The sequence below is a fragment of the Erigeron canadensis genome, chromosome 1 (assembly GCF_010389155.1).
Source record: "Erigeron canadensis isolate Cc75 chromosome 1, C_canadensis_v1, whole genome shotgun sequence".
NCBI classification, from domain to species: domain Eukaryota; kingdom Viridiplantae; phylum Streptophyta; class Magnoliopsida; order Asterales; family Asteraceae; genus Erigeron; species Erigeron canadensis.
In genome coordinates, this window is record NC_057761.1 from 47674755 (window position 1) to 47804204 (window position 129450).

General features: G+C 32.8%; 15 protein-coding genes across 23 annotated transcripts in view; 8 read left to right on the plus strand and 7 right to left on the minus strand.

Annotated features, from left to right (window-relative positions):
• LOC122584822 overlaps positions 1–3091 on the minus strand; it is a 3763-nt gene extending 672 nt beyond the window's left edge. The window contains exons 1-5 of the mRNA XM_043756886.1: positions 2462–3091; positions 1228–1869; positions 932–1150; positions 737–828; positions 1–319 (exon numbers count right to left, since the gene is read on the minus strand). The exon at positions 1–319 is cut by the window's left edge and continues 672 nt beyond it. Of these exons, the coding sequence (XP_043612821.1) occupies positions 1–319; positions 737–828; positions 932–1150; positions 1228–1869; positions 2462–2956 (1767 nt within the window). The 5' untranslated portion in view covers positions 2957–3091. The remainder of the gene's footprint in view (positions 320–736; positions 829–931; positions 1151–1227; positions 1870–2461) is intronic.
• A 2828-nt stretch (positions 3092–5919) lies between these two features.
• LOC122583992 (receptor-like cytosolic serine/threonine-protein kinase RBK2) lies at positions 5920–10659 on the plus strand. 2 transcript variants are annotated; one of them, XM_043756369.1, is made up of 9 exons: positions 5920–6026; positions 6424–6523; positions 7551–7958; positions 8803–9054; positions 9442–9596; positions 9673–9752; positions 9859–9994; positions 10093–10242; positions 10359–10659. In XM_043756369.1, exons 2-9 carry the CDS (start codon positions 6430–6432, stop codon positions 10506–10508), a joined length of 1425 nt encoding a protein of 474 aa, XP_043612304.1. In that variant the 5' UTR covers positions 5920–6026; positions 6424–6429; the 3' UTR covers positions 10509–10659. The 2 variants fall into 2 exon arrangements, with proteins under 2 accessions (XP_043612304.1, XP_043612301.1); XM_043756366.1 differs by lacking the exon at positions 6424–6523 and having other exon boundaries at positions 7543–7958.
• Positions 10660–11443: 784 nt separating this feature from the next.
• On the minus strand, positions 11444–15843 carry LOC122605779 (translation initiation factor IF3-1, mitochondrial). The gene is made up of 9 exons (XM_043778738.1): positions 15657–15843; positions 15142–15368; positions 14721–14808; positions 14523–14590; positions 14263–14361; positions 14041–14097; positions 12870–12938; positions 12634–12711; positions 11444–12293 (listed from the first exon to the last, which is right to left on the minus strand). Exons 2-9 carry the CDS (start codon positions 15346–15348, stop codon positions 11616–11618), a joined length of 1344 nt encoding a protein of 447 aa, XP_043634673.1. The 5' UTR covers positions 15349–15368; positions 15657–15843; the 3' UTR covers positions 11444–11615.
• Positions 15844–28021: 12178 nt separating this feature from the next.
• LOC122578104 (squamosa promoter-binding-like protein 7) lies at positions 28022–36033 on the plus strand. 3 transcript variants are annotated; one of them, XM_043749995.1, is made up of 11 exons: positions 28349–28426; positions 28507–28818; positions 31053–31207; positions 31756–31970; positions 32062–32136; positions 32600–32707; positions 32856–32973; positions 33542–33677; positions 33955–34114; positions 34587–35111; positions 35592–36033. In XM_043749995.1, exons 1-11 carry the CDS (start codon positions 28413–28415, stop codon positions 35850–35852), a joined length of 2079 nt encoding a protein of 692 aa, XP_043605930.1. In that variant the 5' UTR covers positions 28349–28412; the 3' UTR covers positions 35853–36033. The 3 variants fall into 3 exon arrangements, with proteins under 3 accessions (XP_043605923.1, XP_043605938.1, XP_043605930.1); XM_043749988.1 differs by having other exon boundaries at positions 28022–28818; XM_043750003.1 differs by lacking the exon at positions 35592–36033 and having other exon boundaries at positions 28022–28818; positions 33955–34119; positions 34587–34761.
• A 2721-nt stretch (positions 36034–38754) lies between these two features.
• On the plus strand, positions 38755–42826 carry LOC122585041 (E3 ubiquitin-protein ligase MBR1-like). Of its 2 annotated transcripts, none has more exons than XM_043757173.1 (6): positions 38755–38852; positions 40231–40930; positions 41006–41056; positions 41588–41677; positions 41799–41963; positions 42568–42826. In XM_043757173.1, the coding sequence occupies exons 2-6, from the start codon at positions 40256–40258 to the stop codon at positions 42694–42696; spliced, it is 1110 nt and encodes a 369-aa protein (XP_043613108.1). In that variant the 5' UTR covers positions 38755–38852; positions 40231–40255; the 3' UTR covers positions 42697–42826. The 2 variants fall into 2 exon arrangements, with proteins under 2 accessions (XP_043613108.1, XP_043613174.1); XM_043757239.1 differs by lacking the exon at positions 38755–38852 and adding an exon at positions 39280–39295.
• Positions 42827–42941: 115 nt separating this feature from the next.
• Positions 42942–48402, minus strand: LOC122584953 (sucrose synthase 7-like). Its single transcript, XM_043757078.1, has 15 exons — positions 48219–48402; positions 47951–48083; positions 47466–47620; positions 47003–47195; positions 46679–46797; positions 46372–46588; positions 46051–46146; positions 45790–45963; positions 45293–45409; positions 45032–45198; positions 44695–44919; positions 44057–44623; positions 43673–43811; positions 43244–43395; positions 42942–43154 (listed from the first exon to the last, which is right to left on the minus strand). Exons 1-15 carry the CDS (start codon positions 48293–48295, stop codon positions 43031–43033), a joined length of 2655 nt encoding a protein of 884 aa, XP_043613013.1. The 5' UTR covers positions 48296–48402; the 3' UTR covers positions 42942–43030.
• A 10312-nt stretch (positions 48403–58714) lies between these two features.
• On the plus strand, positions 58715–60372 carry LOC122585188 (S-adenosylmethionine decarboxylase proenzyme 4). The gene has a single exon (XM_043757299.1). It carries the CDS (start codon positions 58890–58892, stop codon positions 59949–59951), a length of 1062 nt encoding a protein of 353 aa, XP_043613234.1. The 5' UTR covers positions 58715–58889; the 3' UTR covers positions 59952–60372.
• Positions 60373–67509: 7137 nt separating this feature from the next.
• On the plus strand, positions 67510–69976 carry LOC122579560 (probable protein phosphatase 2C 35). 2 transcript variants are annotated; one of them, XM_043751759.1, is made up of 3 exons: positions 67510–68900; positions 69315–69446; positions 69545–69681. In XM_043751759.1, the coding sequence occupies exons 1-3, from the start codon at positions 67992–67994 to the stop codon at positions 69596–69598; spliced, it is 1095 nt and encodes a 364-aa protein (XP_043607694.1). In that variant the 5' UTR covers positions 67510–67991; the 3' UTR covers positions 69599–69681. The 2 variants fall into 2 exon arrangements, with proteins under 2 accessions (XP_043607694.1, XP_043607687.1); XM_043751752.1 differs by having other exon boundaries at positions 67524–68900; positions 69541–69976.
• A 380-nt stretch (positions 69977–70356) lies between these two features.
• On the minus strand, positions 70357–75515 carry LOC122608716 (AP-5 complex subunit mu). The gene is made up of 8 exons (XM_043781813.1): positions 75400–75515; positions 75186–75302; positions 74049–74360; positions 73206–73489; positions 71399–72297; positions 71268–71324; positions 70921–70968; positions 70357–70664 (listed from the first exon to the last, which is right to left on the minus strand). Exons 1-8 carry the CDS (start codon positions 75468–75470, stop codon positions 70593–70595), a joined length of 1860 nt encoding a protein of 619 aa, XP_043637748.1. The 5' UTR covers positions 75471–75515; the 3' UTR covers positions 70357–70592.
• A 1843-nt stretch (positions 75516–77358) lies between these two features.
• On the minus strand, positions 77359–85543 carry LOC122585297 (F-box/LRR-repeat protein 4-like). 3 transcript variants are annotated; one of them, XM_043757423.1, is made up of 8 exons: positions 85189–85543; positions 82715–82933; positions 81483–81889; positions 80389–80574; positions 79737–79929; positions 79468–79544; positions 78860–79013; positions 77359–78003 (listed from the first exon to the last, which is right to left on the minus strand). In XM_043757423.1, exons 1-8 carry the CDS (start codon positions 85456–85458, stop codon positions 77707–77709), a joined length of 1803 nt encoding a protein of 600 aa, XP_043613358.1. In that variant the 5' UTR covers positions 85459–85543; the 3' UTR covers positions 77359–77706. The 3 variants fall into 3 exon arrangements, with proteins under 3 accessions (XP_043613358.1, XP_043613360.1, XP_043613359.1); XM_043757425.1 differs by lacking the exon at positions 85189–85543 and adding an exon at positions 84631–84833; XM_043757424.1 differs by lacking the exon at positions 85189–85543 and adding an exon at positions 83492–83590.
• Positions 85544–91600: 6057 nt separating this feature from the next.
• Positions 91601–98507, plus strand: LOC122598760 (calcium-binding protein 39). The gene is made up of 12 exons (XM_043771283.1): positions 91601–91808; positions 92425–92589; positions 92680–92798; positions 93001–93075; positions 94489–94582; positions 94686–94745; positions 95366–95431; positions 95519–95617; positions 96912–96956; positions 97035–97137; positions 97240–97328; positions 98199–98507. Exons 1-11 carry the CDS (start codon positions 91692–91694, stop codon positions 97326–97328), a joined length of 1032 nt encoding a protein of 343 aa, XP_043627218.1. The 5' UTR covers positions 91601–91691; the 3' UTR covers positions 98199–98507.
• A 789-nt stretch (positions 98508–99296) lies between these two features.
• Positions 99297–104786, plus strand: LOC122598734 (ornithine transcarbamylase, chloroplastic). Of its 2 annotated transcripts, none has more exons than XM_043771281.1 (8): positions 99297–99364; positions 99461–99543; positions 100319–100446; positions 101908–102009; positions 102117–102451; positions 102893–103024; positions 103110–103385; positions 104361–104786. In XM_043771281.1, exons 3-8 carry the CDS (start codon positions 100335–100337, stop codon positions 104541–104543), a joined length of 1140 nt encoding a protein of 379 aa, XP_043627216.1. In that variant the 5' UTR covers positions 99297–99364; positions 99461–99543; positions 100319–100334; the 3' UTR covers positions 104544–104786. The 2 variants fall into 2 exon arrangements, with proteins under 2 accessions (XP_043627216.1, XP_043627217.1); XM_043771282.1 differs by having other exon boundaries at positions 100323–100446.
• Positions 104787–105118: 332 nt separating this feature from the next.
• Positions 105119–106398, minus strand: LOC122593790 (peroxidase 24-like). Its single transcript, XM_043766242.1, has 4 exons — positions 106186–106398; positions 105888–106079; positions 105623–105788; positions 105119–105528 (listed from the first exon to the last, which is right to left on the minus strand). Exons 1-4 carry the CDS (start codon positions 106396–106398, stop codon positions 105119–105121), a joined length of 981 nt encoding a protein of 326 aa, XP_043622177.1.
• Positions 106399–108350: 1952 nt separating this feature from the next.
• LOC122593800 (peroxidase 24-like) lies at positions 108351–109904 on the minus strand. Its single transcript, XM_043766254.1, has 4 exons — positions 109587–109904; positions 109278–109469; positions 108886–109051; positions 108351–108760 (listed from the first exon to the last, which is right to left on the minus strand). The coding sequence occupies exons 1-4, from the start codon at positions 109902–109904 to the stop codon at positions 108351–108353; spliced, it is 1086 nt and encodes a 361-aa protein (XP_043622189.1).
• Positions 109905–113486: 3582 nt separating this feature from the next.
• Positions 113487–118832, plus strand: LOC122584289 (probable magnesium transporter NIPA9). The gene is made up of 9 exons (XM_043756501.1): positions 113487–113689; positions 114686–114784; positions 115380–115509; positions 115799–115887; positions 116468–116524; positions 116607–116665; positions 117507–117627; positions 117755–117903; positions 118392–118832. Exons 1-9 carry the CDS (start codon positions 113579–113581, stop codon positions 118588–118590), a joined length of 1014 nt encoding a protein of 337 aa, XP_043612436.1. The 5' UTR covers positions 113487–113578; the 3' UTR covers positions 118591–118832.
• The last annotated feature ends 10618 nt before the right edge of the window (positions 118833–129450 follow it).

A 129450-nucleotide genomic window follows, 5' to 3' on the forward strand; every position in this document is an offset into this window, starting at 1 on the left:
GTTTTTGATGGTTTCTGGTAAAGATTGTTTTTGAGAAAGGGTTTTCTTCTGGGGTTGAGATGGGGACGCGATTACTTGATTTGATAGGAGGGAAACAACCTCAAGGTCAGTGGCTAGCGCAGCTTCTACCCAAAGGGCGAGAGTTTTTGACTGGTCTGTTGGTGGTGCGTTATCATGAGTCATGCTGGGAATTTGGTTGCTAGTAGCTGATTCAGCTGCTGATATTGCTTTAACAGCGTCGTCATATACAGACATAAACCTATCAATTGTTGGTAAAGGGTTTCCAACTTTTGACATTGAGCAGAGATTGGAGAACATGCTGCAAATAGAACAATACAATATTATCTCATCAATCTTAGCAACTTGTGACATAACTATCACATGAATCGTGAGGGTAGTATCATCTAACGACATTGTTACTTGTAAAAACTATGCTGTGAATAGCTCAAAAGTCACTCAAATTGTCGTTTTAATGTACAATAATATTCAAATACTCGAAATTCAAAACTACATACTTTTAAGAGTAGTTTGGTCAACCTGACTCGACCCATTTTGATCAAAGGAATTTTATATTTATTTTGCCTCTTTCATCATTGCACTTGGGAATGAATTGAAAAGGAGATCAGGTCCACCAGGATGAAATTAATATGGAAATACAATATCCAAATAAAAACATCAAACTTGCACTTTGATAGAAAATCATCAATCAGGTCTAGTAATCAAATTTCAGTGTTACCTCAAACTCCTCAGAATAGCTTCAGTGGTAAGGGCCTCTTGCAAAGCTTCAGCTGCAGCAATGGCAGCCAGATTTCTCCTTTGCAAAGCATTCTGCAAATCAGTGAAAACGTTGATTATATACTTCTAAAACCCAAATAAATTAGTGATTTGTGGATTGAACATCTACTTATGGAATAGTAATATGTTTTTATACCTGTCCAAGTCTTTTAATGTCTAAAGACAAAGCATCTAGAGGCACACTACCATCAGTCCATTTCTTTTCATGAAGTGTGATTCCCAGAGCTGTAGTATTTGGTCTTTCAGGCAAGAGTGGAGTGTCACCTGAGCTCGTTTGAACCTTTTCAACGTTTGGCAAATCATCTAGGTTAGGCGGCGATGAATGTGCATCACTTAAACGTCTAGAAAGTGCAGCCTGCAAATAAATATGCCACCATATAAATACCTAAAAAATTCTTTGAATGAAACCTGTAAAAATGTTTTAAATCATACCTGAGTTTTCAAAATTGCTTGCAGATCGGGCTGGTTTTTTGTAAAATTCTTCTGTTTTGTTTCTGTAGGTGTTTCATCCCAGTTCTTCCTACTTGCTTTCGAGGAAGATCCAACTGACTTTGTGGAAGATCCATTGGACTTTGTGGAAGATCCAACTGACTTTGTGGAAGACCCGACAAGAGCGTCTGAAACTTTTGAAATCTCAGCTGCCAAAGTTGCCATCTTTTTCTTATTACCAGAATCTGTTGCTGGAGAAACTTTAACTCCAGCAGACAACCGCCTTCCAGGAGACATTGACATTCTCCTTGAACTTGGAGTAACGGGTTTCCTCCCATTGGGAGAAGGCTGCCTATATCTTGAAGGCACAATAATGGATGGTTCTTTAGAAGACTTGCGATTCTCTTCTTTAGCCATAACTAGGCTAGGAACGACACACTTTGAAGGCACTGGAGAAGATGACCTTTTCAGTTGTGCAGCCGGTGAAGGGTCCCTTTCCACCATGTTCTTTTTGCCTGCTGATATCGACCTTTGTGGCTTCATACCTGGGCTTGAAAACCTCTGAGAAGGCTTTTCCGAAGCCTTTGCTGATTCCTCAAAATTATTCACATTCTCTCTAGGTGCAAGTACTTGTCGGTTCCTACCCTGTTTACAATATACGAGTATTTAACACCCATTATCAGTTAGTGCCCCTCTCTTAATACTACTAAACATTACCAGTATAAAAGATATCAAAGAAGTCTTCAAAAATCAACATCTCTTAAACTTATTCTTTATATTTCCAAAACAAAAACTTTTTAAGAAAAGAATAAAACACATATATATTCTTTTAGAACAACGAAAAACTCATAATTGACCGATCAAACAATTAACAAAAACACCATTACTTCAAACTATACATTATTCAGACAAACAAACCAACACCAAATGCACTCTTATCGATGTTTAATGGCAAATACAGCTTGTTTTCCAAAAATTTAGCAACAAATTTAGGTATTTATGTAGAATTCGGCAGCGTTTTAGCCTTCTTTAGTGCCTAATGTAACTTTTCAAAAGAATAGGTTGCAAATCTGCTCATTTATCATGATATAACACAAGAAAATCTATGTGTATGTTTTTTGTACAGATCTAGACCTAAATTAACAATGATCTGACATAGGCATATAATACAAATTCGTATACATTCACATATATTATATAAATAAATAAATCGAGTCACATAAAAACAAAACCTAACCTCATTCTTAATATCTTTTGGTTGATTATCAAACTTCTTATTCGACAAATACGTAGCAATAGGATCACCCGAAGAATCACAATCGGAACCACTCTGAATCACAAACTCCCTCTTACTAGTCGAGATCCGAGCAATAAGCATTTCAGGGGTTCCAACAAACGGATGACGGCCAGCAATCGGCCGAATCCCAGACACACGAGGCACCGGAGTATCGAACTCAAACTTGTCGACATAGACAAACTGGCCAAGCTGTAACCGGTTCGTTAGAATAAGATCGGTGTCCTTATCAGAAAGAGAAACGTAAGTCGAGTTTAATGAATCGGAAAGGGAAATATAAAACCCGTGGTTTGGCCATAAGTCGTCTGACCCGGCTGCGAGACCGGGAACGATTCCGATGAGTTGAAGAAGAGGGGATCGGTGGTCGCCGGTGACTCGGGTGTTGGTGTTCATTGTTTGTAAAAGTTTTAATAGGATTCCGGGTGTTAAAGACGCCATATTGGAAATGATCAAAATTTGTTGTTGGGGGTTTGAGAGAGAGAGAGAGAGATAAAAAAAATTATTATAGAAGACGAGTAGGGAATTATTTGTTTGGTTGGATTTGGGGGTTTTTAATTTAGATAAGGAGCCGTTATAAAAGAAGAAGAAGAAGATCTGTGAAATTTGAAATTTGGGGATTTTCTTTCTTCTTTTTTTTTTTTGGATTTTGGGCGCTGTGAGTCACAATTTGAAATTTGGGTGTATCAAGGAAGGGAAATAGCTGTAAAATAAGTGCCCTTCAATTTTGGTTTTTATTTTATTTTCTATTTTTTATTTTCATGTATAATTTTTTTGTATATTTACTTCCAATATCTCCGGTTAGGGGTGAGCAAAAACCAAACCGAAAACCAAAAAAACCATAAAAACTGAAAAAACCGAAAATTGAAAAAAACAAAAACCATTGGTTTTGGTTTTCTAAAAACCGAAAGTTGTGGTTCGGTTTTGGTTTCTATTAAAAAACCGAACCGAACCAAAAATATATATTTTTACTTTATTTTATATTTATAAAATTTTATTATTAATTTTTGATAAATATGTTATTATATTTGCATTTTTAGGTGTATATAATAATATCATTTATATGTTTTAAGTGAAAATACACAACAAAATTAATTTGTTTTAATAATTGTATAATTAAACCACGCGTAAAAGATATAAATAGTTATATATAAAATTTGTTTGAAGTTTGTACAACTTACTTTTATGGATTTGGTTCATTGTTGTAGTGTTATTGTTACTAATATTGTTTTAAAAACTTATTGAAATTAATTAAAGTGTAATTATAGGGTATAAAATTATAAACTTTTGAATCTCAATTTGACCCAAACCACAAGTGGTTAAAAACCGACTAAAACCAAAAAAACGAACCGAAATAGACCCAAAACGAAAAAATCAAAACCGAAAAAACCGAAACCCAATGGTTTTAGTTTTCAAAAACCGAATTATAACAGTTTGGTTTCGGTTTTAGTCAAAAACCGAACCAAACCGAATCGTACTCACCCCTATCTCCGGTTGTTTAAAATAAAAGTTCAATACAATTTTAAAAGTAATTGATTTAATGGGTGCAATATAAAAGTAATTAATTTTATTAACGGTATTATATGTATATCAGGGAGAGATATTTAAATTAGTTAATAAAAAAAAGAGTAATTTAGGTATTTCAAATGCTGAAAGTTAAGAGATCCCTCTATTTCGATTTAAATGTCCAAGTTTGACTGTCCAAGTCTTTTTGTCGCAACTTTGACCATTAATATTATTGTTTGTGTTTTACAATACTTGGTACAAGTTATATCAATGTAAAATACATTTAAAACTCAGTACATTCATATATTTTACATCAAATGTTACATAACACAAAGTAAAATTTTAGATGGTCAAAATTAAACAAGAAAGACCTAAAATGTCAAACTATGACATTTAAATTGGGACGGATGAGTAAGAAAATAGTGATTTGCTTTATAAGAGGTATATATATACTATTAAATAATATTAATATACAATATTTATCCTTTATTCCAAAAATAATTATATTTTTCTCTTTACATCAATAACTAACATTCGTCACTGACACCTGGCACCACCACCACTACTTGTTACTATCGTCATTACCATCACCACCTCTGCGTCATACAAACCTACGAGAATTCGTCTAGTTACAAAATTATGAATCTTTTAACATTCACTTCCCCCTAATAACATCTAGGGGGTGTTTGGTACAATAGTTGGGAAAAGGTAAAAAAGGAATGAGAGAGACTTCTCATGTTTGGTTGCAATGAAGAATGAGAAAAAGAATCAAGAAGTGGAAATCAATTTTATTCCCCCCATTCTCCATAAATTGTAGAGAATGGATGGGAATGAAATTTATTTTTTTTTGTTTTAATGATGTTATATGTATTAAACTTAATTATTATTTAAATTTTTGTATTTTTTATATATTCATTCTCTGTTTGTACCAAACAACGGAATTTATTATCTTTCTAAATACTTATTATTTTTCCCACTATATTCATTTTCTATTACATATCCATTCTTTTTTATTCACTCATACCAAACACCCCATATAGTACTAGTAAGCAATCAACATAAATAATCTAAAGAAAATATTTATTCTTATTTTTTTTTATCATATCAGTATGGGATACAAAACTAGGGATGAGAAAAAAAACCCGAAACTCGTGACCAGCCACGCCCGAAGGGTTAACGGGTCGGGTCACGGGTCAAGCTTTTGTTGTATTTTCGAGTCACGGGTTGCGCGGGTCGAGCCGGGTCAAGCTAAAAACTGAAAAAAGGTGAAGAAAACTCGTGACCCGCCCGAACCTGACCCGAACCGAACCATCACGAGTCGGGTCATGGTTCCGATTTTCATGCACTAGCGGGTCACGGGCCGGGCCGGGCCATTTGCAAGAGAACCATTCAAAACACATAACATCACTTTTTCCTATTTTTTATGTAATATATCATATGTTTTTAACTATGTTTTATTTTAAAACAATTCGATGTAAAATCCCACATAAGCAAACAGGGTTATTGTGTCATGTGCTTTAATGCAAGTATATGAATTTTTTGCTAAAGTTATTTGATCTTATACAAAATTACAAACAAGTAAACAACGTTGTATACTAACAAAGCATGGTAAAAATAACTTAACTGTGAACCCATTTTTTGCAACAACTGGGTAGAACAGAATAACAAACCAATTTTGATTCGTTGGGTACAGTCTAACTTCGGTTTAATCATTTTGTTCATGTTTTTTTTTTACTTAATAATTAAAAAAAAAAGTTTTGTTAATGACAGCCCTTAGAATTGTCAATAAAAAATAAAAATTAATTGGGTTTATGGCTACCAAAATTACGATGTTGCGCCATCACAAAAATAGAAAATTGACAAATAATTGATGGACCAAATATGTAATTCAATATAAAAGAAAGATGGGAGGAGGGAGAAGGTTAACCATGGCTACCATTATTTTCCCATGTTTCTGTCCATCATCAGATGAAGGATTCTGGTTCTTGCATCTCTCACCTCAACGGTACTATTTTTTATTTCTATCCTTTTCACAATCCTTGATTTTCTGTTTTTTTTTTTTTAATCATGCCCTCACAAATGCATATCAAATAAAACATTTATCTTTTCATTTATTTGTTATCTGGTGTTTGTATAATTCACATTGTTCACCATTAGCCTTGTTAGATATATCATTTTCTTACCAGTTTATGAATTATGAATTATGTTAGATTTTTTCGACGAAAGAATGTATCGTTTATTATATTATATATATATGTAATTATTCGTCTGTTATCATGGGAATAATATTGATTTAGTCATCTCTTATGCAACCATGAAGCTTTTGTATGTGTTTATTTTGTAAATGTACTAGTTTTATATATGATGTTTTGTTGAATTTTTTTTTATGTTAATATTGTCAGTAATACATGGCTAAGGACGAAACGAAGGAAGGGGTTATATTTGCAGTAGAAAATAACAGAATTCTTTTCTCCAATTCTTCGGTTTCTGTTTCTACTGAAGGTAGAAAATGTCAACCATTACTGCAAAAAGAAACTTAATTTCTGGCATTTTATGATTTACCGTAAGTTGGAATGTTGTTAACTGCACTGTCATGAGTATTATCATTCATTGTTAGTTTCTGTTATTTGTTCATCTATATTGAATTACATTTTTCGTGTGTTAAGAGAAAATTGTGCAATTAATAGCTCCCCTAGAAATAAAAGTCAGAATATGTATACGTTTATCTAAATTCTGAAGTCTGCAGAGATATGTGTTTGAGACTACCCAAACACTTTCCGTAATTTGCAATAACAGTTATAGTTGCTGATCTATTTCCTGCATGAACTGTTTTCTGATTTAAACCATCATTAACTACCCTTGTGCACAATTTATGAAGCCCGTTGTATCCTATCCTTTCTTTTCGTAATCAAATTTTCACTTTGAGCGTCAGAGGTCGCAATTCTTAAAATCTCTCAGGTGTATTTTAAAGGCATATCCTAAACTTTTTTCTTCAACAGTTAGATATAACTTTGTTGAATAGTACCCCCCCCCCCCCCCCCCCCCCACACACACACACACAACCCATTTCGACCGTCACCTAAAATTACTTATTTTAATGGTTTTCGTAAGCCAAGCTTGCCTGCCCACTTTGAAGAATACATGGGTCAACAGGCAGGCAAGACAGAGTGGTTTGTCACTACTGACTCTGCGAAACCTAATTCCTGCCTTTAGGTGTAGGTAGCTTGTTTCCAAGTCCTTATATATATGATGGTTGTGTCATGATCCGAAGGAGCCTTAAGTACATGAATAATGGTTCAAGTCAAGGCTCCCTCCAACCTGTTTGGTCCAGCCTTGATTTCCATGATTTTTGTAAAAGTTGTGCCACTGACAGTCATTATCATCTGCTATCCAACAGAATCATTTTGCCACATCTACCCTTACTCCTTTACAATTTGCATGTACTTGCCATTTTCTTTCATAATCTTGAGTTATCCTTCTGTGACTAAATTTTTCTATAACATTAATTGCTAAAACTTTAGCTTTGTAGATAAAGATGACGATGCTTTGGACGAGTCGCCACTAAAGAATGTCGAGGAAAGTAGAAGTAAATCTGAACCAGCATCACCCAAGGACTATGAAACTGCAGGCTCATCTTCTTCGAGATCCGGGGTTTCAGATTTAGAAGCTCAAGATGATCCAAAAACTCATCCAAAACAATCTCATGGGTTTTTACGAAATTTAAAAAAGGCACCAACAGTAAGCTTGCACACATTTAATCCTGGCCTGCCTAGCATACCTTCTTTAAAGAAACTGACAAAGAAGAAGAGTCGGAAACTCATGCAGAGCATTTCAGAATATCCTTCCCGATTAGATGCTGACTTTTATTGTTTTGAGGCCTCATGGAAAAATTACTCACTTGCAGAACTCAAACATGCCACTGACAACTTCAGTCATAGTATGTTTATCTCTCCCACGCTTATTATTATTTCAACTTTCAAGCTATGTTATTCTTAGCACTGACTCTTTAATTTGTTAACTTGCCTTTTCTTGCCATCAATGTTTCTGAGAAACATATGCTCTTGTGGAACTTGTTTCTGCGCCCTTCAAGTTCATATATAGTAAAAGTGGCAATATGGGTGGGTTGGGCTGTTCGAATAACGGGTCCAAACTGATTCGGATCATATGGATACTTTTGGTACTTCCGAAACATGTCTGATTTTGCTTGATCTGAGATACTATATGTAAAAAATACTAGTTTAGTATGATAATGTTTAAGTTATAACCAATATTTTTGGGCAAATTTTTATGCTTTAAAATTACAATTTGGGCAACTTTTGACCCATCAGACTTTTACTTCTATTCAATGCATTTTTTGATCAAGTAATTTTGAATTACAAATTTCTTATCATAAACATTTTACGAAGAAAGTGATGCAGATCCTTTCAAAAAAAGAGAAACTGAAGCAGATGTCTGAAATTATGTGTACAGAACTGGTTACTTTGTTTTACTAACAGATACATATCCTGCTATTTGCTCGGCAATAGATTATTTTTCCTGTAATCAACTGATTAGTTCGTTATTAAAAGAAAGTCCCTTTTACTAATTACCTATAAAGCTATGAAGATTAATATCGTTTCAAATTAACTATTTGTTATACTTGTGCACTCGTCTATTGCATTGCGATGAAACATGGTTATCTATATAAAACTCACTATGCAATATGCCCTATAATATTTACATGCATGAAAATAAAATCTTAGAGTTAACATTGTTTCTGCACTTTGTATGATATCGTGAAGAAAACTTGATTGGAGAAGGAGGTTATTCTGAAGTTTACAAGGGTCATTTGCAAGATGGACAAATTATAGCAGTAAAACGACTGATCAGAGGTACACCTGAAGAGATGACTTCTGATTTTTTATCTGAACTTGGAATCCTGGTCCACGTCAATCATCCAAACATTTCTAATGTTATTGGCTATGGAGTTGAGGGCGGCATGCACCTTGTTCTTCCTCTATCTCATCATGGGAGCTTAGCTTCTCTTCTTTCGGGTTAGTTCATAATTACATTTTTCATTATAACTAGAGGCAGGAAATTGGGTGGGTCGGTTAGCGGGTATATGTGTATATTCTGGTAACAGTTGAAACGAGCCAAAACACATTTTCTCCAAATCTTTAACGAACAATTAGTGCAGATATGGTTAAAATAATTCTATTGTTTCAATAGCATTCTAACTTGTCCAGCTCATTTGACCCGTCTAATATTTTAGCTAACATGTTTGGCATGTTAGAAATAAAACATAGCCTGAGTCGACACTGTCATAAGTATATTCTGCAAATCTTGCCACATATTACATCTGTTCTAGCTTGATCTTTATAATAATAAATTCTTGATTAAAATACTATCTGAAATTATTCAACACTGTTTACCTATCTCAGGTCAGAAGGAGAAACTTAATTGGACAATCAGATATAACATTGCATTGGACACTGCATCAGGCCTCTCCTATCTTCATGAGGGTTGTCAACGGAGAATTATTCATAGAGATATCAAGGCAGCTAATATTTTGCTTTCAGAGGATTTTGAACCTCAGGTAATCCTATGACTTGAAACTTTCTTTTTATTTATCATTATGTCTAGATGATCTTTAACTTTTGGTATAACCATAGATATCTGATTTTGGGCTGGCAAAGTGGCTTCCAGATCAGTGGATACACCTCACTGTATCACAGTTTGAAGGGACATTTGGGTATGAAAGCAAAGGACCATTTTTGTTTTTGACGCTTATAGTGCATCTTTTCCGGATGGTATTTATTTTGCTTTTTTTAACTTCTATCTTCGTTATTAAACTACAGTTACCTTGCTCCTGAGGTTTTCACAGATGGCTTGGTTGATGAGAAAACTGATGTGTATGCTTATGGAGTCCTTTTGTTAGAAGTCATCACGGGACGTCCTGCTTTGGATGATGCGCAGCAGAGTCTGGTTATGTGGGTATGTATCATCTTCATACAGATGCAAACCAGAAACTAATTATGGGTATGTGATTTCTCCTTGACCAACCACAAACTAATGTATCTAATGATCGGCAGGCTAAACCTTTGATCAATGCGAAAAATGCTGAAAAACTTCTTGATCCTCATCTTGGCGGTGTCTGTGACATGGATCAGCTCAATGACTTGATATGGGTTGCTTCTCAATGCATCAATCATTGTCCAACCGAACGTCCAAAAATGAGCAAGGTGACATCTATTTACTATACTAGTATCCCATTAACTTCCGTTGCTTTATTACTTGTGTACCGTACGTTTATAATCTTGAACTTCAAAATTTAACCATGTTGCATATTGTAACACAGGTCTACAGGATTCTAAGCGGTGATGAAGGTATTCCTGATAATGGTAAAAAGTTCATAAAGCGTGCCGCCTTCAGAAGAAGGAAGTCTACTGGGGGAATAGATGAAGAACATCAAGACGATCCACCAAAGAAAACTGAAATGGAGTTGTAGAGTATATGTTGGTTGTTGAGTTCTAGAGAGATTTCCAAGGGTCAACTTGTAAAAAAAAACTTATTCTTAATGTTAGTTTTTAAAAGAACTACTTGCTCTATTGTACAAATATAGCAATGGACCATGACCAATCAATATGTGGTTTCAGATCTTTTGTACCTTGTTCAGTTGACCTTTTGACATTCTGTTGGTTCTCATCCTCCCCAAAAAAGAGTATTGTATTAAATCTTCATAGCAGATTGGTTGCAAGTATGTAAGAGAAGTTCTTACAGATGTTGGAGGTGATCGGACATGCATTTTGAAAGTGATTCCGATTTGGGACTGTTTGATTGAGACTTGATGGCTCCATTAAGTCAATTAGGGATGTTTGGCTATAACTTAATAAGCAAACGTCAACTTTTTTATCGTTAGTCAATACAAGAAGTTAACCTTTATTACCAGCCATCCCTCACGGCACACCAACTTTTGTACTATTGTCAGCACTTGTCTTGAGTATGTTGGTGGAATTCTCTTGTCTGGCTCTACTACTCTGCTTTTGGATAGCAGTACTGATCAAAATAGCCACAATACAACTGCTTGGCTTGCACATTTGAGGCTGATGTACTCACTATTCAGACATGAGTTTGAATACTCTGAAAGAAATGCTTTTAAGCCCATCAAGTCAGCGGCTCATATAATCACTGAACAGCCATGTGAGCTGCATGAGTTCCTTTAATCCATTCTAAACACTCAATTGAGCCACCCTATTTAAAAAGCGAGTTAATTTCCATACGGGCCTGGTTAAGTAATGAGATAGTTATATGTATACACTGCATATTCAAGCAGTAATAAGTTGATTATTACAGCTTTTGAGTCACTGTAATTAGTATTACATTAAGAAATTTATATTGTCAGAACACTTTCTTCTAACTCATCCTCCGGCAAAAAATAAAAAATAAAGATCAAAACAAAAAATCATTCCATTGCTGCTTTAATAGTTTAATGGGCTACCAAAGCACTGCATAGTGTATAGCAATGGATACTACAACAATAAGTTTAGTTGCCCCCTACAAGTGCTACATTGCGTAGAACATCGAACTGCAAAGTTCATTGTACAAAATTGTGTACTTATCGTCGGAAACCAGCACCAGCTTTTCTGTCCCTAATCCCATTAGGGTCCATATTCGAATTTTCTCTACTAAAATCTCCCCGTCCACCCCTAGAATCCATAGGTGGTTGTTGAGGGCTCGGTCCTTTCTTGTACCTATTTAATTGCTGGGGGCCACCTCCTCTTTGAGAATCATTATTCGGTTTTGGTGCACCAAACATCCCGTAACTTAATGCTGCTACCCCTGGCCCCCGTCTGTTTAAATCGGATTCCTGATTGCTAACACGGGTTTGACTTGGACTTTCAGGTTCATTTCTTCTCACAAGATGAGCGAAAGTTGTCCCCGTGGCTGCATACCTGTTTTGTGGTCCAGGAACCGTAACATTTGATTGTTTAGCAGCATACCTATTTGTTGTTTTTGGTGCAAACTTCACCATTCGTTCATGGTCAATATCATCAGCCGAATCTGATTCAACTGTACCTACAGGACCAGTATCCTCCTTGGTTGCAGAATCAGATTCATCCAAGCTTTGATCTGGTTCAGGGCTTTGTGCTGAGATATTACTATTTGACGGTTCTAGAAGCATCTTTTTGCCCGGTCCCTTCTTCAATGGCCCAAATTTCACATGCCGGACAACAACGTATGCTTGTTTTGCCTCTACTTTAGGCCCACTCTCCACAATAGAAAATTCTTCAATCTGCAATACACAAGTTCTTAAAGATCGAAGAAAATCAGAGGTAGCTGTTGAGCTATTCCAACGTATTTACTAGTAAAGAGCTCAGCTCAGACAAGTCAAATAGATCACACGAGTGGGAAGTTGCCAAAAGTGTATTCTTGTGGACTTGTGGTGCATAAAACCTCCTAAACTATTTTATTCAAAAAATCAAATTACTAATATAATTCTGATCATAAAACCTCATAATTATCTATTAACTTTTGCACAAAAAGCATCTCTGGTCAAACACAACCCCACCCTTTTTTACTTTTATCTCAAATGCAAAGAACCACATGAAATAATGAAATGCACATTATTGTACCAGAGCAAAGAGACGTGATAGCAGTCCTCCCAAGTCCTGATCTTCAACTTGAACACCCGCTACCATTACTGACATGCACTGTTTAACACAAGAATGTTATCAAATCCAATTTTAGTAATATTTTTGAATGTGAATACTGGTGGATTAACAATTTAACATTGGACATACCACTTGTTAAGTTTAATTAAAATCAGCCCCTATCAACAATGACAACAGTATATTAGCTATAAACATACCTTGACCCGGTAACCACGATCAGCTAAACGCTTAACGGTATCTGCTTTTGTTTGCAAATCATGCTTATCCTAGAAAAATAAACATTTTGTGAATACACATCAACAGACAGCACAAATAAAGGAAGCCAACTACTTATTGAAAACCAAAGATAATAAAACTAAGTTAACAGCCTAAACTTGAAAAATGATGGTAGTTTAATGCATGACTTTCTTAAAAGTCTATATTATGATTTAGTTGGTAGACAAGGGCATATCATGTTCTATTAACTCTAGTTCTCTACATTAGCTTAGTCACTCTTAATTAATGTTAAGTTGATGATATAATGTGATATAATTGCTTATTCTCCATGTTTACACATTTTTGTTATAATTAAAAGCTAACTAGAATACTGAATGTTATCAGAGTTCTCTTTAGACTGAAGTCTAATGGTACGCAAAGCTCGGTTAGTAACCTAGTCGGATACTAGTGTTTCAAAAGTTCCCAACATGCGATAGTACCTTTTGTTCAATATATTCCACCTTTGTACAGGAATCAGCGCTTCTCATTAACTTCAACTAGCACGTTACCCGCGCAATGCGGCAGTGGTGGTTGTGATGGCGACAGGTGGTGATGGCGGTGACTATTGGTGGTGGTGGTGGTGGTGGTGTTGAGTTGTGTAGGTTGGTATAAACGTAATTGATGTGAAGGTGGTAGTGGAGATATTTTAAAAATTAAGGGTTCAGAATGTAAATTAGTAAAATAAGGGTTGAGGGCGTAAATTAGTTCATAAAGAGCAAATTGGGTAACTTTCTATGACTCTTTCCAAAAGAAAGGGTTCATTAAGGGTAATTAGGGCATTTTCAAACTAAGTTTTGTGTAACTATTTCTAAAAATAAGGGGGTGGATAATAATCTTTATATAGTAGTAAACATAAAGATATCAAGGAAGATAGAAGTTTGTTTTCAAGTAAAACAACTAGACTACATCTAATATACTTAATTTCATCTGACAAACTGAAGCAAGTAAGCTACGCAAGTAAAAATATATGATAAAATCAACATGTCATTTAAATTTAATAGCTTACAAACAATCATAAGGTTAGTTATAACTCACAATAACAAGCATAACAAAGGAATTGGTGCAAGTTGTATAAACTAGTTCCATAGAGCAGAATTTAAGGAAGGAACTTACGATTTTGTAAGTAATTCGAACTTCTTTCAGACCTCCTTTACGTAAAACCAAGTTAGACTGTAAAAATTAGACATATATAAGACAAAAATATAGAAAAATCTTAGTCTCGTATATTTCATGTATTAGAACAACCTGACATCTCCTCTTGTAGTAAATTATATATTAGCATACTGTAGAGAATATCAAGAATATAAGCAAAGGAATCCGGCAGAAGAAACCAACCTTCTTTTTTGTTTGTTCTTTTTCCCTTACTTGCTTTGCATACATTTCTTTGTTATAATCCATGAGCTTGCAAACAGGTGGATTAGCATCTCCTTGAACCTGCAACACAAAACATGAAGATATTGTTAATAGTATATCAATATAAGAAGGCTTCATAGCACGTAACGAAATTATGATGCTTCTTAGGACATTAAAGGAAAATGCTAATGTCATTATCAGAAAGATCTAGGTACTCATTACTCTATAGAGAAAAGTGGTACCTCAACTAAATCAACGTCGAGTCTCTTTGCACGCTGCAATGCTTCATGCTTTGACACTACACCATGCCCTGCAATTTTTGGTTTTTGCATTATGGTTAAAGATTATAAAGGGAATTAAATGGTCTAAAGTAAATAAAAATATACATGACAAAATAAGTTGGAAAGATTACCAAAATATATATGAATTAGCAAACAAACCTTCATCGGTCACGAGTCTTACATACTGAGCAGATATTTCCTCATTCATTCGTGGACGCTTATCCTTGTCGTCATACTTCGGCTTAACCTAGAAACCCATTTCAAAACATATTGCCAAATCAACACACAACCACAACCACAAAACAAAAACAGGTTGATTCAAAGACTTTCACTTGATTCATAAATACTAGAACCATAACTATAATACATAATAGCATTCCCCAACATAAAATTTACAATACCCCTTGTTAAAATACATCCACACACTACTTATTCACACATTTGTGCTGAAACAGGATGATGGATTACCTCGAATACCACTAGGCCAAAGGCCCTTCAGCAAACATAAACAAGTTCAACCCATATACCTATGCTTGCAACACTCTTACAAACACATAAATGTCATAACAACTACGTTTACCTGAACCGCCGGTGCCGCATAAAATCGCACATTGTAATCAAGCTCCACACGGGGGTTGTAAAAATTCAAACTTTGACCATTCAAAACACCAATTTTACCTTCGCGAATAACCGAAGAAGACCTATATATCTGAAAATAGCATCTTGTAAACTGTTTCGATAAAGCCCTTAGTTGTGCTTGCTTCGTTCTAAGCCCAAACAACACCATTTTTCTTCTTCTTCTTCTTCCTATGTCACATTAATATATCCAAATTTTAAGCTTAACCCACTATAATTCAAGACAAACCCATATAAAAAAAATTATATATATGTTATATAAAATCATCTTGCATATTCTATAGAATGGAATATTTTTTATTACATATATTGAAGCTAAATATATAGTACATCTAAATTTTATAGCTTTACATCAACTAACAATATATGCAAATACAAATAATAAGATAAAAAAAATAATAAAGATGTAGAGATGAATTGGACATAGGAAATGAAAAAGGAATTAAGAAAGAAACATACTGAGAAAACTGAGATGGATTGGGCGTAGTGAAAATTGAAACAGAGGCTGGGTAGGAAGCTATGAAAAAGGGAACAGAGTGAGGGAAGGATCGGAATCAAACGGGTTTGGGCTCAATTCGGGTCATGTTCCAGGTCGTATTTTAGTTAACCCGTTTAATATTGAACTAGTTGTATACCCCCGGCTTTGCCCGGGGTCGACACGGAAACTTAAACACACGAATTATATGGAAATTACCAACCATTATAGTTGTTTTTCGATTTGCTTTCGTTTTATCACAAGTTTAGTTTTTAATAATGACCCTTATTTAGAAAAACCGATCCCATATGGTAGAGTTATTCACCACTTAACAGAACTAAATCAATATATATAGCCTTGTAATGTAGGTACCATACTTGGTACACATGACTAAAAGGTTTTCGTTTATTTACTTTTTTTAATTTTTTAACGGAGTATAAATTTATCTAGACGTTTGGAATAAAAGATGAAAAAGAATGAGTATTATGATGTAAAGTGCTTTACAAATATAGTATTATGTGCGTGATTTAAACTTTAATTTCTCCGATTTTCAATTTGGCATACATATTTTTAGCCATATAAAATTATATTAAATCCTTTAAACATGTAGATAGTTGCAAGTTGCAAAACAGTTTTGTTAATTAATGAAATTAGAATAGCCTTTGCCTAAAGGGATGTTTAGTATAATGGAATGAAAAGGGAATAAAATGAATGGAAAAGACTTCTCTTGTTTGTTTGTAATGAAAAAAAAAATGAAAATAAAGAAAGATGAATCAATTTCATTCTTTTTATTCTCTACAAATTGTAAAGAATGAATGAGAATGAAAAAAAAAAAATTATTTTCTTTTTAAAATGTTATATGTAATAAATGTATTATTATTTAAAATTTTATTTTTCATATATTCATTATATGTAATAAATGTATTATTATTTAAAATTTTATTTTTCATATATTCATTCTATGTGGTACCGGAATCCATTCTCTTTCTAGATAATCATTCTCTTTTTCACTATTTACATTCTTTATTATATTTTTATTCTCTATTCTTTGATTCTAAACACTCCCTTTTTTTCATTCACACTAACTTGACACGTCTCAATAATAAGAAAACAAATATGTCCACAAGATAACAGATTAACAATAACCATCTATATATGCACCCACCATTTCGTTTTATATCGGTACAAATTAAGTGTTCCTCTCATTCTCTGTATAGTTTTATTCACCAACATATTCAACTTTCCCACAATATCATCCCACCGTTTTCTCAGCGAAAGTTTACGGAGCCACATATGTTAAAATATGCACAATATTTCATTTTCTTATCACCATAAATAATGTTATATTGCATAGATTCGTTGTTGTTGACGATATATCGTCATTTGATGGTGGCGGCGGTATGTATCTGATTTCTTATATTTGTGTATGGATAGGTTAATGACAGTGTTTGGCCACCGGGGTTATAGATCCCGATGAGGTTTATGTCCAGGGTGGTTTGGTGGTGGTTAGGCGTTGTTGGCGTGGTATTTGGTCACCGGGTTTAAGATCTGGATGAGGCTGTTTATAACTGACGGTGTTGGTGGTTGTGAAGCTAAGTTGGCAGTGGTGTTTGGCGACGGTGGTGGTGGACAAAGTTTATGACTGACGGTGTTGGTGGTGGTTGTAGGTGGCCCAGTAATTCAAGGTTGAAACGGTAGAAATTAAAAGAAGAAAATAAGTTAAGTGCATGATTAATTTTGTAATAGAGATATACGAGTATATAAATTTTGTAAGTATTAATAGATTTGAATATTAAATGTCAGAAAGAAAAATAAAAAGAAAAAAGAAAGACAGGTGTAAGGCCATAACAACAGCTAAGAAACAAGGGAGCCAACCATAAGCTAACTAAGCCGTTTACTTTGAATTATGGATTGTTATATATATAATATACTAGCATGGTACCCGCGTAAATGAGACGGCGGTGGCCACAATGCGATGGTAACAGGCGGTGGTGGCGACTGACTGTGGTGACGACGAGTAGTGTGGGCTATTATGTAAATCTAATTAATATAATGGTTAGTATAGTTATTTTAAAGGTTGAGGAACTAATGGTGTTTTTGTTTCATTTAAAGTGGGGTTGTATCGTATTTATGAGGTATTGTTTTAATGGAGGACAATTTTGACATTTTTTCCATGTAACTTTCAACAGAGGTCTATTTTTTTTAATAAGGAGTATAGAAGATAATGGCCTGGAAATACAAAATTTGGATGTGAGTGACAAATTTGCGTTTATCTTATGTGTCACATCTTTATTTAAAATATTTACCACATATGTAACAAGACAAGTTCTTTGTTGTTCATATTTTTAAAAAACGTTGTTACACGAATATGTCTTAAACAAATAAAAAGAAGTGGATAAAATGCTTATGTTAATTTAACATTGATATCAAACGCTTTTTGGTAATTATCAACTAAACATATTGTGGGTGACTAAGAGTCGGTTGAGATATAAAGGTTTGACGTGAAAAGAGTATAGTGACTTCAATTTTTCATTTTTAGTTAGTCGATGAGTTGGTTTGGTAATTGCACCAAGAGTATGTCTAGGTGTCTAACGTTTTGTTAGGTTATTTTATATTGAAAATCTTATTGTTGCGTATTAAAAAGACATTTTGTTAAACGGCGAATAAAGAAAGCATATATAATAGGTTAATAATCCATTCTATCAGGCCTAGGTAATACTGTAAGACCAAGGCGACATATGAAAAGCCCAACTAGCAAGCTAGCGTGTGACGAGCCTTTCCCCTCCAAAAATAAGATTAACATTAATCCATTCTATCGACTAAAGCACAGTAAGATTTATGAATTCAGTTTTTTTTTTCCTTCTAAAAAGTCACTTTTTTTAATTGTGATCATTTACCCATCAAGATGAACCTAAGACCGGTCCTTATAGGGACTTCCTTCGGCGTCCGCCGCGCGGCACCCAGAGGACGTTAATAGCACGGCCGCGTCATTTGCTGCGTCTCGTTCGTTTCTTCTATTTCCAGACGCGCGGCTTGAGTGGTTGTGGGGCCCGACTTGCACGTTTGATCCAATAAAAAAAAATTGAAATTTTTTTTTTCAAATACAACGGCTATTTTAGTTTGAAATTTTTTTTCTTTTTTCTATTAATACCACTTTCACACTACCATTTCAAAAAATAACCATCACTTTCAAACCATTTTATCTTTCTCAAACCATTCCATAAACAGGAGAGGCATGAGAGGGGATTCAGATACGAGCACTGCTTCAGGCAGCTTATCTTTGTTCCTTTTTAGTTGTTCTGTATTCTGAAGTAGACTTTTTACTTGTTTTTAAGTGTGTTTTAGCAGTTTGAATTGTGTGTTGTCTTTTATTATTGTAATCTTCTTAAGTATTTTAATAAAATAAATCTACTTTAATTAAAATAAGTTTATTCATAATTTTGATAACATTACAAACTTAATATAGAAAAACATACAACATAATATTAAAAGAGGCTACTTATTTCTTTTGGGCATAAACTGCTCTGGCAGTGTTGATGAACTCATTCAAGGTAATAACCGCACAAGCAATTTCTTCCACAACTGCTTTAATTTTGTCAAACTTCCCCTGCAAATAAGTAAAGTATTGACACTCAAGCTCAGTGCAATGCCCCGTTTGTATATACTTGATTTGCTCTTGACACCATTTCTTTTTCGCTTGAAGTTTTAGACCAATTTCAACAAGCTTGTCTTTGCACATTTCGTGGTCGAGGATATCAGTCATGATACTGTCATTCACTTGATCGACAGTCATTGGACGTTTTTGGTAAGGGGCATTTCATGAAGAAGCCATTGCAGATATGTAAAAGGTTGAGTTTTTAAATAAAATATCTGGTAAGGAGTCATTATTTATAGTTGAAGTCAAAGACGCTCCTCCAACGTTCAAAATTCAAAAAATTTACATTTACAGTCCCTCCAACGTTCAGTTCAAAACTTTTACAATTGAAGTCCCTTAAAAACTCAAAAATTTACATTTAGAGTCCCTTAACGGCTACCTACTTGTTTCATGTATATACCAACCCATAACATTTAACCAGTTTCATCACATTATCACTGCTATCTACAATATCAATCTCCAAACTTGTTTCATCTACTAACTCACTTAGCATTCCAAATGGCTTCATCATCATCATCATCATCAAATAAGATCGTTCACTGACCTCGTATCACCGAAGATGAGATAAAAGCACAAATCATGGAAGATGTCAAGGAGGACACTCTCCTTCAAAATGAACTCTCTGGGAATCTGCTTTACCTACGGAAGAAGAGACACCAATGCAACCAACACATTCAGGAAATAGAAGCACCAGGCTGCAGGGTCTCGAAACACGAAGAAACATATTCTTATTTTATGCAGGATGAGAGCAAAAGGGTGAAGAGGGCGATCGATCATGTTTTTAAGGCCGGTCACACGTTGACCGACCAATGCACTTGGACAGAATCGTACCACGACAACTGCGGAGAAGGCAAATCAACGTGGGAAGTGAAATGCCCAGAACACAACCTGTGGTGGGTTAATGAAATGGCTCACCGTGGAATAGGAAAAATGTCAATCAAAGATGAAGAGTAACCATATCATTATGTATTTTTTTTTCCAGTATTGTATTTTTTTAAATTGTATTGTCTTTAATTTTAAGTAATGTAATATGTGTTTAAGTATTAATAAAATGTGTTTTGTTTTTAATTTTGTGTAAAAAAAATGAAATAATAAAATAGTGAATGAATAGTGAAGAAGTAGGAAAGAAGTGGGTATTATAAGGAGGGAGGTGTTCTTGGGATGTTCTTGGAGAGAGAAACCTGATAAATAGTGGAAGAAGTGGGGAAGAAGTGCCTCTTATAAGGAAAGGCCTAAACATAGACTAGATATGATATTAAATGATGTTGATGATCATATATAGTTGTGTGCCAGGAATTAAAGTCAACTTTTTAATTTGGATTTTGATGTTCATTGTGATGAATATTTTAATATGTATAAGTTATCGTTTTATATTTATGTTTTTTAATTTTAATCGATAAGATTATGACATTAGTGACAAATGAATAGTAAATTAACTTATCATATTAATTCATAAAACTTAATTATACAGATTTGACATTATTGTAATATAATATTTTCTTTAAGTTTAGTTAAATGACGACATTATCACATTAGTGATCATCTGTCATGTAATTAAATAATTAAAAAGGAAATAACACATTTCAAAGTTTGACTTAATGAAATTGTACAGTAAAGTGTTAGTGTTTTTACAAAAAAGTCTTGTATATCGTATTAAATGATGATGGTGGTATGTAAGTTACAAAAATCAATGATCTTTTTTTGGACTTTTTTTAGTTGGTCTCAAATTATCTCTCCCCTATATAGGGGTTGGGTATTGTAAAACAAGTATTAAAGTAAAATAAGTAAGACAAGATCTTGACCCTTAGATCATGGTTAAACTGGTGCACGAAGATTCACGAAATAATTGATACACAATGATTTTCATGATGCACGGTGATTTTCAATGAAGAAAAACATATTGTTTTATTTGTTTTACTTTAATACTTGTTTTATTTTACCTAAAACCTATTGTTTTATATAACTAGCATGGTATCCGCACAATGCGATTACGGTGGCGAGGACGACGGTCTAGTGGTGTCGGTGACAACATTATTGATGGTGGTGGTGGTGGTGGCGGTGTCAAATGGTGTAAGTTAATGTAAAGTTGATAGTGAAATATTTTAGAAAACATAGGCTTAAAGTGTTAATCATTAAAATAAAAGTTTACAGTATAAATTAATTTATTAAGGACAAATTTATTAATTTATAAAAACTCTTTCCATGATAGGTATTTCTTAAGGGTAATTTAGTATTTTTGCATCTAATAATTTTCTAACACTTTTCAAAAATAGGGTGTTGATAATCATTATTAATGAGTATAGATAAAAAAAAAAAATAGTCCTCATGTTGAAAGTTTCATGAAGAAATAAATACCCTTAATGAGTATGTAACAAATCAGTTCTTTTTCTTTTAAAATATTTCTATTAACCCTTTATATCAATTATCTAACATCACTCGACGTCGCCAATACCACTAACAGCCATCCCCCGCCACCACACCGTCGCCGCCACGAAAATCGCCGCATTGCGCGGGTAACGTGCTAGTTGTAGGTGAAAATTAGTTAGTATGGTACCTACAGCTTACAACGGTGATAATAAATTATAAATATATTTTAAGATTATCAAAATTTTATGTTATGAAAAGGGGGAGTGATATTTATACAATAAGTTTTGGCCATCTACAACAAACGTATAAAACTTATTGCACAGTGTACAACTGTATCATGCAGGATTTATTGTAGATGGTTAAAAGTTGTTGTAGAAATATCATTTCCCTGTGAAAAGTGGGAGGTTTAAATAATAAATAGATAGTGGTTTTTTAGTTTTTTTTTTTAATGTGTCAAACTAGCATTTTATACAAGAAAAAATTACAGAGTATAACTAGAAATAGATATTGAAAAACTTAGATGCATAAATTTATTTTCATAACCTATTTCTTGTTCAAATCCTTCTATACATTTTATGATGAGACAAAATATTTCAAAAATATTTACGATGGAAATCAGATTAGACTATTTTTACAATAAATACACAACCATAAGTACTTGCCTATAAACAATCTCAAAGCAATACATTTTTCTAAGTCTTTTAACCCTTACTTGTGTCTCAATTATCGATAAGTGATGCATGATCTTATATTTTTATAGTTTTATTAAGATATCTTTTATTTTTATAAGTTTATTTTTTTATTTTATTAGATAATGATGCATTGATTTCTTTCCTATTTTAGTGAGGTTAAGATCAGTATAAATAGGAATTTCAGTTATTATAATAGGCAATGATGGAGGTGCTTCGAATCTGTTTGATCGTGAGGTTGAGCAACCCCAACGACTCGTGTTGCTTATTCCGGGATTGGGAGCAGTTGAGCGAGTCGAACGACTACAACACCTAATCCTTGAATTGGGATTAGTATCATCGTCGACATAGAAGAAAACGGAACCGGTTAAAACTGTCTGGGACGAGTTAACCGGGGATGAGGAGCATCCTCCTAATGGCGACATTATATATGATTCTTCCCCGTATATGATGAATACGCGAATGAGGAATGATACTTTTGGTTGAATGGTTTCATAGATGATCTAGTTTTGTTGGGTGAAAACGGTGATGTGGTGAATTCAATTAGTTCGGCACTGGATGGAAGCTATGATATGGTGGCTAATTCAAAGGCTAATAATATGGTGTTTTCTTATATTGAGCAGCATATCGTGGAAGAGCTAGGCTTTTTTTCGATAATAGAGGATAATGAAGAGACGGTATGTCAATCTTTTACTTTTAGAATTCAAAATAATATCATCAATGCAACTGGGTATAACGAGGATAAATATATTGAAAAGATAGAGTTTGCAGCTATGGAGTACAATAAAAAAAGGTATAGTAGGTCTCTTTGTTGGCACTTGCATGAATATGAAAGTAAAATTTCGATGTGTCATCCATGGTTTATTTCCATTGGTTTATGATGGACCTATAGAAAAACTAGTAAAATCGTTTAAACAATTTATGATCTTTGTGAGTATGATTCGAAGTGATGTTCCATACGACCCAGGCGGTTGTAGTTCGAATTCGTGTTCTCATGCTTGTCGAATCCTCGAGGACAAGTTTTTCCAAAGACGGAGAGAATGATGCAGTAGCATGATCTTTTATTTTTATGGTTTCATTAAGATATCTTTTATTTTTATAAGTTTATCTTTTTATTTTATTAGATAATTATGCACTGATTTCCTTCCTATTTTAGTGAGACTAAGATTAGTATAAATAGGAATTTTAGTTATTGTAATAGGTAGTTGATTATTATTGAGTTTATAAGAAAATTGACATGTTGTCAAGAAAACCTTTATAGTTTCGGTCTTTGATTTAATCCTTTAGCATTGAGTCATTTGATTGCGTTTCAAACTGCATCAATAAGTAATTGTTAAAGTTTTACTCATGAACAATGTTGCATTTTCACTTGATCAAGTTGATGTCATTATTGGTTTCATGCAATAAACATAATAATTTTATTAGCTTTTTTATTTTATTTTACTTCAACTGATTAACTTTTGGTTGATCAATGATGACACTTGATTAACTAATAATCGTCAGAAAATGTTAATGATCATCAACTACAATTATTGATAACGTAATTCAGACTAACATTTAATTTATCTCATATAAATATTTTGTGTAACCTTAAGTAGTGGCGAATGTATGTAGGGAGCAAGAGTGTACCCGCAAACAACCCATTTTTACGAATCCGACTTGTGACCTTTTGATCTACAAAAGTGAAGTACACAAACGAAAAAGAGAACTATGAGTCATCTTAGAAAAGAGAAAGCACCGAAACAACATGAAGGCGGCTTTATACATGCTGATAAACACAAAGGCATCTAAAAGATGGGAAAATCTAATATGCAGCATATTGCATATCCATTAAAAAATAATTTTTAAAAAAAAAAAAACTTTTTTAACTTGAATAATACAAATCTTTACCCCATAAATTTTACATCGTTGTAACCAATATTTATGCAGTCAACTGCATATATGGTATCGCCTTAAAAAATATAAATAAAAGTGAAAACATCCTCTCATGAACATCGGTTCTTATTGTAGCAAAACCATTGTATCATACTAATATGTGATTTCCTGGAGAAATTTCTCTTATACCAGTAATTGTTTCAAGATCTCTTCAATCATATTTAGATGATCGACTTCTAACATTGTCGTTTTGAATTTACGCCATTTGACCCACAACTCTGGTCTTAAAGGCAATCTTCCAATAATACTAAACCAGCCACTTAAATTCCATCTTAAAAAAGTAATAACTGTTGGATGAAAAATTTAAATGAATGTCGACCCTTAGATTAGTTTCCACCTCACTTTCCTTTTTCAGATTTATTATCTACATATTAAAATAATTTCATATTTATGTAAATTAAATAAATGGTTGTACACATACCATTATAGATATTATACTTTCTTGCTCAATCTTTAGACTTATACAACCGTTTTATAGATAATTGTATTATATTTTCTAAACTATTTTTAGTATATTTGTTTTCATCAATTTTCTTTGTGTAACTAAATCAAAAGAAATATATTTCTTCACCATTAAATCTATTCTTTATCATTAGATCTATACAAACTATACAAGATAGCTATATCTAATAAGTAAAAAAGAAATGAGTTTTTATCTCATTTCAGGTACACGAGAAGTCAATGACACTTTTAAAAGTGTAAAACTAAATTACAAGATTTGGGAACAATGTTTATGTAATGAAAAGATTAGGAAAGAAAAAAAAAGTTAAGAAGTAAAAGTCATTTTTGAGTTATATTGTAAACCCAAAAATCAAAAGGAAAATAAAGTGTTATTTGCATCTTTGAGTTTGAAAAAAAAATATATAACAATACAATTTACAAAGATACCATTTTTATTTAAAGTAAAATATGTGTAACTTGTTTGATACCTTATACTTTATTATTTTATATAAATATAAATTGGAAGTTTCAAAAGATGATTTCATAAAAATTAAATCTGCTACGAAAAAAAAGTTCTAACCGTTTTAAATTTAATATAATTAATACATGGTAAAAGAGTAATTAGTTTAACTTAACAATTAATTTAATATTTGTTACATGATATTAAATTCCACTATCACAATATTAACATTAGTTTATACAATTAATGGTCCCTAATATATGGCATAGTAGGTGTGAACGGTGGAGAGACATGCTCAGTAACAATATTTGCAGAAAAATTGGATTTTTAAGTGTAGAAGGGCATGATGATAATTACATTAAACAAAATGTTTGTCTCTTTCATAATCTAGTCAAATCTGGGCGGAAAGATTTTGAGCCAAAACCCCCTAAAGGTCTCTTTCTTCTCCATTTTTTTCTTTATGTAAAAAACTCAAGAATGCAAAAGGCTTTAATTTCTCTTTTTTTTTCTTCCCATATAAAAATTAACTCAAGAATGTAGTGTAAAAGTTTATTAGTACAACTTAAAATGAAATCTTTGATAATAATGTGATATGTTAAAATAAAAATTCCACACAATTATTTGTACCGTTCAAAGTTCAAATAAATTAACTATAAATACATGATTTAGAAATCTCGGTATCGATGTAAAATTACTTTTAAAAATTCTATAAAAATTAACTATAAAAACAAATAGTAGACTTTTGAGGCTTAAATATTAAGAAAATAAATTTTAAAACTATAATCTTAATTATAGGGGAAACATATATGTAATTCTAATTGGGAAATTAATATACATTTAGTACTTTTTAAGAAGATGATATTTATCTGTTCACAAAATATGGTATCTACAAGCTCGCCTGAACGGTAATCATTAAATATTTGATGTAAGTGTAATGGTTAGATTTTGCTATGATGCTTTGATATTTATAAGATTATTTTGATTTTGTTAACTTTTCTTTATGTGTGTATTTATATAAGAATTCAACTATATAAAATATTGTAAAAATGACTAATTAGTTACATGACTCAAAAAGAAGAAGAATCTATATTTAGTTCTTATTTATTTTCAGCTAAACAAATTTGGTTATTTTGAATTTTCAATTATCACTTGATACATTAATTTTAAGTTTACTAATTGTTTATATTAACATAAAATCATGAAATTTTATGTTTTTATCTTAACTTTGATTATAAATATAATAGTCTTCGATGAAACTTTGTTTATCTGTAGATTAAGTCATTTTTGTAAGTACTAACTTACATCTTTTACATCATCATACTAATTAATCTATTAATATTTGTCAATTTACGATATTATAAAACGATAATATCATTAGTTAATTATATATTCTCGCGTATTACGCGAGACAATAATCTAGTATATAGGATAAAAACTACTTTATTGCAAAATTGTTATTTAGAAGTTTATCTGGTTCTTCCCAAACCTTATTACCAACATTTTGGAACTTTAAAAACCGATTTCTAAAAGCATGTTAGTGATTTCACAAAAAATGAAATTGCTACTTATGGTATTCGACATGAAAAGGAGAGATATCGTTAAAAAAACATAAATATAGAAAACAAAAACAAAAATCACCCCGAGTAGAAATTGGGTGGGGAATGGTTTATTGCTAGTGTGGTGAGGAGTGGTTGGTGATGCAAGTCTTCAAAAATATACTTGAATGTATGTGAGATGTGAGCCTCTTTAAAGGGTAAGAGGTGAAAAAGATATTTTTATGTCAGTAAAAACCTTTTTCACTGATTTTTTATAATTGTTATCTTACACCCCATATGTTTCAAACAAAACTAGAACAACTAGATCAAGAGTATTTAAGTAATCAAATTTCATAAACTAGTTTTAGTATCAACTTTTAAAAGCATCAACTTCATTGGAACATGATATTACATAGGTATATCAATATCAAAATTTACCAATACAAGACCATTATGGTAGTACGTTATTGCTAAATAAGAATGTGTATAATATAATTTTTATTCTCATTGTATACATTTCTGATATTTTATCATTATTATATGAACATATGTACTAAAAAATATATATATTCTCAAAATTGACCTATTATCACTTTTCGAATAAAATTTTATAATCACCAGGCTATTGATTTACAAATAATATATAATAATATCCTTTGGATATAGATATAGATATCAAGTGTTCAATCGTCATGTCTTGTATGGCTGAATGTATTTTCTTATTTTAGATAGTTACTAAGAACAGTCTCTTTACTCCGTCATGATATGGATAAGGTCGTCTCATTTTAACTTTTTTTATACACCATCAAGGGACTCAAAATGACATTGGTTGGTTAAATACTTTTACAAATTATACATCCAACCACTTATTACACCTAACTTTTAATGACTAAAAAAAGAGGTCCTAGGGTTTTCCATTTTTTATAACTAAATTGTTATAAACCAATTTACCTTTTTTATTTACTTATTGTTTATAAAACATTAATTTGAAATAGTTATAATATTTTTAATGAACTTAATTTATATTATATAAATTTAACTCTTAAATAACTACACTATCTTTTAGATGAAGTATTTTAACTTAATAACCACACTGTTATAACCTGTCATCTATTACCATCATTATCGTGTACACCTTTGCATTACACGACACTAGTTATTAAATAATAATAATAGTACTTCCAGAAGTAGAATGGCCCACCACCCACTGACCCTTAGCTTATTTGAATAGTCGTAAAAACAAACAAGCAAACAAACATCACCAGCAGTTGTTAATCAGTTATTTTCACCTCCCATTTCTTCTCCACTAATTCACCAACCACCTCCCACCACCACCAACCCCCACCAAATAATTAGGGTTTCATTTCCCCCCCCCAAATTATAATATTCCAATCAACACATAATTATGCATCATACTCCTCCACCGGAATCACAATCACCATCACCACCACCACTGGAATCACAATCCCAACCACCACCACCGCCGCCTCCGCCGTTGAATATGATGAACTCAATCGAGGATCCGTCAACTTCAATTTGGGACTGGTCTCAGTTTCTCGATTTCAATTTCGAAGATCAATTACCTTTACCGTCGGAAAACACCGCTCACTCGCCGGTCATTATTCCTACTTTTCAGGAGGACCTTATTCCAGTTGAAGATGATCATTTTCCGGTAACTGATTATACTAATAACAACGACAACAACATTAATAATGATGATGATAATGATATTGATAATAATAATAATAATAGTGTTGGTAGGGTTAGGAAAAGGGATCCGAGAATCGCGTGTTCGAATTTCTTAGCGGGTCGGATACCTTGTGCTTGTCCTGAACTTGATGCACAGTTAGCTGCAGAGGAAGAGGAACGACAAGCGGTTGCGAAAAAGAAGAAACGAACGGCTACGAATGGGTCGGGTTCGAGATGTCAGGTTCCGGGTTGTGAAGTTGATATAAGTGAGCTGAAAGGTTATCATAAAAGACATAGGGTTTGTCTTACATGTGCTACTGCTTCTTGTGTCTTTCTTGATGGTACTAATAAAAGATATTGCCAACAATGTGGCAAGTAAGTCGATTTTTTTTCCTTTTATTTATTTATTTATTTTTTAATTCGTATCTATCGTGTAATTCGTTAGCATCTTTTAGTTTAGGGTTTAGGTAATAATGTTAATTGGTACTAGGTGTTTTAGTAAGGTAATTAGTGGATGAATAAGGAAATGAAAACGTAGTTTTTGTTTTTCTTGTTGGTAGACAAGAAAAATTTAATCTTGTGTCTGATTTTAGTTTTGTTAATCGATTTGTTAATTCGGATTTACTGTAGATCGAAGGGATTTGTCTACTACAGGTTAGGCGGTGTGGAGTGCACACATATAGGAGCTAACCTCAATAGCATTCATGGTAGTTATTTGGCAATGATTTTTCCCACCAAAACAAACGGGTTCCACCCCTTTCTGCCAACCAACAGTTTTATTACCCAATGTTTGTCACTAGTAGATTTTGGTCTCACATGTATATAATGATATCTGTTTTTTGCTTTTGTTTTCGTTTCCAATAAATATGAATGTCATTCTGGACTATCCGTATAAGATTTATCTAACCTTAAGTAATTATAGGATTGAAATACTGTAGTTTAAAAGTGTTCAGATCTAAGGTTTTACCTTAGTATACCTTTTAAGATTTACTGATCCCTGTTCACTCCCACAAATAGTTGTAACATTGAGTTGAGTTTAGTGAAGGAAAGATAAATAATGATCTTAATACTGATCCTCGGTACCATATATTAAAAGGGATTCGTTCTGTACAGTATGTTCATATGTTTTCTAAGTTTTGGGAAATAGGGATGCCTTGACTAAGAAGGGTACTGTATAACTATATCAGTGGACGATAATTAGATTCATGAGAGCTAACTCATGTAGTGTTAAGGACTTAAGGTATAATAGAAGATTATGGATGGTCGATGGATATATAGTTTTTATACGTCTTCTAAATGAATTTGCCGGTGTGCGAATACGGGAAGCTTTTTTCTTTGCTGTCTCATTAGAGCTAACTCGACTTTTGGTTTTATTATATGATTGGACACAGCTGAAAATTGATGACAAAAACAGGTCAATCTATGTAGCATAGTAAGTTGTTGTATGTCAAGGTTCACATCAATGATTAATCTTATCCTCAATACCATGATATATGGGTTCTGTTGTCTAGGATACGTAAATACTTTCCTTTAGTTTTGGGAAATAGGGATTTGTTGTTTGAAGTCTGAACAAATATGGTATTGACCAATAATAGAAAGCCTGCAAAGTATATAAGTCTGTTAATGGACCTGTTATTTAAATATTGCTAATTTTCTTGTTGTTTTCATAGAGCCAATTAAAGTATTAGACATTTATGGGTTAAATAAAGATAGCCGAGTACCACTGAAAAATGATAAGTACTAACTTCATATAAAGAAAAGAAGCTCCACAATCTTTTTAGCTCTTATAGTTTCATGTTAGGGGGATGCTGAGTGCGTATTCGTTTGTTTACAGTTAATCAATGACAGACAAAAGTAATGTAAACCTGAACAATTAGGGCTACAATGACGTAAGCTGCACATTGGATAAGTTAAAGATTAGGCTATGATAATGGCTTTATTTTAGAGTGGATTTCACCAACTGCTGTGTTTAAGCTCATGATGACATACTTGTTAGAGGAAACTTACTCTAACGAGTAATTTATTCATAGGTTTCTGCAATTGCTTAGCTATGATCTCTTAAACGCTAGTGCCACTTGTGAAAAAAAAATCATTGACTCACTTACATATTTGTGCAACGGAGATACCAAATTTTTGTAGGATGTTCATACATTAAAATTGAAATCACAGAAAAGAACAAAAGAAGATGGAGACTGATTTGGTATCTCAAAATCTCACTTATCTGGCCAAATTTTGGCGCTCATATTAAAGCACCACAAATTTTTAAGTTAATTTCGAGAGCTGATTAATGTATTACAACATGAGCAACAAAGCGCAAATTTGTAAAATCACATGGATCTATCTAGGTATGTTGCAAAATCTAACACTAGCATTCCATTACATCATAGCATTTTTATTTTGCAATTTTTTAGTGTTATATAATAATGCACGTGTCATTAGAATTTCTCTTGATTGTCGGTTCTTTAGAACCGGTATTGAATATGGAAATTAGATTTTTGGTAAATTTTATGCTACAAGTGAATCATAGAGCAATGAGAGGATAAATTATATCAACTGATTTGCATTTATCTTTCTTATTTTAATATGCTGACAAAGTCACGATGTTGTAGGTTTCATGTGCTGTCAGATTTTGATGAGGGTAAACGTAGTTGCAGAAGAAAATTAGAACGCCATAATAACCGACGTAGAAGAAAATCTTCAGAATCCAAAGGATCTGGAGTTCAATCAGTAGATTATGATGATGGTTATGATGAAGCTAAAAAAGGTGCCAATAACCTCAACTAATATTTCTTTTTGTCCATGGTGTAACTTGTAAGATGGTATTCCTTCCTATCTTCAATGAGAGAAACAAACAGTGAAAACTAGTTTTTTTTTTCTTTCTTTTTTGAAATGCAATTATTCATACATTCGTCCCCAATGGGATTTGGATCAACTACCCCTTGGTTAATGGTGTATCTTGATTACCATTAGGCCAAAGGCCCTTTGGTAAATGTCAAAGGATGAGATCGTGAAAAAGGAAATTGTAGTTTTGATGATTAAATGTTGGAGTAATTTAATATGCATCCTTTGGGAGTATTTGTAGTTGCATTCTTGAATTGGTTCACCATATGTAGGTTTCCAATGTTTGAGTTGATTGATGCTTTGCTTCTGATATATGTGATCAGATAAATCAGTTTTTAGATGTTAAGTTTCCATACTAGTTGCAACAAAACTGGTTATTGAAGGGGTAAAAAAAAGTCTCCAATTTCATGTTTTCATTTGGATTTTATATGGATCATTGTTTTCGATCCCAAAACTAATTTCATGTTTTAGGTACCAAATCCACAAGTAGTGAATTAGCAGGAGAGAAGCCATTCTTAGCAACCGAAGGGCATACATCTATACTGAGCTCCATTCATTCCCAAAATATTCAGAGTGATAGCATTGCATCTTTGGCTGTATCTGGCGAAACTCAAACTGATGAAGAGAAAGAAAAGGGGACAAATTCTCCATCTTTTTGCGATGATAAGAATGGTTTTTCCTCTATGGTATATGGTTTTATAAACTGTAGGTTTGTCATACCTTTTAGTTGTTTGAATGTTACCACTTACGTGCGCATTCATATAAATTTTATTGCAGTGCCAAACTGGTCGGATATCATTTAAGCTTTATGATTGGAATCCGGCAGAGTTTCCACGTAGACTCCGACATCAAGTACTATTATTATCACTCCGTAATATTTACTAGCATTTGAAGTAGAGGTGGCAAAAATGGGTGGGGCGGGTTTGGTAATGGGTCAACACTGTGTCTGGGTCAAATTCGGTAATTTCTTTGTAAACGTCTGGGTGGGTTTATCCAAAGCACTTTCTGTCCAACATATTTATTCTTTCTATAGATAGTCCGTGTGCCAAGTATGTTTGCCAAGTTGTATTATTTCAATAATAATAATCTAATATTTGGAATGAACTTTATTTAAAATGTTTAATGCATTAAAAAAAAGCTGTGCAACCTTCAATCCATTTGAACCATTTGAGCCGTTCCCCTTTAACACTAGAGATAAATCGGAACTTGAATTAACCCATTCATATGTAAAAGGGTTTGAATTGCCACCTCGGTTATAGAGATTTTAAATAGCTGTATATCTACCAGGTGAGTGACATGAGTACGTGGTTTACAGATATTTCAGTGGTTGGCCACCATGCCAGTTGAATTGGAAGGATACATTCGTCCTGGATGTACAATCTTGACTATATTTATCGCAATGCCAAGGTTTATGTGGGTGAAGGTGACGTCTTTTTCTTTGAATTATGGTTTTTTATTTATCAGACTAATGTTATATGTCTGTTCGATATTCAAGTTTTACCCTTATAGGCATTTACGCACGTAATACAACTACATAGATATTATCTGAAATAAGGTAAATTCTTGAACAGTTGAGTGAAGATCCAGTTGTATGTATACATGACCTACTTGCATCACCAAGAAGCTTGCTTTCTGGACGTGATACATTTTTTGTTAATTTAAACAGCATGATCTTCAGTGTCATGAAAGGTTTGTTCACTTCAATGTCTTCCTATTACATCATAAGTACTATTTTCAATTTGTTTTGTTGACCAAATGGGCACTTCTTCCGTGACCTTCAAGGTTAAATTGCAAATTAGTAAGTATATAATATTAATACCTATGTCTAATATGGACTTGTTAGTCTCATTATTGATAAAAAAAAAACTTGTGGATTAATTTGTGCCATCTTGAGGATTTAAAACAAGTAATGATGATATGAAAACCTGACTAGTGACTCCATAAATTAGTAATTATCATGCTATCTTATATCTGCATTGAGAATTATAATATTATGTCTCTAGACTAAACATAAAATGTAACTAGGAAAAAGAGAATGAGATAAAGGAAAGATATAGTTGAAACACAGCTTTTCTTCTAGTTATCACCAACACTTTGTCATCAGAATATATAACATCTTTATCATATTAGGATGGATATTACTGAATCCATAAATATGCCAACACAATCTTAAATATATCATCAAGTACTATTAAAAGAGTGACTGCAATATTGTATCATGCTGTGTTTATGTGCATTAAACGGTTGACGGGCGCAGGTGGAAGGTCCGTGATAAAAGTTAAAGCAGGGGAGAAGTCTCCAAAGCTTCATTATGTTCAGCCTACGTTCTTTGAAGCCGGCAAACCCATAGAGTTTTTGGCATGTGGAAGTAATTTGCTTCAGCCAAGACTCAGGTACATTCATTTTGTAATACCCTTGACTGAAAAGATCGATTTTGCCATAATGTGTTTCAAATGAATAGCATACCAATCAAATGCTTAGTTTATTTGAGTAATATTTCTATCTTATTATTTACATGTCATCTTTCATTTGGGCACTGAGATATGGAAAACATTGGATCCGAGGATCATCAAGCTTTTTTACAAAAGCTGTTATTAACGGAAACTTTTAAATTGTATTACTCCATTTTCTCCAATCTGTATTAAATGATGGTTATTCAATTAAATGCAGGTTTCTAGTATCCTTTGCTGGCCAGTATATGACAAACAATGTGAGTGTTGTACCATCGAGCAAAAAAAATGAGGCCTCGACGAATAGCATCAATCAGCAGTTTCTGAATATATGTGTTCCCCACACTGAATTGGATGTTTTTGGCCCCGGGTTTATTGAGGTTTGGTTCGTTGTTTTTCTGTATCTATATGCATCAAGATATTGGAAGTTCTTTTTGCTACTTGTAGATTTATATAAGCATCTTTCCTGAAATTGTCAAATGTTTGATCTTCTTCAAACTGTCATGAGCTAGTTATGAAGTTTTAATTAGAAGTGGCAATTTCTACCTTTATATATTAACGTGGTTATTTTTTGTTTGTCTCAAAAAGGTCAAATGAGCTGTAAGTCGTCAACAACCTATTTTTTAATGCATCCTACCTTCTAGGTCCCTTGTTCGAGATTCTGGCTATTATTTTATCATAGTTAATGGATTAATGACATTTTTTTCCAAAACATAAAACAAATTAATTTGCTTTTAACCACTAAGAAAATAACCTGTTTCAGCATAAATCCTTTTTGGTCCATTTTGTCGCATCTAGTTTGGTGATTGTGACATCTTATGGTTTATAATTGCCCCGGCGTTTCTTTTGAAGGTTGAAAACGAATCCGGTCTGTCCAATTTCGTTCCAATTCTCGTTGCAGACGAAGAAGTATGTTCGGAGATTAAAAGAATGCAGATGAAATATTATTCAACTTTTCATTCTCGTGATGCAGAGTCTACATCTACAACTAGTTCTTGTGAAGTTGCTGTTAACAAGTTTTCTGAATTGCTCGTAGATATGGCATGGTTACTCAAACAGCCTATTATAGAAAACACAGAGTGTGATATTATGTCATCACAACTACATAGATTCAATTTGGTAATTAATTTTCTGATTGACTATGAGTCGACCACGGTTTTGAAGAGAGTATTACACTGCTTGAAGATGAGAATGATCAAAAGCGGTGGTTTTGATGGGACATTGCTTCAGGGGACTGTGAATCATGCTACAAAGGTTCTTAATCAGCGTTTGGAGAAAAAAGTAAACCTGGGGTTTCATCCGACAGATAATTTGGCAAAAGACGATGATGTAAGCTACAAAGAGCAGCTGCGTCCTTTCATTTCAATCGTTAATCAGGTAAAGGAATCACGTGTTTAATCTTATTTGCACCCAAGAGAATTCCTTTGCCCCCTTCCTATCTTCCTTAAAAATGAAAGGATATAACTGGGGTGTTTGCAATGCTTTGAAATCGAGTGCCTGATTATTAATTTTTAAAGTTTCAGTTATCAAGTTAATGGTTGGATAAATGGATTTTTTTCTGATCACCTGATTATTTTGGGGACCAATAATTAACCAGTTTCGTGTCAGCTACAATGAAACTAATTGTTTTCTTGTTACTACACATTTCTTAAACATGAACTAAATTAAGATAACGTCTCTTATTATTTCTTACAAAATTGTTTTTTTTACTCATTAATTTTCTGTTTATTTAGTGGTTAAACTCATAATTAAAGTTTAACAGAGAAAACCTTGTAAATCACTATTTTCAACGGTCTGTTTCACCTGCAGAATCTTTTACTCCTTCAAACTGAATGTACCATGCTTTAAAACTTGCAGGATATGCAAAAAAGTGAAAAAGTTGCGCTCCTAAATGCCGATTGTGTTATGAGTGTGACACCCTACAAGGAACAACTGGAGAAACCCTCAAATCGTACATTTACTTATTATAATACCAGTAGATTATTTACCCCCCGTCCTCTCATCTTAACCATTGCTTTGGTTACAATATGTTTTGGTATTTGCGCAGTTGTTTTGCACCCTCAAAAGGCTACTGCAATTGCCGTAACTATTCATAGGTGTTTGTTTGATGATAAATAGTCTTTCATTTATAAATCTTGTACCCGTTGAAGGGCTAGTTTGTAAATTAACTGTTGTATGCTAGATTAACCATAGAATGAGTTAGCGAAAATATTTTTGCTTGTATTCTTTGTTGAAAAGATCTAATTGTTTCTTTGAATTGTAAATAATTGCCTAATTTGCAATTATCATCCCTCGGGAAGTCCTTTTGGCACCATTTTCATATAGACATTTACTTTGTTTGAACGACACGGAAGGGTTGGCAATTTCGTTCTTTGAGTTATGTTGATGGGTTTGGTCCAAATGGAACTTGGGAAAGTATTCGACCTAAACTGAATCAGCAATCCAATACATGATGTTATGCACAACATGAACACGATGTGCATGAAACCTCTAAATGGGAGCAAAGGGCTTTTGGCCTCGCAGTATTAGAATGATCGATAAAATTAAGAGTATGTGCGTTTCAATTATTCTTTGAGATGATTCCTGTAAATTATAGTATAAAGCAAACTCAAAATTTGTAGTTTGGTTACTGGATGCCTGTGTATGGATAAAGCAGGCTCAATATGTGTCAACAAATATATAATATAATCAATGAAAAGTCCTAATAAAGCTCCAGTTCGTGATATAATGGTATATAAACAAAACTTCCAACCACAATCAAAACCACAATATGGATGTTAACTTTGTGATATACTTAACACGATCAGGGCACCCCTTAAAAAGTCGCTCGGAATATTCCAAATTTTAAATATATAAGAATGAATTAATTTATACCCTTTACAACGATAATTGTGCCTTTATGGTCACATCATCTAACACATCATATCTTTATAAATTTTTAAAAATCCACATTTCATCTTCAATTTTACAAATATCTTTACCCTCCACATAATTTCTATCTCAACACTTACCCATTAGGGCGTTAGAGCTTTTTTTTTTTTTTTGCCTCACACTATTTTGTTCATCCATTCCCCCACTCACCACTTGCAATTTTATATATATAAAAAAAGAATCTAGCCGTTAATTTGCTCCAATAATCGAAAATGTGACGACCCCCACTCTACCCTCTGTGGTAAATTTTCCCTCACTTTTCCTCCCCTCATCGTCCACAGCGGTGTTCCCACACGATGAAGGAGAATCTGGCAACCCCCTTAATCCATTACACAATATCTATATAAACAAATTTTTGTTTATTTTAGACCCGCACTATCACATGAACCAAAGCAAATCCATGCTTTTATGTAAAACACCTCCTTAAAGCATCTTTGGATGGATACAATCACTCTAGTGGATATTCAAGGGTCTTTGTAAATGGTAACTGTTAACCATCTTCAAGTTTGCAAACCAAAAAAAAAAAGAAAAAGGAAAAAGAATATTATTACACATTTAAAAACGGGATACATATAGCATCAGTACGTATCCTATGATTAGAATTGAGACATGGGAAGGACGTTTCAAAGAATTTCACAAATAAAGTCTCTGCAGGACTCAAACCTGCTTCACAGAATGAGTGAAATTCCTTTTAATATCTTTTCCATATCTCGAACTCGAAACCTCCAACATGGAAAACCGATGCTCAACCATTGAGCTATAATGAAAAGTACTATTTTTTTTATTTAATCTTATCTTTTAATTTTAAGACGTTATAACCATATGAATATATTATATCAAACTTTATCTGATGCAGCTTGCTTAGTTTGGTTTGGTTTAGTTGTAAAATAAGAAATGTATGAGCAGAAGCATACAAATGAGACGTGAATGTCTCAATTAAAAACGAAAATTGACACCAAACAAATGGTATGGGAAAAGAATTTGGGTGTGTGTAACTTGTCTTCGGCTACTACTGTAGGAACGAAACTTTGTTCTTGTTCATTGTATGTAAGTTTGTCTCAAAACTGAACAAATTGTGTAAGAAATCAGCCGGTACTAACGTGACACCATCAAACATCTGATACGTGGCCCAATGAGAGACCACCACATAAGCATTTAACAGATTATTTACACGATTCATTTAATTTTGAGACAAGCTTACATGCAATGAACTAAAACAAAGTTTCTTTCCTACCATAGTAGCTGAAGACAAGTTACATACACACCCAAATTCTTATCCCATGTACTTTTATTTGATTTCCAACTCCCAAAAATAAATGGGACTTTTCTTAATTACTATGTGCTTTTTAAGCTCGCAGCAACTACAGCTCCTCATACAAAGAAGAGTGTTATTACAAAATAAATGTAATTAGCTGTTTTACTTTGATTATTGTAAAAAGTATTAATATGAAACAAATAGTACAAGATGTTGAACCTGTACTAGATTATGATAAATTGATACACAAAAATTTACTAATCATAAATATTGATATTGATATACTATGATTTTCATGATGCACGATAATTTTCAGTAAAAAGAAACTGTTTTATTTGTTTTACTTAAATATTTATTTTAATTTAATATACTTAGAATCGTTTTAATTACCTTAAATTGACTTCCAAAATAAGACCGCAAAAAAATCCAGCCGGAGTTTGAACTCCGTTTTGTAAAAAAAAAACCCACAATTTTTCCATTTAAACTTACTTCATGGTCTTCTAAATGACTTTATGTAAGTATTAGGATAATGATAAAAATAAAATAAAATAAAAAGAAAGAGTTAAAAAACTAATCCCACAGAAATAGACGGGGGGTGACTTTTGACTAACCCCGCTCATTTCAGCACGACTGTGGCCGGTTTTTTAGCTACTTTTTGTTTGCTTTGCTTTGCGTTGCCTTTCTTTCTCTCTTTCTTTTGCGTCTTTATATACACCACCAGACCACTCTTTTCCATTCATTTTTATATATATACAGAATAAATATATATCTACATATCTACCTATCTATATCCATATATATATTCTATATATAGATTGATTACGCTTTCATCGCCTACACGTATCATCATCATCATCATCATCATCATCATATCTGCTTTCTTTCTGTATAGCCGTCTATCTTTCGCTTTTAACATATCTGATTAAAACTCGGTAAGTCCTCACCCTTTTTCATTTTTTTTTTTATATTTATTATTATTATTATTATTAAATATCTATCTATCATCATCGTCATAGGAATTATTCTATCTATCTTTGTGTTTGTTTGTTTGGTGAGCTGATTTTTTAATACTTTATTTTTAGTATTCTTTATGTAATTCTTTTTAATTATATTATTATTATTATCATGTTTGGGCTTTTACTGATTCATTTGTTTAACCTTTTTGGTGACTGTAAATTTTATGTGTTACTTGTTTTTTTTTTCTTTATTGCCAAATTTGTAACACAAATAAGGAAAAAAAACGACAAGGTGCCACGTGTATCAAATACATACATACATACATAACATACATATAAATATATAAGTGATTGAGGTCCGGGGATTGTCATGTCCGCGGAGACGGCCTTGTGGTGTGATCGAGAAAGAGACATCCTCTGTAAGTGATGAACATGGTAGCACACGTTTTTAAAAACTATGACGTGTCATCATCCTCTTTGTTATTGTTTTAGTACAAATATGTTTATAATAATAGGATATATGTATTATGTATATGTAAATAGATAATTATGGATAGTTATGTTTAAGGTAGGTCTCTCTGTCCAATGTTGATTGCATGTTGGATGGTGGACCACAAAAAATTTGATGGAGTTCGTTTATTAAATCAAGATAATTATTCACATACTTTGTTTATATTCACTATTATTAGGAAAACGATGTTTATTAGATTAGATTAGATTTTGGTACATATTCAGGTACGATTGTCACAACATAAAGTACCATTTCATTATTATCAAAATTACTTATTGGCTAAATGCATATATAGACTTTCAATATCATTATGTACTAAAGCCTAGAGGTGTCAATTTCGATCAGTTTACATGGGACAAGTTGGGTTCGTTTTAGTCTCAAATGGGGTGTATAGCAAAAATGGATATTGAAGGGCTAATCGGGATGAAAGTTGGCCAAATTGTATTTTAAATGCATACAACCTCCTACATGATTGTATCTACTGGTTTAACTTATCATTATAGTCATATTTAGCTCATTTATTATTTGTTAAAACCTTAAAAACTGGGAGTATGTATGTTATTTGAGTCACCTAACCTGAATCTACTTGAATTATACTTAAAAACCAGCCTTTTTAACGAGAATGCACTTTTTGAACCATTGCCCACATGGCCCCTCCTTTTATCTACACCTACACCGCTTTTATGACTCATTTAGAACTTGTTAATGAAAGCTGATTCTTAAAATTAATTTTCGCTATTTAATCTATTTGAAACTGTGAGCATCTTGTTTCTTTTGTGGTTTTTATTAGTTTGCATTCCAAATGTTCTGTTTTCATTTTTAAGAAATAAAGTTTTGTGACAGATAACGAAAGTTGCAGATCATTAATATGGATATATATTCTCGTAAACGAGTTGTTGGCCTGAGTTCTAGTCCTACAAAGGGATCAACTTCTGCTACACGTGATAATGTTGGCTCTAGAGAAGAACCTATTCAATTGTGCAATAGAATTGGATGCAGTGGCAGACTTAACCATGCACAACATGCTTTTAATTATTTAAGGCCTTCTTCTGGTTCTTCAAACATCCATACGAAAAAGCATGACTCTAATAGTTCAGAAAGAAGTCAAGTCAAACTTAAGTCAAAATCCAGAGATACCAAGTCAAACAAGGGTGTACTCAATATGGAGCCGGTTGGCAGGGCAGTTGAAGCGGGGCCATCGAGGGTAAGGAAGGTGCATGGTCTTGCAAACCGAGATGGTCAATCGGGCTCGTTTGATCGTGGAAGGAAGGAAGACACAGTCAAAAAGAAGACAAATGAAGGTGAAACAAGCTCATCTGCAAGAGGTAATAGGATCAGTCAGAGATTATTAGACGGGGAGAGCGGGTCCCTATCCTCCTTTAGAAGTTCGATTTCCGGTTCTAGACACTCAAGAAGCTGGAATGCTTGCAGAGGAAGTGGTGTTTCATCTGTAAGGACTCGGAGGTCTGTCAGTCAACATGGAAATGAGTCTCCAGTTCAGTCTTCTCGGGAGACGATGGATAATGTGGATACCATTGCAAATGTAATGAGTTATATCGTTGGAGGTTATATTTTTGTGAAAATGAACTGTGGATAATGGTTGTGTATTGTTTTGCAGATGCTACTAGCACTTGAGAGGATTGATCAAGAAGAGGGATTAACATATGAGGTAAGCTGTTTTTAAAAAAGAAAAATAATTTTAGTCCAACTTGCCAATATATATTATGTGGTAAAATGGGTGTGTCAAGCCGATTGAGGAACGGGCCAAACAAGTGTAGGTGAATGTTTAGTACTGTTTGAAGCGGGTCAGGTGTGGGTCGGGTCAGATCGATTCACAAACTAAATTAATACTCATATTGTTGTTACAGTGCCCTTGAGCGTTGGCTCTTGTGGCATGTATGATGACCCATCAACCTGTAGCTTGTGGGTTTAAGTCCCATGGTGGACGTATTGTCGATATGTGTGGAATTCTTGTGGATTTGTTTAGCTGACTTTCTAAAAAATATTATTGTTACACTAACCTATTTTACTTTGAGGTTTTATAAATATTGACCTGTTTTCAGTTCAGTTATATTTTGTTATAGCAACTTTACCCTTTTTGCCCCGTTGATATCACATATGATTCAAATTCGGTCCATTTAGACATAAGCGGTTTGAAATTTCCTTCTCTAATGACTAATTCATATTTGTTCATCTGCAGCAAATTATGGGAAATCCATTTCTAGGTGGCTTAAACTTATTTGATCAACATAGGGACATGAGACTAGACATTGATAACATGTCCTATGAGGTTTGCTGCTCTTTTTGTCTCCTTATAATATACTTCCTTTGCTCCAACAAATAGTCCATATTTACCCCTTTTGTTGTCAATTCAGTATCTTTAAATGTATACCGAATGCTTTTGCTTATAGGAACTATTAGCATTAGAGGAGGAAATGGGCATTGTGAGCACAGCAGTATCTGAAGAGGAGTTATCAAAATGTGTTAGAATTAGCATATACAAACCATTGTGTATGATGGAATGCAGAATGAGAGATGATCGGTGCTTGGATGACACAAAGTGCAGTATATGTCAGGTAGTCAAGTGTCTTTTATTTCAGATCAAGAGTTGGCACTTTTCACCCAAATACTTGTAAATGATTTAAGACTTGGGTTAGGCTTTAACTCTAATGGGTGAAATGGGTCAATCGCCAACTGGGTTAAAAGACATCCAAAGTCATGTATTGCTTTATCCAAAAAATTGATTATGTTTTAAGTTAGATCATCTTTGTAATCATGTTTAGGGCATATATCATAAAGTAAGAAACTTATATCAAAATTGTTCATTGGTCTTTTCCACCTGTTATATTCCTCACTAAATGATTACCCATATTGACGCGTTATCCAAACTGTTCGACCTGTCTAAATTTTAACCTCTACTTACATCATCTCAGATGTCATCTTTGACTTCTCATAATCTTTCATGCTATAATACAACCCCTATATATATGGTATTTGCAAGTTTCCAGTAAAATAAACATGTATTTGGATAACAGTTGGCTTTTTTCACCCATTATCCCCGGGAGTCATGATCACTGGATATATGAATATACAAATGTATCGTTTAGAGGGATCCCATCATGATTTCATTGGTCAACAACATTCACCTATCTATAAGCTAATCATTGTGTGTCTTTTCAGGAAGAGTTTATATCAGGTGATGAAATAGGAAGGGTAGGATGTGATCACGGTTACCATGCTCTGTGTATTAATCAGTGGTTGCGGTTAAAGAACTGGTGTCCCATTTGCAAGGCGTCGGTAAAACCATAAAACTCTTAATAAATATATATATAAGGTGGGTGCTTGATTTCTCTGTACAAATCTTTTCTTTCTTTGTTAATTGTACATAACTACATGGTTTCAAAGGACTAATAAAACCAGGCTTCTTAGCTTTGTATCAGAGTTGAATAATTCGCTTGGTATTAAGTTTGTAAGTTGTCACCTAGTCTTTTAACTAATTTTCATTTCTTTTTGTTTGTTACTTTTCTTCTATCTCTTCATCTATAAAACAATAATTACATTAAAATCTTGCTTTTTATTTATGAACACTTATGGTTACCACAGCATTATCATACTTACATCACCAGTGGTAGACTATAATTCCCTAATTGAAATAGTTATACAAATTCTTTGATGCATAGACAACTATCAATACAGAGACAAAAACAAGCAATGGTTTTCCTGCACTGGTCACTGAACTTAGTCTCCTTGACCCAAAGCTTGGCTCCCTGCTTAAAAACAAGAACCATTGATTCATCTTAAAAACTTAGATGTTAAATACCAATTGAAGCAAGAATTTGAATAATCTCATACGTACCTTGGTATCAGTTTACCAGGCGCGGTTAACGCCATCTGTGGTGGAGCTGTTTCTCTTGGTTTCCCCTTTTGCACCTGATCTCGAGGTTTTACAGGTGATGGCTTGATGTTTGCACTGGGTGTTGCAACATCAGGGATTTCTATGGCCTTTGCCTGTATCAAGTGATGAATAGTGTTAAGATATAGGTATTTTACAACACCTCGATCCTAAAGCAATAGACGTAGACTAGCATGATTATCTCTGAGTTCTAAAAAAGTTGATGTTAAGTTTTCCGTGCCTACAAATGGCTTAAAATGTGTCCAAACTTCTTATATGGAAGGGTTATTATAACCTGGATTCTTAACTTTTCATTCTATTATCGACTTACGGTGAGTTATTGCGTATGGCTGCCATATAGGAACATAACACGAAGCATTGGAAATAACTTACCAAGTTTTTGAACTGTAAGTTATACAAAATGTCGATATATCGTTGCTTTGCTTGCTTAGTTTCTTTGTTCAGTTGCTTCCAAAAGCCATACATTGAGCCCATGTTCAATGCTTTGTTAGCATATATCTTCCATGTGTAGCTGAAAAAAAGCGTTGTTAGCGTAAGTGGAACATGATCGCAGGTAGGAGCGTCTATAATGCGCAAACACCGACAAACGAAAGAATTGAGCTGCAACCAGATCGACCAGACAAGGATCAAGTATTCAGATCAGTTCTAGAGCTTTTATAATACTAGTTATTGGAATGTTGATTTCCATCTTTGTTTTTAGTTTAAATCCGCAGAACACTCAAACTTGAAGATATGGTGCAAGATGCTAAAACTTACCACTCGTAAATACGTTGAAGTCCACCTTGAGATACCTGATCCCAGTATTCACTATCAGCTTTGCATTTTGTGAAGAAATCAGCAATTTTGTTGCTTGATTCATCTCCATTGTTGGGATCAATATGAAACCCTGAAACCCCGTCAACTATGATCTCTGCAGGTCCTCCTTGGTTTGTTGCAAAAGTTGGCAGCCCACAGTTCATGGCTTCGATAACAGTCAATCCAAAAGCTTCATATAATGCTGGCTGCACAAAAGCCCCCTTTGTGTCAGCAATACAACGATACAGTTCTCCATTGCGAGTCCTATCGTTTTGAGCTGCTATCCATCTGAATTGACCCTTAAGTTTATATTTCTCGACCAATTCGTGCATCTTTTTTATTTCAGCCATCTCTTCTCGATCTTTGGACTTCGATGGATCAAAGAAGCCTGCAACTACTACCAAGTTTACAAGACTTCTGAGCCGTTTGTTCTTTCCGAACCACTCTGTCAATCCAGTAATATTCTTAACTGTATCAAGCCTTGCCATCGAGAATATTATTGGTTTGCTTTTGTCCGCCAGATATCCCCTATTCGGCAAACAAAAATGTATTATATCCCCAATGATTAATCAGTAGATCGGTGTAACTTGATAACTTACATATGCTCGTGGTTGTCTTGTTCGTTGAAAAGTAATTCGTTGATTGCTGGATGAAACGAATGTAATCGTTTATCTTTCTCTGTATAAGGGAAATAAACTGATTGTTCTGCTCCAGGTGCAGCTATGTTGAACTTTGGATCAAACACATTAATTCCCGAGACAACTCTCCATAGTCCAGGCATGGTAAAAGCTGCATGGGTCTCATATTGACCCGACCTTTGATTACTACACAAACAACAAAAACAAGTCAAGACATGTAACTTTTGTATGGGTCGGAGACTCAGAGCAGTTTTTGTCCAAGATAAACAGTCGGAACAGTTTTTGTTCAACGTCTAACCTTCCTGCAATTTCTTGATATGTGCTTGTGATTATGAAATCAGCAGCATTCATTGAGATCAAATCTGCGGTGAATTGGCACGAGAAATGATATTTTTTTTCAAATTTTTTCCAGTTAACATCCGAATCTTCATACTTAGTCTTCTCCAACGCGTGTGCAATCGTCCCCTGCAATAAGAAGTACTCGTAAAATATTTACCAAAACCAGTGATTTGGAGCATTTGATCAAATCATGATACCATAAGTGCGGATTTATAAGAACCTGTGTTACTCCAAACTTTTTGGCCATAAGAGATGCTGCAATATTCCCATCTGTGTAGTTTCCGAGTATAAGATCTGGTTTACACTCCATTACCTCCAGTACTCTAGAAGATGCGTCCTAAGAGACACATGAAGATTTAGAGTCAAAACTGCTAATAAGTCAAAACGGGTAACATTTATACAATTCGAACTGACTTGAAGCACTTTATGTCCAGAATCTTGAATGTTTTATAAGTAAATTGAGTGTTGTGCATTACAATTGCACCTTACACAACTTTTGACCCGTTTTCCCCAAAATATATTTTATTTCACCCGCCTGGCCCGCTAAAGATAGACTAGAACCCAAGTTCACCATTTTAGTCAAATCTAACACCTCTATGTGAATACCAATGAGAACAAAATCCGGTGTCAGATATCGTTTGAACCTTGTAGTTGTGTTAAGATAATAACTATGTGTTGTTTTGAAATTTTTATAACTTGATAGTGCTTGAGACTTGCCTGTACGAATGTTTCAAGGTAGGGGTAGATATCAAACCGTGAGACCCATTGACGAACAATGCTTTTCGATGTTCTAAAAGGAACCCGGAGAATATGAGAATGCATGGTGTTCAAGATTGGTTCCAACTCCTCATTACACTTTGTTCCTTGTGCGTCAGGAATGAGTCGACTCACCTGCATATCGATGTATATTCATTGGAATATATTTAAGTATCGCAAGCCGTTGAATTACCAACTAATTAATGCACCCCGGAAGCGTACCACTAGAATCCTAGGCTTTGCATTCAATCCTTGCTGCTTTATTCTTAGTAATATCTCTTCTTCTAATGCTTTCACTTGATCAAGAATGTAGACCACCTGCGCAAGAAGTAAGTTGACTTTTAAGGTCAAATCGAGCCTTTAGTGAAACGAAAACTGACTCAGTTTCGTTACAAAATATAACTCAAATTTGTTTTTTCACTTTTATACTTTTATGATATGTTACTTAAGATGAAAATATCGTATATTTTAGGGGAAAAAATGATAATTTATTGCAACTTTTGAAGTTGATCAAGTCTGCATTTGACCATAAATATTAGTCACCTGGCCTCCGGTATCAGGCAATCCGAGAACATCTGATTGTCCAAAGTAGCCATGAATGGAAAAGATCACAATGTTGAATATAACCGGAAGTCTGCTAAAGAATGATTCCATGTTAATCGGATCTGGAGCTTGAAGAATCTCTGAAAGCATCTTCATTGTCTCCTTGACTCTTTGAGCAGTATCTCCCCAACCTTTTTCAAATCCCCATTCTTTAAGCCTAATATTATACATAAAAGACATTTGTCATCACAAGTCAAGTCAGTTGGTGATTTCATATAATGTAATGGAGATTCTGGTTAGGGATTACTTGGGCTCAAAGGTATGAAATTGCTCGTCTTTTGGGTGTGCAGATAAGTAAACATCAGCAACAATCAATGCTTTTTGGAGCTTGGAAACTGTATCTATTGTTTCATTGATCATAAGGTTCTGCAACCGGAAAAAAACAACAACTGTTTACTAGAACAATTTAATCAATTTAGTATATCAGAAACTTAGAATTGTGCAGACTTCAGTAGTTAAAATGTAGAAGTTAGAAGGCAGTGATTTTTAATTACAAATGTGACATTACTTGTAATAATGTCTATGTATGCGTCAAAGAATTGTATAGTGCAACTTAACTATAATTCTATACCTCTCCATGATGATTTAGAGCTAGTAGGTGGTCGAGCAATGGCTTTGCATTCTCTAGATCACCACCGAGTCTTGAAGTGGTGAACTTTGAAATGTAGTTGAGGCCATTGCCGATTGATGAAGAGAGGGTTAGCCGAGGTGTACCAAAATCAAATGCTTCAAAATCTACTTCAAGGGCGTTTTCATCCTTTGCCCTGCTCATTCATTGTTCTTTTAGTTTGTAAGTGATAGTAGGCTTGTACACGAGGTTCAAATGAAATATATTCTCCAAATGGATTAAACAAACTAAATAATATTCTTCATTCCAACATCTAGCGAACCGATAAGATAATTAACATCAAGTTTTAACGTTGTATTCTGATAATCAAGTCACAAGCCTTATGTTACATATAATAAATGGCGGTATACTTGTTTTTTTTTTTTTTTATTTTAAAAATGACTCATAAAGCAAAAACACGACGCACCATTCATTATCATAGATGGATTCCTTAAACTTCAAATATTGTGCAGGAGTAAGCGATTGAACGGTGATATCATCAGCATTGACCTTTAGGTAAGCCCATCGTCCAGGACTCACCCTCACCCCTAATACAACATATGGTGGAATTATCACTATCTCCTGCATTTTCATCACAAACGGAACCCTTTATTAATTTCATTAAAGTATGTTGCTATTTCTTAGCATGAGCTAAATAGAATGAACTTAAGTGGTCCATATCTACACAAATAAGATGCTCATTTGACTTCTTAATATAGATACTTAAAATATTCGTAATATTTTCTGATCTCGATGTATTAAAATGAGCTCATTCCAATTCTCATAATCAATCATGTCTAAACGTATTAATCAGTCAAAAAATGTTGATCACATTTTATTTAGTTATATTAATACATATATATATATATATATATATATATATATATATATATATATATATATATATATTACCTGTGTTTCACTCAGGATTTGTCCTAGTGAACCATCCAAAATCTTGGCCTTTTCAAGCTTGTCATCAATGTGGTTTTCAATTATGTTAATCAATTCCTGGGGTTTTGCCACTCTTTTCCCACGTGATGTAAACCTTTAGAGACAAGAAATAATAAGCATTCTTATTTTTATACAAGACAACATGCATTATGAATATTTATTTGTTGCACTTTGCATTCTTTTCTTTAAAAAACTTATTTGACACTTCAATATGTTAGAATGTGCATACCGATCAAAGCATCTTTTTGCATGGTACCGGCTTTGCTTCAACGCATCATCCAAATTCTTTGCTACTCCCAAATCCATGAAATATAACAAAATGCAAATATATCGTGACAATTAATGACAAGCCTTTCAATTCACGTTGATCTTATTGTTTCGGGATGATGTCTTTGTTGTCGAAAGCTAACAAGACCAACTTTTATATATTATTATGACCATTGGCTGAAAATTTTGTTTTTATAGGGAAGTTGTATAGCAGTAAAAGACTTTGAAGGCAAGAGGAAAGATGGTTTTGTGGGCAGAGAAAGAACATTCTTTGGTTCAATGTGTGGGCCAAAAACAAACATTTGACTTGTGCAAAGGAAAAGAATATGTGATTTGGTACATGATCAAATCTTGGTTCTTTATCAATGTGTTTCAATTCTACTCATGTCAGGAAGAAAAGTATTATATATTTCTATGTTAGATTAATTAGCAGTTATTCAAGGTCTCCAATATGTGATTTTGTGAGATCTTAATTTCCGTACCTCGCCATTGATGGGATCAAGTAGTGCTGTTATTTTTGACAGTTTTAATAAATTTTAGATGGGTTTCGTCAAACGCAACCCTTAGGGCTGCAGTTAAGGTGCATTAGATAGTTTGTACATTTACTTTAAAATTCAGAGGTGTACTTTTAATATGAAAGGAAAAAACTTTTTATGCACATTAAACGCAGCACTAACATTTTTCAAAATTTTAAAAGATGCAAGTCTCTAGCAACAATGGACTAAATGTCATTATGATTAGTTAATAGCAACATGATTAACTCTACTAGGATAAACTGTGTCTACGTTTTTTTAATCTGATGACATGCCTCACAGTCTCAAACACCCCTCGTTTTGTTTGGTTTTAAACTCTCAAGTCGCAACTCACAAGCCACATTCACTTATTGGGTCATATTTAGTAGAAAAAAGGGTATGTTTTATTACAGGTAACCTTTCATATCTGGGCTAGTTTTGCTCCAGTTGTATTCATATGGGCCACTCTATATATCAACCAACTGGCCTTTAATAAAGCCCATAAGTGGAGTAGTTAGTTAGCTACGATGTGCCACGGCAAAATGATATTTCCAGCAATAACATCTATACTAATATACTATATAAAAATTATATCCCATGTTAAAAAGTTAAGATTTTTGGGACATACGAAATTACAATTTACCCTTAATAAATTAGCTTACACAATCATTTCATTATCTTCTAAAAGATATCCAATACTCTTTCAAATCAAATATTTTTATATCAAATACCTACACCACTTGACGCATCTGTCGCCGCCGTCACCATCTGTCGATGCCACTACATCAGTGTCACTGTTATCGCCGCCGCATTCTGCGGGTACCATAGGTTACAATTATATATGCGCTACTAATTTATTACTTATACAGTCTATCTTTTATTTAAGCTTTGTAAATTATGATCGATTAATCATAGGTTATCACTTCTCTTCTACTAGGTGACAATTAACAAAAGATGTTAGTATTGGGTTTAAATTATGTAATCGTTTGGTTCAAATACGAGATTCCATAATAATGAGCTATATTAGGGATGAGCATTTGGACCGAAATCCGTGACCGACCTGCCCGAAGGGCTAACGAGCCGGGTCACGGGTCACGCTTTTGTTGCATTTTCGGGTCTCGGGTTGCGCAGGTCGGGCCGGGTCAAGCCAAAAACCGAAAAAAAAGTGAAGGAAACTCGTAACCCGCCTGAACCGACCCGAACCAAACCATCACGGGTCGGGTCACAGTTCCGATTTTCATACACTTACAGGTCGCGGGTCGGGCCATTTGCCCATCCCTGAGCTATATAACATGCTCATGACGACGTTCATTAGACCGGTTATTAATCCATTATCCATCTTTTATAACTTGAAAAACTTCAAACCTTTTCGTAACATAGTCCTTTGTTTTTTCTTTTCAGCTTCCTAAGTTGTCTAGCTTGAGCCATGTCTTGTTACAAAATCTTCATGTATGTGCCTTCTCCCTTTGTTATATCGGTAAATATTAATTTTAGTTTTTATGGAAAGTTAATAATACAATAAAAATAAAAAATATATAGCAAGAACTCGTTATAAGTGGCCTAGGAATTTATTTTTTTGGTGAGAATTGAATATACAAAAAGTCAAACTAATTTTAGTGATTAAAAAGGAAAATCCATATATTTACGAGGAGATGTCCCCGGTGGTTGAGTAAAATAAAATTCCTCAAAATTATATTTATCTTTGACTTTGAGTTGTGAGAAAACTTATAAGACATATGACCAGTCAAATAAAAAATCAACACTAGACATTTTTTTTTATCGTTAAATGGCTTGTAACGAAAAAATATATGTCCTTGTAAAATGTATGTTTTTGATATTTTTTTTTAGTTATTTTCTAGTGTATAAATCGAACTCTTGGCAATACAATTATACAAGTGATCTTAAATAATTTAACATATATAGGAATCATCTCTCCTTGTGCGTTCATATAGCCTACAGTCTTCAAGGGCACCTTAACCTATCATCACCTTGTCTTTTACAACATCTACCAAGCAACCTCTTATAATCATTCTTCTGAAACCACAATTGATATCCATTAGCAGGGGTGGATAACTTGTGAGACACAAGCTTAGCTATTTTGAACTTTCATTTATTATGCCTAGCTAGAACATTTTTCACATATATTTCCATATATGATGTTCCTAGCTAGGTAGGTGGGATACATATAATGTGTAGAAAAACATCAATAGTTAATCTTCTGTGATTAACTCACCATCCTTTGAATTAACATCATGTTTATTTAATTTGTCTCTATGAAATGATCAAACAAATATACAATTATATGTATATATAAAAAGAAGTTGTATGCTTCTTTGTATTTTTTAATGGTTTCTAAGTAAGTCTGAAATATATTGCTTTTAGAACAACATATTTCTTTCTCTTAAATTATACGAATTTCTAAATTCATGCAACCCAAGACTTACCGAATAACCCTTAAAGATATGAGGAATGAAACTTGAACTTTGGTAAGAAACCTCAAAGTCAAAGATGTTACCAATACGTCACCAACTCCCTTGATTTAAATTTGAAATCTTGAGGTTACAAAAGTTCCTATCTATGGTATGGTACATACGTCTAGAAATGAATAAAGAAATGTTGTTAGGAGAATAAATCATATCTTTTTAACATCAAAACAATAATACTTTCTTAACAGGAAAAACAAATGATTACTCAAGGAAGGAAGGTTTATAGAGTAAAAGAGGGAAGAGTGGTAAAGATGATAAGAAAAGATGTTAAAAGTAGAAACATGTCTAAGTCTTGAAGTGATTAAACTCAAGAATTAATAATGATTGGTAGGGTTGGATTAGAATCTAATGGTGTTTGTTTGGAGGAGTTTAGAAGAGAGGGAACATGATGGCCTCTATGTTTACATTTACAAGCCTGAAACCAGACATTATCACTCCTCCTAAAAGATCTCCAATCAATCTCTTGGAACTCACACCACATTACACATATCATTCCCCTTTTTAGACCCCCTTCCTTTTGCTTTTTGCCAAATCCCACCATCCATGACACCATCTTTATGTCATCAAAACCCCCACACATTCATAATACCATGGTTCCTTGTGTAATTTCATTTCTTCGTATAGATAAGGCATTTTTGTTTTTTCCGAATTTTATTAGTGATGTTTTTTTAAAAGATATAACGAATAAATAGATAATGCCATTAGGTTTGGTGTGTTCATGTCGAGTTCGAATTCTGACAACGCCCTAAAGGGTTTCGTTTCCCATGTGTCGATGAGTATGACATTGCTAAGGTCTCTTCACCACAGTTTTATGTGACATGATACGAACCATTGACCCCTAAGGAAGCAACCACAAAGTGAAAGACTTTTTAACCAGTGGGCTATCACCCTAATGGATTAGTGATGTTGTATAGCATTTTATCGTGTAATTAGTGTTTTTCATAACTATAGTCTCTTGCTCGATCTCTTAACCTCTTATAAATTTTTGTCATACAAAGAGTGATGGATTAGAAAACTATCAATTAGCAAACAACTAGCTAGAACGCTCTTTTGGTACTTTTGTTAGTTTTTTTTAAGAGCTTTGAGGAAACGCGAAAATGGCAATAGTTAAAGTTTGTCCACACATTAGAATACTAACGATAATTAAAAAGTATATATCTTATTGAAATAACACGTACGTACTTCATGTACTAGATTTTTGGATTATTAATTATGTTAGTACTGTATGTAATAAACTAATCAACCATCAAGAAATCGTAGATTGTAACAAAAGAAGGACTTTATTGTAATTTCGTCCGATTAGCAATAATTTAGAGGGTATTATAATAATGACTTATGACTCATCTATTTGACCATACTATCCAATCGGGCCATGCATTGTTTTTTCCTTCTTTTTTTTTTTTATATATGCATAGTTTTTCTTTAATTGTAAAATAAACGTTTTATTGAATTTTTTTTAATTAGTTGAACTTTTCTTAATTAAAGGTAAGATACTTTTGCTTAATTAGAAAAGAAAAACTAATTCGTTTTATTATTATTTTTTTTTATATATAAATAGAGGTATATTATTATTCGTTCAATCTGAACCTACGTGTTTGTACATGTAGATTTTCTTTAATAAAATGGCAATCTATATTAAAAATACTAGCACGTATCCGTTAAAAGCGGTGGTGGTCATGACGAAAATGGTGTGATGGTGGAGTGACTGTTGGTGGTAGAAGCGGCATCTAATGATGTAGATAATTGATGTAAAATTAATTGTTGTAAAGGGCTAATGGTAATATTTAATTGACAGCGTAATTTAGTTATTAATAATGATATTTTAAACAATTACTCCATGTAATTTTGAACAAAAGGGACTAATTTTTTTAGAATATTATATAGATAAAAACATATATATATATATATATATATATATATATATATATATATATATATATATATATATAGTGGCAACTAGATATGTACATATACCATTGAATATGTACCAAATTCAAAATCTTGAGCCTCTCGAAGTTAAAAATTCAAAGCAATATCATTTAAACAACGTAAAAAGAAAATACATCCATATGTTTGGATGTTCACATTTTGATTTGGACTAAAAAAATAAATAAAAGGTACTGCGTGTAGAAAAAAGCATATTATGAATCAATCTAAAGGATAATACTACATTTTCTATAAAAATGTTATTTGATTAATGAGATGATTTTACAAACTTTTATAAATGTGATGTCAAAAACTATCTATATTGAGTATTTTTTTTAAAGAAGAGAAAAGAAAGGGGGGAAAGGGAGTGAAATTGGAATTGGAATTGGAAACATAATAATAAGGGAAATGTAAATGAGAGAATGGGAGATGATGAAGCTTGCGTGGAGCAATCAAGTGAGATTCCAAGGAAGGCACGAGTACAATGATGTGGCGTGTAACTCCATCCCAACTTCAAACTTATATATATTTTTTGGTAATTTAAATCCTGTATAGCTAGTTTCATTATAACACATTTTAGACTTGTAATATATGAAAAAGTAGATTATATCTCGATTAATACACGGATAAACATGTATAACTAATAAAATACTACAATTTTATGATAATATATTGACAAATTGTAAATAAAAGGGGTTGAAAAACAATAATATTGTATTTGTTAGAAAAAGAATTGCAAAATGTAAATATAAAGAAAAAAAAAAGAGGGATTTTAGTGATTAATTGTCAACATACTTAATCTTTATATTATATTTGTATCATTTTATTAATTTAACAAATATAAACATAAGATGTTGAAACTTGACAATGTTGTCATTTTTATAATTTTATATTTTTTTAATTATTCTAAACGCTATACATAGATTATATATATGTTTTATTTAAATATCATAACATCAAAAAAATTATTTTTTTCAAAAAATAATATAAAGTTCATGGATTAATTTTCATAATTATATCATTAAATTAATTACTTTCTAGAATTATAAAATATAGAAACTTACTTTCCATAACTAATAACAATATTTAAATTTATTTAAATTAAAATTAAATCTATAAAGTGTTATAAAAGGTAAATGACATCATCAATTTGATTTAATGGTTAGTTTTATCCAAGAGTTTAAACTTCTTCATTTTGAAATTAAGGTTTATCTTTTATATATATATAAAGAGTAGATAATTTGTTGTTTGATTTATATAGTTAAACTAAAATTTTCTTTCGAGTTTTATGAGAGAAAGTTATTATTATTCAATGTAATGGGTGTTTAAAAGTAGATATATTTATTAAATATTACTCCATATGATTTAGATTTAATAATATAATTGCTTGTTTTTAATGTTCTAATCTCATATAATCATTATAAACATACGTACATACATAATGAAGACTAGTAAATAAGAATGACAAAAGAATAAAATAAAGAACAAGGGGGAATGGGGAAGGGCTCGAGAAAGATTAATGAAGTGGGATTTGGTAGTGTCGGGAGGCATGAGCATGAACTTGAATCTCACTAACATGTCATGTCTTGTTCTCAAATATGATATATCCAAATGACACCTCTCCTCAATCATTCTCACCCTCGAACTTTTTTTTGTTTTTGTTTCAAAAAGTTAGTTTCGATTTAGACGTGCTGAAGGCAATTTGAACCAGCGATTTGCTGAACCTGCAACCCACTCTTCATAGAAAATATATTGAAATGCAAAACTCAAGACTTGAACCCGAGATTTTGGGAAAAACCCACCTCCGAAGACGTGGATTTAGAAGAAACCTATTAGAAAGCGATATCTATATCATAATTGTTGATGAATCTATCACATATGTTTTAGTGATTTGTATATGCTTCAAACATTTTATTATGTGGTAATTAAATACATTACGAGTAAATATTTGTGCTTCAAACATTTTATTATGTGGTAATTTAATACATTACGAGTAAATATTTGTGGGATCAATATCACTAACCCAAACTATTTCCCTTTCAAAATAAACATATAGTGAAATATGACATTTAATATTATAAATTGTATCTATATATTTTATTTTATGATCATCACACATAATAAATTAAAAATAAAATAAAGAAACATGGATATAGATACGTATATTTGTATGTGTAGTAGGATGATTTAGATATAAATGTAAGAAAATATAGAATTACTCAAACAAGTATTAGAGTGAATATATATGTATAATTATTTAAACCGATTTTTGTGTTTTAAAATTTTTCAATATTTGAAATAACTAAGTTAAAAGGAAAGAAGACAAAAGATAAAAAAAAATGAAAAATATAATACAAGAGATAAAAGCAAATGATGGATGATTTGTTTTGTTGACATTGAAGACTAGATTAACTAATTAAAATTTTTTCCGGTTTTTATCTAGGTCATAGTTTTAAGTTTTTGGTGTGACATGTTATGAGGGTTTTTTGAATCACATGTAATGGCTTATGGTCTACATCTCATAATCTATAGTATATGAAGGGCTTCACTACTGTGTGGTTAGATGTCCCCTGATATAAGCTACTGCTTTTATGCTTATATAACTCTTTTGAGAAACAAACTATAGGGAATTTTTTTTTAGCTTATATTGCAATAACAAGGATTTCCCATCAAAAGTTCCATAATCAACATTAGTCAATCCAATAACCTATAAGTTTATCCAATGTTGTGGAAATCAATCTAACTCATGGAGTAATCCTTGCTTGTATTTACCCGGAGTATGGGTAGTCAAGTCAGGACAACACTGATAAAACTCAGGTCAAACTTGGTCAAACTCGTGCGAACTCAATCAAACTAGGCCAAAATCAGGTCAAACTTGGGTCAAGTTTGGTAGACCTTTTCTTTTTCATTTTTTTTCTTTTTGTTTTGAAGTATTACTTTTTATGTTTCAAAATAAATTAAATTTGATTTTGAAGTATTTTTATGTTTAATTATGCTTAAGTTTGAACTTTCTAGTTAATTTTTTATTTTGTTTTTGTTTATAAATATCTCAATCCGAGTCGCGAGTACTCCCTGAAACTCCCCGGTTTACCAAAAATTCCCGATTCGCCACCTTGTCGAGCCGATTTCAAGTCATGAGTTTTCCAACATTGAGCTTATGTAACATAGACAATAAATTGTTTTTGTTTTAATTTACAATCATAAGCCAAAATCGATAAACTAGACCAAATACCCTCTAAAAGTTAAATAAACAAGCTTCACTTTTTTCTTTTTTAATAGTCAATTCCTATTTAACACCTTACCATATAATGATAATGAAATCTTACACGTACTATAAATTATGATATGTACGTAGACCATAAATTTTTACAAATAATATATAGAAAAATTTCAAAACACATCATTTCAAAAAATCAAACTCATGACCTAAAATAAAATCAACGATAACTTTGACCTATTGATTTAATCTTCGTCGTTAACTTCACGTTTTTAGTCTTTAGTTTTGGAGAATCAAAATAACATTAATACTCTTATTAATATAAATTTATTAATATAAATGACTACTACTATATATATCCTCATTAATTAACAACTGTACAGTGTAGCATTTAAAATTTTATGTACTTTTTAAAAATTGTAGCTAAGCTGAAGTTTTTTTTATTTATTAAACAATTATAGTAGTATTTACATTGTGGTAAGCTAATGGTCAAATTCAAGGACTGCCCCGCGTCAAATACACTTTATTTTTAAACTGTATGACAAACATATATACACTTGTAAAAATGATATATAGTATAAGTTGTTTAGATGGTAACTAGTTATTAACATTATCAAGTCAAATTCTTTTGTGGCCCTGGCTTAGAAAACCTGAAAATTTTTAAAAAATATGGTTGACATGCTACATGTGCATTTGGCATGCTAGACTATATTTTAATAAGATATTAATATCGTTATTAATATAAACCGTGGGATGGTGTTGTCGGTTAGTAGCATATATGTTTATTTATTAATATATATACATTTATCCAACTTAAATCTTACTCCCTTTACCTCACAGATTTCAAACATTCCTCCTATAACACCTGTGTCAATGGGCTTCAATTCTTCGGTATCACCAAAGAGGTCGTCGATAAAAATCTGTTGATACGGTGTCGTCAATTGAAGCTCGTTGATTGTAAACAGAAAACTGAAAAAAAAAAAAAAAAAAGACAGACATGTATCCAATCTAGCCCAATTAACCATTTTAGATAAAAGAAATATGAATTTTTTTGTAACAACGGAATATATTATAAATGAAACAAACTAGCAAGATGCTGAAAGGTCAGAATACAAAAATAAAGTAGAGAAACATCACTAAAATAAACAATCTCTAAAGTCGATCAATCCATTGTGGAGCCGTCCCTGAACATGCAGGTGACGATTCAAACATGGAGGCTTTTTTGGCGACTATATGACGACGCCTTCCGATAGGCCGGGTAAAATTTTAAGTGAACTAAGGGGATAAAGAGAAACTGCTAAAATTTTAATGAGACAAATTAAGAGATCAAGAAGATGGCTACATAGATATCATCTTAGCTAGTGTCGTCACTCGTCAACGATCATTTGTGGCGCGATTAGGTTGCCGAGTTATCAATTTTTTTGGGATTTACTTCCTAAGACATTAATCAAGCTAGATTAATCATGAAGTTGGTAGAATTATAAAGTTTAAAATGTAACTAGGATTTATGAGAGCGTAGACCAATAAATAGAGCTGAGGTTATATTTAAAGTCGCTAGGAGGAAATTGAAATAACTATTTATGGTAGGCATCAGCCTAGGAGCTAAATGAAATAAACGGAAAGGCTTAATAAGCACAAAATTAAAAACCAAAACATTATAGAGACTAATAAATCATCACTGGAAACTATAAGGGGTAAAGGTGCAGTTGGTAATTCTCATCCGTTCCTTTCATTGGTTAGAATTGGTAAATTGGTTTCCTACGCCTTAGTATTGGCAAAAAAATGGAAAGGAGCATCAGCAAGACATATCGGCTCCATTAGGGCGATCAACATGAACGTTGGATGGGAACATTGTCTTAAAATTATGTGTGAATATATATTAAAATATCAAAGTGGGGAAGTTGGCTCCAAATCGGCACTACACTTATTTTGGCCAAATTTAGCAAATTTTGGCATTGCCACATGACAAGTTACGATGACGATCTTGTTGTAAAATTATGTTGATGCTTGTTAAGATTCGAACCTGGGTCTCTCAAACCCAAACTCACACCAATCTTTGTGTCAATGAATTAGCAACATTGAAAAGCTTATTTAATATATATAAAGTAAATATTAGTGAAAGGTATGGAAATTCCCTTTTCCAAGTATAGTACATGCATATTTGTGTGGATTTAGTTTTCATGGTTGAGTGAACCTAGCTAGAGTTTCAAATAGCACTTAGGAGACACAATGGAACCAAAGTGGCCAACTTTATCCACCTTTAATTTGGTAATAGCTAGCACAAGCTAAAAATCTTTGTAACTAGTATCCATTCATTATGCTCTCAATCATATCTCTTTGGTTGCCTAACCCCCGCATGCTCCTCCTCAACCCACCCTAGCTTTCTCTCTCCCTCTCACCACTATATAACCCTCCCTTCTCCCCACTCCATTCTACTTCTACCCATCCCATCCTAATTACATCTCTCAAACACACACATCATTCGAATTCAAATGGCTGTTTCCGGTTTCGAAGGCTTTGAAAAACGCCTTGAGCTTCAATTCTCTAGTGACAACAATAGTACTGAACCTATCGGTATCGGTCTCCGAGAAATCGATTTCGAATCGGTGGAACAAGTTCTCCATTTAGTACAATGTAGTGTCGTATCCGCCCTTGGCAACCAACACTTTGATTCATACGTCCTCTCTGAGTCATCTCTCTTCATTTACCCAACCAAAATCATCATCAAAACATGTGGCACCACTCAACTCTTGAAATCAGTCCACCCTTTCATTCTTCTTGCTCAATCCTTAGTCAACCTACGTGTAACCTCCATCCGTTACACACGTGGCAGCTTTATATTCCCTCTGGCTCAACCTCATCCTCACACTAACTTCCACGAAGAAGTTTTGTATTTGGAGGATAACATTCCTGAAACTTTGTGTTACAGAAAGGCTTCTGTCATTCCTTCTAAACTTACTTGTCATTCTTGGCACGTGTTTTCTGCTGATTCTGATCATCATCATATAGATATGCCATTGTATACTACTGTTGAAGTCTGCATGACTGATCTTGACCCAACTCTGGCTCGAAAGTTTTTTCGATTTCCAAATGATGGCAAAAATGGAGATTCAGCTGGAAAAGAAATGACCGGGATAACCGGCATCAATCGGATTAACCCGAATGCAAAAATATGCGATTTTGCTTTTGACCCATGTGGGTATTCAATGAATGGGCTGGATGGACACCGGTATTCTACTATTCACGTGACCCCGGAAGATGGTTTTAGTTACGCGAGTTTCGAGTGTGTCGTTGATTCGATACAGAATAACGATGATGATATCATGGCGGATATGGTGAAAAAAGCAGTTAAAGTTTTCGGTCCGAGAACGGTTTCGGTGGCTACAACGAGTGCTACCACGGAAACGTGCATGAGAATTAACGCAGTTTTGGAAAAGCAGGTTGGGATGAAATGCAGAAGTTATAGTATGGATGATTTCCCGGCGGCTGGGACTGTGGTGTTTCAAACGTTTACTACACGCCGGAATAATAATAATAATAATAATAGAATATAATATATATTTTATTATAGCAATATATATTATGCATGAGAGGAGGGGAGGGGGCCGGGGACAATATATTGGTGCATGCATGATGACACTAAGGATGATGTGGCATTGAGTGATCATACAAAATATGCATGTCATCTATCGAATATATATTGGTGGGGTTGACTTGTGTAAAAAGATATATTAAAAATGCACTACAAAAAAAAAAAAGGAAATTAGTTTTAAGTTAGGAGAGGTTGAGATATCTTGATTTGGCAAAGAAAAAATTTGAGGGGGATATGTGTGTGTTTCATCTACTGCATCATGATAATGTACCCCACTTTAGTTTGTCACGCCTAAGATTTTGAGGAATGTGTTTTTTTTTTCTTTTTACTCTAGTGGAAGAAAATATTTGGTTCCTAATCATATTCTTTTAGTGAAGTGAAAATGGTTCTTTCTTTATTATATATGATGATCATCATGTTTAATTTGAATAAGAATTTTGTTGATTTTATATATATATATATGTGTGTGTCTGCAGCAATTTATATTCAAGATATATAATCATGATCATAGTGACTACTTAATTAATATAAAAATTATCAAGAGGCGAGGATGATCGATCATTAGAGTACGTATTGCTTGAAATCGCTATGTTATGGTTGTTCCTGATCGATCGAGTTGCAAAGAGTCATGTGTTAATTAAGTTTGTTAAATCCGGCCAGTTCTGCTTCTTGATTGCGAGAGGTTATAAATTTTTAATTCAAATAACATATAATTAAGGGTGTGTGTATTTAAATTTGGCCAGAGTTATAACATGCATGACCTAATGCAAGATTTGTGCTACTAGTATAGTAGCGAAAAAACAACTGATCCAAGCCGAACCGTACACTCTTGTACCAAACTGGTGTGGCTGATTTTCCGTTGTTCACAATCGTCCTAGTCAAAATTGTCAAATGACATGACAACCTCGGATAAAAATGTACTTTGATAAATTTTCAAGTTGTTTCTGATCATAAATGGTTTACTTAGTAGACCTTTATCAAATAATTTGTCAAATCAAACTTTACATTAAATTACAGTATTAGTAACTTGTAAGATATATAAACAATTTCAAGCCAAAACTACCAAGGCTTCAAACTCCTCAACGGCAGCAAAATTTGTTGAAAGTTATATATAGATAGATAGATAGATAGATAGATAGATAGATAGATAGATAGACAGACTTAGAATCGTATGTATCCAACATTTTAGTTTCAAAAACCTAGCTATATTATAATTCAAATTCAAACTCACACTAATATATTTACGCATGTTGGAATTTGATTATTACATGCATTGTTAACTTATCACATATGTCGGGCTCGTTTTATCTGATTAATAATCAAATATATATTCCACGAATAATAGATTGGCACGTAGACAAAGGATCCACTTCATAATTGGGTTCCTTATATATATATATATATATATATATATATATATATATATATATATATATATATATAATTAAGTTCAACTAATTACGCATGCATATATGCACGAGGGTGACAACACAAATAGGCGGCATCATATTATTTTTTTTACAAAAATTTTCATGCGTTCAAATAAAATGACGACAAATTCTTCGGTTTTAATTACAACTTAATAGAAAACGTTCAAGGTGGGCTTGCAAGCATGCAATTATTCATTCATCCACTTTTACCATGAAACACGTTTTAAAACGTACATTAGAAAATTTCTCATTTGCATTACAAATTTAGGATAGTAATCCAAACTAGCTAGCAAGAATAGACTGACACTTACTATGATATATACATATGAGTCGAATGTGTATGTGTGTATATATAAGTTTCGTTTCAAATAAAATAAATATTAAAATAAATCAAATAGAGCAATTCTTTTCTATTGATTAAAAATCGTTATTCATTATGAAAATCGCTAAAATATATTTTCATACTAGAAATTATCAATTGATCAATAAGTTATCGTGTAACCGACAATAAATCAGTAATTTCTTAAGTATAAGTTTTATAGTTATTAAAATATATATATATATATATTAACAAATGATTTATCATATAATAGGTTTTGAACCTTAGATGTATTAAGCTTTAAAAATTAACAAGTGTAACATACCAATGATGCAAAAGAAATATTATGATGTGGTCTATAATTTGTTGGATTGATAAGTTGCCACATTTGGCCTTGTTGTTTGGTAACATAATCATGGTTCTTGTAAGTTGTAAAAATATTTGAAAGGGAAAAGAGTTAGCAATGTGCCAAAAACTAAAGACAGAATAAGTGACCTACCTTTGCATGCCAAACTAGCATTTCCAACTCATTCCTTCCCCACCCCCTGATATATATGGATATATAATAATAATAAAATCAAGATGTCATTGATTAAATTAAGATATTATATAATCTTAATTTCACATAGTTTTCTCTTTTGTTAAGTTTTTGGCAACAAAAATGAAATTTCAATGAGAGTTGAGAATAACAAGCTTACAACTTACAATTTGATGATCATAAACCTATTGATTTGCCATGAGCCTGTCCGTGCTAGAATTACATCCACGGGTTATTAGATATAATTTTGTATTTAATAAGAATAAGAATGTGAAACTTATAAACATTGTTAAAACAAGAAAAATTTTGCATTTGCCAATCCCTAAATAAAATTAAAAGTTAAAAAAACAACAACAAATAAACTAAAAAACATTTACACATTTATTTCATGCTTTTAAAAATGTGTTAGAGTTATATATTGGAAAATGATAAATACTCTTAAAAATTAGCCTAAAAATCCTCCTAAAACTTTAACGAGGTGGCATGTGTTATCTACTAATTCTCTTTCCTAATCTTGCCCCTTAATATTTTCACATGTCATAATCCAAAAGTTAGGAGGATTTTTATGCTATTTTATTAGGAGGATGAATCATTTTCCTTTTTATATTTTATTCATAAATTGTATATTGCAACTTTCTTATACAACTAAAAGATTGTCATGAACTTAAAATATTGACATTCATTAAAGCGGATAACAAAACACATGAAACCTTTTTCTTTAATTAAAAAAGGCCGGGAAGGATAAATATGATTTAAAAAGCTTGCATGAGCATGGGCCATGGACATGAGCATGAGAGAATGTTCGATCAAAATAATTCACATTTTTGGGTCTACACCACATCTTGATGTGAAACAAAGCCACGCCGTTATTTTAAGAAATTTAATGACGCACTTTTCATCAATATAAAATGAATCTATTTGCTGTCTTAGTAATAAAGGATAGCAAAATCAAGAATTAATTAATGCTGTAACTTGTTAATAAAAAGTAATTTAAACTATTTTTTACTTGTAAAATACTCGTATATTAAATACTATAGTCTATCTACATACGAGTAGTATATATGAAAAAGGACTATGCTACTTGAAGAGTTGAAGATGTATAAAAAATGAACAAGAGTGATATGTATGGGGTCCTCGGCCCAACATTGTGTCAACATACTTGTTTTAAATTAAATGGGGACAAATGGCAAAGGTTGACATCTAGTTGCATCTCTAGTGTTCCTTTTCATCATATGTATATATGTTTTACGTACATACGTACAATCTGGATATATTACATATAAAAGTTTTGTAATTTTTTATGTTATAAGTGTCACATTTTAACTATTTAAAACTTTTATCAAATAATTTTAACTTTAAATGAATTTTGTGTTATATTATATTTAATAAAAAATATACCCAATATATATAATTATATTCAAAATTCAATCAACTCGTATAACTTTCATAAGTACATAATATTATATAACAAAGATAAAAATATTCAAGGTCAAAGTAAAAAAAATATATACTTTAAAGATTCAAAATGTGACGTAAGCATCAATAATAAACCAACCAACTATAGACACACCCTTGTCGGAAACATGAAACAATAAACTGAGAAAGATCCTGCCATTAGAATAAATTCGGAATCAACAGCAATTCACAATTATGTCAAAGTGTCAAACACACAAATAATCCCGATTTGTATATCTCAAAAATAGAAAGTTAGAAACAACATATCTACCTCCTCTGGCTTGATTTTTGTACTACTTATATTTTAATTCATACCCCGCCAACAAACACATAAATATTTTATATGTACAAAAGCAACATATGAGATGTATATTTATACTAGAAATTAATTGCACAAGAAATATATAAAGCTTTAAGCTCAATTTATATCCAAAACTTTGTTAAATTCTTCTTACTTGCACTCCTTGAAGACAGTATGTACATTGTGACTTAGTATCAGGTCCACAATTTGATAAATTGTTGCTTACGTTTTTTGTTTATTATTGTTTTCGCCTGGTCCTAGAATATGCACCAAAAGGGGTTGGTAAACCGTAAACACATTATATGCCTGAACTTGGGCCCTCTCTATATTTTGACTATAAATAATGAACAGAGTCAACAGACTCTTAATGTTCGGTTGGGCTAAACAATACGGGTCTGGATCAACATTTTATCAACAAAATGTAACTACCGAACATATATGTATCAACCCACATTCCGTTAATGGCCCATAAATAGCATTTGTGTAAGTTACAAGTTTATAAATTTATCATTTTGAAGATTTTTTGTGTTTAGATATATTTTGGTTAATAAACTCTGATATCTATGATCTGTTTTCTGCAAGCGGATCTTAAATTGTAGCCTTACATTTACGGCCAGTATAAAAATTTTGTGGTACGAAAATAGAAGGTCTAAAAATCTAATTAACCGTAAGTTACAATGAACGTTTTAAGGTCCAACCATAAATATACGGCGGTGTTCTAAATTTTATTTTGTTGTTTTTAAGTTAAATGGTTTGTATGTCATATGTATGATATTGCGTTTTTTTATTGATGAAATGTTTTTAAAAGAATTTTTAAAATGGCTTTTATATAACAAAAAGAATGATTTTTATAAACGGCATCACACACCATTTAATAATCCTTTACGATAGTTTTTAAGGGTATTGGTATTACATGGATTGTTGGTGTGTGGTGGTTCTGGCGTTACAAAGGAACACCGTCACCATTAAAAAAATAATGTGATATGGTGTTGGTTTGAATGGTTTTACCACTCATTTTTTTCACGAGTGATAGTTCTTTTTTTCTCTCCTTTTTTGTCTTGTTTTTTGTGTAAGTAGTAGGTGAGTGATGAGTTTACAATGAAAAAATGAATTGTGATATAAGTAAGGGGTAAATAAAATAACATAAAAGCATTGGTTGAAAATGAAAAATGTGTTGTTTAATCGGATGATATGGATACATGGATTGGTCCATTTAATAACCATTTCCAGTTTCCACTAGTGTTTAAGGCAGAAAATATGTCCAATTAAAGTGTTAGATGTCACTTTCTAATTAGCTATTAGATGGATTCATATTAAGAAGTTAGATAGAAGTTACACGTTTGGTACCATATTCTATTCTCGTTGGCTCAAAAGGTATCACTTGGATCAACAATTTAATACAACGGATACAAACTTCAAATGAAAAGAAAACCAACTTAAGGATAATTAAAATTCTAGATATTTTGTCATATAATTCTAAAATCTAAATAATACGGAGTATTGTATATTTCGTTTTAAGAAATGATATTTTGTCATACAATTTGCGCATATATATTATCGACAAACTAAACGGAAAACATGAGGTGAGATAAATAGATACTCTCTTTTTTTTTTTAGAATAAACATAAGTGTTTGAGATTTAAGATGGTGAGAGTTAATCTATAGCAATAAAATTGGGTGATTCTTCGATTATAACGAGAATTGTAGTCGATTTTAGAGTATGTTGTGTAATGCTCAGGTGGGTCGACATTGTTAATCTATAACAATTCATCAAAACTACATTACATCAATAACTTGCACTGCTCACCATCATTGCCACCACTACCAGCAATTGCCGCCGCCGCTACCGCCACCAATCGCCGCCGTCGCCACGCGCCACCATCACCTGTCGCAACCACGGTCGTCAGTCATTACATTGTCACCACCGCTGCTACCGCCCCATGTCATCACTACGCATCACTGCTATCGTTATTACAACGCCGTATTGCACGGGTGTCGTTTTAGTATGATGTAAAGTATTTTCAAGTTTTTTTATGGAGATAAATGATATAAAAATGATGTGCTAGTAATGAGTTAAAAATCCACCTATTCACGATACTTCTTCCTTATATTTTCTTTAAAATATTTTATTATGCTTTAAAAAGAATACTCATTATTGATTAGTCAACGTTTTGAAAGCCATTCATTCCTTCATTTTTCGTCTTAGGGTAGGTCTCCTCAAAAACACCACTAAAAACAACCCATGTCAATGGTGTCACGGTTTTCTTTTCAAGGACCACAATGTGACTGCTATGACGCCTCTAAAGGTCTCAATGCCCTCGTCATCCGATCGTTATTGCCAATATAATGAGCCAACACCATTATTCCATTCAAACTGGTTTGTTTTTGGTTCATCATAAGGCCACTTATTATTACGATAATGAGTGAAAAGACTTTGTTCTTTTGTGTTTATTTTTTTTTAAATGGGTGAAATAATAAGTTTCAGAATCGTGATGAGTTGGTCATGTGTCAAAGATGTTGTAAACAATTAGTGGTAATAGGTATCTGTTATTTGGTGCTGATAAAGATTAGTTATAGTTTAATGATGAATGAGGCATTGTGACCTTTTAATATGACTATTAATCTAAGTTGTGTCGAGTTTAGATTTGAAGGTTCATTAGTATGTGAATTAATATTGATGCAAGCATACATATGATATATTTTAAGACGTGAATAATATCTCATTGAAGGATCAACATCAAAGTCTTACAATGAGGGTTTTGGTATAAGAGTACTTAGGTTTACGCGAATAATAATTTGTTGTTGTGTCTACAGATGAAGAGTTAATGGGTTTTCCTTGAATCGTGAGACTAGAAGGCCTTGGCTCTGTCTGGATGGGTTGGGCCAGCTAACGGCTACTGTCGAGCCATCTCAAACAAACTTTAGTTGCCCCAAATGAAATTCGACTATAAAGTGTTTAGTTGGTAATTAAAAGAAATTTTCAAAGATTTGTGAATGTGTCATACTGTCATCACACTTCAATTTATACTATGTTATAAAGGAAATTTGGGTTTTTGTCACGTTAAATCAATAACCTATTTTCACCACCACCACCACCAATTGCCGCCGTCAATGCCACCGTCGCCGTTCGCCATTGTGACCTGTCTCTGTCACCACCATCGTCGCTGTTATATCTCCACCACCGCTGCTAATGACGTACGCCATCACCACTCGTCATTGTCATCGCATTACAACGTCATATCATGCAGGTAACGTTCTAGTGCTTTTTAACGATCATTATAAGATGTCTTAAACAAATATATTCTAAACAATTATTGATTCGCTCTTTTGTACGTTTGTGATTTGATTTTTGGGGTTTTCCCCCTTTCTTTCCATCTTCCTCTTTTTTTCTCCATGTCCTCTTCAACCACCGATTCCCTGAATCATCCCTATTTTTAACATATCATATAATTATTAAAAATTTCTTAATTCTCGTTTCTTAAAAACAACATAGCAAATACAAATTTCAACATCATGGAAAACAAATTCAAAATAAATATAATATAATAAGAAGCTCAAGATGATCTCAAATTTGCAATTAATAATCATCTCATTTGACCACATAAACCGAAACCATTAGAGGGATTTTTTCCTTCTAGGATATCATTTCGCCCATAAACTTTTTTTCAGTTTTTTTTGGGTCTTACCAATTTCTTGATTCTCGTAGGACTTTTCACAAACAGGTGGTGTGCGTGCAGGGTTTTCTTTGGTTTTAGCCTGTTGTTGGCCCTCTGATTACGTGATTTTGTTGTGGGTTTTCATAAATAGGTGGTTCTGCTTGTTGGGTTTGCTCTGGTTTGGCTTTTTGTTTGTGTGATTCTCTTGGGATTCTTCACAAACAGCTGATGTGCGTGTAGGTATCGATTTTTTTAGGCCTTTATTGGCCTTTTGAAACTTAAAAGTGTTTTGGGTTTGGGGACATGGGTTGTGTTTATTGCAAGTGTTGTGGATTTCCATCATCATGGTCTGATGGTGGTAATAAAACTAAAGGAAGGAAAGATAAAAACGCGAATACTGATGAGTTATTAGAAGTTGTCCCAATTCCTTCACATAATTATAAGCTCGAGTGTGCTGTGCTAACACGTCGTGGGTATTATCCCGACACACCTAATAAAGAAAACCAAGATTGTTTTTGTATCAAAACAAGTATTCAAGGCAACCCGAATGCCCATTTCTTTGGTGTGTTTGATGGTCATGGTCACACAGGCAAGCAATGTTCAAATTTCGTTATGAATAGACTAGTCGAGATTCTTATTAGTGATGAAACTTTGTTAGAAGATCCTGTCAAAGCTTATGAGTCAGCGTTCACCACAACTAATAACGAGCTTCACGACAACCCTGAAATTGATGATTCCATGAGTGGCACAACTGCCATTACGGTCCTTGTGATAGGTGATAAGCTTTACGTAGCTAATGTGGGTGATTCAAGAGCTGTGATTTCCGTTAAAGAAGGTGATCATGGTCATATTGTTGCACAAGATTTGTCTCAAGATCAAACCCCTTTTAGGAATGATGAATGTGAAAGAGTGAAGGAATGTGGAGCTAGGGTTTTGAGTGTTGATCAAGTTGAAGGGGTTAAAGATCCAAGCGTCCAAACATGGGGTGATGAAGAAAGTGCAGGTAGTGACCCACCACGGTTATGGATGCAAAACGGGATGTATCCAGGGACTGCATTTACTCGTAGTGTAGGTGATAGTATAGCAGAAAAGATTGGTGTTGTGGCCACTCCTGAAGTTTCGGTGGTTCAACTCACAGCTAATAATCCGTTTTTTGTACTTGCAAGTGATGGTGTCTTCGAGTTTCTATCTAGCCAAGCTGTTGTTGATATGGTAGGTTGTTATGTAACACATACTGTTTTTTTTTCTTTTAACTTGGTAACATAGTTATTACATACATTAGATTTAGATAACGATGTGACAATCTTTGATGCACTATAACTAATTATCTTATAAGCACTCAATGATGCGTATGGACGTATGGTTGAACACTTATGATTTAACCAAAGAAATTGCCCATAGATTAAATCTTTTCCGATTCTTAGGGTCCCTTTCTATAAGATTTGGGTTAGAAACTTAGAAGGTATGTTGCATTATATTTTGGACAAACTCTAGATTGTTGGAAATGGGATTTGTGGAAATCTTTAAGTGTTTCGAAGTCTTTTGCTGTTATCTTTGTTATTATGATAATTGTCGACTCGTCCTGCCATTGTATTTTGATCTAGCATGGGTAATTTTTGTGTGTAGGTTGATAGATACATGGATCCTCGGAGCGCATGTTCTGCTGTTGTTGCAGAATCATACAAATTGTGGCTAGAGCACGAAAATCGGACAGATGATATAACAATCATAGTAGTACATGTTAACGGCTTAACCAACGTGAGAAACGTTATAATATAATTCCAATTTCTTTCCAAATAATAGTTTTAAAGTTGTTTCTCCACATAGCTTACAAATGATATTATTGCATTAGTTAGGTGATACCAATGACGGCGAGGCAGGTGAGAGTAGTATCGAGCAAACAATTTTAAAACCAGATGTTACTCCTCCGCGGTCAGAAATGTACCAATCAGTTGGAAGCAATTTCTCACAGAATCTCCATTTTCAGCAGATGATGGCAACTAATGATCAAATACCGGTCATTGAACCACACAAAGGATGATTTGAGTCAAAGCTTTTAACCGCATGTTGTATTTGTCATAGTAACATGAAAAGCATGAGAGCAAATGAGTTTTGTAACATTATGTGGATTGGTTGGTAGCAACTGGCAGGTTGATCAGATTAGTAGTCAAGTTGGTGTAGGCGGATGAGATTGTTAGTCAAACCTGTTTTATGATTTAAGACCAGATCTTTTGTCGTTAATTTTGTTCAAATGAGATGCTTATCCAATAGGAATGGCTGATAGCAAATTGGCAATGCGTAATACACTTTTACATAAGTATCAGGTAGAACTTGAAAATCTATCGGAATGTATTGTTACAATGAAGTTTTTTCAAAAGATATTTTATCATTTTAACTATTAGAAGGGACACTGTAAACCCATTCGGCCAGTTCAATTATTTTGATAGTAGTAAAGTTTTTCCAGTGATAATTCTGATGATAGCTATAACTAAAACCACTTCTTAAAAAGCATTATGACGAAGTCGTTAGTGATTCTCTTATCTTTATGTAAAACATAAGATAACTGGAGGCTTATTAGTACAAGTAACTGTGAACTTTTGTAGCAAAACAAATAAGCTGCCACACATGTAGTCACTTCTGTATAAACTTAAAACAATTAACAGAAAAATCAAGACAAAACCACATTTCTGATATTAATGAAATCCAAACATCTTGTGTACATGTTAAGAAGAAAATGCACCAACAAAAATGAAAAACATAAAACAAAAGGCTGCATGTTGCCCGAGTCAAGTTTAAATTAACTAAATCTCATATCAAAAAACAAAAGTAAGAAAACTGTGCACCTCACATGTGCTACTTTAACTCACCTCGCACGAAAATATTGCTATTTAATGTTACTTTGGTTCAATCTTTTGGTGTAGCCGCAACAGGGCATTTTCCTAATGTATTCCACAAAATATAATCCCCGGAGTGGACCTGTGACCAAATAAACAGATTCACAATTTATCCTGGCTTATCTTAATTTCAGATAAAAACATCAACCAATTCAACAATTTGGATAAGTAGATAACTAGTGTCTTAAAATATCGGAGACATTTCCAAAGGGGCATCTTAGAGGTAAAGAACATAGCTTTTCAAAAAAAGAAGGCGAAAAAAAATAAAAGGTGAAAGTGAAGTGGGATAATGGGTAAACACTTTACAATATAATAGCAGAGAGAGAAGGGTAAATCACCTGGGTTGAATACTCCACGGGTACCTTCACAGATGGAAAGATATTTATCTGCATATCATATAGTCATAGTTCAGTATGTCTAAAAATTAAGGTTCAAGATGGACTAGAAGCCATTGACGAATTCATGAAAAATGTAATGCAGAATTGCAGACTACATATATCTATATAAGTGAACATTAAAGAAAAACATCAGACAGAACATGTACTCCAGCTATAATCTTCAAGTATTTATTTTTTTTCCTCTAGCAGGCAATAATAATAAAAAGTTTTAACAAAAGTTTCTGTTGTTGCTTTATATTATCAATATGAATGTTGCAGTAATAACGAAGCCACAAGAGTAGACTCACGGATTTTGGATCAACTGTCATTCCGGAAAGAGATGTCCCAACCATCTTGAAAGAGACCTGTGCCAATTTTGTGCTTAGCTCAAGACAGATTCAATATCAATAAAAGGTACAATAAAGGATGAATAACATACCTTTGCATAGTTATATGCTTGCCAACAAAATGGCTCTTCTAAATCAACAGCTGGAAGATGCTTGTTCATTTTCTCCATCAAGTAATCCTCCACATTTACCATGTTATTTGCCGCCTCTATTTCCGTATCACTATCTTCATCACCTATAAAACCTTGAACAGACCCCGAAATGAACGGCTTATGATTTTTCCATGGACCAAATTTCACAGTTCCAGGAAATGTCGCTTCAATACTCTTAGCGCCAACCCCTCGGCCACTCGGTATTATTTTCCATTCAACAGAGTGATCCGTATGGGAAACCATTCCAATAGATGGCGTCCCCTCAACTGAAATTACCTTTCTTCTTGGAAACGGCATATTCACAGTGCAAAATTCCATCATTAACGGAGATTTATAACCCTCCATCAAAGATAATTTGAACAAAAATGCACCTTCATTTTCTGACACCATAGATAGCTGATAAAAGCCCTTGACTGGGACTCCTATAGAGCACGGTGCTTGATAGCGTAGTAATACAAAGTTGCCAAGTGGCGGTGAAAACATTACTGACTGCTTGTCACCGCCACTTTGTTCAGGAACTTGAGCACAAGGATGAAATGATAATATTTCAACCCGTTTACTATCTAATCCACTCAGTGGAAACAGCACGTCGGGAAGTCCCTCCAATTCTGCCCGACAGTTTACTTGCCCAGATATTGTTAAGCTATCAGGAATCTCATCTCGGTCATACATTGCTGCATTAATAACCTCGTGAATTGTGAACAGCAGCCTCTGTTTTCCTTTAAAGAGATACGGTTTCCAAGCTGGTTGCTTGCTATCAACAAGTGGCACATCGGATGGTGAGAAACCATTGGTCCTAATAGCAGAAATATTTGAGTAGCTGAGGTCCAAGGGTGTACCTATATAAGAGACAAGTAGCATCTAAGTAATTAATGGTAGAGGTGGGAAGATGGGTAGGTTGGGAAAGAAGACAAAATGAGTTGGAGTTAAAAATGCATATTTAAGTACTGGACTGAAATGGGTCCAGGACCTCTAAGCATTTCCTTGGCCAATAATTAAAAATTTAGGACCATAACTAATGTGATAACCATGACTATAAACCACTCTGGATGTAAGAGTAGACTTTCGGTGACCTTCAACTAGTTTGACTCAAACAACGCATTTGACCCCTTTGAGATACAAAACAACCCAAATCGACCCATTCCCAAGTAAATGGATCAAAAATTACCACCTCCAACTAATACTCAACCCAGCCACAAGAACTTTGCATCAAAATAACTATAGAAATGTCTCTTTGTATGAACATTAGCATCCCATAAGAGGCACAATGACAAGGCATCTCCTTTTGGGTGCTCAAAAGTACATTTTTCGAGTTGAAAAGGTGAGATAGAGAGAATATAAGCACAAGAAAAACCGAAAAATAACGCGAAAATATTAGCTCAAGTTATCTCCACATATGTAAATATACACATTTTGTTTCCCACCAGTAGAATGATAATTGTTCACTTACGCATTGTATCTTCATATACTAGGAGCAAAAAGAGAAAAAGACGGAGGTACCAGTGCACCACATTGATAGTACTAGATAGCTATCGGACCTTCTTTTTTGTAAATTTACAAGTTATATTTTCACCCTCAAGTTCCTTAAGAGCCGAGGTTAATTTCTTACTTTCTAGCCCAAATAAAAGTATGCCTGGTTCTCATAGCATTAGTAAAGGTAACATAACAGCACATATACAAAGCGACAACACACACATAATTAAGAGAAGAAATAAATAGGAAAACTAAACATGAAAATTTCACTAACCGAAGGGCATCGCCATACTGATGAAACTTCGAAGTGCATCCTTTTCCGGGTTCCTGGGGCCAAGCTTTGGAGCATCTGATGCACCAGAACCGCCAGCAAGAGTGCTGGAATTCGTGGAAGCTGCAACTGGTGCTGCAACAGGTTTTGGTCGGGCTGAAATACCGATACTTCCGGTTAAGGAATCCAGTAACCCTCCAACAGAAGTTCCTGCAGTTACAACTACTTCGGGTTCTGGGAGGTCTGATGTTATTATGTCACCTAGAACATGGGCCACCATGAAGGCACTGTAGAGAAAAGAAAATCAAATCTATCAATGTGAATGGTGAAAAAGTATACCTTGATCGTGTTAAAATAAATAATTATGCAGTGGTAAAGAATATTTTATCAAGATAAAACTAGTGCCTCTTTCTAAGTGAAAAGTTCAAACAAGAACCACAGTCCACAAAAGGGTTGAAAAGAGCAAAAACTACAATATTATGTGTTAATTCATCTGTGATCGAGTACATTCAGATGTGATAACTGATTAAAAGTTCAAATGATAAAAAATAAAAAAAAAAAGGTTGTGAACTACTAAACTGTCTTTAAATTCATATGTGATTGGATCCATTCACATAAAATGTGTTTAACACATTTGTAAGCTTTTATGTTCTCATTTTAACCTTCGCCGCCTTTAACATGAGAATGGAGTTAAATTAATGTGAACTAGAACATAGCTTTGTAGTTCTCAGCCTTAAATTGTTCCATTAAAACCTTACCCCTTCTTATAGAGGCTGCAAACTTAAAGAAAATAGTTGATGGGTGAGTAAAGCAAACATCAGAAAATTCATAAGCAACTTACCATACCCTGTGATGCAAGGAAGTTGAAGCAAAAGGGAAGACAAATTTCCGTCCACGCCAACACCATTGCCACAATCAGACCTCCTACATATTGTATTGTATGCCTTCAAATGACTGGGTTCAACCAAGGGCAACACCAGGACGTAATATTGACCCTTTGCATGCAAAACGAGTGGCCATAATGTATGCTCTTCCCCATTTTCTTCTTTCTTAATATGAAGACTTACAATATGACGCATAATTGGGTCATCAACCCATGAATCTGATCCTTCAACTGACTGTTTGACCCGTATCCCATACCCACGGACAGACCCCTCCCTGCATTATGTGCAATAAAGACAGCTTATATGTGTGTAGATATAAGTAAGTCCTTAAGAGAATTTTTGAAACTAAAATGGGTTAGTTGCCACATAAATGAAAAAGAGCCTGTAGATATAAGCAGTTCTGTTACTCAATACTAAAGACAAGAGGTATGATATCACCAATCACCTAAAGAGGTGTTTAAGATTACTTTTCTTAAACTAATTTTACATCTAGAAAGCGGCGTTTTCAAAAAGTAGGTCTCGGCATGCTTCTCTAAAACTGCACAGATAATCACTATTCTATGATTATTTGCGTTTTACTAACATATCAATCAGACAATAATCTTCCTAAAAAGCAATCCCAAACACCCTCTAAGTTCAAATATTAATCAGTACGATTGACAGCAGATATCATATCACCAATCACCTAAAGGGGTGTTTGGAATTGTCTAAATTAAACAACTTGGCATTCTTTTTCACACCTGCATTTTCTCTCTAGGAAAACACAGTATACTACTTTTATTACATTTATTTACCTTTCACTAACGTACTAATCAAACTACAATCTTCCTAAACGACATCCCAAAAACCCTCTCAAGGATCAATTGGCATTGCTTAGATTGACATATTTTTCATAAAATAGAAAGCTCCAAACACCATTTCGAATCCAACTTAAAAATCTTTTCTTGCCACAAAAACGACACCAATCGATTTCTCTCTCTAACATGCACACATAAATTCATAAACCTTAAACATACAAACTTAGAAACAATACCAATCAAATTTCATTTAAGTTCATGTATAAACAATCAATTTGAGTACAATAGGGTGGTCGTAAAACCTCTGTTTTCGTTCCGAAAACGCAGAAGCTAGTTCGGAATCAGACGGCGTGGGCGACGTCACCACATTTGAATTCTTACAAGCAACACTCCAACGTCTTTCAACTACTGAAAACCTCCTAAACGATTTAATATTAACAAATTAGATAAAATAAAAATAAAATTGAAACCCTAACAATTGTTAATCTAACAGAAAGAGTGAGGGAATGGACATACCGAGAGAAAACGACGGCGTTTTGATTGTTGAGGATCCAAAGAGCACGAATACTGCAACTATTATTTGGCATTTATATAAAATTTTGATTTGATTTTAATTTGAGATAGATTTATGGAAATGGATATCTCTGGCAAAATGGTTCTTAAGCTTGTGTTCTAAGTGAATGTTACAAAAATTATCCTTGTAGTATTGCAAGTACACACTTTTATCAAAAGAGGGTTTTATTTTGATCAAATGGAAGCAGTTTGACCGTCATATGTAGGCCAATGAGAGTGTTGGGAGGATTTCGTCAGGTGTTACTTATCTGGTAAATTAAGAGTTGTCCTAAAAAATATATATGAAAATGGATGAATTTTAGAGAGTAGGACAACTTGCGCTATGTGACATGTGAAATAGGAAAGTGTTGTATATATATAAAACAGGAAGAGAAAAAAATAATAAAAAAATCAAATTCCATATATTTCGGTCAACGCGATAGTCAATGAAACAAAGGGCGACGGTGAGGGGTCACCTAAAGGGCGGTTTTCCCCATGGGGCGGTGTTGGGGGCGACTTTGAACGATAAAGGGTTGAGTTCGTCTCTTTTTTTCTCCACTTCGTTTAATCTGCGACTCTTAGTTATCATTTTCAAATACTTTTGTTCATCTCCAAAACTTTACCTAACAAAATTTAAATTTAAATCTTGGACATTTTATAAAGAACATAGGGTGTTAAGTTATTAACAATTAAACAACCTTGAAAATAATTTAAATATACATTTTAGTCCCTCATTAAAAAAACATTTGCTTGATTTTATGATGTATGTAACTATAATTCTTACGGGAATAAGAAATTCAAGTTGACGTTTTTAGTTCAATATGCATGTCTTTTTTAGTGAACCATAATTTTCAAATACAGATTAAAAGTTGTCTTTTTCACAAGCCTTAATTCACAAATGACTCCAATTTAATAAAAATATTGACATAAATAGATGAAAAAAAGTCTTAATTCACAAATGACTCCAATTTAATAAAAAAAATTGACATAAACAGATGATAGTGGGAAACATTAAATCAGTTTTTTTTTTTAACAAAATAAAACTAATTCCACGAATCATCAATAGATGAATTGTTATTTGACGAGATTTAAACCTTTGAGTTGAATTAAATTTTAGTGTAAGCAAAATATTTCCAAGAATGAAAATTGAAAAGTCCTCCCAAAATGGATTTTCCCATGACTAGAATTGGATAAGTGAAAAGATATGCCCCTTAGCTCAAATTACTGCTAAAAAGAAAAAATTTAAACCAAACTCGACATATAGTTAGAGATGTAGAGTTAGAGTCATGCAAATATTGGCCGCGACACGTCCAATGGAAACAAAAGCGACACGTCCAATGGAAACAAACTGGCTGATTGTTTCAACTTTAGAGATGTTTGGTACAATGGAATGGAAAGGGTGGAAAGAGAATGGGAAATACTTCTCATGTTTGGTTGCAACGGAGAATGAAAAAGGAAATCGAGAAGTGGGAATCGATTTCATTCCCTCCATTATTTATAAATTGTAGAGAATGGATAGGAATGAAAAAAAATTTAATTTTTTTTTTAATGATGTTATATGTATTAAATTTAATTATTATTTAAGTTTTTAAATTTTTCATATATTCATTCTCTGCTTGTACCAAACGACAGAATCTATTCTCTTTCCAAATACTCATTCTATTTATCAGTATATTCATTCTCGACATTTCCATTCTCTTTGATTCACTCTTACCAAAGACCCATAGTTATCAAAATTGATTATTCGTATATCTATAACATTATAATATTTGACATTTTATCTTGTACTTCAAATTTTGAGTAAAACAAAATTCATAATCCATTCCAGCCGACCATCCTCACTGAAGAATCAAATATAAAAACAGGTTCTAACTCAGACATTAATTTGACAAAATAGGTACAAAAATCAACATCTAGAAACTCTTTAAGAAAAGGAAACTATTAAAAGCCATGTTTAATGTACATTAGGGAGTTGGTTCTGATAACTACAAGAATCAAAGCGATACATAAGTTGCACTAGAAAAACACCTGAAACTATACAAGAAATCAGAAATAAATCCACTGGACCAAATACAAGTTCCCTTATTACAACACAGTACTCAGACTACATGACTTTCCACAACTACCACACTATAGTTTACCTTTTCCATGATCATGTCGGTATATTTTGCTATTGTACAAATACACTCTAATAACGAGCTTATGAGCTTTATAGCTGTATTCAAACTAAACACATTCTTGTGGTCTCTTTTCATAGATAGATTTAGGGTTTCATATATCCACACAAAGGTAGGAGATTATGGACCCTGCACGCCTTCGAGTCCTCTCACTAACCTTTGACTTTTCAATCAGAACCTTCTTAATATTGGTACAAGTAGATATGACGGTGGCTACCCCTGCTGTAGTCACACCGGGACAATAGACCATGTGGCAGGATTCAAGGTATTTGCATCTTTTAACAAGATGAGCTAGACCCACGTCTGTTATATCACGGCAATGTGATATTACTATATCCTTTAGTAAAGGACACCCTTCGCCTACCTCTGCCAATGCCATATCTTGCAAATTCTGTCCAGAGAAAAAATGTTATGTATTGTTAGCCTCGTACAAAAAGGATATCTAAACTTTGATACATATACTTTACTAGCTACAACACTTCTGATTCTTTATCATCTTTTCCTAGTCAATATAGATTTTAAAATACATATATGATAAACCATCAAGTAGTGTGCAGTATACTGGAGCCAGAGAAGGAAGGAAATGGAACTAAGCTGTTTGTTTTGTCTCGTAATATGCAATGGACCATTCCTGAAGTAATGTGGTGATTTTTATTACATAAGCAAGGGTTTTTATTTGCCATTCAATCATTAATTGAAATGAAAAGTTACAATTACACTCAGATACCATATCTGTTTTTAAAAAATATCAAACCTATTAAATACATTACTTTTTCTTTTATCTCCAGATAGCATAGAAAAACAAGACAAAATCTTCATTAAGGTCTTTATTATGTTCCATTGTGTATAATCAGATTAATATTATTCAAACTTAAAAGATTATTTATTGTGTTTATTATAAGAAAAATACTTAATAGAACTCATGCCATTCCTGTAGCCTGTAGGCCAGCCAAACAAAGTAATGGAATGTAACATTCATTCCATTACCTTGTCGATTCCATTAACTCCTCTGTTCAGTTCCTTTGTCGTTCCATTCTAGGCAACCAATAAGGTCTTATGTGAATTAGGCAGAAACAGTAAATGATCAACATATTTAATTTATAAATAATTAGTTTTTCACATTAAAAATTATGTTGTTAAAACAATAATCTACTTAAAAAATAAAACATATAGAACATTTTAGCAAGTCTTGATCAATTATAATAACGCTATAAACTTCTAACGTATTTTATTTACACCAACGTTACCTGAAGAACGCTAACATCTAGATAAGTTAATTGAGGACAGCCTCTTGCAATTGCTGTGATTCCGATGTCTCCTATTTGGTGACAGCCACTGACATTTAAATGCTGTAACAAGGGGCAACCATTACCAATAGCAACCAGAGCTTCATCCCCTACCCTGGTATATAATTGCAAAATTAGTTGCGTAAAGAACATTTGCATATACCATATCTAAATGTAAAATATGAACATAGCAAACTAAGTAACTAACAATAAGAGTAATTGCCTAATCAATGAAAAAGGAATCACAAACAAAAGAGGACAGAGATATATAAAACCAAACATGTCGTATTGATTTAACGAACACATTTGCAATATCAAAATACCCTCTAGAAAGTTTTCCAGCGAAATTAAAATTTCATTGTAATGTGCATGCTATACATAATTATGTAAGAACAATATACATTATCTACCAGTACAATATCCTATCTTCCACATACATGGATGATTAACGAATATGTATATTAACAATGCAACTATAATATGTATATGTTAGCATCATCCATCAGTTTCCCATATATCAACATGTGGGATGAAAGTACTTGTACATAAGAATGAAACAAAAATTTTACCTATCACAAAAACGAATGCTGAGATCTGTAAGGTATTTACAATTGTTACCAACAGCTATAATTCCTTCACTCCCAACCTATGAATTATAAAGAAACAGACAACTAAGTAATCTGATAATGTTAGCTCCGAAATATCACACGGGTTATATTCACACACATGGTACACATCAGGAACAGCGAGTTCTCACGATAATATAGAGTGTAAGTAATACTTTTATTTTAAGCAATTTGATTACATGAAAAATATAAATACTTGAGAGAAAAAATACCTCATAACATCTGCGTATGTGAAGTTTTTTCAAATTCTTGCAGCCAATAGCAATGCTGGATATAGCATCATCACCAATGACCGAGCAATCCACTAGATGAAGAGCTTGCAAATATTTACAACCTTTGCCAACTTCGGACAGGGCTTGATCACCTACTTTCTGACAGTATAGTAATGCTAGCTCTGTAAGACGCCTGCAAATTTATCATGTTAGCCTCATTGCAGATAACTGAACTCTAGTCTGGCATTGATTTAAAGAATTAAAAATTTGGAACAGAAAAGATAAGAATAATAAACAATCAAAAAAAGACTAGACAACTCACTACATAAAACCAGTGTTGGACTGCTGGCATAAACCAACATCCCAAGTAAACCCTTTAAAGTTCCGTTTACTTTCCAGATTTGCATCAATATTTGCTAGGTCTGGCAAAATGTGGGTTGGGTTATAAAGGTCAAGGCGAGATTGGGTTGAGACGTAGCTTGTAGTGCAGTTTGAAACATGCAAGTTGGGTAGTTGATAGATAAATAACTGAACTAGCCCAAGAATCAAAGGGCTTAGTTGGGTTTGATCTAACACTTTGTGCCCATTTTTATAAATAACTAAATTGTGTTGATTGTGATTGCAAAAGCAATATAACAACAATAAAACTTACATGCAAGACCTTCCGATGCTTTCCAGCCCATATGTGCTAATATTATGGCATCCATTTACTTCAAGACGTGTAAGTTCAGAACAACCAGCTGCCACTGCCTCTAATCCCTTATCACTCAGAAAATAGCAATCACTCAGCAACAGACTCTTTAACTTTTTACATCCATTCCCAATGGCACAAAGGCTCCTGTATATATCATTTCAGCATCTATCAGATTCAAAATGAAACAAATAGCTAACTTTTTTGAATTTATGTTGATTATGACTTTTGGTTCCTTCAATCCCTTTTACAGCAGGATGGATTCATAGCCCAAACCCGTCACAATCAAATGAAGGTCGTTCAAAGTGTCTACACAGAACATGCATTTAGATAACGCCAGTCTTGTCGGTTTGCTATCTTCATCTTAGCCTAATGTTTTATGCAACCTCACTCTTTTTATTTCCATATATAAACCAAAATCACCCATCAAACTTTTTATTAACTTATTAAATCAAGCATCTATCTCAACCATAATGTTCATTTATTTTACATAGCCTTGATTCAGTTAAAGATAGAGCCGTAAACAAGCCAAGCTACTCGAGCTTGACTTAAACGAGTCAATTAGTATTGACTCATTTAGCAAATGAAGCAACGAGCCGAGTCGAATTCAAGCCAAACTCAGAGCCCGTTCTGTGAACGGTCTCGAGCTTCAAACACTAAACACGCAAGCCCAAGCGGGCCTACATATTAAATAATCTTAAATAGTAGTCTACTGCAGTATGTATTTATAATTGGTATAACTACAAACTTAATATTTCTACAAACTTTTATAATTGAACTTATCTAAAAACAATTATACATAAAATTTAAATAACTAAAACATGAAGTCATTTATAGTCGCTTGAGCTCTCAAAAACTAAACAACCCGAGCTAAGACAATTAAAGTGATGCACATGTCAGTTTCTCAAAAAACGTTGAAAAAACTGCATATATTACTGGATAACTTACCATAGAACGTTTGGATAAAGTATGAACATCTTAAGACTTAATATTTCATGCAAGTTGGTATGATAACAAACAATAAGAAAACAGGACATAATGAAAGATAAACTAACTTGTCTGAAAATCTCTGAAAACTATAAAGTGCCAACGACTCCAACAACACACAAAGGCTTCCAACAGCACTTAAAGCCTCGTCTGTTACCATAATGCATTGCAGATTCAGATTTTTGAGAAGGGGACATCCTTTTGCAACAGCAATTATCCCTTTGTTGCGTATGTACTCCGAGTCCAGTGACAAAGTCTCAAGAAATCTGCAATGAGACCCTACAGCTTCTAATGAAACATCAGTTATTTTATCACAAGCCGCCACACCCAGTAACTTCAGGGTCTTCCCACATCCTATGGCTAACTCAACTAAACCAGTGTCAGTTAAACCTTCGCAATACCGCAAATTCAATGCTTCAAGTTGTTTGCAACACTCGCCAACAGCACCAATACCTTGATCTCCAACATAACAACCCTTTGGAAAGAAGAAAAATATAAATAACCAGATACTTAATACCTCTAAATAATATGTAAGTTTATATACAACTAAACATGAACATCAATATCATCAAATATAAAAAGTTCAGTTTTAAATAACTCTGTAATGTGCCCACTTTCAACAAACAAGAATGCAACATTGCTCGATGCACACATTTTAAGATTCGAAGGCTTGACAAATTAAGTATAACACATACATCCTGGAATTTCAAAACTTAACAGCCATATATAGCCATAGCATGTAAAAACTATAAGCATTTCCACCTACAATCCAGAATTTATTCTCAATGCCACTTACAGGCTATATTTGCAAATATAGAGCAACTGATTAGGTAACTTCATCTTTGACAACGGAGATAAATAAGACATGATAGATAAATACATAGTTATTCGCAAATAAAAAGAGAAGCAGCAAAACAAAAAAGAATAGAAAAATACATGAAAGAAAAGAGAAAAAAGAACATCAACAAAGATGACCTGAAGTCGCTTTGTTTATCTCCACTATGAATTTACCTACCAGTGTATCTCATTGAACAATTCTTCAATACATGATCTATAAGGGTTTAAAGTTGGGTTTCAATTTAAAGTTTGATACTGTGAAGCTATTTTCACCTTTTGAATTAAGATTATGTGAGCTTGCAGCAATTTCAGGATTCAAGAAGCCGTCATTCAAACCTACATGACCTCATGAGTCATGAATAATTAGCTAGATGACACTCTCTTCCTGGGTTATTCCAGATGTAAAACCTCGTCCACTAAAATCAATCCATGATTGACAATGAACAAGAGACAAATTATTTACCTGCAAATCCAAAGATTTCAAAGATCCACATTTCTGAGCTACAAATCTGAGGCCAGCACTCGTTGCATTAGAGCACCATATAAGGGTCAATTTCTCAAGTTTGGCAAATCCATCAGCCACAGCAGCCAAACCAGCATCCGATAGACAATATGTTTCATATTTCTCCGCCAAAAAGCGAAGCCTGAGCCAAGCAGATTGTCTAGCATTGCGCCCTCTTTCCTGCATTTTGTTCAAAATCACTAAAAGTGATCAAAGTACAGACTTTAATCTGGGCTTCTATAGTTCTATGAGATGAGATTTCCAATTTATGTAAGTACAGTTACATGCACTCTTAATTTATGGAACTTTCACACAGACGATAAGCATAGATTTTCTAATCAATGAGTGATTCATTATACTATGTCTCTACAGAGGAATAGTAATAAATATAAGTGTGGACGTGTGGCACTGGTTCTTATTCATCTTCAAGTGTATATTACAAAGAATAACAGGTTTATTCAACACCATCACAACTAGGGGCCTAGATCTTTTTCTTACTGGAACATCCCGTTTTTCCTAATAACCTGAATCAAGGAACTATTTCCAACTAGTGTCCTCATAAAACTGAAAACACCAAGGCCACATGATGTTAGCAGTAATATGCAGAAAGCCCATCCAAATACATATACATGTATAGACAAACCAACAAAAACACACACAGAGAAACTTGAAGTAATTTTCTATCCACTTTTCACATATTAAATTTGCATACAAACAGTCACGAAAGATTAGACCTACTTGATGAACATCTCTTTGTACTCCCTCTGTCCCTAAAGGACAATCACAATAAATGCTGGTATATAATTTTACACTGTTTTTCATAATGCAAACTTCGTAATTCATGGTGGCAAAATACGTCAACCGTTGACCATCACAAAAAGCTATAAAACAAAGTCAGTAAAGTGAAGCGTCCTGCACAAATTGGTGATCTAAACCCAAACATCATTAAAAAAATTGAAAAACAATATCTAAGGTACAGCTAACACCATGGGTGAGTCCTGCAGGCGCATATCGATCAACAGATTCCCGATTGGGCATACAAGGGAATGGTAAGCTGAGCTAATATCCATGATACAGCTTATTCAAATTCAGGCCTATCTTATTGATACTATAATATGTGCTGACTCCCTTGATTATTACAAACTCCCAATGGCTGTTTATTTAATTAATGATAGGTCATACAGTCCTAAAGTTCTTAAATTGATGTAGGTTTATCCCAGTTTCTCAGTGACAAACTTATATCAACATATTTGAAAACTCGAAAAACAGTAACCCACTCAAAACCTAAACGTTAATTGTCTAATTTTGGAAGAACGATAACAAAAAAACGCACATGGGAACAACACTAAAGGCAGTATAAAATAGATATATCACCAGTATCGTAACTATATATCTACCTGATTGGTCAGAAACCGAACAGATTTTGCTGAAAGTCTAAAAAACCAATTGAATTGATACTTATTATTCAACAATACTTCCCAACAAGACTACTTATGACCTAGGCACCTAGCTGAGAAAAAAGATGTGATTCTGCCAATTTCACTTCATATATTAATACTTCTAGCTATATATAAAAACTTGAAGGAGCTCCTTGATGAATGTTTCATTGTAATCCCCCGATCCCTAGAGGAAAATCTGAACTAATGTTAGTACATCGCAGGTTCTTATTCCTCTCCAAATGACTAATGTGGTGAACGGAAGGTATAAAATATACACCCTTCCTAAGTATTGTAAACCTCAAAATTCATGGTGACGTAAATATGTTGACCCTTCACCATTACAAAATGCTGTAATACAAAAACAGTATAACGATGTCATCTCGCAAATTACTTGTCAACCCCAAAATCATGAAAATTGTCTAAGGTACGGCTTATTACATTAGTGAATCCTTCCAAGTGCAACGGTTCAGATCCTTCGTGTGATTCCAACAGTGAAAAGGCACGATACATTAACCTGACGTCCACACTAGATATATAACAAATTAAAACTACGATATCTGTAAATTCCCTTCATTAATATACAATCTCAGACGATATTTACTTCAATGAACGATATATCCTCTAACACACCGCAATAGTACTCTCTTTTCATCCCCACCAAAAAAAGTTGCTAACTTTACACAATTCTATTACTTTCTTGACCACACAAACTTCATCAACTTATTCACCCCACTCAACACCTAAACATAAAAATTTCCAATTCTCAGGAAAACAATCCATTTTACAAATCAAATAGCAATTGAGATAAGAAATCAAAATTCACACTCAAAACCAATATCAGGCTTCATCTGATACACCATTATTCTAAGTAATATAATGATAACATAAAAACCAACCCAATTCCTATATGTGCCCTAATTCTTTTTATTATTCTAAATATATATATATACAATATACGGTAAAAGAAATGAAGGGAAAAAAGGAGTGGGAGCTTACAGCACCAAAGGGATGAGAGCCAGAGAGGCGTTCATCAATATAAAGATTAGTAACATTAACGAAACGATCGGCGATAAGATGAACGAGGGAATCGGGGCTACCGGAAGCACCGATACGGATAGTATCACGGCTAATTCGTTCTAGGGTTAGCCAACGACGGCATACTAGTGAAGATGCATCTCTTCCTGATTTTGAATCTAATTTACGGAATATTTCTATTATTAATTCGTCTGGTAATATTAAATTTATTAAATCATGGCCTCTTCTCATTTCAATCAATTGATGTATACATATACAGATATATATATATATAGAGAGAGAGTTGTATAAATATAGATTTGGGAGAAAGTGTGTGTGTGTGGATCGGTGGGGGTTGTATGTGTTTGGTTTCAGAGAGTTTCAGCTGATAAAGTTGTATTTACCGGTCCCACCTTACGTTGAAGTCTCTTTCTTTTTCTTTTTTAAAAAATTGCTTAATTGTCAAACAAATCTTTACTAACAAGGTTTACAAATAAATAAAGAGAAAAAAAAAATAACTCTATTGATAGTTATGGATGTCACCTATGTTTGTAAACTTTGTTATTAAAAGTTTGTTTGTCACTCTAGTATTGCTTTTTTTTCCTTTTCCAGAGAAACAGTGTTTTAATTTTTTTTTATTATCCCTTTTTTGAAGGGAGCACATATTAGTACCACTATAATTTATTAGTGTACCACACTGTACAACTGTTATAGCAGACAGTACAAATATATAATGCGTAATAATGGTAGATTAATAAAGAGTTGTGGTATCATTACCAGTTCCCTTTTTTTAAAGCATAAAAGAACATTTTTTTAACGAATATTTGTTTTTATTACTAAAAATACTATACTATTGGTTTTATACAACATTTTTCAAGCTCCATAAAAGAACATGATTCTATTCTCATCGTTTATTTTTGCTATTCTGACCACGTTGTATCGTAAGAAATGAAAATTTTGTCAGGTACTTTGAGTGGACTTTTAACTTTGACTACCACCTTTAGCAACGATATCGTTGCTAAAGAGTTATTTCGATTAAATCAATTTCAAATTAACATCAATGTTCTTACCAACCAACTTTACAAATCTCACACCCATTTAGTCGTTTATTTCATGTATATCAGTCATTTCATTATCAAAACCCAATCCCACACTCATTTCTTTATTATTATATTCTTATTAGTCTTGAAGAAAAATTTGGATGTCACAGATGGTGATAATGGCATAAGTTTTGGTGGATCAATAATAAGCACATTCTTTTGGTACCACCGGCTTGTCCTTTACATATTTATTTTTTGATTACAATATTTTAGTTATGTTTTTATAGCTATTTGATTGCAATTTATATAGTATATGTAATACGTAGTATTTGATTGCAATTTCTATACAAAATCATACACAAATACGAAATATTTACAATAGCACTGGCTCACGATGTTTTTTTATATTTTGTCATATGTGGAATCTACATAGCAAGTGCTTTACTTTTTGCCAAACATCGGGACATGCATTCATTAAGGCATGCTCCCTATCAATGAATACAACTCGTACAACAAAGCCTTCACCAAGTGTTGATTTAAAGCACTGTAAGACCCATTTGTAGCCAGCTTCCCATTCGCTTCTAATAAAGGCATAAGCTATGCTGAAGGTTTTGTGTGTTGAAGTTACACCGACAATCTCAACAAGTGGCATGTTGTAGATATTAGTCTTGTACGTGACATCTATTTCCACAATCTAAGGGAATGCACGTCATATCTCAAATGATAAAGGATGAACAAATAACAAATTCTCCAATCGTCCTGATACACCATCCATGGTGTAATAATACATGTATTTACCATTTTGTAATCTTGAATATAACCTGCATTGCATGAATACAAAATGAGATTTCCATATAACTTCATATACCTTAAGTTAATGTAGAAATGACAACTTAACATGCATTAAAGTTTCTCTTTCTTCCCCGACCATCTTTTTGCATCTTTTTCTTATGTCGTATATATATTTGATTATGGAATTGTTTTATGGAAATTCCTCTTTCAAGTGAATTAAAATTCGGCTCGGTTTACAATCTAGTCTCACTGCCCTTTCCACGAACTCTTTATCAGCTTCAAACATACGCCTTAAATAGGCATGACCCTGATCAAAACCTAATGGATAGTGATTATGTATTACCTCCAACCATTATCATTATTCAAATGACCTACCAACATAAATGGACAATTAGTTTTTTTGGACCCTATACCTTTGTTTTTGTTTTCCCGGTTATCAAGTGTTCCCCCACGATGACAAGCAAGCGAGACTTTCCAAACTACACCACTACTTTTCTTTCTATTAGATCTTCGCTTGACTATCACAAAACCGAGCTCGCGTCTTGTTTTTTGAGCCCAAAACGTAAGTGCTTCACGTGAGTAGAACGTATGAAATAGTAAAGACAAATAAAATATCAAATGATTCACAAAAGTTATTTATGGAACAACAGTATCAACAAAATCACATACATTATACCTTGTTTGTATATAATGCTTCGGGGTTGTAGGCGTGTAGTCTAGCTCAAATTTTGAATCGTCAGATTCATCACTTGGATTCGAGTCATTTTCATCATTTTGATTTGGGTTGTTTTCATCAAAGAACTCCATGTCTCAAAGAAAAATTATGAACACCAAAGAGGATGTTGTTGATTATGTGAATTGTAAAAGAAGATAAAAAAAAAGAAAGACTTTTCTCGCATTAATGGTTCACACTTACCACATCTAACTCACTTCATGTTATAAACCGGTAAATACTTTTAGCAACGACCTTAATGTTTTACATCTACCCAACTACCAAATTTAATGTTTCTGTACTTTACATACCTTTTAGCAGCGATAGCGCTGCTAAAGGTAGTGTACGAACTCTACTTTTTCTAACACCTACCTTTAGCAGCAATATCGCTACTAAAATTGGTAGCAGAACAGACAAAATCGCTGCTAAAGATGGTAATCAAAAAAAAGACAAAATCGTTGTTAAAAGTGGTTTACATAAAAAACAAAATCGCTGTCAAAGATGTCGCTGCTAAAAGTATAGCCGGGTTAGTAAAAAGGTGGTCGGGATAGCAACCCCCTAAAAGAATTACTACACAATACCATCAATCTATCATACTTGTTAGTAACATATCATCATTTATTATTTTATTAAAACTATGATTTAAATGATAATAAACTAAAAAAAATATATAATTTTATTATAAAATAAAATATTATATTAATATATTAAACAACCATTTCAATATTATATCAATATATTAAACAACCATTTCATTATTGACAAAAAAAAATTACTGCAGTTACCAAAACATTTAACAAAATTATATTAATTACTAATAATAATAAATATTATAATACCTTAAAACTAAATAATACTCCCTTCGTCCCAATTTAAATGTCACGTTGACTAACTTTAACCGTAAATAACTTTGTTTGTGTCATGTAACACTTGATATAAAATATATGAATGTATTGAGTTTTTAATGTACTTTTCATTCATATAAGTTTCATCAACTACTATATAGTACAAAGTTATTTACAGTCAAAGTTAGTCAACGTGACATTTAAATTGGGACGGAAGGAGTAATTACTTAAAAATACTATATATAGTCGTTAGATAACTTAACGAATTATTTGTACATATATTTTATTACACCCCTAAATATGACTAAATCTTGTTAATTTAAGTATGAATTCAATATTTAGTTTAAGCTTGTAAATTCATGATAATATTGTTTTGATTCTCGATAGTGCATAAAGAATCCAAACGAAAATCATTTTGAGAAGTCACATTAAATCGAATTCTCACCATAAGCTAAATTATGACAGGTTATCTCTAACTTAACATGAGTTTTCATCCATTTTGATATTTAACAGTTAAAAAAATAAATTGTAAATAATCAGTGGTTAACTAAAACTATAGGTTGCAAGGTGGTCAGACAGGGTAACTAGTCAGATCGAATTCAAGTGTAATTGAATTCGTATCGAACAAATAGCATCGAAACAAAACAACTTCATGTTAAAATGCCTCTGAGTGAAATTAAACTCATGTTAACATAAATGTTTTAAATTCACCATGTGACTTAAATCCCTAAATAATTATTGTATAACTAGCATGGTGCCTGCGTAATGCGACGACGGTGACGACAATGTGGCGACGACTGATGGTGGTGACGACGAATATTGATGTAAATATACTTAATATAGTGGTTAGTGTAGTTATTTGAAGGTTTGAGAGATTGGTGGTGTAATTTATTTTATTAATGTTAATTAAGGTATATTAGTATAGATAATTAAATTAGTAAATAAAGAAGATGATAATGTAGAAAAAGAGTAGGGCTATTATAGTCATATTGCATAGAGTAATTTCAATATTTTCATAAATAAAGGAGGCTATTCTTTTTATATGTCGGTATAAATATAGGGCGCACTTGGTTCACAAAATGTTTTTGAAATGAATGAAATCTTTCGAAAGAATTGGAATCTGAAGAAATGGAATTTTGCGGAATGTTTTTGATTTTTTGAGAATTCAAGTGACGGAATGAATGAAATTCCTTCCTCCATCCCAAAGGAATGGAGATTCCAGCAAATGATGGAATATTTACATTCCTACGGAATGAGATTCCTCCTTCTTTGAACAACCAACACACTAAGGAATGAAATTTAATTCCAATTTCATCATATTCCATCAAATTCTGTGAAACAAACGCGAAACACGACCATAGAGTTATAGAAATTAACTATTAAGAAAAACGAGATACGTTACTCGGGCGATGCCCCGGGAGACATTATATTTATTGTGTTCCGTACTATGTAAAAATTATTACATGCTTTTAGAAACATTATTTAGTTCAAAACTTGAGTTGATATTGATTTTTTAATGGGTAAGCAATTATAAATTAGAAAAAATCGACGATATAATTTTATAACAGATTAATATATTATATAAATTCTAAAAGATAATAAGTATAAAAGTAGAATATTTAAAATAAAAAAACAAATTAATAATAAAAACATAATTAAAGCTAATTTCTTAAATCATTGAAAATAGAAAGTGAAAAAAAATAATCCATAATAATTTAAACATCAACCGAAATAACATTGAAACTAATAAGTATTTGAAGCAAATTTTTCGGAGATGGTTAGGTGTATATATTCAAAATATATACCATAATGTTATGCGTATATATACTATGTAATGGTTCACTTGTACTCAAATGAGATAATTTTAAAAATGTTAAAAACTTAAAAAATAATATTATGCAATTAAAATAAGTGATCTTTTGTAAACAAATTGGAAACAATTTAAAAGATTAAAACATAATTTGTGAAACCCAAAATTAAGAATATAAGATGGTTCCAAAAGAAAATAAAGTGACCCACTAAGAAAATAAAAATGGGCCCAAAGAAATAAAATAACCCGTTACTATTCTTTATTTAAAAGATCAAAACATAATTTATCAAACTCAAAATTAAGAATATAAGATGGGTCCAAAATAAAATTAAGTTGGCTCGTTAAGAAAATAAAAACGGGTCCAAAGAAATAAAATGACCCGTTACTATTCTCTGCACGCATTTACATGCTTTTAGAAACATTATATAGCTCAAAACTTGAGTTGATATTGATTTTTTAATGAGTAAGCAATTATAAATTAAAAAAAAATCGACAGTATAAATTTATAACAAATTAATATATTATATACATTTTAAAAGATAATAAGTATGAAAGTAGAATATTTAAAATAAAAATACAAAATAATAATACAAACATAATTAAAGTTAATTTCCTAAATCATTGAAAATAGAAAGTGAAAAAAAAATTCATAATAATAAAACATCAACCAAAATAACATTGAAACTAATAAATATTGCAAACAAATTTTTCGGAGATGATTAGATGTATATATATTCAAAATATATACCCTACTATTATATGTATATATACTATGTAATAATTCACTTGTACTAAGATGAGATAATCTTAAATATGTTACAAACTTAAAAAATAATAATATGCAATTAAAATAAGTGATCTTTGTAAACAAATTAGAAACAATTTAAAAGATCAAAACATAATTTATCAAGCCCAAAATTAAGAATATAAAATGAGTCCAAAGGAAAATGAAGTTGATCCATTAAGAAAATAAAAACGGACCCAAAGAAGTAAAATGACTCGTTATTATTCTTTACACGTATTTTCGTATATTTGTTTTTAATATATACGAGTATATTAATAACAAAACTGTAAAAAGACAAATCGGCAGTAATTAAAAAAGTTAAAAACAATTTAATACGCTAAATGGTACCAAAAATAATGGTTTGACACGTCATTATAAGAAATAAAACTTCAAATTAGCTCTCATCATAGTTGTTCAGTTCGGTTTGCTCATTACCATCTTACTAGTCTCACTGCATAATCATCTGGTGATTTTCATTATTTCCCATTTGATTGATCAAACGATGTCGTTTTCATTCTTCAAAAGGCCAAAAACCCCACAAGAACTCGCTAAAGCAATCAAAGATAGTCTCATGTGCCTTGATTCCAAAACTGTCCTTGAGGTTAAATCACTCGAAAAGGTTCTTTTTCCCCCTTTTTTTTATATAAATTTTTTATACAATTTTTGGATTGTGTATAATTTTGGTGAATTGGGTTTTACTTGTACGTAATTTTATAATATACAAACATGAAAAGTTGAGATCTTGGTTGAAATTTAGGAAAAAGCTTGGATTTTTAACTCACATTTATATTAGCAGAAGTTATAGTTATAAATTGCTAATGGGAAAATGGTTCATGTATGTATGTATCAATGTATGCATCTTATTTTTCTTATAAAGTGTGTAATGAAAGTTATCATGTGATATTGATAAATTAGTACTATGTAATGGGTTGTAGAACTAGAAGTTACAATGACAAATTTGATAATTTAAGGAATTAATAGATACAACGACAAATAAAAGACGTCATTCCGTAAAGAGAGGGAATCTCGTGGTATAGGAGTAACGGTTTGATATCGTGAATTCAAAACATGCTTATCTGTAACGTTAATTTTGGTTTCGGGTTTCCAATGCATAATGGATCTATAGTTGTAGTTTACAAAGGAAACCATTTTATTTATAGATGGATGTGGTACAGGTAAGATCTTTATATATTTAGACTAATATATTATATATGGATATATATTGGTGAATACAGGCATTAGAAGAAGTTGAGAAGAATTTTGGTGCAATGAAAGTTATTCTTTTAGGTGATGGGGAGGTTGAACCGAACACAGATCAAATTTTACAATTGACAATCGAAATATGTAAAGAGGATGTAATTGGCCTTTTCTTTCATAAACTATCTATACTTGGATGGGAGGTGAGCAATAATGGTCTAGCTTCATTCCTTATATATTTAACTACTATATTCTACATATTACATATGATTATAATCGTGCTTCTGATGTAGGCAAGAAAAGATTTAGTCCAATGCTGGTCCATCTTGTTGAAGCAAAAAGTTGGATCAACTCATTGTTGTGTGCAATTTTTAGAGAACCATTCAGATTTGTTAGACTTCTTGGTGTCATGGTATGCTGATTTGATGTTTGATTTTTTTTTTTTTTTTGGTTTTTGTTTTTTCTCATATTACAAGGATATTTGTTGTGCATGCATTCTTCTTTGTAAGATTTGTCCTCTTTTTTTATGTCATGATCACGCTTCAACAGTATTTTATTAAACACCGTGGTATATGTTTGTGGTGTAAGAAGCTCACTTATTGGATATTAAACAGTTACGATAATAAGGAGATCTCCTTAAATTGTGGAAACATGCTGAGGGAATGCATCAAGTACCCGACTCTTGCAAAGTAAGACATTTATGCTTTCATATCCAATTGAATGTTTTGTATATATGCTAATAACTTAATAATTCTTGATGTTTCAGTTAAAAGGGTATGTGAGATTATATAAGTTTACTTAGTAATAATTAGATATAAGGAAACTGCTAGATTAATTTTCTCATTTTTTAGCATGGCTACCAAACTATGCATAGTACAATGTGCTCCACTCAAAACTGCTACTACAATAAGTTCAGTAAACAGATTAAAGCTAGTGTTGAATCCTCGTAATGGGCGTTTGGATGTATGGCGGGTCATCAGACGTTGCTTATATCCTAAAATCGTTGAGTAATATATAATAGGTGAAAAGTGCTCCAAATATGGGAAGGGCGATCTTATTTTGAAAGTAGAGATGATAATCACTAATTGGTGCTCTTAACTAAAGTATATGTTACTTGTATCACACACACATAGAAGTATACTGTATATTTTAAATATTATAGGATAGGATAGATGGCTCTTGGCTTCCATCTATCAAGTGCACCAGTATTTCTCTTAGACCAATATCCTTGCCACATAACTTGGCCTTAGAATTGTGGCTTCAAGTTGTGTTCATTGATTAATACTGAAACAAATCAGACATAACCTCGGTTTCCTTTTAGGGTTATCTTACTCTGTGTAGCCAATCATGTTGATAAATAACGTTGAAATCTTTGTTGAGGGCCTGCTTCGAGTTTTCTCGATTGTTGAGTGTCTCAAGATGCTTGTTTTGCAAGATATAATTGATTTTGAGTGGTGACTGCAACAGAACAATATAGGATGCACAAACAAGAGTCTAGTAGCCATATCACTTTAGGGGAATATGGTTGGGTTTTTGTGTTTCTTCGAGAACGTGGTTGTCCCCAAGTTGAGTGAGTATTATGCATATATATGTTCTAGTCTCTAATTTTAGCTCCAAAATTGCAGATTTTTTGTCAGTGTCGGCAAAGGTAATTTTTCACTCGACAACTTCTGCTGAAGTAACCCCTACGTCAACCTTGACGTGGATATGAATTCAAGTTGCATATGCCAAAAATCAAATTATAAAGGCTGTAGATAATCTTAGATTTCTTCAACATCTTGAATCGACTCAAAGGATACACAAATGGTATCCACCATTTATCGAAAATCACTATTCCCCTCACTCACATAAATAGCAACTATGCATAAAAAAAAAAATTAAAAGAGAGGATCCTAGGACTTAGATAAAAAACAGATTAAAGTTTAAATTTTTCTATGGAAGTTAATTTCAAAAAAGATTGTTTGCTCACAAAATTTCTAGTTCCATGTAGTTTACTTCCTGACATTCTTTTTGTGCCATTATAAGATAAAGAAATTTATATTCACAAATTAGTTTATTTTCAGTTGAAAGTATGACATTGGTTATATGAAATGTTGTTTCAGATATATATTGGAGTCTCCAAGCTTTGAGCTTTTTTTCAAGTATGTGGAGCTGGCTAACTTTGATGTTGCTTCAGATGCATTTTCCACCTTCAAGGTCAGATCTTTGACTCTATAAGTCAAGTTTGTTGGCAGAAAAGGCATGTTACAATCTAACATATATGCTGTCTCTAACATATTGTTATACCAATTCTAATCAGGACCTGCTTACCAAACATCCAGATGCGGTAGCCGAATTCTTAAAATCTCATTATGACGAGGTTTGCGTCTTTCTTTATGGGTCTGAACGCTAAGTAGAGATTATCACCTTTTAATGCGAAATATGGTGATATATTTGATGAATAGTTAATAAATTTAAATCTAGCAGTATAGAATTTAACTACTTTTATTTGTTACATGATTAATATCAACTCATCAATACAAACATTGCTTACCAAACCATGCGAGCAATTTAAAGAATGAGCAACACTTTGAACAATTTGTGTATCAACCGCAACCTCAAATTAGCTACTTTTTGCTATAATTATTAGACCCGAGGCGAGTTCAATACAAGATGTCAATAAGAACTCTTAACATTGATGATGCTATGTTGACTCGTAATAAGGGTTTATCATAATTCATAAGTGAACTAGTTCATTAAATAACGGTGTTTTTTAACATGATTTTTTCACGATACAATCACCTGTAACATTATTATAATGTGTTGTACAAAAGTATTGGTCATATTACAAAAGTATGATTTCACCATGCATTGTATGTAGAATTGTTATTGAATAAAAAGTTAAGGGTATATGTATTTGTTCATTTTTTTAAATGATCATTAGTAAATGTAAAATGCCACGTTAATCGTGTAGCTGATTTATATTTAACATCATTTCAGTTCTTTGAGCATTATGAGAAACTTTTAACCTCTACTAACTATGTAACGAGAAGACAATCTTTGAAGGTTAGTTGTCCAATTATGTTAAAGTTTTTCTTTTATGTCTATGTGGTTGGTGAAACAAATTAATTAATAGATGTTTGTGGACGGTAGCTTCTATCGGAATTCCTTTTGGAGCCTCCAAGCTCCCAAACAATGAAACGATACATTGCGGAAGTCCAACACTTCAAAGTCATGATGACATTGCTAACGGTAATTGAATACTTCTCTTGGTTTATTATTAATGTTCTTGCTGCTATAATAGTGACTAGCTTGTGTTTTATTCACCTTATGACTAGTTACATTCATGTTAGAAGTTTCTTATGAGAGTCAGAGAGGGACATACCCACACATTTATGTATGTATGTATATATACACACACAGGTCACATACAAATACATCCGTATACATACATGCGTACACAAATATACATACACAATTATTGTACATATATGCACACACCAACACATACATCTATGCACGTCTATACATACATTACATTTGCACCATCTTTTCCAATCACTATTTTTTTTTATGTTTGTTTGAACAACGAATTAGTAGTTAGTAGTTAGCATTCGAGACACCACAGTGACATCCAATTGGGCAGTATGCGGAGCTTGAACCACGCATGCCTGGGATGAAATCGAGACTCTCAAAAATCCCCCCAATAATCCACTCCTACAATGTAAGAAGTTGGATTCGAACCCTGATGGATTTCCCTAAGGTTTAAGACCTTACCAATGGGCCACCAACCCGACTTTTCCAGGCACTATTAGTTAAGTCGAAGGTAATCTAGCTAAACTTTTTTTGAAAAAAACTTTGAAGTCCAGTTTGAACAAACATTCCTTGTCCTATCTAATTGGATTTAGTCAACTTAAATGACATTATAACAAAAGGTTCATTAAAACCTATCTAATTGATGCATGATGATTTTCATGATGCACGGTGATTTTCAGTGAAGAGAAACCTATTGTTTTATTTGTTTTACTTTAATACTAGTTATATTTTACCTAAAACCTATATTTATATTATAATTTCTTAATCCGGGTATGTCGCCCCACTTGATTAGCTAATAACACAATAAAGCTATACTGACGCAAAAAACCGTACATCTAACAGTACCTAGCGTTATATTCAATCAAACTTATTTATTTAGTCTTGATAAAAGATGTATAGTCTGCTCAAAATAGAGTACTATCAATAAGTTAATTATGTCCTTGCTTGATCACTCCTTTTTTCAATTATCAATTTATGATCGATAATCCCTATAGCTAATGATCCTTCTTGTTGTTTGGTGGTATCCTGTACCATGATCTGCTACTTGAGATGTCTTTCATGATATATTATTAGTTGAGATCTCAAAGTAGCCACAAACAACTAGTTCTGAACTTCAGATACAAATCATACAATAAATATGTAAATCTTAATTCTTAAATGAATTACGTATATTTTTCATAGTAATTTCCTCCAAACTTTTATTGTTGACAAGTTTTATTGTTTCTTACAGGATTCAAGCAAAAACATCCAGATGTCTGCATTCCACATATTTAAGGTAAAAACTGTTTCGTAGATTAAACTGTTTACCTTATTCAGGGTTTCATTTCGTTGCCTTATGATCTTTTACCTGCAGATATTTGTGGCTAATCCCCACAAGCCTCGAGAAATAAAAGTCATATTAGCAAAGAACCATGAAAGATTGCTGGAATTGCTAAACAATCTATCTGCTGGAAAAGGTGCATTAGTTTGATATATGTTTACTTTACATAGAGCCTCAAGTCCTTTGGGTTTTTTACGATGTTCCAAATGGTCATTATTTCTTAACACCTATGTCTCAGGTGGAGATGATGATCAATTTGACGAGGAAAAAGAAATGATTATTAAAGAAATAGAAAGAGTAGCTCAGCTCTCAAATCTTGATTCTTAGGTAATATTTTCTTTGTGTTTCATTTATTCGTGTGAAGATCCAACCCTAGCTCTGATACTGTTGTGTGGCCAACACTGATATTAGAAGTGGATAGATGGGTGGGTCAGACAAGTTGGGAAACTGGTTATAACAGTTTTGAGGGGAAACCAGTTAGTTTTCAGCATGGGTTAAAACAGGTTAGGTTGGGTTGACCATTTTTATTCCTTTATTAAAGCATTAATCGTGATTGCAAAAAAAAATATTACCATAAAATCTAGGTCTCGAGTAAAATTATTTAAAGGATTATTTGCATAAAAATTTTTACTATCTAGGCGATTTTCAAGCTGTTTGACCCATTCTCCTTTTTGCAAGTCCTTAGCGTAGTTGTCAGGGATATGCAACATAAGCGCAGAAGTGAGGATTAAATCCTGATCTCATGTCCCTTTAACAATATTGTTACACTCTATAATGTGGGCATTGGGACGGTTCGTGGGGGACCGATAATGGGTCAGTTATCTATTATTTGGCCCATTTGGATAAAAAAATATAACCAAATTGACTCATTGAAAAAGTAAATGGGTCACAATCACCATTATTGCTTAATACCGACCCTTGAATCTGCATTCCAAGATATTGAAAATTGTTTTTTACAACCATTATATTAGTATCTTGTAAAGTTTGCTTGTATCCCAATATGTTTATAAACCAAGGCAGGTGTAATTATTGTCCATTTGGTGTTTAATAACTCTTTGACTTGAATCAAGTTAGCCTGACTTAACCAGTTTAGTCGTGATTAGACCAAAATACTGTTGCCAATTGAATGGTTACATGAAAGTGAAGTTGCAGTCATTGATAATCAAGTTTTGTCCTTTTTGTAACTTGTGTTTGCAGATACAGAACCAGCATTTGACTTTCGTTGGTCAAATAGTAGCCAACAGCTGCCTTTGGTTCCTAACCTGATTATGTGTATCAAATATAAGCCCATAATATCTGGCTAGCTGGACATCATTTTTCAGTTTGCTACAATCTATTGTTTGAGAATCAAGTCTTACAACTGGTTTCTGATTTATATGTAATATCAAATGTATGTAGTGATGTGGCGTTGCCTTTATATATGTTATAATTTTTCTTGTACACAAGTCTTAGCGACGCATTATAATTGTCATTTTCTTATTGTGGCTATAAACAGACATTGAATCACGTTAGATAGTTGTATTTCCGTTTTCTTGCTGGGCGGTGCTTAATGTAGCATGTGACGAAATAGTCATCGGTTGCTTATGTAATTCAATATGTTGATGGGTTTTGATTTCTCATAGAACTTGATTTACGTTTTCATTAAAAATACAGATATTCATTGTGGAAACACGAAAATCGGATTCTCCATAACGGGGGTATGGAAAGTAGTGTCGTTGTCTTTCACTCTATTGTTTCCTTGTCGTATATGTGGGTCTCTAGTTGTAGTATGGTCGTTATGGTTAATGAGTTCGTCTTTTTTCCGCCGAAGTTTTAGTAATAAAATTTATAGCCGATCAAAAATAAATACAAATATTCATTAAACCTCTTGGGTCAGACTTGTTTTTCCATAGGCTAGTTGTAGAAAGCCATAAAAGATTCATTCATTCATATTCATATTCATAATTTCATATATATATAACACGTGTAGGAATACGTAATACTGTTACATATCATAAAAATGGTGATAGTGAAAAGATCAAAGAATATCTCCAATTAATATATAATTTTAGTCTAAATTTAATGTAAAATGAAATTATTTGAAAATATGCTTATATTAATAACAAATTGGTCACTAAAAACTGGTTTGAAACAAAACCGAACCGGTTTTTGGTCAACGGAACCAAAACCGGGTTTGACCCAACCCGACTCGATTTGAAACCGATTTGGGGTCAAACCGGGTTTTGAACCGGGTTCCAACCCACACACAGAGCATCATTTATAGTTATTCTTATAAATGATGATGTGACAAACAAACAAATAATCTTCTTGTGTGATAAAACCCACCCACCCACAAACACTGCTGCTCTCCGCCATTCCAACAGGTAAAAATGCTTACATTCTCATTCTCATACACACACACACACACACACACATATATATATATATATTATACAAAAGTAAAGTAATATGTTTTGCAGTTATTACGATCATTTGATTACACACAGACACTGAAAGCTTCATTCACATTGTAATTAGGGTTTTTGACTCTTTCTTTAATCAGGTAAATAAATACACTTCATTCTTTTTTATTTTCATTTTCAGTTTATTTCAAATAAATTTGTCCTTTTTACTCTTACTTAAATCTATGCATGCAAATTGCTTATTGCTTAGTGTGTGTGTGGGTTTTGCTTAACATAAACATATGTTCGAATTTGCTTAAAAGCGTTGTGCTTAAATGTTTTTATTCTTATTTTTAGGGGGTTTGTTTCTATATAAGTTGAAATAAGAAAAAAAAGTAACAATTAAAATAAAATTACCTTTTAATTTCCATGTGAACAAATCAAATCAGATGCTTTTGGTTTTATACATAAATCTTGAACATTTTTTTTTAGTTCTCACTTTAATCAACATCACTTTTTCATACATGAATGATGTGCTTAACCAAATGTGAGTGTTGTTTCTTGAGGAAATAGTTGTTCTTTATGTGTATTCTATACGTCTATATTTGTTTCTAAACTCGACATCTTGAATCGTATACATAACTTACTAGATTCACCAGTAATTTATCATTCATCATTCATAATTTCATGAAAGTTCAGTTCTTGACCTCAGAAGTTATATTACCTACTTAGTAGGGATGATGTAATTGTGTCTGAAAACTGAAAAGTATTCGTATTCGTGTGAATTAAAAAATTATGAACGAAAGTGTCTTATTTTCGGAGCTATATCTCTGTATGATAGTTAAGTGGCTTTAAGAATTCTATGTATTCTGTGCTATATAGATGCATAGGGGAATACTAATGGATTGATGGTGTTTTTTTTGGAAATTTGTGTAGCCAGGCATCTCAGAAAATGGCGTATGCATCTTTGATGCCAGCAAAATTGGGGTTAGAAGTTTCCCATGATCAGATTTACGGGTTTAGGACCACAACCTCATGCATAAATTTGGACAATGCGAGCAAAGGTCATCTTCTGTTCCGTTCATTAAGTATTACATATCCAATATGTTAGTCTGTATAATCATCTTTTTTTTTATCACATCAGCATATATTCATTTAGTTTAAACGAGCAATAGTACCCAAGCAATGCGGCGGTGAAATGGTAGGGGTGATAGGTCATAGGAGGTGATAAGTCATAGAGTGTGATAGCCAAATGCCTTAGCCGTACGGGCTCCGTACTCGGATTTTAAAATTCGTCGAAAGTATATCGAGTGACATCTCTAATGAAAGAGCATGAAATTTTAAGAACACCTATACAATTTTTATAATTTATCGATATACGGTTTTTGAGATAAAAGATTTTGAATAAATTAGAGGAATAAAATGATTTATGGAGGAGAGAGAAAAAAATGAGTGGTTGAGGTTTGAGGAGAGAGAAAAAAATGAGTGGTTGAGATTTAAGGGTATTAAGGTATATTAGGTAGAGATGTTTAAATTAGTGAATAAAGAAGGAGGGTAATTTAGGTAGTTCAAATCATCTTTTGAGATTTTAAAAAAGGGCAAAATGCTTTATAAGATAGTATAGATATAGATATAGATATATCCCCTGGTTATAAGTTTTGCATTAAGAGTAATATTGTTGACCTTGTATGTGGGTAAATGTGATTATAACTGTTAATTACATAGCATTTTAAAAAGCATTTATAAAAAGGGTAGATTGATGGAACTAGGGAACCCCTTGATCCCAAGTACCGCATTGGTACCTGCGAAATCCCCATGCTGATTTGTTTGCATCGATATTGAACCCGAGTCTCTCACGACACAATATAACATTGTTTACTTTCTCCTCAGTCAGCAGCTTTAAACATTTTAGGGTGTTCTTGACTTAAATATAGTTAAAAATTCATGCTTAATTGATTTTTAGTCATCACTTGTACTTTTATGATTCCATGGCGGAAGTAATGAAGGATGGTGGAGGTTTGTTGGCAAAGGTGGTCTGGTGATGGAAGATGGTGGCGAGTGATGAAAAAACGAAGATAAATATGTTAATTTTCTATTTTACTTAAGGTCTAAAATATGTTGTCCAATTGGTAAAAACACCAGATCACCAATTATGCGGTATATGACTTATGGCTGTTCATTCAACAGGAACGTATAATCAGGATACAAAAAACTGCTTTTATTTGTCGATTGGCTAAATTTTAGTAAGTTGATATACAATGAATACCAAAGTTAGGTTGGTCTTTTTGGTAACCAATCCATTATATTACGTGGTTTAGACTTCTAATAAATTTTTTAAGTAGTTGCATTTTCTATATATAGTTTTGAAAAAACGAGGCCACCCAAGGAGTTGAAGCTGGCAAGAATCAAACCCAACGCTTCCTTCGGAGAATGTCAAGCATTTATCGCTGGGCACTCCTATAAGCCCACATTAAATATATTGGCTGATTGCATATAGGTAACTCATTGAAGTGAATGTTTTACAGAATTTGTTCGTGGAGCCAAAACTGACAGACTGAAGGTCAATGGGTCAGTCAAAAAGCCAACCAAGGCTCTGCAAATCAGATCTGCATTGTCTTGTGTTGAAGGTACTCCATTCTGTTCTAATTTATGGCTTGTAATTGGAACCTTCTTGCTTTATTATATTATGTATTTTTAAAACGACTCATTTTCATTATTTATGATTTATTTTCAGAGAAGACAGGGTTAAGGGACTTTCTCCACATTAACGATTTTGATAGAGGAACTATATTACAAATTTTGGACAGAGCTAAAGAGGTGAAGGCGTTGCTAAAATCAGGAGAGAGAACTTATCTTCCATTCAAGGGGAAAACAATGGCTATGATATTTGCCAAGCCCTCCATGAGGACACGTGTCTCCTTTGAAACAGGATTTTATCTACTTGGTGGCCATGCTATATATTTGGGTCCCAAGGATATTGAAATGGGTAAGCGGGAAGAAACTCGTGATGTTGCTCGTGTCCTATCTCGCTACAATGATATTATCATGGCCCGACTTTTTGCTCATCAGGTTAGCTAACAACTACATATTCTGTTGTTGAGGTGGCAATTACCTTTTTTCTTGTATGGGTAGAACTGGGTTATGTTATAATCTAGTCTTATGGGTGAAAAAAGAAATCTTAAAAGGGAATGGATTCAAAGTTTGTCAAAGTGTCACTTCAATGTATACAACCTCCCACGTCGTTTTTATCAAAAAAAATTGTTGGCTGTTATGGTTTGTTTTTGCAATTATATTTTACACATGCATTCTTAATAAAGAAGCTGAAAACAAGACAAACAGGTGGTTGTGGATCAATTGACCGACCCCGTCCGTAACTTTTAATGCCTATTTCACCCAAACCCGTTTTGACCTTTTACCCTCCCTGTTCATCATGCTACAACTGGTCTTTTGGCACGATCAATGATCCTGTGGTTTTTTTGCTCAACTTAGTATTGCTTCTGTGTATTGTAGGATCTTTTGGATCTTGCTAATTACTCAAGCGTCCCTGTAATTAATGGTCTGACAGACTATAATCATCCATGCCAAATCATGGCTGATGCTCTTACAATGATTGAACACATTGGTCAAATTGAGGGAACCAAGGTATTACCTTTGACCCACGGAGCTAAAAGTAGGATTTATTTGATCTGCTCACCTTCTGTAATATGATGTGATCATAAAAACTCAGGTTGTGTATGTTGGAGATGGGAACAACATTGTGCATTCATGGCTATTGCTTGCTTCCGTAGTACCGTTCCATTTTGTATGTGCGTGCCCTAAAGGTTTTGAACCTGATGCAAAGACTGTTGAAAAAGCTCAACAGGCTGGAGTGGGAAAAATTGAGATCACTAATGATCCAAAAGAAGCTGTTAAAGGGGCAGATGTTGTGTATTCAGATGTTTGGGCCAGCATGGGCCAAAAGGAAGAAGCTGCATATCGCCGTCAAGTGTTTCAAGGATTCCAGGTAACTGCTCTAGGCTTGTGTTTATAATTTTGTATGGTTTTCAGATGTGACAAAGCTGACAGGTTAAATGGGTTGGGTAACGGTTGGGTCAAAACGGGTAAAGATAATTTACAGGCAGGTCAGGTTAGCATTTGAACTCTTTTTGTTCACATTTATTTTATTATTCAAATATTTTGATAAATATAAGTTGTGTCTCAAAATGATTGCAAGAACAGTTAATGACAATTAGATCGTATACTGAAACTATCTAGGAGGTGCCTTACGAGCACTTTGGAACCATTGCCTATCTAGATTTATATATCAATTGTACGCTATAAAATAACTTAACCTGATGTCCTGATTCGACCTATACATAAAAGTACTATGGTTTCAAAATTGCCACCTCTACTTATTATTATTATTATCATAATGATATAGTTTCTGTATCATATTTGATACGTTAATTGCTCATAAAATGTTTAAGTTAAATGGAAAAAAGCAACTGAGATCAACTTGACCCATACACTACCTGTGCCAAAAGAACACCCATCAGTTACCCACCTGCTTGGCCCGCCCATTTCGCTACCTCTGCTAATCTTTTTTTTTTTTGATGACAAATTGTATTATATGCAATTATCCCTAAATCTTTTAATGAAATGGGTATATATGAGAAAATTAGTATTTAGATTGGTTATATTTGATATTATGTTATTGTATATGTGTGATTTACAAAGTTAATAAGGGGATATATGATATTCACCCTTTTTTCTAATGGGTCAAAAGGATAGAATAAGAAACTGCTTAAAAGGAAATGTGTCTAATGGGTCGAAGTTATTCCACAAGTGTTTTTAAAGCTTACGCTCTCATTCAACTATACTAAGAACAATCATAGAGCTGAATGATTGGAGGCGTATTAAGTTTGAGTTTCATAATGATTGACTTTAACTTTTAGTCGACTAACACCCGATCCTGAATTTTCTCCCTTTGTTTTGGCAGGTGGATGAAGAACTTATGAAGATAGCTGGACCCCAGGCTTACTTCATGCACTGTTTACCAGCAGAACGAGGTGTAGAAGTCACTAATGGAGTCATTGAAGCTCCAAACTCTATTGTCTTTCCTCAGGCTGAGAATCGAATGCATGCACAGAATGCAATTATGCTACATTCACTTGGCCTTTAAACATCAAGTATGTGGTTCTTATAGAGCTTTTCTATCTGAAACCCCTCAGTCTCTAGTCTGTTTTACATTTAAAGGTTCTTCACAACTGGTTATTGGCTGAGTTGGTTGCCGGGTTGATCATGTTTGACTTTTAAGATATTGGATCAAGTATTGAACCAGTGATTTGCAAAGGCGGTTGTAGCTTAAACAGTTTTTGTGTGTGGCTTGTTGTCCAGCAAATAGGCAACGCCTAGTTACCATGAATTGTGCATCATTGTAGTATTAAGTTTGATTACAAGCTAGATTGAAAGTTTCTAAAACAACCACCAAAATTCCATTCTTGGTAGAAACTTACAAAAAAACTAGTAATGAAATCATACATTTTTCTAATACTTTGATATTTTATGAACCTTGTCTGTTCTTGCTAAAACTCAAGGGTTTCGGTCCAAAACACATTTAAATTATATAGATGTCAAACCTTTATGCAGTTGCTGCACATAGTATTCATTGTTCTATCTTTTTGGACACTTTAAAGTTTACAAGAAGAATAACAATAGAAGCAAGAAACAGCGTGGATGTATCAGTTCTAGTTATCATCATTCATCATTAATGACACGACAATTTCTCCTGACTTGTCCTTGACCATTTGTAAGGACTTCGATAGCACCCATTCGTACCATAGATCTAGCAAACCGGGCAAAGAAAACCGCGGGATTTTCTAAAACTTGTGCTATATGAGCTGATTTTGGGTTTGTGAGTAATGCTGCATCAGATACGAATAGACCTTTATGTTGGTTCAATGACCTATAGTAATCGGAATCAAAGGTGAGGGAGCTATCAGGATCCATTTCAAGAAGAGTGGTTGAGTTCACAGGGTTTGGGCATATATTCCTCAGTGTTTGTGCATAAGTTGTGTTGAGAGAAGGATCAGCATCTCCTACTCCGGTAAAGTTGTGGAGCCTTCTTGCAATCAGGATGCAACGCGAGATTCCAATTGTATGTGCCCCTATTTAATTTAGATACTCAACATATATACACACAAACACTTGTGAATACATTGTATAAATAGCTTTAGATAAGAAGTATAAGATGTTGTATACCTGAAAGTGTTACAAGATCATCAAGGCCTAATCCCTTGGTTCCGAATTGGTCCAGGAGTGTTGTGAAATTGGCGTTTGCAGATGGTAAATTGACACCAACCTCTGATGCCAATGAAAATTTCCCGTCTTTTCTACCAGTTAAAACCGGCCACATTTCTGTTTGAAACTGAATATTTCCCACAAACACAAACGAAAAAGTAAATTATGTAATAGAATACTTGGTATGTATCCATTTACATACAATTATATGTATTCTACAACTTACTTGGAATGACACAGCATCTCTAGCTGCTAATGCAACAATATCAGCACAAGAAACAACCCCTGGACAATCAACTTCTAGCTTTTCCTTTATTTCATCAATAACATCATACCCAGAAACAGATCTATTAGGTCCTGCTGTTTTTTCCGTGGTTGTATTTACTGTAGGGTCCAACAGTATCGAACCGTCACATCCCTGCAGAAATGAAAAGTTAGGAGTGTCAATAAAGCTGAAGTAATTCTTCAAACCCATCTACAGGATAGTACTAACAAGTATGCAAATTTAGGATAATTTACTTAACCCGAACAAAGCAATCATGGTAATGAAGCCTTAAAAGCTTTGCTGCCAATGCAGGAGTCGCGGCAACTTTGCTCCATACAATCTCCCGTACTGTATTCTCAACCGAAACCGTATCACATAGTTTCTCATAATATTTCATTTTTAACTCACCACCTATGCACCCAATCACCAAAATGGAAGCTAACATGAATCGAAGAATTACTACTTGAATCATGTTGACTTATTTGGGTTGATGTTTATGGGTTGATATACATATATTCACCTTTGATTCAAATAGCTTGTATAGAAGCCTTTGAGGGTTGTGATCAATATACTATTAAGCTAAAGAATCATGCATGTGCATGTGTAATAAATGTAACAGCCTTGTATATGCTTATAAATATGAACTTTGATTTTGAGGTTCGTTTCAAGTTATGCTCCGCAATAATTAGATTTAATCAGACTATATAATAGAGCTGTTCTAAGAAATGCTTCATTCAACATTTATATGTGGAGGTGATTTTTTTTAGGTGTGAATTACTCGTAAATTTTAGGTGGTCTAGAATACATTGTCTTAATCTGGTCTACGAGAGTCTTCTTATCGAATAGATTCCCAATTTAAACTCCTCAAAAAGAAACCTCTATCATAAGAATTCTAGAGGGGAAAACTTACCCAGACCACCATAGATGGAAACTAAATACCTGGTGATCGCGCACGGCCAATTTTTGACTTATGCACCAAAATTATATTTATCATGCATATTTGTTAAGAGTGCTTTCAAAATACAACACATATTTATAATCTATAATATCCTTAATGGAAAAATATGCAACATAAATCCCTCAATCATTAATATAACTACACGTACTACTCCCTTTAACATCAATTACTTTTATATTACCATCATTAACGCACCACCACCGTTGCTGACACCACCGCCACCCATCGCCGCCAGTTGCCAGTACCCCGCGGTGCTACCATCATCAGTGCCGCATTGTGCGGACATATGACTCGTACATTATTAAAACATATACCCCGGCCGAAAACTATGATAAACGCTAATAATGAGTATTTTGAAGAGATAAAAGAAAAGGGTATAGCATTAAAGTTAGATTAAGAGCTCGGGAGATGTATTTTATAAAGTGCATCACTTGGCACGACTCCCGGCTAGCTAGCCATGCCAATTATTCAAGAAAGTTTGATTTGATTCTATCTATCCAATCTAATCCATTTTCTTATTGATTATTTACGTATATTCATACGTATACATTTAATAAAAATTGATCTTTAGTACGTGATATTGAATTGTATATGATATTATGATCATGCATGATTGCATGATACTTGTCTTTGCCACTAAACTTATCCACTTTTAAATTTTAAAAGTCAAACTTTATAAACTTTGACCATAAATATTTTTGTTTGTGTTATATAATATTTGATGAAAGTTATATGAATTGATTGTGTTTTAAATATGTGTTTCATTGGTATAACTTTCATCAACTATTATATATATAGGGTTTGGGTATTGTAAAACAAGTATTAAAATAAAACAAATAGGACAAGATCTTGACCTTTAGATCATAGCTAAATTGATGCACGAAAATTCACGACGCAATTGATGCATGATGATTTTCATGATGCATGGTGATCTTCAGTGAAAAAAACCTGTTGTGTTATTTGTTTTACTATAATACTTATTTTATTTTACCTTAAACCTATATATATAATACAAATAGAAATATTTATAGTCAAAGTTGATAAATTTTGATTTTAAAATATTGAAAAGGACAAATTTAGTATGACCAAGGGAGTATCATAAATTCATTACACATCCTAGCTTGATTCAAAACCTTTTTCATGGTGTGAACCTTTACAAAATAAGCTAGAAGAGACATCTATATGCTATTTCTTTATCATTACTCGTATTATACATGCGATGTATATCTCAAATTTGATAACGAGGCCAGTAAACAAAAGATAACAAACACGAGTTATTTTATTGGAGCTGATTGTTACATATTACTCTGTAGTATACGTTTTTGGTCCTAATTTGGACATGTTACAAGAACAATCAATAATGATACGTACGTGAATATAATAAAAAAAACCATAAAATTAAGAAGACAGTGAGCACATTAGTATGAAACAATGTGTAAATATTTATGACATATAGTCACAGTTAATTAATTACTATTAACAACTCGACAGTTTTTTCTAACTTCTCCTTGACTACCCGTAAGTAGTTCAATAGCGCCCATTCGAACCATAGAAGTAGCAAATTGAGCAAAGAAAACCTCGGGCTTTTCCATAACCTTTGATAGGAAAGCCGATCGTTGGTTTGTGAGTAATGCTGCATCTGATACAAATAAACCTTTATGCTGGTTTACACTTCGATAGTAATTGGAGTCGAAGGAGAGCGAGCTCTTAGGGTCCATTTCGAGAATAGTAGCCGGATTTTGAGGGTTTGGACAGATTTTTCTCAATTGTTGTGCGTATGCAGCGTCGAGAGAAGGATCGACATCTCCAACACCTGTAAAGTTGTAAAGCCTTCTTGCAACAAGGACGCAACGCGAGTTCCCGATCGTATGTGCCCCTATTAATTAATTAATTAATAATATATGATACACATCAATTAACTGTATAATTTACTTCTAAAGAGGTATAAATCAATTAAAGAAACTATGTACTATCTACGTATAAAACTACACTACTATCTACCTGATAGAGTGACAAGATCGTTAAGGTCAAGGCCTTTGACTCCAAATTGAGTTAGAAGAGTTGTGAAATTGGCATTTGCAGATGGTAAATTTGCACCTACTTCCGACGCCAATGACACCTTTCCGTCTTTCCTTCCGGTATAAACTGGCCACATTTCCTTTCGAAACTGCATGCAAATTTTCAATAACTATATATTATAATTTCAATTTCATCAATAATAAAGCACTAGAATTTTTCATATTCTAACAACAGAATCATTAATATTAAAATATATATATATACACCAATAATATATACATATATGTTCAAATTAAAGGCTCATATATAGTCAAACTAATTAAGACTAGTTTTAATGTGAATATATCGATCAATCAATTACGAGTACTACTTACTTGGAAGGAAACTGCATCTCTAGCTGCCAAGGCAAGAATGTCAGCACAAGATACAATTCCAGGACAGGCACCTTCTAGCTTCGTCTTTATTTCATCAATTATCTCGTATCCGGATACAGATCTGTTTGGGCCCGCCGTCTTCTCTGTTGTCGAATTTTGAACAGGATCCAACAGAATTGATGCATCACATCCCTAATTAAAGAGAGATTCAAATTCAATATATATATTAATTACCAATTAAATTAAACATATACGTACATGTAACCCTTCTCGATCTTTTCTTAACTATATATATATATATATACCTACCCTTACAAAACAATCATGGTAATGAAGCCTTAGAAGCTTGGCAGCCAAGGCAGGATTTGCACCAACTTTGCTCCATATGATTTCCCTTACTGTTTTCTCAACCGAAACCGACCCACATTTATTTTCATAATATTGCATCATCAAACCCCCAACATTATGACCACCATGTCCATGCCCATTTCCGCGACCATGACCATTATGACCACGGCCATGATCATTATTATTGTGACCAATATTACCACCCGCCATGCAGTCACCTACTAAAATGGAAGCAACCATTAATAAAACAAAAATAATACTAATACTGTTCTTCCTCATGTTTAATTGGGGTTCTTTAATTACTTCGATAATGTTTCGAGATGAGTCTATCTTCTGTACGTTCCAATACCTCTTTATATAGACGTACCAATGTCCTACGACTATATACATTGACATTTATAATCATTTGGCTTAATTAATTAGCTGGCGCGGATGTTGAATATTCTTGAGAAAATGAGATGAGATGAGTCTAATTAAAACTAGCACGATACCCACATAATGCGGCCGTGTGATGACGATGACAGATGGTGTAAGTAATTGAGGTAAAAATATTTGACTTAAAGGGTAGTAAAAATATTATACAGTATAATATTAGAGACGGATGATATATGTAACTTAATATTAATGGTCGGTGGTGTTTAAATTTAACCAATTAAAGTGTCCTAAGTAATTACTATAAGACCTCAAGTAGAATGTTGCTTTGGGCTACATATTTTTATAAAATTTTGCAAGTATATATATATATATATATATATTAGAGGGGGTTTGAAATTACATTTTGTAGTGTATAATTATGGAAAACATTATTTATAAATAGAAAATTGTTTCGTTGAATTGAAAGAGGAATTTTTTGCGTTTTTATAGAGAAAATGCAATTTTAAAAATTTCCTTTTAGATAATTTAATTTGTTGAAAACCCAATGTAATAAATATTTAAGAACGAAAGCATTTCTTTATCTACAAGAACATGGTACGTGGTCGAATAATGGTATACGTATTTCAGTTATTCTATTAAGAACATTAAATAAAATGAATGATTGGAGAAATCAACCAATTATTTATGAAAAGACTTATAAAGCATGCAAAACATGTGTATTTTACTATTTCAGGGATGATTATGTAAAATTCAGGGGTTATGTATATATATCAAATTCAAATGTTTAATTTATAATTATTTTTAACATGACAATACGTACCTAAGATAGGTAAGTCATACTGTATGGATCATTTTTGACAAAATCTGGAAAAAAGCTTAAGTAAAGCATTCAGTATTTATCTTAGATAAAACATGTGTATTTCAGGGGAAGGGGTTATATAAAATTCAGGGATTACGTATATTTATTAAATTCAAATGTTTAATTTGTATTTTTTTTTTTAACATGACAATACCTAAGATAAGTAAAGTCATATAGTACGGATCATTTTCCCATAATTTATATCGTAAACTATGGTCGAAATGTAATATATACACAAATGAATAACTGGTTTGGTGTGTATTTTTGGTCTATATAGATGAAGTATTTGCAATTTCGTTAGTTTGATTTTAAATAGTGAACATAACATGAGTTTCAAGGGTGTTTAAGATTACATTTCTAGAATAAATTTTACATTTAAAAAATGGCATATTTTTCTAAAGTTGCATTTTATCTTACGAAAACACAACTTATCTAATTTTTTGCCAAACAATTTTCTAAATATTTGAGTTATGCATAACTTAATAATCAGATAATTTGAAGTACAATCCTAAACACCTTATTGGTGATCATGTCATATTTCCGATCAAATTTAAGTTGCTCAATAAAGAGATTTGAACAAATACAATCACACTAATCCCTTAATTAGCGAGGCATCAATATATTATATCACATTTACTCCTATTTATTCATTAGAGGGACAATTCCGTTGATACAAAAAGTTTGTTTGGCTCTTGTTTGAATGGAAATTTTATAATGTAGACTTTCGACCTAATCTAAGATGATATATTGGTAAAACTAGTTAGTAGCTGATAACTGTAAGCTAATAGCTGGTAATTGTAACGGAATGCTGGTAGCTAAAACTTTTTGAATATATGCATACAACACAATTTCACCATGTCTACGACATGTGAAATGATTTACATGTAGTATTTGCTAGATTCATATAGTCTGATATACAACAAAATACAACCCGATTATACTATACTACGTATGTATATAGTTAAGTTTCAATTTAATATATAATATATATATTAATATATATATATATATATATATATATATATTAATATATATATATATATATATATGTCTCTTTTATAAAAGGCCTAATATGTAAATTAACAGACCATTACAGATGTATAATCTAAGCTAGTATTAGATCCTTATATTTCAACGATTTTTTTAAAAGGGTCATGGGAAGATTAAATGTATATAGTCAGTATGATATGTAGTGTAAGACTTGAATTTTGTCAATATAATCATATATAATCATTGAAGGTATATTGACTTAAAATAAAAAATGTAAGGATGTTGAAATAAAAGCCATTAATTTGCACGTCTTAATGATTCAATGATTTGGGATGAGATACATCTTCATCTTTGGAGGATCGACAAAATGTATATCATCATACCTGTATATTTTAGACCAATGATCATAGTTAATGTATTTCAATCTTAATCTCAATCTGTGATAGATTGATTACATGTCCTTGCATGCCGAACTTTAATAGATAACTTTTACTTTTAAGTATAACGAAAGCTTTTTTGTATTTAATGGTAAAAATATAACTATTTTAATTTGTATTTTAATTTTTTTTAACAACTCATAAAAATTATTTGATGTATTTTAAAATTTTAAATTTATGGACTATTAGAGAGGGATTCATGCAACGTGGGGACTTAGGTGGCGGGGCAGTGTGGTGGTGGTGATAACTGGTAATGGAGATAATGTTTGATATCAGATGCTATGTTGGAAAGTAAAAAAAGTTAATGTAAATAAAGTCACTCTCATCCGACATCTCTCTAGTTAAATATCAAATTAGATGTATATCACTTTAATCTTTATAATTTAACGGTATATAAGGAAGGTTAATAAGTAAATAAACCAGTTTATCTATATTATATTATAAAGCAAAAAACTCATGTCTAAATTTTAAGTTTCAACATTTATATTCCTAAAATGTCACCTCTATCAATTCTATATTTACCTAAAATAACTATATTACCCTTTTTATCTCCTGAAATCTCAACCAATCATTTTTTCATAAAATCATTTATTCATTTAATTAATTCAAAATCTTTTATCTCAGAAGCTGCATATCAATAAATCATAAAAGTTATATGGGTGTTCTTAAAATTCCACACTCTTTCGTTAGAGATGTCATTCGATCTATCTATATCTATACTATATTATTAAGCAGATCTCCCCTGTCTACATTTTAAGTTTCAACATTTACTTTCCCAAAATATCCATATATCAATTATATATTTATCTAAAATAACTATATTACCCATTTTCTCTACTCAAATCTAACCAAACATTTTTCTATAAATCATTTATTTATCCAATTCATTCAAAATCTTTTATCTCAAAAACCGTACATCGATAAATCATTAAAATTATATGGGTGTTCTTAAAATTTCATGTTATTTCATTAGAGATGTCCTTCGATATATTTTCGACGAATTTTTAAATCCAAGATCAAAACTCGTACAACTAAGACATTTAGCTATTATACTATATTATCTATCACCTCCTATGATCTATCAAGACCTATCACCCCATCATCTCGCATTCTCACCGTAATTGCTCACGTGTTTATGAAAGAATAATTAATCTCAAACACCGCGGAACAAAATAAAGGGGGGTATATTCCAGCAATCAGCTCTTCTTCCGTTACATCTCATACCGAAAATTAGGAGAAAAAATATTTTATTAAAAAAAGAAAGAAAGGAAGAAAGAGAGAGAGAGAGAGAGATGTGGGAATCGATATTTCTGACGGTGGCAGCGACCGCCGGGAACAACATCGGAAAAGTTCTTCAGAAAAAGGGCACCGTCATTCTCCCCCCACTCTCTCTTAAACTCAAGGCAACTCCCACCCCCATCCTTTTTTTAATTATTATTTCTTTTTTTTCTGTTTATTATTTATTTTATTTCGTGAGTGTATAATGTACATTCTCCTAATGATTAATTAATATTGTAAATGTAAATATGATGCAAATATATTAATTATATATGTCTGAAATTGCTAATATGCGTGTAGATTTCTTTTTAAAAAATATGTTAAATTATTTGGTGGCTATTATTGATCCAGTTACATTAATTAAATCATATTATACACACACACACACACACACACACACACACATATAAGTTGGATTATTATTATGGAAAAAGTCTAGTTTGGATTTTTTCAAGTATGGGGGATATAAAATCATCAGACTTAGCTGTTGTTGTATGTATCTGATGCTTCTTTCGCGGATGCATGTTATTGATTTCCGGCTATAGTTGGATATATTTCCAAATATTTTACAGTTGGTAGGCCACTAGTAGACGATGACCAAGCACAATGTCGCACGGACTTGGCTAGGTAAAGCTTTCCCTAAGGAGATTGGTGTGGCTTCTAGAAATTGTTTGCACATATTAGGATTTGAGTCGGTTTTGCCTCTAAGTTAACGCCTAGGAGTCAAGTATGTGATGGTCCTGTGTAATACTTGATAGCTGAAAGAGAAAAGACTAGTATGCCTAAGAAATATATTATTTAGACACAGAGGAACCGTTCTTTTTTCACATCACAATTTGTTTAATACAATGCGGCAAAAAAGAGTTAGATGCAAACTTTGGTCATTTTCTATATATGCATGGAAGTAATTTTGATTGAGATTGCTATTTGAAGGTGAACCAATCTTCTTGTAAACTGTAACACCTGCATATAACCAAAGCTTACCTGTAGATTAGTTGAAAACTTGAAATATGTGTTTATTTATCCACAAACTTTCATCTATTGAGGAGAATTTGATGATGATCTACATCGGAAAATATTAATTTGAGGCTTAATAATTTAATTGGATGTTTCATTTGTAGGTGGTAAGAGCATATGCTTCTAATAAACCTTGGCTGATAGGCTTTCTCATGGATATCTTTGGGGCATTGTTGATGTTACGAGCATTATCACTAGCTCCAGTAAGTCTCTTATCAAGCTTCTCTTTGTCTATAACGTGAATTTCTTGTTCGTCTCAAGGGTGCTTTTGGGAATGTGATATGAAACTGATTGTCTGATTTTGAGACTTGAAGTAGCAATGATAAGTTGATTATATAAAGCTATTTTTACAAATTTTAAAAGGGTCCCTTTTACATTTTTTGTCATTAGTTACACAAAAATCATAATTCACCAACACCAATAACTGCTGATCTGATATCACAACTTCATCAATGTTTTTTTCTGTAAGTGTTTTCTGTGTCTATTTGGGTGCCTAGCCTCTAATAGCTATGTTTGCGTTACCAAAATGTAAGAAGAACATCAAAGTAATATCTCCAGCTACATGTTCTATTATAGTTGGTTATCTACTTATCTGAATTTGATTATTAAGTATCACATAACAAATGCACATTCAAGCATCACGTATTCATCCACATGTATCTGAAATATCATTCCTATAACCTTTTAGCGAAAGTAGACTATCAGAAAATGACATTTGTTATTAATGGTCATCATGTAATTTGCAAGATCATATCCGACTTCTATGTTTCATTCCTGTATGTCCTGTATATGCTGTAGGTTTCTGTGATTCAACCTGTTTCCGGCTGTGGCCTTGCTATTCTGTCCGTCTTTTCTCATTTCTACCTGAAGGAAGTCATGAATGTTGTTGATTGGATGGGAATTACATTAGCTGGCCTTGGCACCATAGGTAATGTGAGTTTCCAAAGTTTCTTTTATAAGAAAGCTGTTCTATAAAATCTGATTATCTGATACTACTATATGCGATGAATGAAGCTAATGAATAGTAGTATCAGTGATCAAGTATTATCATCTGGTTGCTTTGAAAATCTTCTAGAACTATAATTCAGTCCATGATTTGCGACTTATCATGCAACGATTTGAAAAGCATGCTTTTTCTTCATAAAGTGTTGCAAAATTAAAATTGTCTAGCTAAAAGTTCATTTTCAAAATAGTATTATTTTTTGTTGAATATGCAGGAGTTGGTGCGGGAGGGGAGGAGCAAAAAGCTTCCTTAATCTCTATCTTTCACTTACCCTGGCTAGCATGTGGCGTTGCATTTTTGTTTGTAGGTATCTTACTCTCTGCACCATCTGACTTGAGTTTATTTGTGTTATATGGAATATTTACTTGTACTCTGCCTGGGCACATTTCACTTGCCTCTTTCATTTGGTGATTTTGTTTATGTCATTGATTCAATATTATTGGATAATGATGTAATATGTTAAAGTTATTTAGTTAGTGTAGTTAACTGGTGTCAGGCACCAACCGTTGGTATCAATATACTATTTGCTGAAATCTTGCTTGTATATACCTTGATCTGATGCCCTTGATTTTTTCCACGTACCCTCTGATTGCCGCTCATCATTTGCTCAACTTTTACTTCATCTTTTCGTGGATGCTTTTGTACATACGTCTTACATAAATAGGAGTGTTATATTTTTGATACCTAAATATGTGTGTGTGTGTGTATCAAACACACACTTTCTTATATTAGTTCAAATCTAATATATAGATGTCTCGTTCCAGCTATGTTTTCAACCACTTGGTCTTGTTCCATGTTTGTATAATAGGTTGTTATGGTTCTTCATCTGTTAAAAGAAAAGGTTATCAGGTTGCAGTTATGATTTTAAGTTTTCTTTTTGTAGGTGCTCCTGAATGGATGGCTACGTATTTACAGGCGTCAGCGAAGAGAGCAAGAGCTGGTATTCTCATCTCCAACACAAATTATATTTCGGTTTTGTCATCTAGTTTTAATTCTTAAGTATTGTTTTCAAATATATACAGATGCAGTCAGAAGTTGTTGAGGAGATTATATATGGCTTGGAATCTGGCATTTTGTTTGGGTATATTTCTCTTTGAAATGGAATATAAGTTTGTTTTTTGTATATGCTTATAAAAGTTTAGCAGTTTTTGTTAGCTTACATACATAAACATGTAACTAAATTATGAAACTCGCATCTAAATCGGGATTAAGTATTTGGTTATAGTGTACGGACGTATGTTTCATTTTTCGATTTCCTGGCATACATTTGGCCGGACCTAGTAAAAATTGTATTTAGGCTTTTGACCTGTGTGGACACACGGAGAGTGTATGATAACAATCTGTTAATATTTGAATAACTAATAATTACGGAGTACTATTAAAGATTATGTTTACGTATAAAACAATTTGTATTATTTAAATCCTTAATTTCGTGACACAAATTTTCTTGGAGCAGATGCTAATATACTATTTGTTTGGCTTTACATCCATCCCAGGGTATTATATTCTTATTTGTTATATTTGTTAGTGTTGGTTTTATAAATATTAAAAAATTAAATAGGAAATTTGTTTCGGTGTTTATTAAAAGAAAAGGGGTCATTGTTAATATTTTGAGAAATAAGGGTTATCATAAGTTTTGGAAAGATTCTTTAGTTAGAGGAAGGCTTATCTAGTAAAATTGGTTGGAAAGAGGGGTTAGTTGATAAAATTAGTTCAATATTAAGGATTCAATTGATTTAATATGAGATTCTCTTATTGGTCAACTAGCGCTCTTTTTATCAGAATGTGTTTTCCTATAATTATGTTATGATGATTATAGACTTGGGTGGTGTATATAGTTCCAATAAATGAGCCTCTACATACATCCCCTCTATGTAATGTATCACTGCAATTTTATTTAGGATTATATCTCACAACTGCAGGATTGCATCTGTAATTTCAAAAATGGGATTTGTATTTCTGGAGCAGGGATTCTCAGCGTTGCTAGTTCCAGTTTGCATTTCAATCAGTATATGCTGTAGTGGTACAGGCTTTGTTTACCAGGTCTCTGAGATATCCGCCATCTTCGAGAACAATTTGCAATAGCTTTCCTTAATTTATCATTTTTGCCCATCTGCTAATTTTCTTTGTTTGGATTTAATTAAAAGACTATTTTATCGTGTATAAACAGACACGTGGTTTGAAGCATGGGAGAGCAGTTGTCGTGTCGACATGTGCTGCAGTGGCTTCAATCGTGACAGGTGTACTTGCTGGTATGCTTGCTCTTGGAGAGCGATTGCCTGAAAGTCCAACATCTCGTGCCTGGCTTTTGCTTGGATGGTAATATCAATTTATACTCTATTTTTTGGAATGTTGTTTATTCATTATTAGAGGTGGCAATTTTTATTAGTTTATAGCTGGCTGTCTGGCCACATTTTATCTCAGACGGAGTTGTACTCCCTAGTGTACATAAAGGGGTTAGCACCTCCTAAATAGCTAGCACATTATATATGAAAGTTAGAGGTGGCAAAATGAATTGGTAGGGCGGTTTGAGTAATTGGTCAATGTTAGTAGTTCTGTAGTTTTTATATGGAGGTTGGGGTTATTTGGCCCTGAACGCTTTTTTGAATTATTGTGTCATAAACTCGTAATATTGGCCCAATTGTAATCTCTTGTAAGTTTTTGAAAACTGTAGCAGGCACAAGCAAGGTTCAACCTGACCTGCATTAAAAAAATTCCTTAGTTTGATGACCCACCCATTTTACTAACTTGGGCCATAATCTTAACATGGTAGACGATCTGATATTCTGTCTGGGGTCCAACTGCAGGTTGCTTATAGTTACTGGTGTTATTTTATTGGTAACTTCAACACGGTTAATTCGTTTACTTCCTCGGAAGTGGCGACAAGTAGAGAGGAGGCAACCTAGCTCTCTCAGAAATCGGGAGCCAAGCTCAAACCCTAGTACCATTATCCAGACAGCTACATTGCATCATTTGGTAACATCTCCATCTAAAGCAAAAGTGTGATGGAGTTAAGGTGATAAACAAGATGAAAATGTCCAACTTTTAAGTTGTGTTCAAGTAGAATTTATACACATTTGAGTCGATTAGAGCCGGATGTTCCATAGTTCCATCATGTATACAAAATGTTACCGTTTCCTGAACCAAAACGTAGTCTATGAGGGTGCAAAGATATTATGACAAATCTGGGTATTGTTATAGATTGAACCGAGCCAAATATATATTTTATGTTCTAGTTGTCATTTTAATTTTGATTTTGATTTGGCGGATGTTTTTGAAATTAGGTCAGTCATTTTGAGAATTCTAAATTGTATAGTTTGAAAAAACAAAAGAGAGTCCTTTAAAAGAAAAGAATTGATACGATAAGAAGAGAATAAAAATAACTGAAACTTCTTTTCAAATCTTTTCAATTCATTTCCTTTTCATCTTTAATGTTTCATTTTTGAGTTTTCTTTTTAAGGGATAAGAAAGGAATGGGGAAGAAAACATATGTTTTGGCATTCTTGAGTTTTTTTTATTAAAAGAAAAGAAAAGTGATAGAAAGGAAAAAAGAGGGATTTTGGAGCCAAATTCTTTTTTCTCATTTTTGGCCAGAAATGGAAGGATTTGTGTGAGAAAGTTTAATCTACCATTTAAAGATATATAGTGGGTTCTAATAATTATAAAGGTATAAATGTAAAATTATATGTTTTTATCCTTTCTTTTCATTCTCTATTAACTCAAGAATACATTCAAAATCATTTTATTCACTTTCCTTTTTTTTAATGATAAAACTCAAGAATATATTTTTCCAATATAACTTTTTATCTTTTCTTCTGTTATCCAATCTTCTCCTCTCTTTTCTTTCAATAAAAACTCAAGAATGAAGCATAAAAAAAACTCAAGAACTCAACTTGTTTTAAAATCATTTAGATTCTTTTCTTTTCCTTTTTTTATAAAAACTCAAAAACATAGTGTTAGTGCACTTAGATATCATAAATCCTTTTAAAAAATAACCTAATAATCCTCTTAAAATCATCATCTTTCTAAATTCTATCCATTGATTTATTCACATTTTATCAATTTATCATCTTGTTGTTAGGATGAATTTTAGATTGATTAATTGGGATGAATTTTAGATTGATCAACGGTCAATTTGCCAATGAAAATGCTTTACTAAACATAATGATATTAAATATGTTAGCATTGAAGCTTCGTAATGCTTATTGGTATGCTTCATCAAAATGTCAATCTCCAATGGTCAAAATGACGATCAAAATACTTTACTAAACATATTGAAATTAAATATGTTACCATTGAAGCTATGAGATGCTTATTGGTATGCTTTATCAAAATGCTTTAGAGCATAATAAAAGTGTATAAATTTTTGTGGGGCCAAACTTTACTTTTTAGCATATGTGTTATACTCAGATGAAATTGAAACTTTCTATTCTTGAAAGTGTTAGTTCAATATGTTGAAATTATTTCATGACGTATTGTTGAGGTGATTGGCATATTTGAGCATGTTGTATATACCATGGGTCCATGGCCTTAGGAGAATATATCATTTCCCGTGATCATATGTTGCTAAATTGATGTTTTCACTTCGGTTTATGAAATTCTATAGTCTCATAAGTATTCGTATAGCTATATAGGGGATGTTGAGCCTCTACTTTGGCATGCTTTCTATTGTTGTTGCATTCTACTGATATCCATGTGTGATATGACCGATGTGACTATGCATGTTGTCTCAACTCTCGACATTTAACTCTTAGTGGATCAATTTTATGAAAGTCGCTTTGTATCCCCATCTTTGATCCTGGAGACCGTGGTATGTATTTTCTTGATAAAGGTTGGTGAAGTCGTAAAAAAATCAAAGGCATTTGCGATGTTTGTACCAAAAATACCAAAATAATGCAAAATTTTGCTGCAAACCATTTCCAACCAATACGAAATTGTGTAAATTTTTGTATATAACACTAGTATATAATACAAAATTATGAAGCTAGCAAGAGTACTACTTCGTTTAAACCAGTGGCGAAGCCAAGATTTTGGATTGGCGGGGCTAGGATTTTTTTAACATACCTGTGACAAATATCATGTATGTCTCATCTAACATAACCATTGTGGTTCTAGATTATAAGCGACTAGATTCTTTCGTTTTAAAAAAATATTCTAAAAGTTTTGTATAGTAATTCAACTTCATATGTATTAATAACTCTATGGTTTTACTAAGATATTTATCATAAACTAATAAGTTGTAGTTTCATTCATATGAGTACATGACACCCCTTAAATTTGTTTGATACAAAAATATCAACTCTCAATAAATCAAAACAGATATAACTTAAAAAATCTCATATAATTCCGATTTAATAATAATGAAGACAACGTGACTAATGGAGAAGATGAACCAGACGATCGTTTCCGGCACTAGAAAGCAATACATTAGAAGAAAATGATTGTTTAATGCCATTACTTGATTTCGAGGGGTAAACCTTATTTTTTCAAGGTGATTGGGAGAGGCTCGCTTACAAAAACTTTCAAGATATGTTCGTTGGGTTGTATCTATTAGGATTAAACGAGACTAGTTGGCAGGGGCTGAGCACCCGTCGGTCCCCCTACTGGCTCCCCCTGATTTAAACGATAATATAAGCTCGAGAAAACCATAGTGAAAAAGGGGAAGGTTCTTGTGACTTTGTGAGAATTTTTATTTTTTTTAAAAACCTTTTTATTTATGAGTCCGTGAGAATTTTAAAATTATATATATCCGTTTTTGAAAACATAATAAAAGTCAGTCTATATTGATTATGATGTCACTATTGTTGATCTATTCACAAATTATAATATATGGTTTCTCATAACTTCTCATATTTATATAAAGAAAAAACAAATTTGTTAAAATTTTGTAAAATTATGTGTAAGTTATTAAGTTACAATTTAAAGGTTCTCATGATCATTTCAATTCAAATAATTCTTGCATGAACATGTTCCTTGTGATAAAATCGTTTCTATTAAAATCTTTACATATATTTTCTCGATCATTATTGACTACTTGGTTATTTACTTGTATAAAAAAAATCTTACTCATATTTAATTTAAATAATATTTATATTTATAGTAATATAGATAATATAGATTGTTTAAACCAACCTTATGAATAGTTTTGGTTTTATATATGCCATTAAAAATAACAGTTTTGATTTTACATAAAGTTATTGTTTTATATATTTATAAAAAAGACGTACACTTGGGAGATGGCAAAAGTCCAACATTTTGACTAGTTGAATCTATTGGGGAAAATGAAACGAGGAGTTCACATAGAGAAGGAATCAATCTATCGTCCAATTGCCTTCGCTGTGGATGTCAGCACCCACGCATTTATTTAAATCCTATTTTTAAAAAGAGTGTTTAAAGAGACCTCAATTTTACTATTTAGACACATATATATCTAATTAGTTGTCTGTTTATTCTCAAAAAAACCCCATTTACTAATTTTTTTCTCTTTCTAATCATTACCTAAAACATTTTTTATTAATTTATTTTATTAACACAATATATACAATTTATCTCATAATAAATTACTTTTCTTAATAGTTTATAGATTTTTTTCTCTTTATATATAGTTGTGTTAGTGATATTATTGATAAAAAAACTTATGTCTTTTATAAAAGTCCAAAATTACATAAATAAAAAATTAAAATTTCAAAAACAAAAACAAATATAATGACATTAAAATATCTAACCACTTATATCGACAAAAATTATTTCATGCTCACAAAGTTGATCATATAAATCTAACCGTTGCTTATATACGAATTTCCATTAAGTTGCTGAAGAACTAATAAAACGAGAATTGTGATAAGCTGTAATATTAGGCATTGGGTATTCTCCTTCCAGTTTGACCATAACATAATGTTTCTCATCATTCACTAATGCAATCGTAAGAGCTTGATGTTGACATTCATTTGGACCTTTCCAAAAAGGAAATATAGTTGTGCTACCTTTCTCGCATAAAACATGGACTATCACATCTAGCTTATTAGACCATCCACAACAAGGATGTCCATAGGAAATTTGTGGTGACATGGAGGATGTCCATCCATGGTTGTTTGTAGAGAAGGATGGGGAAGGATGAGGAGAGATAAAGGTAAAAGACAAAAGTTACTTTAAAATTTATATGGTTGTTTATAAGAATGATGGATAGATTATTATTGTGGGTAAAAAGTGTTTGTGAGAAGGATGGATGAAAAGCTGACGTAACATGTTGATTAGGATGTTTGTTAGAAGGATATCCTGAACTGATGCGGATAGTTTTAGCAATCAAAACACCTCCAATAGGTGTGGTCATCCAGTATTTTGGAGGACAAGGTGTCCCAATAAAACACAGAGATTCATACAACCCATGTATATCCGTTTGAAACATGTTCTCATAGATCTCAAATTTGTTTTCCAACCCTTCTTTCATCAACCCTCGAATATACTCAAAATAATGGTTTTCATCAAGACCGAGCCCGACAGCTAGTGATCGGTATCCACAGTTCCCATCACCACGAACATTTACAATACGTGTGATATAAAGATGAAACTTTTTTGGAATCTCACTCATAAGTCCGTGTGAATTGAATAACCTGTTTGGGAGCTAGAGTGTATATTATGTCTCGGTGGTGTCTTGTTCAAGTCTACATTCAACTTCACCAACTTAGGCGCGGCTGAATAACTATGTCCATGATGATCTTGTTTTTTTGGGTCGACGGGATTATTTTGCCTTTGTTTCTTTGCGCTCGGCCTTCCACATGATTTCTTTTAAATGGGAGGCTCCTTAATTGTTGTTTGACTAAAATCAGAAATATCTCTCAGCCTCTTTAACAAAAAATTATTCCCAGATTTGGAGTGCTTGTCAAAAATTTGTTTAAACTTTTCCAAATCATCATCACAACAAAGATCATTATCTTGCTCATATGTTGATGGTGAAAAGTCAAGTTTTCTCCAAAAAATTACTAAATCCGGTGAAATACATTGACCTGCATTTTTCAAGGTAAATAAGTTTACTTTTGCAATTTTAAAAATGAGTTAACTATTGCAGAATATACTTACGTGTATTGACGTACACCGAAAGTAAGCATGCACATGGTAGCCCGCAACTCTTAAGGAGTTTACAACCACAATCTGATAAAGTCTGCTTGAAGATCATGTATCCGTTTAAGTTCTTGTGACATTATATTAAGAGCTTCAAGAGAAACAACCCCTTGTACTAGTTCGAAGCACGGGATAAATATGGCGATTGTGGCCAGAGATTGTGTACAACGGTGGTGGCCGGAAATTGTGTACAGCGGTGGTGGCCAGAGATTGTGTACGACGGTGGTGGCAGTAGATTCATGTTGGCTGTTAGAGATGATTCTTTTGGGTTAACTGTGACATTTTTTACAATTTACCTTTACTTTGTACTTAGATTTTGTTAATGATTTGTTTCTGAAATTTGTAAAAGTTGATTGATCTTTATATATAAATATGTATTAGTGTTAATATGATATATTAAATGCTTGTACATATAATCTGATTATGTGGATATGAAAAGTTTATTTAATTGCATTGAAAAACTAAAAGACAGGAAAGTTGACTGATTAGTAGATTTATAGGGGGTTCTTTTAGTATATGGGGATCCATATAGCAGGTCCCTATTTAAACTGATTAAAAAATTAATTAATTTTACAAGATTAACACTCTTTACAAAATTAAGGCTTACTTAGCTCATGTAAAGGCTTACTTAGCTCATTACATGATTTCATACAGGTAAGCTAAAATTTAATCAATCAATGAACTCAATGTCAAGTTTTACAAATCAAAAGTCTATATAGCATTAGATATATAGTGCAATCCGATTAAAACAACCGATCCTAGTTTGATTCAAGCCTTCACTTTTACATAGTGGGGAACAAGTTATGTTCAATATTTATTTACTGTTTAAAATAAGTTAAATTTAAAGTCACGTAAAAGAAATGCGATACGTAATTAATGAAAGAAAACTTATTGAGCATTAAAGGTGTTTGCTTAGAACATACTCCTGGTTTTGCCAATAACGAGATTGTGGTCAACAAAAATTTATTCCATTTTCTCTAACTACACAAACACATTTAAGATCAGCTGTCAGGTATATTTAAAAACATTAAATTAAATTTCTTATGGATTTATAAAATAATTCAAACATTTGATTAAGTGGTCTCCAAAACATGTCATCGAATTACCAACGGAAAACTAAATAAGTGAATAGAACGGGAGATGATTAATCCTCCTAACAAAATAGTCCAATAATCCTTTTATTATGGGATGATAACATTTGAAAAAATCAGGGGACAAAATTAGAAAAGAAAATTAGTGGATACCACATGTCAATTTTTTAATGTATTAGGAGGATTTTTAGGTTATTTAGTTAGGAGTATTTATTATTTTTTATTTCAAAAAAATAAAAAGTTAAAATTATGCAAAAAGATTGCATTTGCGCAAAAGGATTTAGGGATGTGCCCCATCTCCTAGACATTAGTATAACTAAGAATCAAAATTTAGAATTTATTATAAATCCTTTGAAAAGCAACATTGCTATTTTTAGTTTTAAAAGACAGAAGGGTCACACATCATATATCCCCTTTCTCATAGTTTTAAAAGAGTCTTGACTTTGTTTTTTCAAAACTCGTTTATAGATATGACTGGTTATACAATTACAAATGTTTAATGGTTTTTGTTTTTTGTTTTTTTTTTTCTTTCTATTTTCAATTTTTAATATAGTGATAATTTTTTTTACTATCTGCTATCACAATTCAACTAATGTAAACTATAATAAATGAAAATATTTTTTACTTATAAAACCTATAACTTTATTCAACTTCCCATTCACATTTACATCACTACCCCATCCAAAATTTTCTAATTAAATGAATGTAACCTATAAATTTTTACTTGTTTCAAAGAATAATACTCTTTATATATAATTATTTTTTAAAAAATATGTTATGTTTTCAAACATTAAAATAAAAGACTTAAATGGTTTTATTTATCTTGTTATTAAAAATATATGTATTTGAAAGAGCTCTTTTTTTTTTTAACAAAATTCATATCGAGATGTTAATCATATGACCCAATTTACAAACAGCTATCCTCCTTCTTTATGTGTTTTCCTACGATGATAAAGGGTTTTTTTTTTAATTGCAATTAACGATGATAAAGATTGAGTGAACAACTAATTATGTTACTATCCATGGTAGAATCTCTTATATTAATAAAAAACAAAATCTTATGACATCATTATTTTCTAAGGAATGCTTATCTCTTATATAAACTAGTATGGTACCCGCGCGTTGCGGCGGATACCATGGACATGGCGTCTCAAAGTCGTGTTTACCGAAAACAGTATAAGTGGGCAATCAAGCAACGATTGTACAAAAACTCCCCTGTTTTAACATGTTTATTGTCCCCGTTTATTTTAGTTTGAACTCATTGGTAAAACTGTCATGTGCATCTGAGCTATATGATTTGGACCTAGAAAATACAGTTTCAGTAAATTCTTGATAGATTATATATGTAGTAGATATGTGGTTCTTTTTGATTATATGTGATTGATGCATAATTCCTATTATGGCCACGAATTTTGAAGTTTCTGCAACTACAGATAATGGAGCACAAAAAAAGCAAAGGTGATGGGTTAGAAGGGTTTGGAGTCCCGTGACTCTGGCCAAAACTTGGTAGATAATTGACATATTGGGTATCCTTGAACATGGAGTGGTATCTACAACTATGATATCCAGCAATTAGGCCAATTTTAAACAAATCTGGCCTGACCCAAAAGTATTTGAAACGTTGGGAAGGTAGTTACCAAGTCATTCTACAAAGCTTTTATGTTTTCAAGTTTTACTAAAAGTTACAAAAACTTAAGGTTTCAGATAAAGACATTAGTGCTAAATTACTATCAGTTTAAAATCCATTAAAGTTTAAAAAACAGTAGCATTACTATTGGCAAAGTAAAGAACAGTAGCAGTACAATTTAAAAAGGAGTTCATTCATCCATGTAGTGCTAAATTATGCAATCCAAAAACATAACATTTTCAAGACGAACATCTAACGGAAAAATGTAATGCAAAAACATAAAAAATCCATAACGGAAAAACGTTCTTATCATCCCATAATAATGAAGGTGCTCTTTCTAATCCTTATCTGATCAAGCTTTCAAATACATCACTTATGACTTGAGATAGATATGATCAAGGTGCTCCTTTTGACTACGAATCCTTCGAAAAATTGAGTTCAGCTCAATCATACAATCTTCCATTAATTGGATATCATCATTGATCTGAAAATAGAGCTCGTCAAAAACCTTCGCACGCCCAGCCTGACGGTTGTACTCATGTAATAATAATTAATATATAAATATGTGAGATTGCCTAAATAATATGAGGTACAACTAACATATAGTAACACTGAGATTGCCAAAAAATTTAGTAAATATGTAATAGATCATGCAAGTATTTACCTCCCAGCCAAGCACATGAGGGTCGCGGTTTGGAGGGCGTCCACTGTAAGGGGGCAAGGCTGGTATTTCAGCATGCTATAAGATAAAGTAACATATGTTTAAGTCAGGTTATATGTGCTTGCTAATAACAGATCATTCAAACATATGTATATGAAGTAAATTTACTATTAACGCATAAGCAACATCACATATATATTTTGTATGCAAAAGCAAATTTACAATTCTGTGTCATTTCCATAGTTTTTTTAAAAAAAATTTTGTGCATACTTCATTATTTTGCTGCATAGTTAAGGAATAAAATATCTACAAATTCATAATATATCACATACAACATCATAATACAATTTGTTAATTATGTTTATAAGCATTTTAATAGTGTAAGGGATACGTATAAGGCGAATATTTACCTCCAAAGGAACCACATGCGGGGATGGCTGGACAGGCGGTGGAGAAAGTGCAACAACCGGGTTCAAAGCGGGATTGGAGGTTGGAACAGGTGGGGTCAGAACGCTGGTGACTGCAGCGGCATTGGGGGCTGCAGATGGCGGGTATGGAGCTCGTTCATTGGATGCATTGATGGCAAAAGCAGGTTTTTGAGGCCCTCTGTGTGAGCGTCGGAAGGGTTTCCTTTTGCGCGATGAAGAAGCTTCCGTAGACCGACCTTTGTTAGTCATTTGAGTAGACAATGTAGAGATGGAAACGTTATGTAGTATGAAAGTTTTTGTGTTGTGAGGAGAATATATATATGAGTTTATATATATATACACCAGAATTTAATTGCACACATTGGGAATCATTATAAAAGCATGGGATATGTAGTAATGAATATAAAGGGGCAAAAGAAGTCTATAACGGTAGACAGATACATTTAATATTATTAAATGTATTGATTAGATAGTTAGAATACAGAGAAGAGAGTGATCACAAAAGGGACAAAATCAAGCCAAGTTGTCAGGACATTTTGCAGCACGAGAAGGAGAGTGCAACGCTCTTTGAAATAAATGTTCAGTTTCAAATACAATGGATTGCATTGTGAAGCGTATAATGAGAAGTAGCAGTAGTTACTTTTTTGGTTCTTTAGCTAGTATTGCTTCAACTGTGGCAGTGGTGATCCTCAGATATTTAACTGTGGAAGTAGTTACAATAGATGTGCTTTTTAAAGGGGTAGAAGATAAAGAGTCCATCTCTTACATATATCTTCCATATTAATTGGGTTGAGAGTTTCAAAGAGGAGACGGACGTGAGATGGGATGGAAGAAGGCTGGCGGCACAACATTAATATTGCCTGGAAAAACCAAAAATATGAAGGCAAGAATATTAGGGTAGCAGAAATAATAATAATAATAATAATAATAATAATAATAATAATAAAGAATTTTAAGGGAATTATTGTAGTGTTTGCACAGGAAGGGCATATTGGTAATTTTGCATCTATTTTTTCAACAGGATGCCATTTTTATTATAAAGGAGTAGAGATAAATGAAAATTCTTATGACATCATTATTTTCTAAGGAATGCTTATTTGTCATTATAAGACTTTTTTATATTAATTAATTCCTTCTTATTTTCTTGATTTATGATATCATCTTATTTAAAGTTTAAATTATTTTCTAATTAATTTATAATTTATTTCTTTTTTAGCCTAAGTCTTATGTAAGTTAAATGTAATTATTTAGTTTAATTTTTTTCTTGAAACGACTATATGTCAATTTTTAAAAATAATATTATCATCGCTTTTTGTTTTAATATTATCAATCAACCCATGTACATTATATAAAAGACAATTGTTATGACAACATCATTTTTTTTAATAAACACGGGTTGAACCGGGTTAATTAGATAGTTTTTTATAAAATAAATGGAGTAATATCTTTTTAAACAGTCAAACAAACTCTAAAACTCTAAAATTTATTCTAAGGTGATATAATGAAAAGAAACCGCAAGTTGACCCATCAAAGACATATCTAACTCTAGTCTAGTTATACTAATTCCATGAAAAACTTCATAGAGGCTAAACCGAAGATTAATTTTCATTTTGTAGGCAAAATGTAGATATTTTATTGTGCGAATCATAGATCATACAGAGTAATTAAACAAAAAAAAAAAAACTCAACCAAAACAATCCATTTTATAAAATTCATAAATTTCAAAAAGGTGTGACAACCATGTTTCAAACCCACACAAAAAATGTTCAAAACTTCAAATTGTTTCAAGATATCTGATCTTGCTTTATTGTGTTTTTAAAAATTTTATTGTCCTTTTGTACACCTTTTTTAAGTCCATGTGTTTTAACCTTTTTATGAAACCGACAAGACACAATAACATTTGTCACTTCTTTTCATATGATGCATGGCATTTCAGTAATA

Bases quoted from the DNA above. Each gene is read 5' to 3' on its own strand.
- LOC122583992 (XM_043756366.1), top strand. From the start codon at position 5,926: ATGGGAGGAGGGAGAAGGTTAACCATGGCTACCATTATTTTCCCATGT. The intron at 9,597-9,672 runs GTAATCCTATGA...GTATAACCATAG, and splicing joins CAGAGGATTTTGAACCTCAG to ATATCTGATTTTGGGCTGGC. The intron at 10,243-10,358 runs GTGACATCTATT...ATTGTAACACAG, and splicing joins AACGTCCAAAAATGAGCAAG to GTCTACAGGATTCTAAGCGG.
- LOC122605779 (XM_043778738.1), bottom strand. From the start codon at position 15,348: ATGGTGTTGTTTGGGCTTAGAACGAAGCAAGCACAACTAAGGGCTTTA. The intron at 14,591-14,720 runs GTTTGTTTGCTA...CAAAAATTGCAG, and splicing joins AAGACTCGTGACCGATGAAG to GGCATGGTGTAGTGTCAAAG. The intron at 14,098-14,262 runs GTTGGTTTCTTC...TAATTTTTACAG, and splicing joins AAGAACAAACAAAAAAGAAG to TCTAACTTGGTTTTACGTAA.
- LOC122578104 (XM_043749988.1), top strand. From the start codon at position 28,160: ATGCATCATACTCCTCCACCGGAATCACAATCACCATCACCACCACCA. The intron at 31,971-32,061 runs GTATATGGTTTT...ATTTTATTGCAG, and splicing joins AGAATGGTTTTTCCTCTATG to TGCCAAACTGGTCGGATATC. The intron at 32,137-32,599 runs GTACTATTATTA...CGTGGTTTACAG, and splicing joins CACGTAGACTCCGACATCAA to ATATTTCAGTGGTTGGCCAC.
- LOC122585041 (XM_043757173.1), top strand. From the start codon at position 40,256: ATGGATATATATTCTCGTAAACGAGTTGTTGGCCTGAGTTCTAGTCCT. The intron at 40,931-41,005 runs GTAATGAGTTAT...ATTGTTTTGCAG, and splicing joins ATGTGGATACCATTGCAAAT to ATGCTACTAGCACTTGAGAG. The intron at 41,678-41,798 runs GTTTGCTGCTCT...TTTTGCTTATAG, and splicing joins TTGATAACATGTCCTATGAG to GAACTATTAGCATTAGAGGA.
- LOC122584953 (XM_043757078.1), bottom strand. From the start codon at position 48,295: ATGGATTTGGGAGTAGCAAAGAATTTGGATGATGCGTTGAAGCAAAGC. The intron at 47,621-47,950 runs GTAATATATATA...ATGAAAATGCAG, and splicing joins AAATCCTGAGTGAAACACAG to GAGATAGTGATAATTCCACC. The intron at 46,798-47,002 runs GTATAGAATTAT...TTCCGGTTGCAG, and splicing joins CTCTAAATCATCATGGAGAG to AACCTTATGATCAATGAAAC.
- LOC122585188 (XM_043757299.1), top strand. From the start codon at position 58,890: ATGGCTGTTTCCGGTTTCGAAGGCTTTGAAAAACGCCTTGAGCTTCAA.
- LOC122579560 (XM_043751752.1), top strand. From the start codon at position 67,992: ATGGGTTGTGTTTATTGCAAGTGTTGTGGATTTCCATCATCATGGTCT. The intron at 68,901-69,314 runs GTAGGTTGTTAT...TTTTGTGTGTAG, and splicing joins GCCAAGCTGTTGTTGATATG to GTTGATAGATACATGGATCC. The intron at 69,447-69,540 runs GTGAGAAACGTT...TTATTGCATTAG, and splicing joins ATGTTAACGGCTTAACCAAC to TTAGGTGATACCAATGACGG.
- LOC122608716 (XM_043781813.1), bottom strand. From the start codon at position 75,470: ATGCCAAATAATAGTTGCAGTATTCGTGCTCTTTGGATCCTCAACAAT. The intron at 75,303-75,399 runs GTATGTCCATTC...TAAATCGTTTAG, and splicing joins AACGCCGTCGTTTTCTCTCG to GAGGTTTTCAGTAGTTGAAA. The intron at 70,665-70,920 runs GTGATTTACCCT...ATTTGGTCACAG, and splicing joins CCGTGGAGTATTCAACCCAG to GTCCACTCCGGGGATTATAT.
- LOC122585297 (XM_043757423.1), bottom strand. From the start codon at position 85,458: ATGAGAAGAGGCCATGATTTAATAAATTTAATATTACCAGACGAATTA. The intron at 81,890-82,714 runs GTAAATAATTTG...TTCTTTCCAAAG, and splicing joins TGAAATCTTTGGATTTGCAG to GGTTGTTATGTTGGAGATCA. The intron at 79,930-80,388 runs GTAAGTTTTATT...ATAAATTTGCAG, and splicing joins AGCATCGGAAGGTCTTGCAT to GCGTCTTACAGAGCTAGCAT.
- LOC122598760 (XM_043771283.1), top strand. From the start codon at position 91,692: ATGTCGTTTTCATTCTTCAAAAGGCCAAAAACCCCACAAGAACTCGCT. The intron at 91,809-92,424 runs GTTCTTTTTCCC...TGGTGAATACAG, and splicing joins AGGTTAAATCACTCGAAAAG to GCATTAGAAGAAGTTGAGAA. The intron at 92,799-93,000 runs GTATGCTGATTT...GATATTAAACAG, and splicing joins TTAGACTTCTTGGTGTCATG to TTACGATAATAAGGAGATCT.
- LOC122598734 (XM_043771281.1), top strand. From the start codon at position 100,335: ATGGCGTATGCATCTTTGATGCCAGCAAAATTGGGGTTAGAAGTTTCC. The intron at 100,447-101,907 runs GTCATCTTCTGT...AATGTTTTACAG, and splicing joins TTTGGACAATGCGAGCAAAG to AATTTGTTCGTGGAGCCAAA. The intron at 103,386-104,360 runs GTAACTGCTCTA...TTGTTTTGGCAG, and splicing joins AAGTGTTTCAAGGATTCCAG to GTGGATGAAGAACTTATGAA.
- LOC122593790 (XM_043766242.1), bottom strand. From the start codon at position 106,398: ATGATTCAAGTAGTAATTCTTCGATTCATGTTAGCTTCCATTTTGGTG. The intron at 105,789-105,887 runs GTAAGTTGTAGA...GGAAATATTCAG, and splicing joins GAGATGCTGTGTCATTCCAA to TTTCAAACAGAAATGTGGCC. The intron at 105,529-105,622 runs GTATACAACATC...TAAATTAAATAG, and splicing joins TGATCTTGTAACACTTTCAG to GGGCACATACAATTGGAATC.
- LOC122593800 (XM_043766254.1), bottom strand. From the start codon at position 109,904: ATGAGGAAGAACAGTATTAGTATTATTTTTGTTTTATTAATGGTTGCT. The intron at 109,470-109,586 runs GTAGGTATATAT...CTCTTTAATTAG, and splicing joins ACCATGATTGTTTTGTAAGG to GGATGTGATGCATCAATTCT. The intron at 109,052-109,277 runs GTAAGTAGTACT...ATTTGCATGCAG, and splicing joins GAGATGCAGTTTCCTTCCAA to TTTCGAAAGGAAATGTGGCC.
- LOC122584289 (XM_043756501.1), top strand. From the start codon at position 113,579: ATGTGGGAATCGATATTTCTGACGGTGGCAGCGACCGCCGGGAACAAC. The intron at 114,785-115,379 runs GTAAGTCTCTTA...TATATGCTGTAG, and splicing joins GAGCATTATCACTAGCTCCA to GTTTCTGTGATTCAACCTGT. The intron at 117,904-118,391 runs GTAATATCAATT...GTCCAACTGCAG, and splicing joins GCCTGGCTTTTGCTTGGATG to GTTGCTTATAGTTACTGGTG.